General features: G+C 57.3%; 2 protein-coding genes and 1 long non-coding RNA gene across 3 annotated transcripts; all 3 read right to left on the reverse strand.

Moving 5' to 3' along the window:
* Nucleotides 1-1,322: 1,322 nt before the first annotated feature.
* On the reverse strand, nt 1,323-14,574 carry LOC142828108 (uncharacterized). Its single transcript, XR_012903100.1, has 2 exons — nt 13,489-14,574; nt 1,323-3,268 (listed from the first exon to the last, which is right to left on the reverse strand). It is a non-coding gene; the product is annotated as an uncharacterized LOC142828108 (long non-coding RNA).
* Nucleotides 14,575-16,002: 1,428 nt separating this feature from the next.
* Nucleotides 16,003-88,907, reverse strand: KCNK3 (potassium two pore domain channel subfamily K member 3). The gene is made up of 2 exons (XM_075925962.1): nt 88,508-88,907; nt 16,003-25,599 (listed from the first exon to the last, which is right to left on the reverse strand). The coding sequence occupies exons 1-2, from the start codon at nt 88,788-88,790 to the stop codon at nt 24,734-24,736; spliced, it is 1,149 nt and encodes a 382-aa protein (XP_075782077.1). The 5' UTR covers nt 88,791-88,907; the 3' UTR covers nt 16,003-24,733.
* Nucleotides 31,695-33,076, reverse strand: LOC142828103 (uncharacterized; the record flags this gene model as incomplete). Its single annotated transcript, XM_075925941.1, has 2 exons — nt 31,695-31,699; nt 31,744-33,076. Coding segments are annotated over 2 exons (1,338 nt in total), but the record flags the coding sequence as incomplete, so codon positions are not given.
* Nucleotides 88,908-140,665: the final 51,758 nt, after the last annotated feature.

Raw genomic sequence — 140,665 nt, forward strand, 5'->3', positions numbered from 1 at the left:
CTGGGTGTGGGGTTATGGGGTTGGTGTGTGGGGCGAGAGGGGCCAGGTGTGGGGTTATGGGGTTGGTGAGTGGGGCGAGAGGGGCCGGGTGTGGGGTTATGGGGTTGATGTGTAAGGGGAGAGGGGCCGGGTGTGGGGTTGCACAAAAGGACGTTTGCCTGAACGGGAGCAGCATCGTATTTCTGCAAGAAACACTGATTTCTTACAGTAGGAAGTCAATGCTTTTGCGGAAATTCAAGCGGCCAGTGTAGACAGCTGGCAAGTTTTTCCGGAAAAGCGGCTGATTTTCTGGAAAAAGTGGCCAGTCTAGACACAGCCGTGGTGTTTCTGCATTCTCACCATTCTGGCTGACCCATGGTGGACTCACTATTGCCTGTCCTAAGGAGTCAACAGGACTCCGCACCCAGTGACTGCTAGCTTGATTTACTGATTTTCTGCCTACCGAGCGACAATCCCCAACTGCTGAGAGAATACACAAGGAGACACATATAAGAGACTGCTTGCAGTGTGACTCCCTCCGCCTGTTATTTCCTGGCACCAGGGTTTCCAGGCATGTTCCTCTTCTGCTTTGTTGTCTTAAGAGGCGATTTTTCTACCCGCCAGATTTCCAGGCAATAACAACCGGGTCTCTTGCTCCACACCTGCTTGTTCTGGAGCACAAAAAGGAATTAAAGTTAAAAGCCTCGGCGCAGCCTTGATGTCTGGGCTGTTTATCGTAAGGCGAGCACTCTGTCATAATTAAACAGGACATGTGTCCTGTGCTCTTCATTAATAGAACATTCAATTCTTTTTATCTCTCTACCTCTCCCAGGCCAGGAAACCGGAGGGCTAAGTAATCTGATTTGCCTGCTCGGAGCGGCTCACGCAGCCGGGGAGAGGAGCTGAGTGCTGGCCATTTTCCATTACATCTTCTGGGTAGTTTTTATGGGCCTCCCTGCTCAGCCGGGAGAATGGCTCCCCTTTTGTCCTGTAAAGTGCCAACCGCCACGTGGCACCCTGGGAAGGTTTGGTGACGGAAGGGCGGCCGACATGCAAAAGTCGGCAAAAGTGAAAACGGACCAAAATGGGTTTTTTTCTGCCTCCCGTTGTCGATATTTCCTGGCCATGTGGCTAGCTACCTGTCGACAGATAGAGCAAAGCCTTGTGGGTAAGCATCCCACAATGCAGTGGGAAGGCAGAGCTGAGCCCTGCACTGAGGAATGCCGAAGCAGCACGTCCGTCTCTCCAGCCCTCCCCCGGCTGCAGCCACCTGCAGGCCGCTGGGTTCCTAGCAGGGCAGAACAGGAGCACTCCCATGATTTGTTCTTTGTTTGTTCCCCAAACAGAGTGTGACGGCGTGTCGGGGTTTCCACCCCGATTCTGCAGCCCCGTAGCAGCAAGAAACAGGCTCCACCAGCCAGTCGAACAGAGAGGGATTATTGCTTCTCCCGGATACAGCCCAGCACAGATGGGATGGGGCTACAGGAGTCAGGGCCAGGATGCCTCAGACCCTTTGAGATGAGTCCCTGGGCCCCTAGACTCCTAGCCCCCTCTTTAGTCTGTCTCCTTCATGGTTCCAGACAAAGACTCCCCTTCCCCCAACACTCCCTTCCTTTGTTCCGTCCCTTCCCTTAACTGGTAGGACCAGTTCGGTCACTGTCATGGGGGCCCTCAAGGTGCCCCCCGCTGGGCAGTGCTCACAGACAGAGGCCAGTAGGGGTCATCCACAGCCCACAGCCTGAGCATAGGAACCAGCAAGGTACTGACACTACATCACACAGAGCAGCTCACTCAGCTGTCAGACACTCCCCGGAGCTTTGAAAGGGGATGGGGGGGGAGGGGGGCGTGCCTGCAGGGCAGCAGAGATCACAAAACACTGAGCCCAGCCATCAGGGCAGGCATTGATGGATACTGGCAGAAGCCAGTTCTCTCCCCAAAACAAACAGTGGAGGCCGCATGGGTTGGCTGTGGGCTCCCCTGGTGGCTCAGCTCGCTGGAGAGGAGTACGGCTCCTTTCCTGGCCTGGTCCTACCCATGCTTATAAGAAGCTCACGGGAATATTTTAGGGAAAAAGGCAATACGCTGTGTTTATGAAGAATACAACAGGAAAGCTGCTAGCATAGGCCACCACCCACCCACCAATCGATGTGATAGCTACCAGGGTCTGGATCCTTCTGGCGGCCAACCAGATGGGTCACCGAAATGGGGCTCTCTTGGTCCAGACTGATGTTCCAGAATTTTAGCAAGGCGCACCCAAAAATCTGTGGCCATGCAGCCTTGGTTTTTTATAGCAGTTGTTCTTCACTGGGATCCATACGTTTTGCACCGTGATGCTGTCGTCGATTGCTGTTTGACGTGCGCATGTTTCCGAAAGTTGTTCTTCTTATATTACAGCTGCTTTGTCCCAACGGCAAGATGCATGCCTTATCTTTTAGAGCCATTAATTTGCCCTTTAGTTGCATTTTGATAGGGGTATTACAGCAGTCTCTTGGCACTTTTGCGTCTGTTCCTGGCTTTTCCCTAGAACATCTGGTTCGGCGATGGCTTTTATACTCCGGCTATGTCTAGACTTCAGGCTTCTTTTGGAGGAAGCTTTTTTCGGAAGAGTACTTCTGAAAAAACTTCTTCCGAAAGAGAGCGTCCACACTGCCAAAGTGCATCGAGAAAGCGATCTGTTTTTTCGAAAGATAGTGTTCACACTGAATGGACGCTCTCTCGCACGTAATCTGTGATTGCTATGGATGGAGTGACCACCAAGGCACCTGCGCTTTTTCCTCTTTCCTCTTCTTGCGAAAGAACTCCTTCCTCCCCGTCCACACACGCCTTTTTGCGAAAGAGGTTTACCAATGCCGGAAAACCCCCTCTGTTCTTTCGATTGTCTTGCGGAAGAATGAAGTTGCAGTGTGAACGTTCCTCAAGTTTTGTCGGAACAACATCTGTTTTTCCGACAAAACTCTACTGTAGACACACCCTCATTTTTTAACCCATGTCTCCGTTACACGCGCAAAGCAGGATTGGTGCTTTGGGTTTTTTGTGTTCCACAGACCCAATATGAATGTTGAAACGGGACCATCGAACTGCAGCGTTAAGAAAACAATCGTTCTACCCCCTTTCCTTATTACACAATACTCATTTTAAAGCTTAAGACAAAAACCACAGGAATTTATTTCTGCCTTGCAATCAGTTTCGGACACACCATTTCCGCTGGGGCTTCTTTATCAATGGCCAGGCAAAGATCCTTTCTGCTTTTGGAAAGGCTGGCTGGCAGGAGAGACGACAAATGATGGCCCTAAAACACAGCAAGACATTTAAGACCTACACGACTCAATTGTCATTTTTCGTTTTCATCCACACATGACCTAAAATAGGTGGGTTTTCTGCCCAGGAAACTGTCTTTACTGTGTGTGCAAGAAGGAGGCCTCGCCTGGGCCTTGCGGGCTTTCTGATTTCTCCAGCATGAGATGTTTCCTCCATTAACCGGGCCGCAGCCCCCCCCCGCCCAACCGCCTCTCCTTGCTTGGGAGGCAGGCTTCAGAGTGTCTAGACCAGGCATGTCCAAAGTCCGGCCCGCGGGCCAATTGTGGCCCGTGTTCCGGTTTAATACGGCCCCCCAGGTAATTTGGCAATATCTATCTTTTATGGCCCCCAACGAATCCATATGTATTGAGATGAATACATTGTAAAATCTCAGTTAATGTCAGTCGGTCTAAATCAGTTATAAATATATTTGGACACAACATGGATACTTGGTGTTATGTTCCTGTTCATATTTTTTGAACTTAAAAGTTGACAGACAACCTTTATTACCAATAATATGTAATGTACTTTACAATGTTCCTGACGTATATTTCAGCTTCCTGGATTTTTTTTTTCATCTGGCCTTCAGATATGAAAGGCAGAGTGATTTAACACCTGTGTAGATTTGTCATCCATGTGACGAAATGAAAAGTGTGCCGTTTGCAATAAACGTCGCATAAAATAGTTTATTTGCGTTTAATTTTAATGGTTCAAAGAATGTCAGGCAAAATGGTCGGCCCTCACGAATGTTCACTTCATCAAATCTGGCCCTCTTTGAAAAAAGTTTGGACACCCCTGGTCTAGACTTAAAACCCAGCCTCCTCCCCATTCAGAGCCGTTGGTTCTCCAGCCTGGTCCTGCTAGACCTGCCATCCAGGAAAATCTGAGCCTCGGAGAACCTACCCTCCAGCCTGGATTCAGAAAGTGAACCCGCTGCCCCCCCCCCGCCAATCACACAATCCCCCCCATGGATGTATTTCATTAAGGACATTAAGGAAGTCTCTGTCCCTGCCCGGAGCCGGGGGCTCTGCAGCAGCCCCCGCACTAGCCCAGGGGGGCCAGTCGTGACAACGGTTCCTCCGTGGCATTGTCCCCCCTAGAACGTCCACGTTCACATCCCACCCCGGGAATTCTGCTCCCCCATGGGACTCCCCGACTCCTTGCCTTGGTGCACAGATTGCTTGGTTGTTTCTGCCTGGCTTCGCCCCCCAGCATCGGCACAGTCCTTCCCCTGCCTGCATCGCCCACCTGACTACTGGCGCCTTCGGCAGTGACGGTCACAAGACGGTTTTTCTTGTAACCGTGATGGCAGGCCGGAAGCCATAGTGCCAGCTCAAGCCGCCTTCTGCAGCCAGACGAAAGAGCAGCAGCCATTAGCTGTAAGGCCTGGAGTCACAGCCTCACATGCCATCTAGTTTGTATTAAAATAGTGCCACATCCAACTGAGAAGGGGGCTTTGCCCTGATAGCCCCCCCCACTGTCACCAGATAAAGACACAGATCTCAAGATGGGTGAGGAAAACTTAAGCAACACCACGGCTGTGTCTACACTGGCCAGTTACTCCGGAAAATCAGCTGCTTTTCCGGAATAACTTGCCAGCTGTCTACACTGGCCGCTTGAATTTCCAGAAAAGCACTGACGATCTCATGTAAAATCATCAGTGCTTTTCCGGAAAAACTATGCTGCTCCCGTTCGGGCAAAAGTCTTTTTCCAGAAAACTGTTCCGGAAAAGGGCCAGTGTAGACAGCACAGATTTCTTTTCTGCAAAAAAGCCCCGATTGCGAAAATGACGATTCGGGCTTTTTTGCGGAAAAGCGCATCTAGATTGGCCACGGACGCTTTTCCGCAAAAAGTACTTTTCCGGAAAAGCATCCTGCCAATCTAGACGCGCTTTTTCTGAAAATACTTTTAACGGAAAACTTTTCTGTTAAAAGCATTTCCGGAAAATCATGCCAGTGTAGCCCATCTGTCTGGCAAGAAACTGCTTCTCCATAGAGAATGTTGTGGAATCCGCACTCTGTGATCATCCTCATTACATGTTCCTATTGTTTTTGGATCTCTGTCTGGTTTGTAACTGTTTCTGTCTGCTGTATAATTCATGTTGCTGGGTGTCAATCAATTAAGGTGGAGGGGTCTGATCGGTTAGGTCATTTTGTTATGATTGGTTAGTAAAATTATACTACAATCATTGGTTAAGGTCTAGCTAAGCAGGACTCAGGTTTCATTAGATAAACTGGGGTCCAAGGAGGAGACCAGGAAGAAGATGGGAAGTAACAGAAGCAGAAGGAAGGGAGCAAAGGCTGGAAGAAGACTGGGAACACCAAGAAGAAGGAGGGAAGACCTGAAAGAACTCATCTCCGAGACACAGCCTAACACCAGAGAGACAGATATTGCCTGGCCAACAGGGGAAGGCTGCCTGTATCTGGATTGGTGAGTATGACACCGTGTGCTTAGCATGTGTATTCCGCTTGCTTGGGAATTGTCTATCAATAGAGGAGAAGGATATTACTGTGTGAGGCTCTGTCTGTGGCTAAAGATCCTGCCAACCTGTGGGTTGTTACACCCTGAGCCCTAGGAATTGGGGTAGGGTGGGTGTATAAATTCACAGGGTTGCGCCTTGAGCCCTAGGAACTGGGTCATGGTGTGTCCCTGCAACATGAAAGGGATAGAGAAATTTGTGCAGGTAACACCTGTGCTCCCTCTCTCCTGTGACGTCCCTCCTGCTCGCCACGAGGGCCAGGCGGGAGCAGCTCCAGCCGCCTCCCCCACATTCTTGGACCCCCGAGGCCAGCTCCACCCCAGGGGTCTGTTTCCCTCCCCACATCCCATGTGAGCTGCTCTCTGCTCGTGAATGCCTCTCACTGGTCCGTCCTGCCCTGCCCCACCCCCGCCTCGTCCTCCCAGTCTCCTCTAAGAGAAGTCTCCCTCCGATTTACGTGCATCTCCGCACCAATCGGCTTTCCCCCATCTCTTAGTTTAAAATCTGCTCTACGGCCTTTTTAATGTTTAGTGCCAGCAGTCTGGTTCCACCCTGGTTTAGGTGGAGCCCATCCTTCCTGTATAGGCTCCCCTTCTCCCAATAGTGTCCCCAGTTCCTAATAAATCTAAACCCCTCTTCCCTACACCATCGTCTCATCCACGCATTGAGACTCTGAAGCTCTGCCTGCCTACCTGGCCCTGCGCGTGGAACTGGAAGCATTTCTGAGAGTGCCACCATAGAGGTCCTGGATTTCAGTCTCTTTCCTAGCAGCCTAAATTTAGCCTCCAGGACATCTGTCCTACCCTTCCTTATGTCATTGGTACCTACATGTACCACGACCACCGGCTCCTTCCCAGCACTACGCATAAGTCTATCTAGATGCCTCGAGAGATCCGCAACCTTCGCACCAGGCAGGCAAGTGACCATACGGTTCTCCCGGTCATCACAAACCCAACTATCTATGTCTCTAACGATCGAATCACCCACTACTAACACCTGCCTCTTCCTAACTGGCATTCCCTCCCCCTCAGAGGTATCCTCAGTGCGAGAGGATACCGCAGCATCCTCTGGGAGGAGGGTCCCAACTACGGGATGGTTTCCCTCTGCTCCCATTGAATGCTCTGTTCCCTTGAGACTTTCATCCTCCTTAAGAGCACTGGGGCTCTCGGACTGGAGGTGGGACAGTACTACAGTGTCCCAGAAAGTCTCATCAACATAGCTCTCTACCTCCCTTAGCTCCTCCAGTTCAGCCACCCTGGCCTCCAAAGCCCGAACTCGGTCTCTGAGGGTCAGGAGCTCCTTGCAACGGGTGCACACATACACCACCCGCCCACAGGGCAGGTAATCATACATGTGACACTCGACGCAATAAACAGGATAGCCCCCACTCTGCTGCTGGGCTTCTGTCTGCATTTTTCTAATGAATAAGTTTAAGTATAAACTGGGATTCTCTTTAAACCTCTGGAATATAGATTTTAAGAGTTATGTTTGTAAAAAGGTCCGAAGTCACTCGTGCCCTCTAACCTCCCCCTCTAAACTCCCTCTCCAAATCTCCTGTTAGCTGTTCCTGTCGCAAGCTCCCTGGTCGCTGAGTCACCGGCTTATATAGCTCTGGTAGCCCCTCCCCCTGACTGAGGCTCAGCCAATTAACAGAGGCTTCTAGGTTTCAAACTTTTTAGAAGCTCCTTCAAACAAACAAACAAACAAACAAACAAACAAACAAACCAACCAGACAAACACAAGCTCAGCACACTGCAAATAACTCCCCCCCACACAAACACACACTCCAGACAGCCACTTACCACAAGGGTCCCGTTTTTACTCCTCTTTTACCTGGAGAAATCCCTCTCCAAACTCTCCTGTTAGCCAATTCCGGAGGCTTCAAATCAGTAGGCAGCTGGCTTAAAACAATCAGAGGAAGTGTTTCGTCACACAGCGCAGAGCCAACCTGTGGAACTCCTTGCCAGAAGATGTTGCGAAGGCCGAGACTATAATAGGGTTTCAAAAGACTTTGATAAATTCATGGAGGTTAGGCCCATCAATGGCTATTAGCCAGGACATGTAGAGATGATATCCCTCGCCTCTGTTTGCCAGAAGGTGGGAATGGGTTAGGGTTGAAGGTGTTGGCCTTGAACCCCACTAGATTTGCATTGGAGTCGATGAAGCCGGGTGGAACCATGCCGGGGGCTCAGAGGGTGAAAATCAGCCCAGGTGCTAATGACCCCGCGCCGCTGGCCCTCTGCAGGGGCGTGACTCGCACCCAACATTTTAGAAGTCAGTTCCCGGCCCTCTTGTTGTCACACAGAGACGGTGTCACAGCTGCCTTCGCCAGGCCCCATTTCGGTCCAGGCTCCTCCCCGTCCACTCAGCGCGAGGTCCCGCCAGGCCTTTCTCTCTCTTGACAAGCCAGAGTCCTCGACTGACAGACGGGCTCAGATCCGTCCTGTCAGCCGGCCTGGCCCGCGAGGAGCTCAAGGGAGGTTTCTCCGTAGCTGTCAAACCCGCCCCGATTCCGGTGGCTTCAAATCGTCAGATTAGACTCCGGGGACAGCTGCAAAATGGGAGAGCCGTCCCGCGGGTCTCTGGGGGGGCTGCGTGTGGTCAGCGACCCCCGGGGCCCTCCTAGGGCAGGGTGTTCTTGCTGTTCCTGAGGGGCCCTTGGATGGAACTTTCCGTCGCACCCAGGAGCCCTTCCCCTCCCGCCAAGCCTTCTGCGGGGAGCAACGCCCCCGGTCCCCTCAGTTCCCATCTGGCCTGCGGGCTAGCGGGTCCCTCAGACGGGGCCTCAGCTGACGGCCCAGCAGCTTGTCAGCGGTTCCTACAGCCCTTCGGAGCAGGAGATCCAGGCAGGTCCCAGTGGTCGGGTTGGCAATGCCAGAGACCTGACATGGCCTGTGGGTCTGTCGCTGCTGAGGGGAACTGTGTGTTTTCCCCTCGTGACCTGCCCAGGCCTCCACACCCTGGTCTCCCGCTCCTCCCCAGGGCTGGCCAGGCTGCCAGGCCGACCCTGCAATATCCCCAGCAGGCCAGGCTGCCTTCACAGGCCTGAGGCAGCGCTTTGCTCTCCCTCATAGACTCACAGAATCCCAGGGCGGGCAGAGACCTCAGGAGGCACCGAGTCCAGCCCCCTGCAAAGCAGGACCAGCCCAACTCAATCATCCCAGCCAGGGCTTGGTCCAGCCGGGACATAACACCTCTAGGGATGGAGATTCCACCTAGGGTTACCAGATGGCTCCAACAAAAATACCGGACACACTTGACGTGACACCACAATCTACATTACAACTGATTTAGACAATACCGGACCGTTCTGTTTTCTCAATTAGTTTCCTGAACAGGAAGCTCAAACACTGGACTGTCCGGTTCAAAACGGAACACCTGACATCCCTAACTCCACCCCCTCCCTCGGTACCCATCCCAGGGCTTCCTCGTGTGTCCTAATCCCCAACCTAGACCTCCCCACTGCAACGTGAGCCCATGGCTCCTCGTTCGGCCATCTGCCCCCACTGAGACCAGCCTCTCTCCAGCCTCTTTGGACCCCCCTGCAGGGAGTTGCAGGCTGCTCTCAAATCCCCCCTCGCTCTTCTCTTGCAGACTAAACAAGCCCAAATCCCTCAGCCTCTCCTCGTAGATCACGTGCTACAGCCCCCCCCATGCTTATTGCAGCAATAGATAAAAAATGGACTGAAAACCCCAGCTGCAACCGAGGCAGACGACAGCTCTCTGCAACGGGGGGAGGAGGGGAGTTACCCCGCACGACATGCTCCCCGGGTGTTTGCCTGACTAGGATACCGGCGGCAGTACCAGCAATGCAGGTCTCTTTGGGGCGGGGGGCATTGGAAAGAGGCTAGCAGGGCCTGGGAATGGCTTTGGTGGGGCGATGTGTCTGGAGAAGGATCTGTGTACGGGGGGAGGAGGAATCTTGGAGGAGCCCGGAGAAGCACTTGTCGGGGAGGGGGGGGGGAAGAGGGGGGCTCGGGAAGGCGTGTTGGTTCGACCGCAGCTGCTCCGAAACGCGGCCCAGTCCAGCAGCAGCAGCTGCCGAGAGCAGCGAAGCGACGGCTCCGTGCAAGATTAATGCTTCCCGGCAGCGACGCTGCGGCATCCGAAACCCACAGGCCTCCCGTCACCCGTCGGACAGACACGTCCTCTTCCAAACAAACTTGATCAATGACTCCGCGGCTGCGGCATGTCTGCAGCCCTGCGGAAGGGTGCAGAGTCAATTAACTCCCCTCCCGAAAGGCGCTGGCATGTCGCAATGATCTCCCTCGCCAGACAGCAACGTAGGAGACAGCCCAGGGACCAAAATCACGGCGTGTTTTTCCATCCTCTTAAAGCGGCAGTGCGCCAAGCAGGCACATAATCATGAAATGAGTTTGAGGCTTTGTGTCAGGCATTGGTCTTTTAAAGGATAACAGCCTACTATAGCGTCTTCCACAGCCCAGAGCAGGGGTGGGAAACCTGTCGCTGGAGGGCCACATGCAACCCATCAGGGTTCAATAGTCAGGGATTAGGAAAATATTCCTAATTATGAGGCTAGCTCGAGTCTGGAACAGGCGTTCAAGGGCGTGCCCTTCGGTGGATGTTTTCAGGAACAGACAGGACGAACGCTGTGCAGGGATGGTCTGTCAGGGTGGGCTGGATGCGGTTCGCATCCCGGTTGATCATGTTCGTTACCCAGCTTTGTGTGAAATAAAGTAAAATATCGATGTGTGTCCAAAACCAAAGGTTTCAACCTTGTCTTTATTTATAGGGGAGGGGGGACTTTTTGGGGGGTCGGGGGCCTCTGACCCACAGAAAAATCAGTCAGGGGCTGCAGAGAAGTAAAACAATGACAAACACCCCCTCCACACCTCACTGACGTGGCCCCCAATTGAGACACCTTACTCCCCTTGAACTCCAGCCCCATAGCGGGGAAGGGAGGACCAAAATTCAGAGCTTCCTACAGGCCAGATTAACTATTCTGGGGTCCCAGGTTTTTGTAGATTTTGGGGGCCTCCTTAGCTCTGGGGTGGGGCCAAAAATGAGGAGTTCAGTGTGCGGGAAGGGGCTGCTGGAGAGTGGGATAGGGATGAGGGTACAGGAGGGGGTGAAGGTGTGAAGTCTGGGTGGGAAGGAGGGTGCAGGAGAAGGCTGGGGGTGGTGCATCTTTGTATGAGGTGGGGATGAGGGGGGCAGATCTAGGCAGGAGGTTGGTTGCAGGAGCACAATGAGGGGGAGGGGTCTGGGGAGGAGGGGGTGTGAGGTCAGGGTGCAAGGGAGGGTGAAGGAGGGGCCGGGGGTTCTGGGTGGGAGGTGGGGTGCAGGAATGGGGTAGGGGTGTGGGAAAGAGGGGGTGCACATTAGAACGATGGGGGTGCGGGCTCTGGGCATGGAGGAAGGGGGGCGTGTAACTGGGTCTGTACACCCCGCTGCTCCTCCGCACCACCCCCTGCTGCTCCCATTGGCCACAATTCCAGCCAATGGGAGCAGTTTCCTGCGCCGTGGTGCCCCCTGCTGGCGGGAGGGGAAGCAGCAGGGCACGGAACCGCTTCCTCCCGCTGCGAGCCACATCCGGCCCGTGAGGCTTGGGGCTCTCCCCAGCACTGATGCTCCAACCACGCGGGGTGGGGGCCTGCGGGGCTGGAATCATAGATTCATAGAACTGGAAGGGACCTCAAGAGGCCATCGAGTCCAGTCCCCTGCCCTCACGGCAGGACCAAGCACCATCTAGACCATCCCTGACAGGTGTCTGTCCAACCTGCTCTGAAATATCTCCAGGGATGGAGATTCCACAACCCCCCTAGGCAATTTATTCGAGTATTTAAACACCCTGACAGGCAGGAAGTTTTTCCTAATGTCCAACCTAAACCTCCCTGGCTGCACTTTAAGCCCATTGCTTCTTGTCCTGTCCTCAGCGCCCAAGGAGAACAATTTTTCTCCCTCCTCCTTGTGACATCCTTTTAGATACTTGAAAACTGCTCTCATGTCCCCTCTCAGTCTTCTCCTTTCCAAACTAAACAAGCCCAATTCTTTCAGTCTTCCCTCGGAGCTCCTGTTCTCAAGACCTTTCATCATTTGTGTTGCTCTTCTCTGGACCTTCTCTAATGTTGCCACATCTTTCTTGAAATGTGGAGCCCAGAACTGGACACAAGACTCCAACTGAGGCTTAATCAGCACAGAGTAGAGCGGAAGAATGACTCCTCGTGTCTGGCTCACAACACTTCTGCCCAGAATCAGGTTTGCTTTTTTTTTTTTTTGCAATAGCATCACACTATTGACTCATAGTTAGCTTGTGGTCCACTCTGACCCCTAGATCCCTCTCTGCAGGGCTCCTCCCTAGACAGTCGCTTCCCATTCTGTATGTTTGAGACACGGATTGTTCCTTCCTAAGTGGAGCACTTTGCATTTGTCCTCATTAAACTTCATCCTATTGACCTTAGACCGTTTCTCCAGTTTGTCCGGATCAGTTTGAATTCTGACCCTCTCCTCCAGAGCACTTGCAACCCCTCCCAGCTCAGTGTAATCAGCAAACTTAATAAGTGCCCTTTCTATGCTGTCATCTAAATCGTTGATGAAGATATTGAACAGAACTGGCCCCAAACCAGACCTCTGCAGAACCCCACTTGTTATGCCCTTAATAACTACTCTGAGAATGGTTATCCGGCCAGTTATGCACCCACCTTACAGTCGCCCCATCTAGGTTGGATTTCCCTAGTTAACTGATAAGAGGTCATGCGAGACCGTGTCAAATGCCTTTCTAAAGTCTGGGTGTACCTCATACACTGTCGGAATACCAGCAAGGGCTCCCTGCTGCCGAGGGGTGAGCCCCGAGTCTACGGCCCATTGCATGGGACCAAATTCCTCCCCCCTCCCTGCGCTGAATGTGCAATTTGTGTCTCGGGTTGGAGATTCACCCCTACAGTCATTGCCACCGGATGTTTCTCAGAAGCATTTGCATTCACCCCGGGAGCTGCCAGCCACCAGCTGGTTACCCCAGCAGGAGACGGGGAGGCCAAGACTTCTCCTCGCTGATTTCTTGGGGATCCTTCGCATTGGATTCCCAAATGAAGCCGATGGCTTAATAACCCTCAATTCTCCTGCCAGGCAGCTAATGTGCTGCAGGGAAGCTGCTGTGCTCCCTAATCACAGGGAAGAATTTTAACTAGTTACAGCAGAGGGTAAATATTTGTCCAGCGATACACAAGGAAATTGGCGTGCGCACAGAGGGAATTCATCCCTGTCCAAGAGACACTATTCGGATTCCTAAACCTTCCTTGCAGCAATTTAAACCCATGGCTGCTTGTCCTGTCCTGAGAGGCCAAGGAGAACCATTTTTCTCCTTGTTACCCCCTTTAGGTACTTGAGAACGACTGTCATGTCCCCGCTCGGTCTTCTCCTTTCTACAGAAAGCAAACCCAATTCTTTCAGCCTCCCCTCAGAGCTCATGGTCTCTAGACCTTCCATCATTTGTGTTGCTCTTCTCTGGACCTTCTCCAAATCTTTCTTGAAATGTGGTGCCCAGAACTGGACACAAGACTCCGACTGAGGCCAAAGTATACCTACCTGGCTGTCTGGCTCAGACGTGGTGTTTTCCTTTTAGTTGGCATTGGCTGGGAATTGAACCCACCTCTACAGCTGGGAAGGTAGCAATGCTTCCTACAATGCCACCAACACATATGCTTAACTCCCGTCTGACCAGCACAAAGGCTATTTTTCCTCCCTCTCCCTTCCTTTGGACTACAGTGACTCACCCTCTCTCCCAGGATGCCTTTGGTTTCTTGCCCCTGGTATCCCTCCCCATGCCAGAAACCGGCTGGCGCCTCCCCGCTGACAGCTGGATGCTCTCTGTGTGGTGGTGGAGTACCGAGGCAAAAATACCCATCTGTTAATGCTGGAAAATGAATCCAGTGGGAGGGCTCAAAACCTCAGAAGCAGGTATGGGGCCCGCTGAGGGTCTGTGCACAATCTTCTCTGAAAGATCAGTCTGCTTCAGCCCCACGGAAGATACCACCTGCCATGTCCCCCGTGCTGGGGCTCTGAAGGCTCGAGGGCTGCTGGGGGTGGCTGAGCAGCCAGTGGGATCTGTTGGGGGATATCTATGGGGCTGTCAGTGGAATATTGGGACTCTGGAAGTTCCCTGACGGTTGGAGGGTGTTGAGGGGCAATCAATGGACCGCTGAGGCTCCGAAGGTTCCATGGCGGTTGTCTGAGGGTCAGTCGGTAGAACACTGGGGCTCTGAAGGTTCCATGGCAGCTGTCTGAGGGTCAGTCGGTGGAACACTGGGGCTCTGAAGGTTCCATGGCAGTTGTCTGAGGGTCAGTTGGTGGAACACTGGGGCTCTGAAGGTTCCATGGTGGTTGTCTGAGGGTCAGTCGGTAGAACACTGGGGCTCTGAAGGTTCCATGGCAGCTGTCTGAGGGTCAGTCGGTGGAACACTGGGGCTCTGAAGGTTCCATGGCAGCTGTCTGAGGGGGTCAGTTGGTGGAACATTGGGGCTCTGAAGGTTCCATGGCAGCTGTCTGAGGGTCAGTTGGTGGAACACTGGGGCTCTGAAGGTTCCATGGCAGCTGTCTGAGGGTCAGTCGGTGGAACACTGGGGCTCTGAAGGTTCCATGGCAGTTTGGGGTGGTTGTGGGTCAGTTGGCGCAGTGGTTCCCAACCTTTTTTATGCTGTGGATGGCAAACCCATTCACAAGCTTGTGGTGGACTAGTAACATCTTATTTTCACATTTGGATATCAATTATGCAAAAAAGGAATATGAAAATATGCAAATTTGCTCCCTGGTGCCTAACACCCTTTGACCCCTCCCACCCCTACAACCCATGCCAACACCTTCTTGCCCTGTGACCCCCCCCATGCCCTCACCCAAAACTCCTTTGCCCCACCCCACCCCCACACTCCCCAGAGTGAGGCTGCCTTCTCTAGGGAGCGTGGCCATTACTGCCATGGGCAGGGGGAGCGGCCCTCCTCCTTCACACCCACTCCCTCTCTAAACGTGTCTCGTGCCCCCATGGGTTGAGGGGGGAACACGGAGCCCTGGCCGGCCTCCATTACCAAGGAGGGAGGACAGAGGGAGGCACCTCCCGCCCCGCCTCCTCCTGCCACCGCTTCAGTCCCCAAGGCTGCAAAAGCTGAGCTGCTGCGAACAGCCAGCCTGAGCTTCAATAGCCACCACGACCCTGCAGCCAGTGGTCCTTGGGCCGGCACCGATCCGTGGACCAGTGGTTGGGAACCACCGAGTTGGCAGAACCCTGGGGCTGTGAAGGTTCCATGACAATTGTCTGAGGGTTAGTCGGTGGAACCCTGGGGCTGTGAAGGTTCCATGGCAGTTGTCTGAGGATTAGTCGGTAGAACCCTGGGGCTGTGAAGGTTCCATGGCAGTTGGCTGACTGTCAGTCGGTAGGACCCTGGGGCTGTGAAAAGTTCCATGGCAGTTGGCTGACTGTCAGTCGGTAGGACCCTGGGGCTGTGAAAAGTTCCATGGCAGTTGGCTGACTGTCAGTCGGTAGGACCCTGGGGCTGTGAAAAGTTCCATGGCAGTTGGCTGACTGTCAGTCGGTAGGACCCTGGGGCTGTGAAAAGTTCCATGGCAGTTGGCTGACTGTCAGTCGGTAGGACCCTGGGGCTGTGAAAAGTTCCATGGCAGTTGGCTGACTGTCAGTCGGTAGGACCCTGGGGCTGTGAAAAGTCCCATGGCAGTTGGGGGTGCTTCAGTCGGCAGAACACTGGGGCTCGGAAGGTTCCATGGCAGTTGGAGGAGGATTAAGGAACCGTCCGTGGAAGACGGATGTACCAAAGGATCTGTGTACGTTATTGATTTAGTGCTTTGATTCATTTCAGACATGCACGGTGGGGTGACAACGGGGCAGCTCAGCTGAGTTAGGAGCACGGCTGCCGGAAGGAGGTGGGGAAGAAGTTCTTGAGCTTTGCTCTGCAGCTAGACACCTGCTTTCCTTCTAAGCTGGCTCGGTAACTGGGGCCTGCATGGCCCGGGAGGGGTAGGGGCAGGGATTTCCTACCTGGTCAGGGAGTTCCGCTTTATAGCGGCACAACCTGCAGTCCCATGGCTGCCAGTTACCTGGGGTAAGTCCCTTCTCTCTTCATTGCCTGTTCAGAGTCTTAGCTCTTCAGATACAGGTCTCTCCCTGGGTGCACGTACGGCCCCTAGCACGAGGCCGGGCAGCGAGAGAGGGGCAAAGAATTATTAGCCCTGTGGATGTATTCCGGATTGTCCCTCCAGAAGAAAAAGCGGAGGCAGCTCTGAGCTTTGAATCAAGACTTTATTTCTCCCTAGAATGAAAGTAAAACAGCAGTACAAATAGGCTTTGGCATGAGAAACAGAGAACCGAAGTGGAGGGTGGTTAACCCTCTCTGGGTCTAAAGACGAGAGAGATGCTAAGAGAAAACGTCCCCGGGTCATCAAAAACGCTGTTCCCCAGTCTCCCCAAATGCACCTTTCCCATCGGGATTCACGTGCGGAGGGCGCTATGAAGAACACAGCTTCCTCTAGAATAAATAGCGTCTCGTGTCGAACAGTGCGTACAGTCGTCGAGGAAGGATTCCAACCACGGCTCTCGTTCGGGAACAGGCGAGACCCGGCCTTGGCTCGGGCTCTGAAAACGACGCTGTGGGACCAGGGGTACTACAGCCTTTCTCGCCGCTCACCCAACTAAATAAAGGGTCGGGGGGGTGGTTATCAAACTCCCCGGTGGGCTTCTGTGGGGGGCATGATGCTCCCACGAGGCACCAACAGCTGGAAGAGCCGTCCGGCCGGGAACTCACAGCTAACGGTGGAAGATCTCTCGCTCCGGAGGTGGAGCGCTGTGCTTTGGGTGCAGACGGTCCCGAAAACGCCCTCCGCTCCTGGCTTTGGGGGCTGTGTGCTTGGAGCCATGGAAGGGTAGCGCCTGGGGGGAGGGCGTGTCTACAGCTTGGGGCTGGGAAGAGGAGAGGGGCGAGAGATTTTTGCTTTTGCTTTGCTTGTGCGTCCTCTCGCCCTCCCTCTGTGGCTGCGTGCATGGGAAAAGGGAGCCGCAGCAATTTTTAGGCAGTTCCCCCCAGGAACCCGGGTGCAGCGGCTCTTTCTCCCCAGCCTTCGCCTCTGCCATACATAGGCACCTTCACGGATGAGGCGTTCCACCTCCGCCTGTGGTCCTCCGACCACGCCCCGACCCTCAGAACATCCGTCTGCCTGCATCTTGCTTTCCACGGCACATGTTCGTGGAGGGCAGGTCCATCAGAGGCTATTGGCCACGACTGGCCAGGACTCAACCCCATGCTCCGGGGGCCCTACACCTCTGATGGCCAGACCCCAGGAGGGGTGGATAGGGGGATGGATCCCCTGATGAAATGCCCTGTTTTGTCCCCTTCCGCCGACGCCTCTGGCACCAGCCTCTCTTGGCAGACAGGACACTGGACTGGATGGAGGGACCCTGCCTGGCTTTTCTGCCGACACTGCCCATCTGGGATGCAGGCTCGGGTGACAACCGCCTTGGAAGCATCTCAAATTGCCAAGTGATCTCAGTCGCCCCTCGGGCCAGCCCATACATTCTGACCTCCGAGCTGGCCCCGTCTGCATTTCTGGGTGCTTTCCTGGCACTGGCTCTGTATTCCCCTCCCCTTGTGCTCGGGATGCTAGTGCACGAGTTAACCTCCCGGGTAAGTGTCTGTAGGGTGTGGGGAGCGAACGGCCTCCGATCCGACCTCTCCAAAGCGGAGGAAACCCAGACCCTTGGGATCGGAGCTGCCCGGGTGTCGGATCGGAGCCCAGCCGCAGGCGTTGCGGCTCAGCTGGGTCGGGGTCTTACTCCAGGTTCCCGTGCGCAGTTTGGCCGTGCATGAGGTGACTGTCTCACGCCCTCCTGCCACCGGCTGTCCCACGGGACACGCCCCAGAAACCAGACACCCGGCATCAGGGAGCGAGCGGGGAAGCTGCATTTCTACACATGCACGGCTGCAAACACCCCCGCAAAGCCCCACCTCAGCCATGCGGCCTCAGGGCCCCCAGGGATCCTAGAACCCTAGAGCTGGAAGGGCCCTCGAGCGGCATCGAGTCCCTCACGGCAGGGCCAAGCACCGTCCAGGTCTTGGCTGGGGAACCCTCTTTGGGTAGGGGAGCCTGTCTGTTCAACCCGCTCTGAAATATCTCCAGGGATGGAGATTCCACAACCTCCCTGGGCAACTTATTCCAGTGTTTCACCACCCGGACAGGCAGGAAGTTTTTCCCAATGTCCAACCTAAACCTCCCTTGCTGCAGTTTCAGCCCATTGCTCCTTGTCCTGTCCTCAGCACCCAAGGAGAACGATTCCCCCCCTTCCTCCTGGTAAGAACCTTTTAGGTAGTTGCAAGCTGTTAGCGCAGCCTTCTCTTCTCTAGACTAAATCAACCCCGTTTTTTCAGTCTTCCTGCAGAGCTCCTGTTTCCTAGCCCGCCAATCATATTTGTTTCTCTTCTCTGGACCTTCTCCAATTTCTTCCCCTCTTTCTTGAAATGTGGCTACATCTAGACTGCAGGCTTCTTTTGGAAGAAGCTCCGGGGGGGGGGGGGGGGTGACCCAGCCTCCCTTCCCCCATCAAGTTTTGCTGCACTGCTCAGTTCCTTTTTTTTTTTGCTCAACAAGTTTTTTTTTCGGGGGGCGGGGTGTCAAAAATCAGAAGAGGGGCGATGCTGAATAGTTTGGGAACCACTGCTCTAGGGAAAGTGCACAGCACGCGCACAGGTGAGGTCGGCCCGTCTGCCTCAATCAAAGAGGGGCCCCGGGTTCCTGAAACACAAAGGAGATGCCCAGCTGGCTGTCGCTAAAGCAGAGGTGGGCACTGATTTTTGAAGTATCCTCCCAAGCCAGGATGTTTCTGGGGGACAGCCACAGCCCTTGGCAGTGCAGGTTCAGACACCCCCCCAGCAGCTGGCCTTGGAACAGGCACCAATGAATCAGGCTTGACACATTCTGTCTCCAAGGGCACACCTACTCTGCAGTGTGGCTTAAGTACCACTGCACAGGGCAGCGAACCACATGAAGACTACACACCTCCCCTAGCTCAGGAAGCCCAACCCCAGGTCAAGCCTCTATTGATCACCATCACCAGCCAGATTTGAACCCAGGTCCTCCGGAGCATAGCAGAGGCCCTGCTACAGGCGGAGCTATGAAGCCAGCTGGCTCCAAGCTAGGGCCTTAGGGCTCCCTTGTTCTTAGCTCTGGCTGTCCGTGGTCTCGGTGCTGGGGTGACAGGTGCATGGTGGGAAAGCGTCACTGTGCGCTCTGCGTGCGGCCCGGCAGCAGCCCTGCAAAGGGCGCCGTCGCGTCGCTCTGCCCTGCAAAGCCGGCAGCAGGGGATCGGGGCGACGGGGGGCCGGGAGGGAACAGGCTCACGCCCCCTGAGCGGAGCGGTGGCCCTGTGCCGAGCGGGACCCAGCGCATTGGGACAGAGAGGACTAGGGGAGCTGCCCCCTGGAATTGGGGGATACTCCCGGCTGACTCCATTTTCGCCTCCTATCCGGTAAAAAAATTCAGAAAATACCGGACACCTAAAACGTCCGGGACTTTGATTTTTTCCCAGCCAGAAGGGGAAAATCCCAGGCTGTCCGGCTCAATACGGAGGCAGCCCGGCAACCCCAGTGCTTATTGGTCCCCCGGGGAGCTGTCTGGTGCAGGGAGGCAAGATGCGAGTGGCTGCCGGTGGCCTGTTAGGGCCAAATAGCCTCACCACGCGGTTTTTAAAGGGGCCACGGTGGTGGTGTTGTTTTCTCAACAAACGTTTTCCTGGCATGTTTTTGTTGTTGTTCAGTATTTTTTCTGAAACCATCTGGCAACCCTGTACTGATCCTGCTGTAGGCTTCTCTGTCTCCCCGGCCTAGTCTCTGCCCAGTGCCTCCCGTGGGCACGGGAGACGTGGACCAGAAGCCAGATTCTCGGCTGGATTGTTTGCCTCTCTCCCTGGCTTGTTCTTGCACGGCTGCTCCTGAGCACTGGGCCGTGCACACTTTAAAGAGGAGTTGCACAGGAGCGCTGGGCCGTGCACGCTTGTTTAGTGCAGAGTTGCACAGGAGTGCTGGGCCATGCACGCTTGTTTAGTGCAGAGTTGCACAGGAGTGCTGGGTCGTGAACGCTTGTTTAGTGCAGAGTTGCACAGGAGTGCTGGGTCGTGAACGCTTGTTTAGAGCGGAGTTGCACTGGAGTGCTGGGCCGTGCACACTTGTTTAGAGCGGAGTTGCACAGGAGTGCTGGGCCGTGCACGCTTGTTTAGTGCAGAGTTGCACAGGAGTGCTGGGCCGTGCACGCTTGTTTAGAGCGGAGTTGCACAGGAGTGCTGGGCCATGCACGCTTGTTTAGAGCGGAGTTGCACAGGAGTGCTGGGCCGTGCACGCTTGTTTAGTGCAGAGTTGCACAGGAGTGCTGGGCCGTGCACGCTTGTTTAGTGCAGAGTTGCACAGGAGTGCTGGGCCGTGCACGCTTGTTTAGTGCAGAGTTGCACAGGAGTGCTGGGTCGTGAACACTTGTTTAGAGCGGAGTTGCACTGGAGTGCTGGGCCGTGCACACTTGTTTAGAGCGGAGTTGCACAGGAGTGCTGGGCCGTGCACGCTTGTTTAGAGTGGAGTTGCACTGGACTGCTGGGCTGTGCACACTTGTTTAGAGAGGAGTTGCACAGGAGTGCTGGGCCGTGCACGCTTCTTTAGAGAGGAGTTGCACAGGAGTGCTGGGCAATACACACTTGTTTAGAGAGGAGTTGCACTGGAGTGCTGGGCCGTGCATGCTTGTTTAGAGCGGAGTTGCACAGGAGTGCTGAGCCGTGCACGCTTGTTTAGTGCAGAGTTGCACAGGCGTGTGGAGCGATGCACACTTGTTTAGTGTGGAGTTGCACAGGAGTGCTGGGCCGTGCACGCTTGTTTAGTGCAGAGTTGCACTGGAGTGCTGGGCCGTGCACGCTTGTTTAGTGCAGAGTTGCACAGGCGTGTGGAGCGATGCACACTTGTTTAGTGTGGAGTTGCACAGGAGTGCTGGGCCGTGCACGCTTGTTTAGTGCAGAGTTGCACAGGAGTGCTGAGCCGTGCACGCTTGTTTAGTGCAGAGTTGCACAGGCGTGTGGAGCGATGCACACTTGTTTAGTGTGGAGTTGCACAGGAGTGCTGGGCCATGCACGCTTGTTTAGAGTGGAGTTGCACAGGCGTGCTGGGCCATGCACGCTCGTTTAGAGTGGAGTTGCACAGGCGTGCTGGGCCATGCACGCTCGTTTAGAGCGGAGTTGCACAGGTGTGCGGGGCCGTGCACGCTTGTTTAGAGTTAGGTCGCACAAGCGTGCCAGGCTGTGCACATTTGCTTGCATCTGCAGGGCTGCTAGGACTTGACTGTTGATTGCCGATTTTTCGTGCGCGTGGGCAGCGCCGGGCAGAGAATCAAGACACATTTCTCTTTGCCTTTCTCCCCTTCCTGCGGCCGGGCAATGGTTGTGCTTTGATACCCTGCCTTAGCGCAGGGCAGTACGTGGACACACGCACACGGGCCGGGGCGACACCTCAGCAGAAGCCCGTGTTGAAGTGAGCTACAGGGACTGGCAGTGTAGGAGGGGGGGGGGGGGGGAGATGTGGGCTGCTTTGAAACCGACAGCAGCACTTCCCCTGGTGTCCTGAGGGCCGGATTTCGCCCTGGACCGTTTCGGGCCTTACTACTGGGTGTGCTTTGAAATGGCTCTCGGGCGATTTCTCCCCCCGGCTCGGTGGTGGGGGTTGCAGATGTGCAAGCAGCACTTTCACCTGGGGATTCCTGCGTGGTGGGAGTTCTGTGAGCATCCCCCCAGGTGTAGATCTCTCCTGGGCTATGCCAACGGCGTGGTGCAGATCGGGGGGCAGGAAGGAGAGGGAAGGGGGGGAGCCTACCCGAAGGGGGGAAGGGGGGTTACCCTCCACGCCAGGGGGGATTGAATTCAGCCTTAGCCACAGGAGATGGGCGGTAACCGAATTATTCCTCCCTCTTCACCCCGCCCAGCACCAGCCGCGGACCACTTGGATGGAGCCTTCCCTGGGCTGTGTGGGGGAATCAGATCCTGAGGTCATGTTTGGGAATCACCTCTGATTTGCAGGGCCAGGGAGGTCGTTTCTGGCCCCTCTGCTGCTGGTCCCCCCTGTCCTCCGCTCCCCCCCCCCCAGGCTTCTTGGCTCCCTCCGCTGCCCAGCTGAGCTGCCCTCTGGCTCCCACCTCCTCCTCCCTTGCAGCCCAGTTGAGCTGCTCGCAGGCTCCTGGCACCCCCAGCCCCGCCTATACTGGGCTTCCGGACTCCCCGCCCCTCCCCACACAGCCCAGCTGGGTTGCATGTCACGTTCTCCGTCCCCTCCACCGCCGCAGCCTGCTGGGCCTCTCTGAACCCGGAGCATCCACGGGCCAGTTGCCGGAGCAGAGTTCCCATTTATCGAGGTGTAGCCTGGATCTATTTTATGACCAACTCATCTTCTTGTAGGCTTGCCAGATGCTTTCAACAAAAATCCTGAACATGGCGAACTTGGTTGAACAAAAATAGAAAGGGGGGGGAAGAGGAAAGAGAGGACCAAAGTTGTCAAGCAAAAAAAAAAAAAAAAAAGGTCACTGGGCCTTTAAATGGCCCCATGTGCCTCACGAGACGTGGCAGGGGAAAACTGTCCCTGCCAGGCTTCCGTCGGAGGGAAACGGGAAATACGAGACATTTCACATGTCCGGTATTTTCTGTGTTTTTTTACCGGACGGGGGAGCCAAAACCAGACACCTGGCCACGGGGCGACAGCAACCCATTAGCAGAGCCTGGCGGGCCCCAGCCTCTCCCCACCACACCCCCATGCTGGCGGGGTGCGGAAGAAAGGCCGGGCACCAGGAAAGGCACCAGGAGGACGTTCCCCAGAAGGGACAGAGGGAGAAGAAGAGGAGGCCTGGCAACTGGAAAGTGCAGCCGTGGTCACCACTAGTAAAACCAGCCCCTCTACCCATCAGCTTTGCTGCGCTGGGGTAGCCCGGAGCCTTATGGGCGGCACCTGGCGACAACGTCTGTTTTATTCCCAGCAGAGCGAATGTGGCCACCGAGGCGGGGGGCTGGAATTTGGTCTTTCCCAATGGAATCCCGATTGCCGCCGTCGAGGAGAGAGGCGGAGAGAACCCGGCTTTGCCTCTCCGACCTGTGGGGGTCCTTGCGGCCGTTTGCACGGGGAGCGGTGTTCGGACAGAACCGAACGCCGGGGAGGCCGCAGCGTCCTCAGAATCCGTGTCGAGATCTCCCCCGCCCAGCGCTGGCCCGTTCGCATCCCTTTGAGACTAAGGCCTGGCAAGACGGGCGGCGTCTGTAGCCGGAAGTGGCTAGGTACGGGAACACAGACACAGCACCCGTTCCCGTTTCGTTATTGCTTACGGTGGACGCGCCACCAGTCACAGAGCAAACCCCCTTCTTCCAAGCCCAGCCGGCCAGAAAGGGCCCGGGGCTTTTCTTTCCCAGGCTGTCCTGGAGCCTGTGTTTTCCTGACGCTGGCAGCTCCGAGGGGGCTTGCAACCACCACGCCGTAGCGATATTTACGAAGCCGCAAACCCCTGGGGTGGCGAATAAGAAACGGTTCGAATGGACCCCTCCGATTTCCATCCCAGGCCGGCCTGAAGCAGAGAGCCGGCGACGTGACACCCGGCCCGTGGTGTCTGGCTCACGTGCGGGGGAATAGGAAGAGCTTCGGTCTAAGACCCTCTTAGCCTGATTTGCGGGACTTTTAACCTGGGGGGTTTGCTGCCCTGGGATCCCTTCCCCCCACCCCTCAAACTGCGGATTGCAAATGATGCCAAGGGGACAGGACCTCATGCTGGGGCATGGCATGAGCAGATGGGCCGGGGCGATTAATGCGAGGTGGGAGCCATCGGGCGGAGGATGTAACTTGCCTGCGGAGAGGCTGAAAAGGGTGGCCGCCAGGAAAGCAGCCATTCCAGCTGGAAGAGGTAGACTCGGCAGTCTCCTTCCCACGGCGCGTAAATTACGACTCACTCTGACTTCCCAATGGGTCCGTTACATCCGTGTGCGCCCCACGTCGGGCGTGGCTCCCCCAGGAGCAAACACAGTCCTTTCCCGCAGGTCTAGGGACCCCCCTCCCCTATTTTCAGCACAGTCCTGCGTCCCATGGGATTGGAGGCTAAACCCCGGGGATTACAGAGGGATTAGCTGGGGCCTCGGGTCTCGACAACATCGCCGTCACCGCAACGGGGCCGAGCGCCGATGCCGTGTTAGCGCAGTGCGGCCGCCTCAGGAGCCGGGGGGCGGCAGAGGCCGGGAGGCTGGAAACGTATCGTTTAGGGGAACCCAGGGAAACGCCCCGGGAGGAGGAGCTGGAAAAAGGAAGAAGTCCCCGGCCAAGGGAGGACGGATCTTGAGCTCCGCTTGCTTGTTGTGCACGGAATATGGGGGGGGGGGTGTAATTGACCAAACCACACGGACATTAGGCGTGTGCACCAACCTGCCTGCAGCTTTTACAAGATCCGCTTACCCCCTCTTACAGCTGCAACACTCATCCAAGGGGGGGGCAAGGAGGAGTCCTGCCACCCCTTACAGACGTGAGGGTCGAAGTGCCGGGGGTGCATGCCTCGTGTATTTCTCCAGGCCCCCTTGTCAGCCCAGAGAGGTATAAATAGAGGGGGAAGAGATAGCCGGACACCCGCCCCTCCGCCGGCCGTTTCGAAAGCTAGCGCTGACCGCACGTCCCATTTCACATTTCACGGAGTTGTCTCAAAAAGAGTTTCTCGAGGACAGGAGCGTTGGAGACCGCTTACCCCGGGCGTGTGCGTGTGCGTCCCTCCACCCACACACGGATGTATGCGTCGGCATGGACATTTGTGCATCTAACATCCCTCCCGGCCGTCGGGCCGTCCTTTGGGAGAGCTCCCAGGTGAATCTCACTGAAATCGGTGGGTTTTTCTTCACCGGGTTTTGCTGGTCTCCATCAGGGTCCCCTCTCTACGAAAAAGAAAGGTCCCCAGTGTGTGTGTGTGTGTGTGTTGGGGGGAAGGTTACACAGAGCTGCGGCGTTTCATGAGTCCCGGGAAGGCCGAGAGGCTGTGGAGTCCGGTGGAGACGGAGCTGATGGCCGAGCGCTGGGCGTTGCAGAAGCATCTGTTGGCCGGGGTGTCGGGGTAGCGGCCCGACGAGGACTGGCTCTGCTCCACGCACGTGTCCGAGGTGGACAGGTCCCGGGGGATGATCATGGGGATGGAATATTGCAGCTTCTCCCGGCTCTTGTACCACAGACACGAGCACATGGACTGGAAGTGCAGGACCTCGGCGTAGACGTTGCGGAAGCCGCCCCCCGTGGGGGTGGGCACGGCAGTGTCCGTGGGGCGGGCGCCGCCGGCCTGCCCGTGGCGGGTGAGCAGCGCCCGGTGCTCGGCGTCCCGCTTCTCATCCTCGGCGTTCATGGTCATGAAGCGCAGCACCACCAGGTTGAGGAAGGCCCCGATGACGGTCAGCCCCGTCAGGATGTAGACGAAGCTGAAGGCCACGTACTGCGGCTTGTTCTGCAGCGCCTCGTCCTTCTGCAGCGCCACGTAGTCCCCGAAGCCGATGGTGGTGAGGGTGATGAAGCAGTAGTAGTAGGCGTGGAAGAAACTCCACTGCTCGTAGTAGGAGAACGCCGCCGCCCCGATGCACAGGGTGCTGATGCAGGAGAAGAAGCCGATGATCACCATGTTGGCCATGGACACCTCCGCCCGTCTCAGGCCAAGGCACTTCTTGATACGGTGCAGGAGGTACTTGACGAAGGTGTTGATCCTCTCCCCCAGGCTCTGGAACATGACGAGGGTGAGCGGGATCCCCAGCAGGGCGTAGAACATGCAGAAGACTTTCCCGCCATCCGTGCTGGGGGCGGCGTGGCCGTACCCTACGGAGCACAAAGACAAAGCACATGGCCTGGTTAATACCATCCCAACCCTGCTCTCCTCCTGTCTTCCTTGGCGGGGGGTCGGCCCGGACCCACGGGGACCCCTGCATGCACTGGGGCAAACTGTCAACAGAAGAGGGAGGTTCTCCATCTCGTGATGGCTTCGTGTCGTGACGGCATCCTTCCAGCATGACGCTGTTGTCACACACACACAAGGTACTGGGCTCAAAGGAGATGAAACTGGATGAAATCCTCTGGCCTGAGCGCTCTCTACCACGAGGGTGAGGAAGCACCGGGAAGACCTGGGCGGGGAGAGGTTCATTGGCCTCTGGGGATAGGACGGCCGCCTCTGGGGTGGAGCAAAAAGCCTGCTGGGGATCGGTTGCCTTGATCGCAGAGATGGGTCAGGACCAACCCGTTGGAGCTCCCTGTCCCCTGCCCCGGGCCAAACACTCGACTGCCTTAGAACAGACAGAGGGATTAAAAAGACTTGGCCTTTTCAGCTTAGAAAAGAGGAGACTAAGAGGAGATAGGATCGAGGTCTCTAAAATAATGACAGGTCGGGAGAAAGTGAATAAGGAAAAGTTATTGACTTGTTCCCATCACATAAGAATGAGGCAGCAGGTTTAAAAGGAACCAAAGGAAGTTTTTCTTTACTCAGCGCACAGGCAACCTGTGGAACTCCTTGCTGGAGGATGTGGTGAAGGTCAGGACTTTCACAGGGTTCAAAAAAGAGCTAGTTAGATTCATGGAGGTTAGGTCCATCAGTGGCTATTAGCCAGGATGGGCAGGAATGGTTTCCCTGGGTGACAGGAGAGGGATCACGTGAAGATTCCCTGTTGTGTTCCCTCCCTCTGGGGCACCTGGCATTGGCCACTGTGGGCAGACAGGACCCTGGGCCGGATGGACCTTTGGTCTGACCCCGTCTGGCTGCTCTGATGTTCTTAACACTGCCTTGAGGAATCTAGTGGGTTGTGTCCATGAAAGCTCATGAGACCATCTCATGGGGGTGGGGAGGGGGTGGAATCTCCGTCCCTAGGGGTGTTTCAGTCCCGGCTGGACCAAGCCCTGGCTGGGATGACTGAGTCGGGATTAGTCCTGCTTTGGGCAGGGGGCTGGACTCGGTGACTCCTGAGGTCTCGGCCAGCCCTGGAGTTCTGTGATTCTGATACCGGAGCTCAGCTTCGAGGATCTAATGGCCGCGCTGGTCTTAAAATCAGCGGCTCTATGGATCTTATTAGTTTGTATCTTTCTTACGGCAGCCCCAGCCAAGTGCTGGACCCCTGGGCCCTGCCAGGTACCCACCAGGGGGCTCTCCCTGTCCCGAAGGGCTGACAGTCGGCATAGAGCAGACCCCGGGAGGGAATCAAGACAAATGCCCAGTGGCCAGGAATTCTGCTTCTGCAGCATTTGCAGCTTCCTCGAGGCATGATTAGAAATTGCTTGAGCCCAACAGCAATAAAAACCCGCAGCTCATCAGCTTTGTCTTCATCCTGCCATTCCAGGGAATAATTACGGCGGGTTTTACCGACTAAGAGGATAGCATGACCTCAAATGAAACAGAACAAACAAAAAGGGAAGAGAACAAGAATGACATAAAAAGCCCACGGCACGGTCACAAACCGAGCCCCGGCCCTGGGTTCAGAGAGAGTCACCAGCCTCTAGGGGCGCTGCAAAAAGCTGCTGGGAATCAGTCGTCCTGATCCCAGAGACGGGTCCTGACCATCCCCTCGGAGTTCCCCGACCCCAGCCCTGGAACGAACACTCGGCGGCCTTACAACACTGCCTCGCGGAATCCAGCCGGCTGTGTCCGCAGACGCTCTTGAGCTCAGCTACATGTTTGCTTGGTCTCCAAGGTGCTGCTAGAGTGGTTGTTGTTTTTCAAGTTTTTCCAGTTCCAGACTAAGGCGGCTTCCCCTCTGAAGCTTTTGAGGAATCATGTGAACTAACAAATCCTGGTCAAGGGGTCCGAGTGGGCCACGAGCTGAATATGAGACAACAGTGCGACGCTGGTTCAAAAAAAGCAACCCTGATTCTGGGCGGCATGAGCAGGAGTGCGGTGAGCCAGGCCTGAGGGCTCTGTCGACACTCGCAGCTTCTTGCGTCAGAAATATGCAAATGAGGCTAAGCGTGGAATATCGCTGACCCTCATTTGCATGCCTAATGAGCCGCCATTTTGCGGAAGAGGCTCTTGCGCCAGAAGGCGCTGTCTACGCGGCCCCTTCTTGCGCAAGGAAACCTCTCTTGCGCAATGCCGTTACGCCAATTATTTTCAGGAAGAACGGCGTTGCGCAAGAGGGGTTTCCTTGCGCAAGAAGGGGCCGTGTAGACAGCGCCTTCTGGCGCAAGAGCCTCTTCTGCAAAATGGCGGCTCATTAGGCATGCAAATGAGGGTCAGCGATAGTCCACGCTTAGCCTCATTTGCATATTTCTGACGCAAGAAGCCACGAGTGTCGACAGAGCCGAGGAGTGATTCTTCCGCTCTGCTCTGCGCTGTTTAGGCCTCAGTTGGAGTCTTGTGTCCAGTTCTGGGCCCCATGTTTCAGGAAAGCTGTGGAGAAACGGGAGACGGTCCAGAGAAGAGGAACAAGAATGAGGAAAGGTCTAGAAAAACATGAGCTCTGAGGGGAGGCTGAAGGAACTGGGCTTGTTTAGTTTGGAAAGGAGATGACTGAGGGGGGACAGGAGAGCAGTTTTCAGGTATCTAAAAGGGTGTCACAGGAGGAGGTTTTATTCCAGTGTTTCACCACCCTGACAGGCAGGAAGTTTTTCCTAATGTCCAACCTAAACCTCCCTTGCTGCAGTTCAAGCCCATTGCTTCTTGTCCTGTCCTCAGAGGCCAAGGAGAACAGTTCCCCCCTCCTCCTTGTAGATACTTGAAAGCCGCTCTCACGTCCCCTCTCAGTTTTCTCTTTTCCAAACAAAACAAGCCCAATTCCTTCAGCCTCCCCTCAGAGCTCCTGATTTCTAGACCTTGAATCATTTGTGTTGCTCTTCTCTGGCCCGTCTCCAATTTCTCCCCATCTTTCCTGAGCTGTGGTGCCCAGAACTGGACACAACACTGCAACTGAGATCTGATCAGTGCAGAGCAGAGTGGAAGAATGACTCCTTGTGTCTGGATCACCACACGCCTGTTAATACAGGGAGGAGCCTTTTTCACACCTGCCTCGCATCGCTGGCACATGGTCAATTTCTGATCCACTCGAATCCCTAGATCCTTACAACCCACATGAGCTATGGTAGACCCAAGTCAAGCATCAGCTGGGCCAGTATTGAGTTTCCAGTTTCTGAGGAGAGGCCTGGACTTGATGACCTCTCGAGGTCACGGTTCCCTCTAGGGGGTGCGCCTGCGTGGGTGCGCATCAACAATTTGAGTCCCGCTCAGCTCTTTAGCAGAGCTTCGCAGTGGTTGCTCAGCTGCTTCAGGGCGGAGCCACGTGGCCGGTGGCTGCCCTGCCCCACCACAGGAACAGCTGGGCAGCTACCACGGGGCCCTGGCCCTAGCTTCAGCCCTTCCCCAAGGCTGGAATTGCAGTCAGGGTGGGCCACGTGGCGGCTGCTGGAGCTGGAGCCTGGGCCGTGGTACTAAAAATAGCACCACGGCTTTGGCTTCAGTCCCAGCACATGGGGCAGTCACCTGCCACACGACCTCACCCCAGGACCAGAGGGCTAGAGGGGGTTGAGGGGTGCAGGTGTCAGGAAGGTGAGGGAAGGGTTAGGGGGAGAACTAAGGGGAGGGGGAGTAAAGAGAGGAAGGGGTGTGTGCTGAGTGAAGGGGAGGGGAAGGGAAGGGAGTGGGAGCAGGGCAGGAGAAGAAAGGGGCAGGCACCAAGAGGCAGTGTGGAGGAGAGGCAAATGCCAGGGGGGCCAAGAGGAGACAGTGAGGAAAATGAGGAACTGGCTCTGTGGACATAGAGGAGGCGGTGGATGTGCTAGACCTTGCCTTTAGCAAGGCTTTTGATACGGTCTCCCACAACATTCTTGCCAGCGAGTTAAGGACGTCTGGATTGGATACATGGGCTGTAAGCTGGACAGAAAGCTGGCTAGACTGTTGGGCCCAGCGGGTGGTGATCAACGGCTCGATGTCAGGTTGGCGGTTGGTTTCTACCGGAGTGCCCCAAGGATCGGTTCTAGGACCGGTTTTTATGGTCTTTATGAAAGATGGTTCAACATCTTTATGAATGACCCGGATAGGGGGATAGGTTGCACCCTCAGCAAGTTTACAGATGACACTAAGCTAGGGGGAGGGGTAGAGACGCTGGAGGGCAGAGATAGGGTCCAGAGTGACCTCGACAGATTAGAGGATTTGGCCAAAACAAAAGAAACCTAACGAGGTTCAACAAGGACAAGTGCAGAGTCCTGCCCTTGGGACGGAAGAATCCCAAGCATTGGTACAGGCTGGGGACTGACTGGCTAAGTAGTAGTTCTGCAGAAAAGGACCTGGGGATTCCAGGGGCTGGTGTGGAGAAAGTGAATAAGGAAAAAGTGATTGACTTGCTCCTATCACACAGGAACTAGGAGTCACCCAATGAAATTCATATGTAACAGATTTAAAATAAACCAAAGGAAATTTTTCTTCATGCAGTCAACCTGTGGAACTCCTTGCCAGAGGATATGGTGAAGACCAAGACTTTAACAGGGTTCAAAAGAGAGCTAGATAGATTCATGGAGGACAGGTCCATTGATGGCTATTAACCAGGATGGGTAGGAACGATGTCCCTGGCCTCTGTTCGTCAGAGGTGGGGAATGGACGACAGGGGAGGGATCACTTAAATGATTCCCTGTTCTGTTCCCTCCCTCTGGGGCCCCTGGCCTTGGCTGCTGTGGGCAGACAGGACTCTGGGCCGGATGGACCTTTGCTCTGACCCCGTCTGGCCGCTCTCGTGTCCTTATGTGACGGCGCGTTGGGGGTTCCCCGTCTCCTGCACCCCGAAATGGCACAAACAGACTGCACCAGCCAGTGGAATTGAGGGTGGTTTATTGCTCCTCCAGCACAGCGCAGCACAGATGTAATCTGGTTACAGGAACTGGGCTAGGATGCCTCAGGCCCCCTTGAGATGGAGGAGACTGGGCCCCTAAACTCCAGCCCCTTCCCCTAGGCTCTCCTCCATGCCCTCCGACAGCCAGCAACCAACTCACTAACTTCCAGCCCTGCCCCCCAGCCAAGGCAGCATCCACCTTCCTTTGTTCCTCTCCATGGGGGGTGTCTGGCCACTGGTTTGCATAGTGACTCATCCTGTTTTGCTGGGTCGTGGTCCCCACGACAGCCAGTGGGGGTTACCCCAGAGCCAGCAGCATAGAAACCAGCCAGGTACCCCCACTACGTCACAGTTCTCCCCCCTCCGAGAGCGAACTGAGCAGGGTCACTCCGCTCGTGACCTAGGGAAGTTCGGGTCCTCTGCGTGGGAACCCGCCCTGGGGACATGGGTGCTCCCCTTGACTCGGGCCGGCCGTGGCGAGGCCCCACATGAATTGGCTTCCCTCTGTCCACTCGCCGCCCCGCTCCAGGGCGACTGGCGCAGGCCTGTCCTCGGGGGTCACACCCACCCTTCCACTGGCCTTGATCTCTGGCCAGGGTCTCTCGGGCCGGGGCCATGAGCCCAGCGAGCCTTCTCTGGACAGCCAGGGCGGCTTCCACCCCCGATGCTCCATCCAGGGAGGTTTTCCCCTCCCATAACTCTCTCAGCAAGCCCAGAGGGTCTATCTGGGGTAGAGACCCCCAAGCCGCTTTCCTCCTGTCTTGGGCCTTCCCGCCCCTCTGGCAGGAGTCACAGGACCGGCAGTACCGCTGCACGGCTGTAAAGATTCCCGGCCAATAGAAGTGCTGGAGCAGCCTCAGCCGGGTGCTCCGGATCCCCCGGTGGCCCCCATCGGGGACATCGTGGGCCAAATACAGCAGCTTGAGGCGATACTTTCGGGGGACGACCAGCTGCCGCTCTACCCTCCATGCCCTCGCCTTCCTGGGGGGGAGCCACTCACGGAACAGGAGCCCACGCTCCCGCAGGAATCTCTCCTGGCCACCTCTCCCCCGGGGCTGAGCTGCATGGAGGCCAGCCTGGTCCCTCAGCCTCTGCAAGGAGGGGTCTGCCTGCACCTCAGCCTGGAATTCAGCTGCTGAGGCAGGGATCGGGACCTGTCCCCCACCTCTGCCTAGGTCCGGAGTCCCAGCCTGGCTGGACCCCGTGTCCACTGGGATGGGACCCTGAGGATGCTGCCAGGAGTCCTTCCCTGGACCCACGTTGTCAGCCCCCCGCTGGCTCTGGCTCCAGGTAGTGACTAGAGCCCGCTGGGATTCATGGGGCCACTCCTCTAGGTCATTCCCCATCAGCACCTCGGTGGGCAAGTGCGGGTGCACCCCCACTTCCTTGAGGCCTTCCTTCGCCCCCCATTTCAGATGCACCCGGGCTACAGGCACCTTAAACGGGGACCCGTCTATGCCCTTCAGGGTCAGCTGCGCGTGGGGTAGTATCCGCTCTGGGGCCACTATATCGGATCGGGCCAGAGTCACCTCCGCCCCCGTGTCCCAGAAGCCCGTCACCTTCCTACCATCCACCTCCAGGGGTATGAGGCACTCGCTCCGCAGGGGCCGTCCTGCCCCCACCCGGTACACGGAGAAATCCGCCTCCTGAGAATCAGACCTCCCAGGGGAGGTGCACAGAGCATCCTTCCCCTCTCTCTGAGCTGAGGTTTGCCTGCCAGCCCCTGCCTCTGGGGCAGCCTGCCCTTCCTCCCGCCCCAGCCAGTTAACCCTGGAAAGTCCCCGGTCCTGGGACCTGGTGCACTGAGCCCTCTTGTGGCCTTTTTGCCCACAGCGATGGCAAGTTAGGCTTTGGGCTGTCTCTGTCCCGGCCCTGGCTGGTTCTCTGGGGCACAGATGACCTGTTCCTTGGTCTCGCCCCGTAGTTGACTCCCTCCGTCGCTCAGCCAAGATCCGGTCTCTGCGCGGTTCCCTCTCTCTCCGGGACTCCCGTTCACACCCGGACCGGCTCTCCGTGAACTCATCCGCCAGTCTCCCGGCCTCCTGGGGGTTCTCTGGTCTCCGGTCCTTGAGCCACAGCCTCAGTTTGGGTGGGCACGCTTCATAGAACTGCTCCATCATGACCAGCTTGAGCAGCTCCTCTGCGGTCTGGGCTCCGACTCCAGACACCCACTTGCGGCAGTATTGCGCCAGGCGGGAGGCCAGGTCCACATAGGTCTCCCGTGGCCCTTTCTGTACCCCCCGGAACTTCTTCCTGTACATCTCGGGGGTCAGCCCGAACTTGTGCAGCAGGGCCTCCTTGACTCGGTTGTAATCCCCTGGCTGGAGGTCCTCCAGCTGACTGAGCACTCCGGCCGCCTCCTGGCTCAGTGCGGGGATGAGCTCCTGCAGCCAGTCAGCTGGGGGAACCCGTTGCAGTCCACAGGCCCTCTCAAAGGCACTGAGGAACCCGTCTATGTCGCCCACGTCCTTCAATTGGGCCACCACGGGCCTCTCCAAGCATCTGGCAGTCCTGGGACCCTGGGGCCCCTCCGCACTTGGCGCAGCCGGTGCCCCGCCGGTTCTCCGCTCTGCCATGGCCAGCTCATGCTGCCGCTGCCTCTCTCGATCTTGGCGCTCCCTCTCTCGGTCCTGGCGGTCCCTCTCTCGGTCCTCTACTTCCAATTCCTTGATCCGCAGCTGGATCTCCAGCCGCCGCAGCTCCGCTGGGCTGGCCCCTGCCCTAGATGGGCTACGGCTTGCAGGCCTCCCGGGAGACGCTGTCTCATCTCTCCGGTGGGTTCCAGCGCTCCTCCCCCTCTCTGAGCCTGACACACTCTCAGGGGGGGTCTGGCTGCTTCCCATGGGGACAAGATCCTGGCCCTGTGGCTGGTCATTCTCTTCCAGCTGGGCAATCAGCTGGGCCTTGGTTGCTTTCTGCACAGGCAAGCCCCTCTCTCTGCACAGCCCCACCAGCTCTGCCTTCAAGAGTCGGGCGTAGGCCATCTGCCCGCTGGGCCCCTCGGTGCAGACTCACCAGTCTAGTGCTGCAGCGCCCCACGATTCCCAGGAACCGCTTCGCTCTGTCTCCAGCACGCCTGGCTCCAGGGCTCTTGCTTCTACAGCACCTTGTCGCTTGCCGCTGGGAGCTTCATCCATGGGGTGCAGTGCATCCCACTTCTGACACCAGTGTGACGGCGCGTTGGGGGTTCCCCGTCTCCTGCACCCCGAAATGGCACAAACAGACTGCACCAGCCAGTGGAATTGAGGGTGGTTTATTGCTCCTCCAGCACAGCGCAGCACAGATGTAATCTGGTTACAGGAACTGGGCTAGGATGCCTCAGGCCCCCTTGAGATGGAGGAGACTGGGCCCCTAAACTCCAGCCCCTTCCCCTAGGCTCTCCTCCATGCCCTCCGACAGCCAGCAACCAACTCACTAACTTCCAGCCCTGCCCCCCAGCCAAGGCAGCATCCACCTTCCTTTGTTCCTCTCCATGGGGGGTGTCTGGCCACTGGTTTGCATAGTGACTCATCCTGTTTTGCTGGGTCGTGGTCCCCACGACAGCCAGTGGGGGTTACCCCAGAGCCAGCAGCATAGAAACCAGCCAGGTACCCCCACTACGTCACACCTTATACTGGAGCCAGAGCCTGTCTCACCTTGAGGTTTGACTTCAAAACTTTGTATTTCTTGCAACACCCTGGGAGCCGTGGGCGGAGCTTGGGGAAGTGGATCCAAAGGCCGTTCCCTTTCCCTTCCAGACGCTGTGCTTGGCAAAAGTCTCCTGCGGAAAGGCCTGGGTGACACGTGAACCCCTCCCCCCCCCCGGAAAGGTTACTCCTAGCCCCGCCCCTTCTGCCGGAGGCCACGCCCATTCCTCGCCCCTCCCCGTCGCCCATGATAGCCCCTAATCCCGCCCCCCGCAGCTGGAGGAGCGGCGGCTGAACCTCCCCCCACACACCGGCCCGCCTGCCCCAGCTGCCTTGATCCCCCGGCTGCCAGCCTGAGCCACCCCCCCGGGCTTGGGGGGGAAGAGCACGCCAGGGCGGGGCCTTGGGGCAGACGGTGGCGTCCCCTGGCCCATTCTAAGGCACTGCCCATGGGGAAAGAGGCCTCGCCCTGGGCAGCTGGCCCCCGGGGTAACCAGGCCTGTCTCTTTCCCGGGCGCGCCTTGCTTGAACGTCGCCCTGCGGCTCTCGCGGTGCCTGTCCCTGGTCCCTGAGCCCGCACGGGGAGTAGACCCAGAGACCCCCCATCCCTAGCAATCTCAGCTCTCCGCAGCCTGGCTCTCCTGGCCGCCCCCCAGCCCGGAGGGCTGGCTCGGAGCACGGCCCAGCCTGGGGGTCCTCAACAGTGGGACCAGCCAGCAGCCTGGAAACACAGAGCATCCCCCGCTCTCCCAGCTGCCTGACACATCGCCCTGGGAAGCAGAGGGGGGCGGGGGACGCGAGCGGCAGTGCTCCCCTCCCCCTCCCATAGGCTGTGTGTCCTCATTCGTCCCCCGGCTGCAGGGAGCTCTGGCAGTCACTTCTCTGCAGTGATGCAGGGAGCGCGGGAGTCGCCGAACAAGGCGGCTGGTTAGAAATCAGCTGAGCTTTGCACGTCCGCCCGTCCGGTCTCCGCAACCCGTCCAGCGCCCCAAAGGTCACGCCACTTGCTGGGGGGAACCTCCGGCACCTCAAAAGGCTGGAAGCATCTGCAGATACCAGCTGGCTCGTCCACCTTCCCCAAGGGGGAGAGGCTGCATAGAATTCATCAGGAGACAATTTAATCTTTGGGGGGGGTTTCCCCCCCAATTTGGGCCCCTGCCTCCATAATTTACACTTTTTTGAGTTTTGCTCTTTGACACGTGTAACCCCCAAGGGGTGGATTTGAACCTAAGACCTTTGTGCAGGAGTTGCTACAGCTTGAGCTATAACATCAGCTGCCTCCCAACTTTGGCTGGAGAGCTCCCTTGTGTTTCTCTCTCACTGTACGTGGTCTCAGTGCCACTGCATAGGACCGGGACCCACCCAACGGGTGTGGGTTACAACGCAACCTCGCGGTTATCCAGCGCAACCCCCCTCTGGGCAGGCTCCGAGGAGGAGCCGTATTAGTCTGCACCACGGAGAACAACGAGGAGTCCTGTGGCGCGTGAGGGCGTGTCGACACCAGGAAACGATTTCGAAATAGCCAAATTTGAAATAATAACTCCCGAAATAACAGTTTCGAAACGGCACGTCCCCGCCACGGGGGAGCCTTGCGATGAGTCTGAGGCAGCTCCGTTACCGTGGACGCGCGACCTCCACTTGGAGCCCCCCGAGGAGTAGTTACTTCGAATGGCCCTCACGCCTGCTGTTTCCACATGAGCGCTCTTCCCCGAGGAACGCAGGAGCCCCGAATTCGAAATAACCATCCCTAGAGTCCCGGCTGGACCAAGCCCTGGCTGGGATGATGGAGTTGGGCTGGTCCTGCTTTGGGCAAGGGGCTGGACTTGAAGCCGCCTGAGGTCTCTGGCCGCCATGTGTTCGTTCCGTGGCTCTTGTCCTGCCGGGCTGGGCCTGGCTCCCAGCTCCGGGGGCTGGGTTCAGGCGCATGGGGTCCCTGCAGGGCTCACTCCAACCTGGCCTGGCTACCCTCGCCCCGGGCAAACCCTAGGGCGCTGCAGTGCCACGTGACAAGGCCGCTTGGAGAACGGGGCCGGGGTGGCCAGTCCTGAGCCCCCAGGACCGCTGGGGAAGCACCGCTCGGCCGCCTGGGTTGTCCCTTTCCCTAGAAGGGCACGGACCAGCATCCTAGCTCTGGGCACCCACCCCCTCGAGGAAAACCCGGAGCCAAATCTCTGCAGCCATTGGCAGGCCTCGCTGGCGTTCTCGGTCCAGCGCCCCTCGCCACGGCAGACGCCCAGCGGCTCCCGCCACCCTGAGCCGTCCTCGCCTGCGCCCTGCCAGTGCTGGGCACAGGGACGCCTTTGGGACGCCAGAGACAGCGGGAAGCCGCCAACGATGGCCTGAGAAGGCTGCAGGGAAGTGGAGACCTGCTGAGCTAGGTTGGCTGGGCGGAGAGGAAGGAGCTGGGGTAGGAAAGGCCGACGGGGGGGAGGGGGGAATGGCCGTAGCTGATGCACAGGATGGTCAAGGCCTAGAGGAGGCGCCAGAGAGCAGCGGTGCAGCAAGGAGGGGCTGTGGGGGGGCAGTTGCCCCAGGGTGCCACACTAGGGGGGTGCCGATTTAGCCCCCCTCTGCTCCCCCGTCATCCACCGGCTCCTCCTCCGCCTGCCGCTGGCCAGACCAGCCTCTCCGCCCCCAGCCCAACTCTCCTCTATCTCCACCAGCGGGTTAGAGCACCCGGGGACCTGGCCCCAAACTGGAGGGGGTGGGGGAAGACGCGGTACAAGCTCCCCGCTCCTCCCAGGGTCGGGTTCAGCCTTGCGCCAGGTGCAGGGCCCCACTGCGTGGGGGTGGGCGGGGTGGGGGTCGGTGACCGAATCGGTGGGGCGCAGTTGAAGGGGAGGAGGCCGCAGTGGTTGTCAGCGAACTGAAAGCTGCTGTCACGTCCCCTCTCGGTCTGCTCTTCCCCAAACAAGACAAACCCAGTTCTGTCCGTCTTCCCTAGTAGCTCCTGTTCTCTGGACCTTTCCTCGGTTTCGTGGCTCTTCCCTGGACCCTCTCCCGTTTCTCCCCATCTTTCCTGCCATGCGGTGCCCAGAACTGGACACAAGACTCCAGCCGAGGTCTCATCCGCGCAGAGCAGAGCGGAAAAATGACTCCTCGTGTCTGGCTCACAACCCACCTGTTAATGCCGCCCAGAATCAAGTTTGCTTTTGCTGCCACAGTGTCACACTGCTGTCTTATAGCTTGTGGCCCACTCTGACCCCCAGATCCCTTTCTGCCGAACTCCTTCCTAGACAGTCGCTTCCCATTCCATGTGTGTGACACGGATTGGTCCTTCCTCAGCGGAGCACTTTGCATTTGTCCTCATTAAACTTCATTCTGTTTACGTCAGCCCATTTCTCCTGTTTATCCAGATCAGTTTGAGTTCTGACCCTCTCCTCCAGAGCAGTCGCAACCCCTCCCAGCTTGGGATCATCTGCAAACTTAATAAGCATCCTCTCTCTGCCGATATCTACATCCTCGAGGAAGATATTGAACAGTCTAGATAGACCTGGGTCAGTTTCCCTTGCTGCCCAACCGGGGGCTGGCCCCCAAGCTGGCAGCTGTGCGGGGCTGGGAGCTTGGCATGCGATCTAGTGCACGTCCCGCTGTTTTATTTTTAGCGCTAAGATGTTCAATTATTAAGTACCTCGGCAAAGATGTTTGGCATCAAAGAGGAAGTCGTGTGCACCTCTGTGTGAAAACCACTGCGCCGTGACGCTTTTATTTGCAAACAGGGGCCCTGAAATAATTGAGCATCCTTTTTTTTTAACCCATTGGGCCATTTTATGTAACCCTCCAAAGGCTAATCTCTTTCTCTCTCTCTCTCTCTCTCTCTCTCTCTTCCTGTCTCTTGGACACAGTAAAAGAAATGGAAGAAAACCTTCGCTCCCCCGGCAGTCTAAATTTGACAATATTCTGCACCTCTTGCAGGTCTTTAAAAATCAGACCCAAACAAGAGCAAATCCCCATTTCACATATGGGGAAACTGAGGCAGGGGGCGACGACGGCACCTACATCTCCAAAGGCCCCTGAAACCAATGGGAGTTAGGCACCTAGATATCACATTGATGCTGGGTGTAAGCGACTTGTCCAAGGTTGTACAGGGAGCCGGCCCAGGCCTGCAGGTCTCTAGTTTTAGCCCTAAAACCAACCTTCTGCAGAGCTGCTCAGAATTGGGGCAGCGCTCCCTGGGTTGCCAGCTCTGATAAGAATCGTGGGAAACACGATAAAGCTCTCTCTCTCTCGCCGAGGGCACAGATAGCTTTCTAGAGCTGTCTGCATCTGAGCACCTCCTCGTTGTCAGTGGATTTATTCTCCTGGCAACCCCATGAGGCAGGGCTGGTGGCTATCCCCATTGTAGAGATGGGAAACGGAGGCATGGAGAGGTTAAGTGACTTGCCCGAGGTCGCCTGGGAAGTCTGTTGCAGAGCAGGGCGTGAACGCCAGCGCTCTCAGGCCCTAGGTTAGCAGCCTAGGCAGGGCGAATGTAATGGACTCCCTGCTGCATTTGGCTTTCCACAAAAGATAGACCGGGGGCGGGAGGGGAGGGAAATGCTCTTTTCCCCACTTTGCATAATCCTGGCTGGGCAAGCCAGCAGCCCCCGTGGACACATCACACAGCAGTGTGGACTCAGGTCTGCGGGAGCCCCACACCGCAGTAGGGACCCCGGCTCTCAGCCCCGCGCCCGCGTCCACCCCACCCTCCGCCGCCCCGCTGGCTTGACCGGCCTTGGAGCTGAGTCACAGCGGGGCTTGGATGCTGACCCCCTCTCCCCCGGGGTCTTAGAGCCGGGGTCCTGCGAGCGGGCTGAGCCCAGGTTGCGTGAGGGGCGTGTGGCCGTACAGGGGCTGGGGGGCAGAGGAGCCTGGGTCCTGCCGGGGGCGTCAGCCATTGGCACCATCCGCTTCCCTGTCCCGGCTCTAGCCTGGCCTCCGTCACATGGAGATAAGCTCCTGGCCTCAGCTACGCTCCCTCCCTCCCGAATACTGATCGGCCGTCCTGGGGGTCCTCACGGCGCCTGTGAACACGGCTCCGCTCCTGAACCCTGCCTCGCCCGCCGAGTCCACCCCCCTCCCCTCCAAAGCCAGCAGGAAGTTTGGGAGACACCAGGCATCACAAATTGCCCCTGCAAGTATGAGCTGAAGTGGGGGGAGCCGGCTCGTCGGCACGAACACGCACGTGTGTGTCTCGCCAGGGGCTGGAAAGGCCCGGGGCTGAGGCAGGACAGACCGCGGCTGGGAGAAAGGAAGGGTTATTCCTCCTCCTTTGCAGAGAGGGAAACTGAGGCACAGCGGCTCAGCGCTGAGTAGGTGCCTCACTTCCACTGAACTCTGGGGGCGTTCAGGGGCTAACTACCCCTGAGGAGCTGCGACCTCCCGGCCTGGCCTCACCCTTGCGAAGCCACGTCCAGAGTCTCCCCTGGAGCCAGGCCGGGACGGCGGAGAGGGCCTGGCTGCTGTGGTCAGGCCGGGCGTGGGCTGCTCAGTGTTTGCCCAGATCTCTCTGGGGCCCTTGCAACCGGGAAGAGAGAGGGAACCGAGCCCGGAGGTCTGCGAGATTCGGCAGCTGGGCTGCCCACGCGCCTCCACACCTCGACAGCGAGAGCTTGTCAGGCGGGAGGGAGGAGGAGGGGAGCGACCGGCCCCAGCTGGGACCACGGGGCAGCCAACGGCCTGTTTTCCTTCCCGAACACTTGAGCTTCTCACTCGACTCCGCTCATACACCCGGGCGCTGGAGCACCATAAATCCGCAGCCGGAGGCCGACGGGAGATGCTTGGAAGAAGGAGCCGCCTCCCCGCCCCTCAAATCAAGCTATTTCTTATAGACGCGGAGTCCAAATGCCCCCCCGACTCCCCCGATGCCCACACGCCTGGCTTATTTGTGGGAGCGAGGCCTGGGGAGAGCAGGAAACCGCTCCTGGGGAGTTCAGCCGGACGCCCCACAGGGCCGGCCCTGCCTCCTTCCGTCAGCAGTTCCTCGGCGCAAGGAGAAGAGCTGCAAAGCCATCGGGCTGGCGCCCCCGGACTGTTCTCCCCCAGGACTGTCTGCTGGGGCATCTCTCGTTTCGTTTCGGGAACCTCCTCCCCCACCTAACAGGCCTCCCCAAGCAGCCTCCTGGGACCCCTGGGAAGTAAGGCGCATGATCCCCACTGGGCAGGAGGGTAAACTGAGGCACAGCCCAAAAGTGGTGTGAAGGAAAAGCAACGAAATCCATTTGGGAAGTGAGCTCCTGGGGCGAATTCCCAGGGCGGGCTCTCTGTCGGCTCAAGCGCTAACTCCAGGCAGGTGTCTCCTGCGTAGGGAGAGGCTGTAGCGCAAAGGGACACTGGCGGGTGAGGAGTCCTGCCCTAGGCTAAAGGGGGGTCCAGCCGGCTGGGCACAGCGCCCCTGGGGGTGTTACATCAAGGGATGCAGCCAGCCGCCCACCTGCAACTAGCCAAGCTCCTCAGGATGGACCTAAACGCAGGCACTTCGGTTAGAAACGTCCGGACTAACAAGGCCTGGCCAAGCTCACAACTCATGTGGCTGCCAGAACCCAGGAGCTGGATGCTTCGTCCTCTGCTCCATCTCCACGATGCACTAAGTAGGGTTCATCCCTTGCCAGCAGGCAGGCTGGGTGAGTAAAGGCCACCCTGGACCCAGGCCTGGCCGTGGTAAGACCTGAACTGGCCGGGGGGGTTCCCGGAGTGCGGGTCACTCATCCCGCAGTCACAGGACCCTGGCGCTGGAAGGGATCCCGAGAGGTCATCAGGTCCAGACTCCTGCGCCATCCAGAGCGTCCCAGACCCATCCAGAGCATCCCTGCACCATCCAGAGCATCCCTGACCCATCCAGAGCATCCCTGCGCCATCCAGAGCATCCCTGACCAATCCAGAGCATCCCTGACCCATCCAGAGCATCCTTGACCAATCCAGAGCATCTCTGACCCATCCAGAGCATCCCTGCGCCATCCAGAGCATCCCTGACCCATCCAGAGCATCCCTGACCAATCCAGAGCATCCCTGACCCATCCAGAGCATCCCTGCGCCATCCAGAGCATCCCTGACCCATCCAGAGCATCCCTGCGCCATCCAGAGCATCCCTGCACCATCCAGAGCATCCCTGACCCATCCAGAGCATCCCTGACCAATCCAGAGCATCCCTGCGCCATCCAGAGCATCCCTGACCAATCCAGAGCATCCCTGACCCATCCAGAGCATCCCTGACCAATCCAGAGCATCCCTGACCCATCCAGAGCATCCCTGCGCCATCCAGAGCATCCCTGACCCATCCAGAGCATCCCTGACCCATCCAGAGCATCCCTGACCCATCCAGAGCATCCCTGCGCCATCCAGAGCATCCCTGACCAATCCAGAGCATCCCTGACCCATCCAGAGCATCCCTGCGCCATCCAGAGCATCCCTGCGCCATCCAGAGCATCCCTGACCCATCCAGAGCATCCCTGACCAATCCAGAGCATCCCTGCGCCATCCAGAGCATCCCTGACCAATCCAGAGCATCCCTGACCCATCCAGAGCATCCCTGCACCATCCAGAGCATCCCTGACCCATCCAGAGCATCCCTGCACCATCCAGAGCATCCCTGACCAATCCAGAGCATCCCTGCGCCATCCAGAGCATCCCTGCGCCATCCAGAGCATCCCTGACCAATCCAGAGCATCCCTGACCAATTCAGAGCATCCCTGACCCATCCAGAGCATCCCTGACGGGGGGAGGTGTCCAGGGGGAGGTGTCCAGCCTGCTCTTGAACATCTCCCATGCTGGTGATTCCACAACCTCCCCAGGCAATTGAGTCCAGTGTTTTACCACCCGGACAGTTGGGAACTTTTTCCTAATGTCCAACCTAAACCTCCCTTGCTGCCATTTCAGCCCGTTGCTTCCCCTATCTTCAGACATTAAGCAGAATCATTTTTCTGCCTCCTCCTTGTAACACCCTTTTAGGTGCACGAAAGCTGCTACCATGTCCCCCTCTCGGTCTTCTCTTTTCTGAACTGAACAAGCCCAATTCTTTCAGCCTCCCCCCCTTCGCTCATGGTCTCTAGACCCTTCCTCCTCTGTGTTGCTCTTCTCTGGCCCCTCTCCCATTTCTCCACATCTGTCCTGCAATGCGGTGCCCAGAACTGGGCACAAGTGTCCAGCCGAGGCCTAACCAGCGCAGAGCAGAGCGGGAGAACGACTTCTCGGGTCTGAACCACGCGCCTGTTCATGCCGCCCGGATTGTACAACTTGGCCTTTAGCACAAGCCTGATAGGAAACGTGCCAAAGCCAAGCTCTGTTTGTTCTGTGCTTTAGTACAAGCCAGGGAGGGTCCTTTCCGGCCCCGGCCCTGGAATGTGAGTGTCCCACACAAGGCGCAGAACAGCGTGTGAGGAATGGATGGGTTGGATTTGAAGGATGTGCAGAGCGTTTTGTAGCTGGTGAAATCATAAGAACGTAAGAGCGGCCAGACAGGGTCAGACCAAAGGTCCATCTAGCCCAGTGTCCTGTCTGCCCACAGTGGCCAATGCCAGGTGCCCCAGACGGACGGAACAGAACAAGGAATCTTTAAATGATTCCTCTCCTGTCACCTATTTCCAGCCTCTGACAGAGGCTAGGGACGCTGTTCCTATCCCTCCTGGCTAGTAACCATGCATGGACCTAACCTCCATGAATTTATCGAGCTCTTTTTTGAACCTGTTAAAGTCCTGGTCTTCACCACATCCTCCAGCAAGGAGTTCCACAGGTTGACTGTGCGCTGCGTGAAGAAAAGCTCCCTTTTATTTTAAACCTGCGACCTCTTAATCCTGTGGCTCCTCCTAGCTGAACTGCGTGACTCGGGGAGCAGGCCTGCCGAGAAGGGTGCCCGTAACAACACTGCCTGGACCTACATCCCGCAGACGGACTCGAACGGAACCAGTTTCTGCACCTCTATGTTCCTGGCTGTTTGGTCGCTTCAGCAGGCGTCATAACGAACCACAATTCTATCCAGTGACTGACTGTCACACAGCCATAGCATCGCCCACGTGACAGGTGGCCTGGTGCGGTGGGGTGGGGCTGGGTCACAAGGCTCAGAGCAGCCGCTAATGGGTAGAGGTGCCGGATTGGATCAGTGCCCCGTTACTGGGCGAATTGATCAGTGTCACAGCATCTCTGAGACACGGTCTGCCGGCTTGGCCCCAGCTGCCCAGCACATCAGTGACTGCTGGTCCCTCCTGTGCCCGGAACACCTCTGGCTCTTATGGCAAGAATCAGGAGCATTAGAATGGGCCAGATTCTGGCTCTGTTCTACCTACGTGGCTCCTCGGCTGTAATTCTAGCCTGGGCCAAGGAACCTTTTTCGGGTTGGACGCCACTGACCTGCAGAAAAATCCATCGGGGGCTGCACACAAGTGAGAAGCAAAAAAAAACCCCCAAACCGCTTCCTGACGTGGCCCCGGACTAAGCTGCAGAAAGACGCTCCCTGCACTCCCCTCGCACGCCAGAGCCTCGGGGGGCCCAGCCTCGGAGAGTTTGTGGGCTCCAGTCCCACGATGGGTGCTGGCGGGAGGGGCTGGAGCACCGGCATGGGCTCCCCAGTGCCACGCAGTGCGGAGGGCTGAGGCTCGGGGGCCAGATCCGGCCAGGTGTTAAAAGTCCCGGAGGGAGTTAGAGGGCCCAGCCCAGCCCAGCTGGGTGCAGCTGTCTCCAAGTGCCTGTGTCCAAGGCCCGGAGGCGGGGGAGCGCCGGCCTCTCTCGAACAGCCGGCCTGGCTTCGGGGACGTGACGGGGAGGGGGCCCCGGGGCACTTCTGGGAAGTTGCAGGGAACGTGACAGAGCCGCCTCCCCTGCAGAGCCGAAGGGCCGGTTTTGCGCCGTCCCTGGCCTGAGAGCATGGCTGAGCGCTGGATCCCGGAGCGGGCCGGGCTGCATTCCTCGGATCGGGCTCTTTGGCCTGGATTTGACCCTGTGTGCGGTGCCCCCCCGCCGCCTCCCTCCCTGGCATTTCTCCACCTTGCCTTGCCCTCGGCCTGCACCCCATGCGCCATCCTCCTTCCTCTCCGGCTCCCGCGCCAGGCACCTGCTGCCTCCGCAGTGGCACGAAGGCCAGAGGGGCCCCCGTCTCACAAGCGGGGCAGCTCCACCCCCCGGGTGCACGCTGGGGGCTGAAAGTCCTTTGGAAAACCCGCCGGAGCTGCGGGAAAACCCCCCTCCGGTTGTGGCACCTGGGAGCAGCAGGCCCTGAAACCCGGCAGTGTCCTGACCTCCGTGGGGGTTTCTGTGCCTCTGCAATTGGGGAGTCCCTGTCTCCGCCCCCCCCAAAGCCCAACGCCATTCGCCCTACGCGCCGCTGCGGGAATTCTCCCTCTGATCAGGAATCAGTGTGGGGGGGGGGGATCGATTCCTTCTGGGGAAGCTTGTGCTGGACTCTGTAGGCCCCGCAGGTGCCAGCGTGAAGGTGAGACCCACCGCCGGGGCTGTCTCTGGCCCGCGGGCTGCACGGTGACCGACCCGGCAGCCGATTCAGCGGCTGTTGGCCATTGGGCGGCGTTGATTTTCAGAGCCCAAATGAAGGCCGACCGGCCCGCCGGACTCGCCCACCCGCCGTGCCAGCCAGCAAAGCGGAACGCACCACCGCACGGGGCTCCCCGTTTCGCTGGGGCTGCATGCCACAGAGCCAGAGCCTGCTCGGTTGTGTCTTCCCACGCGCTGTGTTTCCGCCGCTGCCTATGAATAGCCGAGGAGCTATTTTCCCCCATCAAAGTTGTCGGGTTTTGGTGTCACTTGACACTAAGTCGAGAGGGAAAACAGCCTGTCAGAATGAGTGCTACTAAAAATGAATAGCTGGGGTGGGGCGGGGGGGGGATTTGAGAAACGGCAACACGAGTTAAACTCGGCTTTCTTAAAGCAAATAACACCGTGCCTACGACCCGCCGGCCCAGGGCCCATCTAGCCAACCCCCTAATATTCCCCACTAAGCATGGGCCCCCCCAGCCCCGCCCCTTCTTCTCAGGTCCCGCCCCCTCACAGGAGCCAAGCCACCTCCCCCCTCCCCGCACCACAAGGATGCAGAGCCGCACGTGGTCCCAGCCTCCCTAGTCCCAAAGCACGGGGAAGGCAGGTGCTGGGGGCAGCAATTCTCCACCCCCCGTAAGACTTCAGCCAGTGTTCTGGGGGCGGAGTCTGGGCGGGGCCAGGCAGGTGGCTTGGGAAGGCAACGCCTCCCCCTGCCTGTGATACCCGCCGCCCCTGCCTCTAACTCCACCGGGTAACGGCTGGTCAGTACACTGAAGGGGCAGCAAGAGGGTCAGGTGGCTGCAGGACTCGCCTGGGACTCTGGAGAGGTGAGCGCAGGTCCATGCTCTGCCACAGGTGTTCTCTGTGACCTTGGCCAAGTCACTTAGACTTGATGTGCTTCAGGTCCCCTTCTGCGCACCAAGGTGCTACCTGTCTCACAGGACCCTTCAGTGCTGGGGGCCACAGCAAGGCCAGAGATAAAAGCACGGTGGTCTGTTGCCTAGGGGGGTTGTGGAATCTCCATCCCTGGAGATATGTAAGAGCAGGTTGGACAGACACCTGTCAGGGATGGTCTAGATGGTGCTGGGTCCTGCCGTGAGGGCAGGGGACTGGACTCGATGACTCTCGAGGTCCCTTCCAGTTCTAGTGCTCTGTGATTCTGTGATTTCTCTGACAGAACTATGGATGTTCTCTGCAGCAATGTCCTGCCTTGTTTGGAATCCTGCTCCACTCTCGGTCCCAACACTGCCCTGCGGCGGTGAGTTCCACAGGCCCCATATGCATGGAGGAAATACACATTCTCTTTTACTGCTTGCAGCTTTCCGTGGGCCACCCCCTGGCTTTGGTGCGATGAGAGCAGAAAGAGGAGCAGCCCAGGGGCCTTGTCTCCATCTTTCCTTGTGGTGCGCCACGGTCCGGTCCCTTGTTAGACGCCTGCTCTTGGAACCGAACCAGCCGGGGCTTTCCAGTCCCTTTCCACGGGGCGGCTGGGGCTCCAGGTCTCTCCCATCTGAGCACAAGTGGGCGAGCCGAAGGAACACAGGGGCCAGGCGACCGTGTCTGCCTGCTTCATCTAATGGCCCTTTGGCCCAGTCGCACCCCACTCCTGATGCTGCTACCGTCTGGGGCTCACTCCGGAGCAGGGCAAGGCTGGGACCCCAGGGCAGCCTCCACCCCAGGGGAAGCGAGCCGGTGGAGCAAAGTCGCTTTCAGCCCCTTTGTGCTGCTGGATACCAGAGGCCGGTGTACCCCGCAGCGTAGGCCGGAGCATCCCCAAGCCTGCTCCATGTCCTGACCGTTTCCCCGCATCCAGCACGGGCCACAGAACAGCGGCCTCTGGACTGAGTCCAGTGACTTGTGTTTGGCGCCAGCATCTTCCCCGGCGGCAGCCAGGAGGGATCGGAAGAACTCAAGAGAGGAGACTGCCCCATAGCTCATCAGAACATGACAACGGCCAGACAGGGCCAGACCCAAGGTCCATCCAGCCTGGGGTCCGGTCTGCCCACAGCGGCCAAGGCCAGGTGCCCCAGAGGTGCCCCAGGTGCCCGCGAGAATCCTCACAGCATCCCTCCCCTGACACCCATTCCCCGCCTCTGACAACAGCCATCGCTGGACCTACCCTCCACGAACGTATCTAGCTCGTGCTGTCTTCTGAATTTGTCTTTGTCTGGGGTTAGCTTTCTGTCTGTGGTTCTCGCTCGGCCTGCCTGACCAGCCCTTTGGTACTCTCAGGGTCTCCCCAGGAAGGCCCCAGGCTCCGGATGGGAGATTCATCTCCCCCCGGAAGCTCCTAGGGCAAGCGGGCATCTCAGAGACGAGTTCCCATTCCCGGGCAACCATCGCCCGCCTCGGGACGAGCGCCACGTGGCCCCCGAGGTACGCGCCACCGATGCTGCCTCGGTGCTCTTGGAAAAGAGGATCCGGAGAGGAAACACAGGCAGGGAGGGGTGGCCAGGTGCACGAGCGAGCAGGCTCCCTCGGAGCCAATCACAACGCTGCATTCAGAAGTGGTTTCCCAACAGCCAATGAGGTGGGAGGAGGGCGTGGCTGCTGCCACCAGGCGTCGTGCGGCATGTCGGAATCCCGGGTGAGCCCTGCCAGGGTGGGTTGATTCCCATCGCGATTTATATCACACACAAAAAAACAAAAAACAAAATCACCGATTTAAATCAAGTTACCAAAACGTCGGAAACGGACTGCACGTAGAGTGCCCTTCCGTTTGGCATGAGCCCCATTGAACTCGACGGCACTTCTGCTGTTTGAGAAAGAAACCTAGGGGCATATCGACACTGCACGGCTATGCTGGGATACCGGAGGTGTCCTGAAATACCTACCCCGTGTCTACCCAAGCCACCTGTTATTTCAAAATATTTTTCAAATGAGCAGGCACGCTATGTCGCCCTCTCGCTAACCCTCGTCGCACAAGGGGTAAGAGATGGCTCGAAATAGCGCGTTCGTTCGAAATTTGGTGCCGTGTAGACACGCCAAATTTCAAAGAGGCTATTTCGACATAGATTCGAATGAAGATTCGCAATTTGCGCAGTGCAAATTTGGCATCTTATTTCGAGCTGAGGGTGCGGTGTAGCTCTCCTTGGGAAAGCGGAGAGATGCTGACCTCAAATAGGGCACGTTTACACTGGGGAGCTCTTTTGGGATACCAGAAGTACCTTGAAAGAACGATTCCGCGTCTATTGAAGCAGCCCGTTATTTCGACATAGATTTCGAAAGAACGGGCGGCTTATTCCGATGTCCCGGTAACCCTCGTTCCACGAGGGCTAAGGGGAATTTCAGAATAGCACGTGATTTTGAAATTTGGCCCTGTCTACGAAATAAGCTCTTTTGAAATACACTCGAAATAAGCTCCGCAACTGGCGTCGCGCCAATTGCGTCGCTTATTTCACGCAAAGGGCACTGAGTTGATGCACCCATAGGTGCATCTACGCAGCAGGGCTTAACGCCAAATAAGCTACGCCACCTGAGCTACGTCAATTGCGGCGCTTTTTTCTAAATAGCTTCTTTCGAAATTGGGAGCGTCTACACGGCACCTATTTCGAAACAGAGCCCTCTTCCTCCGACTTCCCTTACGCCTCGTACAACGTGGGGCCCAGGACTCGGAGTCAGACGTCCTCCAGCTTGGCAGGATGTCGACAGTATGTCGAAATAACTGCCTGCTGTGTAGACACGGACTAAATTATTTCGAAATAATAACTCGGAAAAGCGGCGAGGGCCATATTACTCCAAAGAAAACAGCCGCGGGCTGCAAGGGTAGGTTTTGGGGGGATGATACTGTATTAAGAGTTTTTCAATTAACTCAGGCCTGCACAGCATACAGCTCCCAATGCCCTTCCCTTCTCCTCTCCCAACATCACCCTGTTCCCCCTCCTACTGACACCTCCCCTCCTGCCCTTTTCCTCGTTGTCTGCACTTGGCCCCCCGGCATTTGTCTCTCTTCCACCCTGTCTCTTGGTGCCTTCCCCTGTCTCCTGACCTGCCCCCTTCCCCTTCCCTCTCCTCTGCGCAAGCCCCTTCCCCTCCCCTACCTGGCTCCTGCCTTCTAGTTTGCGGGGCTGCCGGAGCCTTTTTGAATCCAGCGGTCACCAGCTGTGACATCACAACGCCACGTCACGCCAGCGTCCTGGTGTCTGCCGGCGTCCCGCCCTCTGGCTCGCGCCCTGCCTCCTCGTGCCAGAGCTGCACGCATGCAACCTCCCCCTCCGCGGCGGTGCTCCGCTCCTCCGCCCGGCCAGCGGATTGGATGGGGCCGCACCGCCCGTAGTCGTCATGTGCTGCACAGGGAGCCCCTGCGGGCCGCATGCAGCCCGCTGGCCGTATGTTGTGCAGGCCGGATCTGTAGCCACAACGTTCCAAAATAAAGGGCGGAAAATAGAAAATGACACTCAACTGGCACCTGGCAACTCTCGATTTCTCTAACGGCAGCTTCGTGTGCTGTACACTTGGGTGGCAGATTCTGAACCTCGGGAACAAGCCAGAAGGATGAGCGAAGCGAAACTTTTTTTTTTTCCTAGCCACATCCAACACAGCCAACAGCTTGGGAATTCATGTGTCAACTCAGATTTCTCCTGAAAGGCGCAGAGAGAGTCTTGAGGAAGTTACTAACCCGCTGACCCGCTCAGCCAGACCCATATCTCCTGCCACATCATTTTCTCCACTAAGTCTTCCTTACGATGGTTCATTCTTGCTGCTAGGCCCTGCATTTTCATCTTGTCCTACCGACACTTGACACGTTTCCTTTCCTACCCAGGGAGCGGACGTCTTCCAACTATCCCCAGACAGAGTCTCTCCTACGTCCAGAATCATAGAATCATAGAATAATAGGACTGGAAGGGACCTCGAGAGGTCATCGAGTCCAGCCCCCCGCCCTCAAGGCAGGACCAAGCTCCGTCTACACCATCCCTGACAGATGTCTATCTAACCTGTTCTTAAATATCTCCAGAGAGGGAGATTCCACCACCTCCCTTGGCAATTTATTCCAATATTTGACCACCCTGACAGTTAGGAATTTTTTCCTAATGTCCAATCTAAACCTCCCCTGCTGCACTTTAAGCCCATTACTCCTTGTCCTGTCCTCGGAAACCAAGAGGAACAAATTTTCTCCTTCCTCCTTGTGACACCCTTTTAGATATTTGAAAACCGCTATCATGTCCCCCCTTAATCTTCTTTTTTCCAAACTAAACAAGCCCAGTTCATGAAGCCTGGCTTCATAGGTCATGTTCTCTAGACCTTTAATCATTCTTGTCGCTCTTCTCTGGACCCTTTCCAATTTCTCCACATCTCTCTTGAAATGTGGCGCCCAGAACTGGACACAGTACTCCAGCTGAGGCCTAACTAGTGCAGAGTAGAGCGGCAGAATGACTTCACGAGTTTTGCTTACAACACACCTGTTGATACAACCTAGAATCATATTTGCTTTTTTTGCAACAGCATCACACTGTTGGCTCATATTCAACTTGTGGTCCACTATGACCCCTAGATCCCTTTCCGCCATGCTCCTTCCTAGACAGTCGCTTCCCATCTTGTATGTATGGAACTGATTGTTCCAGAAGCCAGGAAAGTTTTTCTGTGTCAAAATTGCGGGGGATCTAGGAATCTGTGGCTAACGTGGTCCCTTTTCCTTTCCAGTCTGCCACACTGTTCTTTTCTACTCTCCTCCCTCCGTTCCTATCTATTGTCTCTCTGTCTTTAAGACAATGTCTTCACTTGGCCCAAGGCCACTACCATATAAGCACAGTTCAAAACCAATCATATCCAGCCTCAGTCTGTCTTTGTACATGGCACTCTTTTAGTCGGGTGAGACAGAAATTGGAAACCCAGAACTTTTGAGAAGAGCTGGACAGACGGGAATCATTAATTCATTGTTACGAGACTGGAACAGTACGCCTAGAGTGCGAGGATCTATCGCAGGGGTCTCCAAACTACGGCCCGTGGGCTGGATGCGGCCCGCGAGGCCCTCTCATCCGGCCCGTGGTGACCGTCCCTGGGGTGCCGCCGAACGGGCCCTTCTTGCCGCGGGGGGGGGGGGGCCCTGTCAGGGGTGTGCGGCGTGTACTCACGCCGTGCCGGGGCAGGAGAAGCGGGCCGCTCCGCTGACAAGCGGCCGCGCGGCGGCAAACGGCGCAGGGAGCGGGGGTTAGCACGGGCGGCGTTCCCCCGCCCAGACTGACAGGGCAGCCGGCCAATCAGGGGGCAGGATGGGCGGTGGTGGTAACGCCCGCCCGGCGACGTGCGGGGGAACGTGAACCCCGGCGGGAACTTTAAAAAGGTGACCCCTTCCGCCCGGGGGGGGGGGAAGGAGTGAGCGGTGGCAAGCAGGAGGGGAGGACAGCGTGCAGAGGAAGGGGAGAGCAGGGGGAAAAGCCCCCCCCCCCTTCCGGGAGAAACGGATTCGCAGGCGAATATTCTGAAGAGGAAACATTAAATAAATAATTAAAAACAACATCCATGTTTTGATTGTTTTTTATTTGGACCTCAAGTGTGTAGTCGGCCCCCGAACTGCTGTTTGATAGTTAATGCGGCCCTCGGGCTGAAAAGTTTGGAGACCCCTGATCTATCGGAACAAGATTCACAAAATGCGCTCTGCATTTTGCATTTCTTTTTCCAATACTTTTGTTGGAAGAGGCTTTCCTGAAATTTGGCCCATCTAGACTGGGCCAAATTTTGGAAGAAAACCCTCTTTCGAAAGCCCCCTTTGTCCATGTGGAAGGAGGAATACAGGGGCTTCTGAAAGAGCATGTTTGCTCTTTCGCAAAAAAAAAAAAAGTGGAAGAGCAAATGTGTTCCCTGGATGCAGTGGACGGTATCCCGAAAGCCCCCTGCAGTCTAGCCGTACCCAAAATGTGGGCCTAGTATGTTTGTGAGGTGACTGAATTGTCGTTGTTATCGTGAAATGAGAAATGTAGTTACTATACTGCTGTGTCTACACTGGCCCCTTGAATTTCCGGAAAAGCACTGATGATCTACTGTAAGAAATCAGCTGCTTTTCCGGAAAAACTATGCTGCTCCCGCTTGGGCAAAAGTCCTTTTTCCGGAAAACTGTGCCGGAAAAGGGCCAGTGTAGACAGCACAGTCGTATTTTCCGCAAAAAAGCCCCGATCGCGAAAATGACGATCGGGGCTTTTTTGCGGAAAAGCGCGTCTACATTGGCCACGGACGCTTTTCCGGAAAAAGGGCTTTTCCGGAAAAGCATCCTGCCAATGTAGACGTTCTTTTTCTGGAAATACTTATAATGGAAAACTGTTCCGTTTTAAGCATTTCCGGAAATTCATGCCAGTGTAGACGTAGCCATGATGTTAAACAAAAGAACAAAATCTGATCTAAATAAAAATATTCCTTTTTTGTTTATTTAAAAAAAAATCATCCATTTTTATCCACCCAAAGTTCTGACAGGTACATCAGCAGGGTCTGGCCCATCACCACCGCCAGTGAACAAGAGAGTGCCCAGAGCGCGGGGATCACTCATGAGAAGAGTAGGCTGTGTCTACACTGGCATGAATTTCTGGAAATGCTTAAAACAGAATAGTTTTCATTATAAGTATTTCCGGAAAAAGAGCGTCTACATTGTCATTTTCGCGATCGGGGCTTTTTTCCGGAAAAGACTACTGGGCTGTCTACACTGGCCCCTTTCGGCATTTGTCTGCAGAGCCTCAGAGCAAACTCCGATTGCTCTGCGTGCCGGCGGGGGAGCGGGTGTCTGCTGCTTCCTCCGCGCTGGGGGCAGAGAGGACACAAGGGGCCGTGATGCGCTGCCCGTCATGGGCGCTGGGCTGGGGAGGGGCAGCCCATTGTGGAGGGCTGCAGCCTGCTTTCCACTCCGCCACTAACTCCCCATGTGGCCTTGGGCCTGTCCCTTCACCTCGCTGCAAGCCCAGGCTACGGAGGTGCCTCTCGGGGCAGGGGCTGTCTGGGCATTTGTACAGCACCGAGCGCAGAGTGGGCTGGATCTCAAACCCCATCAGATACCCCCGCCCTCCCGGCTGCCATCAGCCCTCCCTTGCAGAGAAACCGAAGGCTGGCACAGCTCCTCCCGCCCCCGGGGAAAGAGACTCGCCTTGCTGCCCTGCCTGCGCTGGGCACAGCCCGCCTCTAGCACTAAGGCCTTAGCCTGGACCGGGTACCTCCCTCTAGAACCCTCCCCCATCCCGGGGCCCAGCCCCATGGCAAGGCACATGCAGGCCCGAAGCCACAATGATGGGCTTGGGCACGGGTGTTCCAGGGGAGCCGGCCCGCCTGGCTTCACACGCTGACCTTGACGAAAGTCCTGTGGGCCACGACCGCCGGCGCTCAGCAGCCTGTGTCCGGGCAGCTGGTACCCCATGATGGGGGGCGCACGGCTGGTACCCCGTGGTGGGGGGTGCACGGCTGGTACCCCATGGTGGGGGGCGCATGGCTGGTACCCCGTGATGGGGGGTGTACAGCTGGTACCCCGTGATGGGGGGCGCACGGCTGGTACCCCGTGATGGGGGGTGTACAGCTGGTACCCCGTGATGGGGGGCGCACGGCTGACTCAGAGATGGGGGAGGGGAAGCTGGCAAGGAGGGATCTGAGCACTGTCCCTAGCACGTGGGACCCCAGTGTGGGTCCCTGGCAACCCTCTCCTGCCCCCCAAAAGGGGGACCCCCCACCCCAGGAAGGGAGGCCTATGCCTGATGCCACAAGCTGCTCCCTAATAGGGCCCACGGCCCCCCCAGCCTCAGGAGCGGGGCTCGTTGCTGTGGGTTTATTGGCTGTGACCCCCCCATGGGGGTGGTGTAGTGGAGTGAGGGGGGCGTAGGGGCTGGAACACAGCTGGGGGGCTGGCTGGGGGGGAGGACTTGGCAGCCAGTCCCCTCCCCCACAAGTTGCTGCAGGGGGCTGGGGCTAAGCCCGGGGGCAGGGGTAGGGCCAGGGGGCTGAGGCACTGGCCCAGCGCGAGGGAAGGGGGCGGGGGGCGGGGGAGAGAGGGGGGTTGGCGAGGCCCAGCAGGCGGCTGGGAGTGGAATCGGAAACTCTGCTAATCCTCCAGGCCTGGAACGCCTGATTCCCCGCTAATCCCCCCATTTCCCAGTGAGGCGCTAGCAGGATCCCAGGGCTCGAATGGGAGGGATTTGGGGGTGCTCCGGGCTCACACCGGCCCACCCCATGGCCAGCCGATGGGTTCAGGGCGTGCCTGTGGGCTGTCTTCAGATCTCCCGGGGGGGGGGGGCAGCTTGGGAGGCAGAGACGTCCCCTGCTACTCCTTGAGGGTCACCCAGGGGCTGACCCCCATCCCCCGGTCTGCCCTCTGCACCCGCCTCGTAGGACCCCAGGAACTGCCCCACTCATGGCTCGCAGAGCTGGGTTCAGCCCCGAGAGCGAGGTCTCTGGCCTCGGAGGCTCGCCACAGGCTGGCCACACAAAAGGCAGCCACCTCTGGGGTGGAACACGGGGGCAACCCAACACAACAGGAGAGGACAGGAAGGGCCGAGGGAGCCCTGGTTAACCAGCAGGAGAGACGGGAGGAATTCTCTGTCTAGGAATCTGGCTGAGAGGCTGGGCTTTTGCAGACTCTTGGGAGACAGCCACAAGGGTCAGAGACTCTTTTTCCCACCGCGTTGGAAATATGCCACCTTGCAGCACCGTGCCCCCAGGGGGCATCAGGCTCAGAGGGGAGCGCGCCCCCATGGGGTGATCCATTGGCAGGCCGGCACCCCAGCACGGCGCCCCCTGGGGGCATGAGTCTCAGAGGGGAGAGCGCCCCCTGTGGGGTGATCCATCTGCGGCCTGGTGCCCCCTGGGGGCATAAGGCTCAGAGGGGAGAGCGCCCCCTGTGGGGTGATCCATTGGCAGCATGGCATCCCCTAGGGGGCATGAGGCTCAGAGGGGAGAGCGCCCCCTATGGGGTGATCCATCGGCAGCATGGCACCCCCTAGGGGGCATAGGCTCAGAGGGGAGAGCGCCCCCTATGGGGTGATCCATCGGCAGCATGGCACCCCCTAGGGGGCATAGGCTCAGAGGGGAGAGCGCCTCCTATGGGGCGATCCATTGGCAGCACGACATCCCCTATGGGGCATAGTCTCAGAGGGGAGAGCGCCCCCTATGGGGCGATCCATTGGCAGCACGGCGCCCCTGGGGGCATGAGGTTCAGAGGGGAGAGTGCCCCCTATGGGGCGATCCATTGGCAGCACGGCATCCCCTAGGGGTCATGAGGCTCAGAGGGGAGAGCGCCCCCTACGGGGCAATCCATTGGCAGCAGCGCGCCCCCCAGCGCTGTGCCAGGGCGCCAGAGTCCGCACTGCCTTTGCGGGAAGAGCACAGGCTGTCGAGGCCCCCGACACACCAGGCCCCTTGGTGCGGCCTGAGGAGGGAGCGAGGGGCGTGGGTCACACTAGGGTTCTCCTCTCGGGAGGGTCTGTGCTACAAAGCAAAGCTCCAAACGAGGGACTGAACGGCCCATCCAAGCTGTGGATTTTCTCCAGACACTCGACTTAACCAGCAGTTTATTCCAGCACCGCTACAAGTCTGAACCAAGAACTTTGCAGCCGGTGTGTGAATTTCATTTAACCCGTCACCCCTCCTTCCTTCCTTCCTTCCTTTCTTCCTTCTTTTCTTTCTTTCTTCCTTCCTTCCTTCCTTCCTTCCTTCTTTCCTTCCTTCCTTCCTTCCTTCCTTCCTTCCTTCCTTCCTTCTTTTCTTCCTTCCTTCCTTCCTTCCTTCTTTTCTTCCTTCCTTCCTTCCTTCTTTCCTTCCTTCCTTCCTTTCTTTCTTTCTTTCTTTCTTTCTTTCTTTCTTTCTTTCTTTCTTTCTTTCTTTCAGGTATGTCTAGGCAGGTGGACATTGCCAATGAGACAGGGATTTAAATATCCCGTGCCTAATTTGCACAACAATGGCCACCGTGTTTTGCCGCCTCGGCACACTGTCTGCAAAAAGCGGCCGTCTAGAGGGGGCTGTGTCGCGCAAGAAAGCCTTTGTCGACAGACCCCGTGTGCCTCCTGCGCTCCCGTCCACACTGCGCTTGCGCCCTTCCGAAAGCCAATGGAAAGCGCGCAGGGCTCTCCCGACATTGGCCATTCTGCGAGGAAGGACGCCTTTCCTGGCATCAAGGTGTGTGCGTGTCCGCAGGGACCCCTGTCCCCATCCCTCCTCCTCCTCCCTTGTCCTCGCTCCCTCCGGAGCCCGGCCCGCAGCCCCGGCCTGCTGGGATCAGTTCTGTCCCTGCTCCCGTGGGGCCGGGGAGTCGGATCCCAGCACGAGCAGGAGGCCAGCCAAGCAAACCCAGGAGCGGCTGGTGTCATGGAAAATCCAAGGGGAGTGTTTGCGCTGCCAGAAACTGGCCATTTTTCACAGCGTGCGGGAGCCCGGCCAGGCCCGTCCTGGGCTGGCCTCGTTCCAAGCCCCTCCCACCGGCTCAAGGCAAGCATTCTCCCCTCCCGCCGCCCCACGGCTAATGGAACAGGGTCACCATGACCACGGCACTCCCCCACACCGGCTTGCTCTGCGCAGCGGGAGCCGGGGGCTGGGAAGGCGACGGGGGTGGTGCAAGGACAGAGAGGAGAGGCCCCGTGCCAGGGCTGCTCCGGGTTCCTCACGGGCGCGGCTGGAGGCCGTGGGGATGGGCCCGTTGGAAACACGCACAGCGAGATGAGAAAGGGAGGGCCAAGGCATCCATCTCCCCCCACCCAGCAGCCTGTCTCCCACGCCCAGGGCGGCTCTCACTTCTCTCCCCGCAGCCTTTCTTGCCTCCATGCGGTCGAATCCCAGCCCCCCGCAGGGGTAGGTGCCCACCGAGCTGAAGGCCAGACGAGGCCGTCAGAGGCCCCTGGCGAGCCCTGGCTGCTGCGTTTCACCCGGACGTGCCTCACCAGAGCCCAAGAGGGCCAGTGTGACCACGCACGTCCGTGCATAGGAGAGTCAACAGGCAGCGAACGGGGGGTGGGGGGTGGGGAAGCTGGCCCCACCGCCCGAGGACAACTGCCCCCCAGGCCATGGGATTACAGCCCCCATGCCAGTGGGGTGCGAGGCACAGCAGGGCCCAAGACCCCACTATAGCAGCTGCTCCCAGCAAGCAACCTGTGGCAGAAGGAGCAGAAAACACCCTGAGATCTCTGAGGGGAAATTCCTTCCTGAGCTTGTGAGCAAGAGCCAGCCGGCCAGGAAAAACCGTTCCCGGCCATCTCCCGGCCCTGGTCCACCCAGCCCACGGCCCATCTCCAGCCAGCGCCATCCCCGAGGCTTCAGCAAAAGCCACCAAGTGGAATGGATTGGGAGTGGGGAGGGAAATTCCTTCCTGACCCCCGCTGGTAGCTGCGCCCTGAAGCATGAGAGTCCGGGAGCGTCCCACAGAGTCCGGCAGAAGCCTGCCGCAGCAGAGCTCCAGGAAATATTTTCAAATCCCATGGGAGCCTCCATGCTTTCAGCCCCACGGCAGGCACTGGGATCCAGGGCTTCCACCCCAGGGGAGAGTCCGGAGCTCAGAGGTGAAGCCCCGGCTCGGGTCACGAGGCTGAAGCTCTGAGCTTCGGCACTCTCCTCCCACTGGGGGGGCTAAAGCCCCGAACCTTGGCCTCCCCCTGCCCCCCCAAAGCCCTGCTACTGCCTGCTCTCCCCATATGGGGCTAGGGCCCACAGCCCTGGCCTCCCCCTGCCCCCCCCAAAGCCCTGCTACTGCCTGCTCTCCCCATATGGGGCTAGGGCCCACAGCCCTGGCCTCCTCCTGCCCCCCAAAGCCCTGCTACTGCCTGCTCTCCCCATATGGGGCTAGGGCCCACAGCCCTGGCCTCCCCCTGCCCCCCCCAAAGCCCTGCTACTGCCTGCTCTCCCCATATGGGGCTAGGGCCCACAGCCCTGGCCTCCCCCTGCCCCCCCCAAAGCCCTGCTACTGCCTGCTCTCCCCATATGGGGCTAGGGCCCACAGCCCTGTCCTCCCCCTGCCCCCCAAAGCCCTGCTACTCCCTGCTTACCCCATATGGGGCTACAGCCCACAGCCCTGGCCTCCCCCTGCCCCCCCAAAGCCCTGCTACTCCCTGCTCACCCCATATGGGGCTAGGGCCCACAGCCCTGGCCTCCCCCTGCCCCCCCAAAGTCCTGCTACTGCCTGCTCATCCCATATGGGGCTAGGGCCCACAGCCCTGGCCTCCCCCTGCCCCCCCAAAGCCCTGCTACTCCCTGCTCACCCCATATGGGGCTACAGCCCACAGCCCTGGCCTCCCCCTGCCCCCCCCAAAGCCCTGCTACTCCCTGCTCACCCCATATGGGGCTACAGCCCACAGCCCTGGCCTCCCCCTGCCCCCCCAAAGCCCTGCTACTCCCTGCTCACCCCATATGGGGCTAGGGCCCACAGCCCTGGCCTCCCCCTGCCCCCCCAAAGCCCCATTACTGCCTGCTCTCCCCATATGGGGCTAGGACCCACAGCCCTGGCCTCCCCCTGCCCCCCAAAGCCCCACTACTGCCTACTCTCCCCATATGGGGCTAGGGCCCACAGCCCTGAATTGGGGGCGGGTGTCTCTTGAGAGAGAATCTTTGAGAGTTCGAGCCCTGCCTAGAAGGGATGCCGGAGGCTGTTGCCCGCCCCCATGATGTGTGGGTCCAGGTTTGCACGGCCAAGCACTGTGCACAGACAAGGACCCCCCATGGCCGAGCGCGCAGCTGTTTGGCCAGCAGCTGCCGCCAGCCCTCGTGGCCCAGCTGGCGAGCGGTTACATAACCGGAGCCGTGACACCCCCCGCCCGCCCGGCAGGATTGCAGCGGGATTGTGTTACCAGCTAAGCCCCCGCCGGGATCACGACTGACCCAGCGGCTGAGGACACGTGCGCTCGGGCAGGCGCTGGCGGGAAGGGCTCCGGGCCAGCTGCCACCGACGTCACGGCCCGGCCGAAGGGGCCCTGGCCAGCGGGGTAGGGCTAAAGAGAGCCAGCGTCCCATCCCGCTGGGCTGGCGGGGGGGCCGGGAAAGGGGGGGTGCTTTTTGACAGACAGAACCTGCTGCCCCCCATGTAAAGACACCCCTGCCCCTTCCCCCCACAGCCCAGGAACTTCGTGTGTAGGGTGACCCCAGGATCCGTGAGGGTGAGGTGTCTGGGCCACGTCTGCCAGACATGGAGGCCGGGGGGGCGTCTCGGGGAAAAGCCAGGCACCTCCCGAGGGACTGGCAGCAGCCTGGCCAGGTGGGGGGCAGGGTGCGCCGGGAGGGGCCACCGTACCTCACGCAGCCCCCTTCATGGCGGGGGAGGCGCGAGAAAAGCACCAGTGAGACTCCCTCCCTCACTCCCAGGCAGCCACCTCGGGGCTGCCACCGGGCAGCTGCCCTCTCCCGTTTCGGCCGGAGAGCAGGCCGTCCGGCCCGGCGGACACCGGGCGGGTGTTGGACCGGGGAGCCCCCAGTGCAACCGGGCCGGGTCACCCGCTGCGCCACAGCCCCGGCCAACACGCTCCGGGCTGCCAGCCAGGTAGCTCCCTGCTCCCCACCCCCCCGGCGCAGGGTCCCGGGGCTGAAAGCTGGCAGCCTGAGGGGGGGGGGCTCTCCCTGGGGAGGGGAGCGCCGGATCGGGGCCCCACGTGCGGCTGTCTCCCCTGAGCGACTCAAGGGACCTGACTGGGCATAGGTTGCTTCCTTACCCCTTGGCTACTCCCCCAGGGCCTGCCCCGCCTGCCCGGCTGTGTCCGCCCCGCCTGCCTCCCATCACTGGCGAGAGCGCCCCTTGCAGCCAGAGCGTGGCACGGCCCCAGGGCCGCGGCCGGGAAACCTTCCGTTTCCAGAACTTCTGATTCTAGCCTCCATGCCTGCCAGGAAAGCCGGAGACTTCCCAGAGGGAGCCAGGGCCCGTCCGGACCTGCGGAGAGCCTGACAAGGGCTCTCAGAACCAGGAGGAGACCTGTTTGTAGTGGCCCTGAAACCCACCAGCAGCCCACAGGCCGGGGCAGCGCAGAAAGGCGGAGCCATCGCATGGAGGCCTGGCACGGTCCTTCCCAGAGACTGCCCTGCTGTGGGAAGCCACGCGTCTGCCCAAGACACAGGAGCCCTAACCCTCATCGGCTCCACCAACTGCCTTCCCCTGCCGGCGCGGCCCCCAGGCCTGAGCTACGGACTGGGGGGCCAGGGCGGGACGCTGCCTGTGGGCGTGCGGCATTCACACTGGGCGCTCAGCCCTCTGCTCACCCCCAGACACAGCTGCAGCGGGCGCCTTGCCGGCCAGGCCCTCAGACCCGGACGCAAACCTCTCACACCCAGGCAGTGGCTCCCCCTGTCCCCTCCCGCTCTCCTCCTCACGCCCCTTTGCATGTGGGAACGCCGGCCCCATGGCCCAGCTGGGAGAACGGCTCCTGCCCTGCATACGCCCTGAGAGGCTGACAGGCGGCACCCATTCTCATAGATAGATAGATAGATAGATAGATAGATAGATAGATAGATAGATAGATAGATAGATAGATAGATAGATAGATAGATAGATAGATAGATAGATAGAGGGTGTGTGGGGATAAATAGATAGATTAGATAGGGGGTGTGGGGAGATAGAGAGAGAGAGAGAGAGAGAGAGAGAGAGGGACTGTATGAGGCTAGATAGATAGATAGATAGATACAAGAACTCATCACATGCTGCCACCCACAGTAAGGGAAAAACTCTGGAAAGCAGCCTGGAGCTAGGGTGACCAGATGCCCTGATATTATTGGTACCCTCCTGCTATTAGGGGCGTTGTTTTTTACACTCATCTATTCCCCCAGAGAAGTGTCCCAATTTTTCACCCTTTCTGTCTGGTCCCCCTACCGGGAGATGCTGCAGGAAACCCAGAAGAAGGATCCAAGAAGGCATCCAACCCAAAGGCAAAATGTGGAGTCAGCTGTACCCCCACTGCAGGGCACCAGCTCCAGGAGACACCATGGCACTCAGACCCCTCCCCTGGGGATACCACGACACTCCAATGTCATCAGCCTGTCCAGAGTTCCCCTTGCTGGCCTGAATTACTCGTCCTCTCCAAGGGACCCATCTTCTACACAACCCAACACCATGCTAGCGGGCGGAGAATTCTTTCGCCGACTCCTCCTCAAAGAACACGCTCACACCGCCAATGACACCGCACACAACTCCCCATCCCCTCCAACAGCAACAAGGAAAGAGAACCATCTGACTGGACACCCCACAACAGGCAGAAGAACCACCCACTCGACTGTCACAGTGATTGCTTCAGGAAAAAAAAAATCTACCCCACCCAATCCACCAGAGTTCAGACAGGCATTCATCCCCTGAAATCCAGCCCCCGGCCAGCGAGCAGAGCAGACAGAGGGAGCAACGTCGTAATCCTCAACTGGGAGGCCAACTGACAACTCCCCGGCAACCCCGATGGTAAAGAACTCAGAGAAGACCCGCTCCGTAAGACCCATGCACAATGGGAAGTGACTGTCTAGGAAGAAGTACAATAGAAAGGGATCTAGGCGTCAGAGTGGATCACAAGCTAAATATCAGTCAATAGTGTGATACCATTGCCAAAAAAAGCCAACCTGATTCTGGGCGGCATGGACAAGCGTGTGGTGAGCCAGACCCGAGGAGTCGTTCTTCCGCTCTGCTCTGTGCTGGTTAGGCCTCACTTGCAGTGTTGGGTCCAGTTCTGGGCCCCACATTTCAGGATAGAAGTGGAGAAATTGGAGACAGTCCAGAGAAGAGCAACAAGAGTGAGGAAAGGTCTAGAGAACATGAGCTACGAGGGGAGGCTGAAGGAATTGGGCTTGTTTCGTTTGGAAAAGAGAAGACTGAGAGGGGACTTGATAGTGGTTTTCGGGTGTCACAGGGAGGAGGGGGGGAAATTGTTCTCCTTGGCCTCTGATGACAGGACTAGAAGCAATGGGCTTAAATTGCAGCAGGGGAGGTTTAGGTTGGACATTAGGAAAAACTTCCTGCTGTCAGGGTGGTGAAACACTGGAATAAATTGCCCAGGGAGGTTGTGGAAACTCCATCCCTGGAGATATTTCAGAGCAGGTTGGACAGACACCGGTCAGGGATGATTTAGACGGTGCTTGGTCCTGCCGTGAGGGTAGGGGGCTGGACTCGATGACCTCTTAAAATCCCCTCCAATATTCTATGCGTCTATGATTCAACCAGCCACAATCCACAACAGAACGGAAGGAAAGCGTCACATTTTTCTTCAAGGATGATAAAATCTTCAACCTCGTCCCCCACAAACCCACCCCAGTGACCTTCTACAGGCTCGCAAGAGACACCAGCCAGGGAACTCAGGCAGACCCACCCTCTGGCCACGGCCCTTCCTGACGGAGCATCAGGGGTCACAGAAACCATCCTTAAACTATTCACTGCACAAAGGGCCAGTTCCTTCCAGGACACCACTGACTTCCCCCAGAAACGCTAAAAAACAAACAACCTCCCTCCAGACACCATCCTTCTCACTTCTCAGTACACCCGCATCCCTCACCGTGACGGCATCGCTGCCTGTCTCATATACCTATGAGGTGGGAGAAACATCATTCTACTTGGCCACTGAGTCAGGACAAGAAGCAATGGGTTTAAACTGCAGCAAGGGAGGTTTAGGTCGGACTTTAGGAAAAACTTCCTGCCTGTCCGGGTGGTGAAACACTGGAATAAGTTGCCTGGGGGGGTTGTGGAATCTCCATCCCTGGAGATATTTCAGAGCAGGGTGGACAGACACCGGTCAGGGATGGCTTAGTTCCGTGGGGTCCAACCAGTTCGGCAGCAGTAGGCACTAGTGGGTACTGCTATAGCGAACTAGCCACCCACAACCGGAGAAATAGCCACATGTGGCTAGTGCGTTGGACGCAGGTCTAATTCGTGCCTAGTCCTGCCTGGAGCACAGGGGACCAGACTAGCTGACGTGGCAGAGAACAGTTTGATACGCACCAGGGCTGAGTCCCTCGCTTGGGGGTCTGCTTCCTGACCTGCTGTGCCTGGTGACTCCCGTTGACAGTAACTGGGTCTGGACACTACCAATACCAAAGCGGTGTACCAATACTCACAGCAGAGCCAGTAAACCAGTGGCTTTAAATACCAGACTGCACAGAACATAAGAACATAAGAACGGCCGTACTGGGTCAGACCAAAGGTCCATCTAGCCCAGTATCCTGTCTGCCGACAGTGGCCAGGTGAGAGGGTGGTCCGAAGACAATGATCAAGCGATTTGTCTCCTGCCATCCCTCTCCAGCCTCTGACAAACAGAGGCCAAGGACACCATTTTATCCCCTGGCTAATAGCCTTTTATGGACCTAACCCCCATGAAATTATCTAGCTTCTCTTTAAACTCTAGTATAGTCCTAGCCTTCACAGCCTCCTCTGGCAAGGAGTTCCACAGGTTGAGCCACTCCCCTCCCCCCAGGAAAGCAACAGGGCGACCCAGCGACGGCAGGACTCCTTGCAGAAGCAGGGGGAGACAGAATTAGGGCCTAGTCTCGAAGATAACAATGGTGCCCTCTGGATGCCCCAAAACAGACCAGGCCCTGAGCACGACCTGTGATTCCCCATTGTTCATGTGGGAGAATGAGAAGTCTGAGCCCAGGATGGGAACTCAGGTCAATTATGAGACCCTCTTGAAAAGTATCTTCACGAATTAGGACCCCTGCTAGCCAAGGAGATGTTATGTCCAGCTCTTTGGGGTTCCACAGTCCAATAGCAGCTCTGTTGAACTGGAGAGCTGACTGGAAACGAACCTGCGGAACTCACTGCCACAGGAGAAAGATTTGTACATTACATCACTAATGAGAGCACGCCAGGTCCATGAGCTAGAAAATACACAGGAAGTTTATCAACCCCCCTGGGTCCAGGCACAGGCCAAGCTCTCTCACAGGAAGTTGGGATAAGGCGGGTTAGGAAGAAATGTCTCAGTAGCCAGACTATTCCAGACTTGCCCAGTGCAAGCCACTGTCAGAGACGGGATGCCGTGCTAGATGGGCCTATGTGTGATTCTTCCCCTGCCAATTCCTTCATCCCTCTGTTAGCTCTTTGGCTGCTAGTGCCTACAGATCTGGAGCGAGTTCGCATCTGATTTCTCTAGGCCCGGTGGAATCACTCCGAAGAGAAAATTTTTCCCAGGAGTCGGTCAAAATCGCAACTTCCCATGGGACAACGGACCCAGAACCTTCCGTTTCAAGTGGGGGATAATTTCTGCATCTCCCTGAGTCACGGCTGGACACCCCAGGGCAGGAAGAAACCAGGGTGCCCTGTGGGAGACGGAGTTCACACAGGGCAAGCCGAGCCCCTCGGAGAGGCAAGAGGGCTCGGGAAACAAGGCACTACGGAGGCAGAGTGTCACGTCAGACACAGTCGCAGTTTTTCACGGTTGAATTCTGCCCAAAATGTCAAGATATTGGGTCAAACGATGGGAAACTCCTGTGGGACAGAATTTTCGATTGTTCCTCCCCATGCCCAGGTGCAGGGATGGACGGACAGTCTATTAACTCTCCCTCCAGGGCTCTGACCAGCCTCCGGGTGGCCGGGGAGCCTGACTTTGTTCCAGGGAAAGAGGAGGGTTGTGGAACAGCCAGGCTGGGTGGGGAGCATCTCTGTGCTCTCCTTCCCCCCGGGGCACTCCTGGCCCTGCTCGCCCGGCGCTCCCCCAGCGCTGGACGGCTGTTTACATTCCTGCAGCGCGGAATGACACATTTATGGGCTGCTTCATGCAGCTCTCTCTCCCGCAGAAGACAGGCTGGAATGGCAATAAAGAGACAGTGTTTAGCACCTGCCTTTTACAAGCCCATTACAGACTTCCAGGGGTTACCCCCACACTGGGTGTTTCAGGAGAGAATCAGCATGGTGGCTATTTCATTGACTTCCCAGGCAGGCAGCGTTGCCTAGTGGCAAGGACACTCTGGCTGTGTCTAGACTGGCCAGTTTTTCCGGAAAATCAGCCACTTTTCTGGAAAAACTTGCCAGCTGTCTACACTGGCCGCTTGAATTTCCGCAAAAGCACTGACTTCCTACTGTCAGAAATCAGTGCTTCTTGCGGAAATACGATGCTGCTCCCGTTCAAGCAAAAGTCCTTTTGCGCAAAACTTTTGCGCAAAAGGGCCAGTGTAGACAGCTCAGATTTGTTTTCCGCAAAAAAGCCCCAATGGCGAAAATGGAGATCGGGGCTTTTTTGCGGAAAAGCGTCTGTGCCAATCTAGACGCTCTGTTCCGAAAATGCTTTTAACGGAAAACTTTTCCGTTAAAAGCATTTCCGGAAAATCATGCCAGTCTAGACGTAGCCTCTGTGGGGACTCCGGATTCCTGGGTTTTATTGCCAGCTCTGCCGCCAGACCACGGTGAAGACATCTCTTTGCTCCGTGACTCGGTTTCCCTTCCTGCCCTGTATCCAGCTTGTCTTGTTAGGATGTAAGTTTTCCAGGCAGGGCCAGACATGTGCTTTTGTACTGCAGCCAGCACACAGGTCTCGGCTGGGCAGAGAGATGGGTGAACTTTTGCAGCTGAAACTTTTTTGGCCCCCTCCTCTCTTCGCAGATTCAGTGACACTGACACACGCGTTCATTTCACCCAATGGTGAGGAGAACCAGATTGCAGAAACCCCACGACGTTCTGACTTTTCGGTTCAGAGCAACTTTCCATTGGAAAATTCCCTTCGGTTTGAGTTTTAACAATGGAAAATGTTCCAAAACGCCCCCAATCACAAGGAAATGTTTCCTTTTGGCTCGAACGAAACATTTCCTCTCACCTGAAACAATCTTTTGTGTTTATTTTTCAATTCACTGAAGAATGTGGAACATTTGGGGGTTGGTTTAGCCTGAAATGATTTTCCCTCACCCCCGTTTTTTAGCTTAGCCAGTGAATGGAACAATCCGTTATTTGCACAGCTCTCGTTGGGAGTTCTGGGTGCTAAACAGAGGATGATCACCCTTCCAGCGCCAGTCTAAACCTTCAGTCCATCTAGTTTCAAAGCTTTGGCCCAGGAGTTGCCCGTGTCAGCTGCTTCAGAAAAAAGTGGGACACACCCATCCTGCAGCACCAAGGAGATCAATTTTATTCTGACCCCAGTTGGTGACCTATTTGTGCCCAGAGGCACGAGACTTTCTAGCCTTTGCAGCTTGATCCCCTGGTGCATCTGCTCATTCAGCCAACTGATCCAGCCCTTGAAGAAAATATTGCGAAGTCATATCATGTGGCAAGGAGTTCCACGGGTTATCACACTACTTGACTCACATTTTTCCCCTTCAGAATCTCGGTTACTGTCTTATTTCCTGTTTGTCTCCCACAAGCACAATCCTGCCACAACCCTCAGATTAAGAACGTCAAACATTTCCTATCATATCTCCCTAGCGTTTAAAGCCAGAGAGAAGGATCTTTCTAACCACCTAGTCTGACCTCTTGTATAACACTGGGCAGGAAATGTCTCCCATTCCCACACCTCTCCCAGTAACAGCTCCTCGAGTAGCGTGCGCCTTGCAGAAAAGCAGTCACTGTGGACTGACCGGCGGTTCACTGCCCTGATAAAAAATGGCCCCTTGTTCCAGTTGGAAATTGTCTCATTTCATTTGCCAGCTGTTAGATCTTGCTTTGCCTTGGTCCGCTGGACTGAAGAGCCCTGCCCCTCGCCGGCACTTCCAGGCCCAGGGCAAACTGCCTCCGAACCGCCTCCTTGAGAAGATCAATGGCTCGGGCGCCATAAATCTCTCCGGTAAAGCGCGTTTAGGTCAAGCCAGGCCGAAGCGATCCCTCCTGCTGCAGAAGGGACGAGAAAACAGCTATTGTTTTACAGCCTTCCACTCGTTCATTACACCCCTGGCGACGCTCACCAGCCTGGATTTCACTGCTGCGAAATGAACGGAGATTATCTTCCGGGCCTTACTCCTCTGGCTGCCCCTGTTTACTCGGTTGCTGGTTAAACATAAAGTTTAACCGGTTAACGAATGAAACAGGAGGCTACATTCCTAGTCTCCACTAAGCACGCCCCGTCCTGGCCGTGTTTCCAGCCTTAGGCTGCGACTGCAGCCGTGAAAGCAACTTATAAAGTCTGTCCTGTTGCACGCCAGGTCCCTGCCAGCGTTTTAAACAGCTCCCCACTGGCTTTTGCCGCAGCTTGGCTAGCTCTTGCCGGAGCTGGGCACCACCGTGCACCCGTGTCCTTTCCCCTCCGGCTCCGAGAGAGGAAGCAACATGCCTTAAGTCCCACAGCAAAGCCGGGGAGCGGACCCAGGCGTCTGTCTCCCAGGCCTACGATCGGCTCCCCCTGTCCCCACGGAGTTCTCTTTTCGGGAGGAAGGCTGCGGAGACGCTACGGGGGTGGGGCGCAGGAGAAGGGAGAACCGGTGTTTGGCTCTGCTCGGGGCCAGGACCTTTGCCAAACGGCCCCTTGCTCTCGGCTGCGACGCATACGAACGCTTCGGGGGCTGGTCTGCTGCCGTGCGTCCTCCCTGCGATGCTTTGTATCCCCCCCACCTCCCCAGGCCCAGTCCTGGCTCCGGCCTCCCTCTTGCCACAAACACGGCACCAAAAACGTCCCTCCCCCGAAGAGCTGAGGACGGACGCACAAGACAAGAGACGACCGACGGACCCGTGTCCAAGGAAACATAAGAGCGGCCAGACTGGTCAGCCCAAAGGTCCATCCAGCCCAGAGTCCTGTCTGCCCACAGTGGCCAATGCCAGGTGCCCCGGAGGGAGGGATCACAAGAGGGAATCCTCATGTGATCCCTCTCCCGTCATCCATTTCCAGACAAACAGAGGCCAGAGACACTATTCCTACCCATCCCGAGTAACAGCCATTGATGGACCTAACCACCACGAATCTATCTAGCTCTTTTTTGAACCCTGTTAAAGTCCTAGCCTTTTCAGCATCCTCTGGCGAGGAGTTCCACAGGTTGACTGCGTGCCGAGTGAAGAAAAACTTCCTTTTGTTTGTTTTAAACCTGCTGCTTATTCATTTCATTGGGTGACCCCTAGTTCTTATATTGTGGGAAAAGTCGATAACTTTTCCTTCTTCATTTTTTCCACACCAGTCATGATTTTATAGACCTGGATCCTATCGCCCCTGAGTCTCCTCTTTTCTAAGCTGAAACGTCTGAGTCTTTTGAATCTCGCTTCATACAGGCCCCGTTCAAACCCCTCCTCATTTTTCTTGCCCTTTTCTGTTGCCGTTTTTTGTTGCCAGGTTGCTCAGCGTGAGGGGCCGGCTTTTTTTTGTGCCTCACAACCCCCTCCTCCCTCTGCCCAATTTGTATTCAAAGCCGGGAACCACAAAGAACCCTCGCCTCTCCCGGTCCTGACATTAAGCTTCCCAGGAGGCGTGCGGAGATTTATGCACGGAGCCGACCCCCGCTATAAATCCAGCGGGCTGCCATCCCTCCGGCGGGAAAGCGGCTTGCTAAATATTTAATCAGCCTCATAAATCAGGGAGCAGAGACGGCCGGCCGGGCCGGAATGCACCGGGCTCAGCCACCGCAGGATCCGGCCACGAGAACCCGCTGGCGCTGGAGGGTCCCTTTCGTCTTGGCGTGGCGCCGGCCCATAAATCAAGCCCCCCACGGAGTCCCTGTTCCCTGGGCAGGGCCGGTTTATGTCTCGCGCTTCGTCCGTCTTTCCCTGGCGCGTTGCATGCGGCGGAGGCCTGGGAAGTCAGGCGGGTGGGGGCGTGTGTGTGTGGCAGGAGTCTGTTGGTGTTAATGGGTGTTATTTCCTCGGGACACAGAGGAGGGGAAAGTGTGTAGGAGCAGGGAACAAGCCCCAAACAGGTTGCAAAGACAATGCAAGAGGCTTTTTTTCAGGAAGGGGTTTCCTGCAAAGCAGATCCCAGTGCAACCCACTAGGGAGGCTGGTCACTGTCCCAGGCCCTAGCACTCAGACCCAAGGCAGGGCTGGAGGAGGCAAGCTCTTAGCCCCGCCCCCAGCCCCGCCCCTTCTTCTGAGGCCCCGCCTTACATACCGACGCCCATTCTCTATAGCTGAACAGCCTTACTAAGCTCCAGAGGTCCCCGGTTCGGTTCTGCCTGCAGGTAATTACACCAGCCTGGAGCGAGAGCGTGGAGCTGGGGGGAGGGAAGGTTTGGCTCTAGATTGTTAGTGGATTTAGCATTAGTTGGGCTCTGCTTTATTTTGGAAGCCTCCCGGGCCGGGCTGCCAACAGTCAGTAAACTTACAGACAGTCTGTAAAAAATGAGCCGAAACTGGACACGTCCGTAAAGTCCATAAAACAATGTAGGTGTCTGTCAATTTCGTAAAAGTGCAATAACATTTCAAACCCAGCAATTATTCGACTGCAATTACCTCTCTTCTGTGCGGCTGCAGCCATCTTACTGCCGAGCCGTGGAAATTGGACGATTTCGTCGCTTTTAGCTCCATGGTGGAGGTGACGGAACGTGACTCCCGTGATGGAATCGTCCACGTTATCCCGCCGAGGACCACGACTAACTAAATGGAAGGGAGTCAAAGAGCCTATCGTGCTTGTGATGCACGAATGACGACGATTGCTTTTCACTTTTGGCCATTTATGTCGTCTTAATAGAGCACAACACTGATGTGCGTCAAAACCTGTGTCTGTCTGTAAATGTTTCCCATTTTGTCCGTAAATGACATTTCGGTGGGTTGGCAACCCAGCCCCCAGGGCCCAGCCAAGAAAAAGAACATTGACTCTTCCTGCCTCTCCCGTTTTTAAGTCTCCCCCTTTTATCATAAGTAACTAGCAATTAGCCTGTCATAAGACGGGATTTTCAGGGAGAGATTGGCAGGGAAGGCCAGCATGTCCCACAGCCACGGGCCTGCCCTCATGGCTCCCCCAGCAGCTGGGGGCTAGAACCTGCCACCCTGAGGCTGAAGCCAGACCCCGAGCCCCACTAGTGCAGGAATGGGGGGTGGGAATTCACAGCAGCTGCCAGTACCTCTGGTGTTTGTGCCGCTTGGGATGGGGGGCAGGGCCCAACCCCTGCTGGGACCCCTATGGTGTAGACGCAGCTTTGCCCCCCTTGTCCCCCATCCACCACTCAGGAGTCTATGGCCACCCGTAAAGCCCCTTCCTTCCATCCGTCCCGAGCTGTGGGGCAGCAAGGCGGGGGATGAGGCCTCAGAGCAAGGTTTCTGCTGGCAACTCGCTGCCAGCCAACAGGTTCCCATCGCTCGCAGAACCCTGCCCCGAAGCCCGCCTGCCCGTCCAACCACACGGCTGGATCGGGCCCCTGCCTCCCCGCCAGGGTGCCGCGTGGTGCTGCGGGAAAAGCCGGCGGCTGCTGGGTTTTGCCTTCAGATATTGGGGCACCTGCCTTGGCTCCTTGGGACCCCGTTAGCCCCCACCCTCCCTTTCTTGAGCGAGGCTGCTGGGGCCGATCCGGCGGGAGGGTGGCTTAGCGGTGAGAGCAAGGGACTGCGCGTCCCATGACTTCTGAGCTCCGACACTGCCCGGTGGATGACCTTGGGCACGTCATTTTGCATGCCCCCATGCCTCAGTTTCCCCATCTGTAGCCAGACCCTCTCAGGCTGTTTAGAGACAGAACGTAGCAAGAGGCTTGGAGCTCCGAGCTTTGGGCGGCCTGGAATGGGCACCTGCCTTGTTCCGGCAGAGAAAAGGACTTGGGAACCCTGGTTGAAATCTGCATTGAACTGCCTGGCTCGGTGGCTGCATGGGGGGTGGGCACATGTCAGGGGTTGCATGTCCAGGCCCCTCCCCTCTCTGTCCCCGCTGGCTTCCCCCCCTAAGTCCTGCCTCTTAGCCCCCCCTAAGTCCTGTCTCGGGGGTCTGAGACAGCCCCGGCCAAGGCAGGTTCTCCGCCACAGGGGCCAAGCCGCCCTTGGCCTGTCTCCTGACGGAGCCCCACTGCAGGGAGGTGACGGGATGGCGCAGGGGCCTGCCGGCCACTTTCCTGGGCCTGCTCAAACTTGTGTGCTCCCTCGCGCGGTGCTGGGGACGCTCTGCTCACTAGGCCATGCTGCCGCGGCTGAGGGGAGGGGGGGTTCAGGGCTCAGGCTGGCTGGTGCGGCGGGGGGGAGAGCTGTCTGCCGCAGGGGGCGAGGCGGGGTGGGAGCGGGGCCACTGGGCGTGGGGCAGGCGGGAGGAACGGAGGGAAAGCGCAAAGGGCCTTTCCAGTGGTGGGTTTGCCTCCGCAGCCGGGGGCCCGTCGTGTGGCACCTGGGGCCGTGCCCATCCCCCTCACACCAAACCCGCCCCCCCCAGTCGTCCCTCCGGCTCCTTCCTGGAGGCCGCCTCTTCCCTGGGCCTCTACCAGCGCAAAGGACACGGCTCCCAGCTGGGGCTCCCCTCTGGCCAGTGCCTGTGAATCCCGACCCACCGCCCCTGCCAGCCCACCGCTCAGCCATCCAGGGGCTGGTCCCTGCGGGCGTCAGGCAGGGGAGCTCTGCTGGCTGGTGGCGCGGTAGGAGGGGGGCGGCGGAGCCGTGGGGAGACCCCGGGAGCCGGCCTCTCGGGGCTGTGGCTGGAGAGGCCCCAAGGCCGGGGATATTAAGGAGCGATGACGCGTGGCCAGAGGGTTCCAGGCATGCGGCCTGGAATGCAAAGCGTGGCCCGGAGGACAGCTGCTCCGAAATCCCCGTCAGCCCGGCTGCTGAGGTTGCTCCGCAAAGCCAGCTCCCAGGGGTCGGCCCGGGCCGGCTCCTCCAGGCCAGACTCCCCCCGAGCGGGGCTGCACCCGCACCCGTTCACCCGGGGCCTGCGTGCTCCGCCCCGCCCGTCGGCAGGGACTCCTGGCCCATAGCTGGCGGGGCAGCGAGCGACCCACGGCTGGGCCCCGAGCCTCCAGTCTCTGCACCTCCCTCTCCAAGCGCCCACGGGCCTGGCCCGGAGACCCGGTCGCTCCTGGGCAGAGCGCAGAGCTGGGGGAGACTGAGGCAGGAGAGCCAGCGGGGATGGGGGTGGGGTGCTGTCGGGGTGTGTGGAAAGGGGGCTGGGAGGGGTCGGGGCCAGGGGGCGCCTCACACGGAGCCCCCCAGGGCCAAAGGGACTCCCCGGGAATGTGCGCGGGTGGCGGGGAGACAAGTGTGGGGGGGCGCCCACGGACGAAGCCCCCTGGTGCAACCCCCCCCATGGCACATGCGCCCCCTCTTCTGGAGATGCACCATCACGCCCTCCTTGCACGGGGCTGCTCACACATGGGCTGTGGCCCAGCCACACGGACGGCGCCGGGGTCAGACCCTGCCCCGCTGCCACGGCCCAGCCCACGCTTGTCATGCCCTGACATGTGCACAACTAAACTTGCGTGCATGCACACGCCGTGCCCTCGTGTGCACGCCCCCCCATGCACACACATGCCGATATGCACACGCAGCCTCCACACACGCACACCTAGGGCCCGCCTGCCCCGGGGCCTTGTAACAAGCAACCGACCACCATGCTGCCGAGCAGAGCCAGGACCTGCGGGGGTCAGGCCCACCGAGCCACGGCCCAGACCAGCCACGGGAGAGCCAGGGAGTGACCCCCCCCCCAACCCACGGTGCAGCCTGGGGGCCCAGGCATAGCTAGAAGAGGCAGCCAGGGCCCGTGGCCAGCAGCAAGGACCCCCCAGGCGGCGGAAAGGACACGACAGATGGCGACGCTGCCCCGAATAGCCACCGCCTGCTCTGGCCACCAGCCGAGAGCCAGCTGGCGCGGGAGCAGTTGGCAGAGGCGCCGTTCCGCGCCTGCGCGCACAAGGGTTGGCCGGGCGGCACTGGGGCTGGGGCCTCGCTGGAACTGACGAATCTGTCCTGCCCCCAGTGGGGCTGCCAGCTTCCCCTCCTGGCGAGGGGCCGGCGTGGATTTCCCCCAGCCGTGGGCTCCGGGACGGTCTGCCAACCAGCCAGCCCCGTCCGGCTGTGTCAGCCTCAGATCTCTGGATGCACTGGCCCGCAGGGCCAGGGGCCCCTGGCCGGGAGGGTCGTGGGGTGGGAGGTGGCTCTGCTGCCTCCGTGTTCGGTGGCGGAGAGGAGGTGGACCCCACGGATCCGGGCCAGCACGGGGGACGATTCCAGCTGGGGCAAGAACGCCAGCTGTGACATGGCAGTTCTGCCTCTGCAGCGGAGGAGATGGGAGGGGCACAGAAAGATGAGGGGGGAGGAACCCCCCTTCTTCCCTGGCCCCCACAATCTCCAGGCCTGGACCCCAGACCCGGGAGTCAGGAAGACCCCCTCCCCGCTACTACCCCTTCTTCACCTTCGCACAGTGAGGGGTTGTCCCCCTCGGTACACCGCACAGGGACCCTTCTGCACCACCAGGCAGTGTCTGTCCACCCCACGGCAGGGCAGGGCTGCCACTCCGCTCGCACAGAAGGGGAAACTGAGGCACCGAGCGTCCAGGAGACTTGCCCAGGACCAGTCTGAGACTGAGGTCAGAATTGGAGGCAGGGCACCCAGGCCTCTAACCACTTGGCCACGCTTCCTTTCCCATGCAGGGCGGCTGGCTTTTGCCCAGCTCTGGGGACTTTCACGAGGTTGCTCCGGATTGACACCGGATAAAATGAGATCAGACTCCAGGGTCAGGGTGAATCACACCTGATGGGTGACCCGAGCCGGATTTCGCCAGGTGGAAGGGCAGCTTGCGGAAGCACGAGGAGGGCCCGAGGCAGAAACCCAGGTAGGAAGGCCGGGCGTGAGGCCGGAGGCCAAGGCCCAAGGGTCAGGACGTGGCTAATACCAAGCCAGAGGCAGCAGGAGGCAGGCCGGGCCTCATTTACATATCTTCTTGCGCAAGAATGCGCAAAGTAAATGTAGCCTTTAAGGATGTAAGAGTGGCCAGACGGGGTCAGACCAACGGTCCATCCAGCCCAGGGTCCCCTCTGCCCACAGTGGTCAATGCCAGGTGCCCCAGAGGGAGGGAACAGAACAGAGAATCCTCACGTGATCCCTCCCCTGTCGCCCATTTCCAGACAAACAGAGGCTGGGGACACCATTCCTACCCAACGTGGCTAATAGCCATTGATGGACCTAACCTTCATGAGTTTATCTAGTTCTTTTTTGAACCCTGTTAAAGTCCTAGTCTTCACAGCATCCTCTGGCAAGGAGTTCCACAGGTTGACTGTGTGCTGAGTGAACAAAACTGTCCTTTTATTTGTTTGAAACCTGCTGCCTATTCATTTCATTGGGTGGCCCCTAGTTCTTATATTGTGGGAACAAGTCAACAACTTTTCCTTATTCACTTTTTCCACACCCGTCATGATTGTATCGACCTTTCTCCTAGCCCACCTGAGTCTCCTCTTCTAAGCTGAAAAGTCCCCGTCTTTTGAATCTCCCGTCCTCCGGCCGCCATTCCAAACCCCTCCTCATTTTGGTTGCCCTTTCTGAACCTGCCAACCCACCTCTGCACCAATCCAAGGGAGGAAATTCGAGCCCCTGTCACTTCAGCGTGGGCAGGAACTGCCAGCGCTTCCAGGAGCCCTGTGGTGGGACGGGAAACAAATCCCTTGGAACCGAGCCTCTGTCAAAGGACAGATGCCTCCTGCTTGGAACAGAACCATCTCAGCTCAGACAGGGTCCGGAGGGAGGTGCACAAGCCGGGTGGGACGGCAGCCGCGAGGGACCCCCAGGCTCCTGGACAAGCAGATGAGGAACCGGTGACAGAGATGAGCACGGTCCTGTGGGAAAGCCGGGCCTTGGATCGGGGGAATTGCCAGCAGCGATCGGAGCTGCCGGGGCAATGCCAGGCGCAGGGATACCGGGAATACCGTACATTCTGTCCAGAGCACTCCACGTTTCATGGGGCTGCGACGTGCCAGGCGCCCAGAACCTCAGTGTCCGGGGGCGCCCAATGCTGGGCTGACATTCCCTCCCTGCCCTGCAGCGCTGTCCGAGAGCTGCTAGCCCGGCGTGGCTTCTTCCTGACGCGCCAGGTCCTCGATGCGACTGACTCTGGGCAAAGGCGCAGCGTGGGAGGAACAAGGGATAGGAGCCCGGATCCGTGTGCCAAACCCCAGCAGGAGCATCGGTGCATGTCAGGGCAGGACCGCCTGCCTAAAAGCAGCATGAGACCCGAATGGGGCACATGTCGTGTGGACAAAACGTACGTGGGGACAATCCTGCCTCAGGAGGGAGCTGGTGAAATCAGGGGTCCGCAGAACAGCAGGTGCTTGGGAGGTGGCTTTTGGCCATGCCAGCTCCGTTGAAAAGTCTCCGCGGGGTCGCCGTGTTAGTCTGTAACTTTCCAACCAACGCACGCTCCTGGGGCACTCACAAAAATCTGCATCTAGGAGCGTGAGCATTCGCGGGCAAAAGCCACTTCCTCCGATGAGCAACCCGGTTACACGGTCTTGGACTTTCCAGGCCAGCCCCTCAGCTGGCCTAAATCAACATCCCTGTTGGGAAACCGCTTCCCACCAGCTGGGAATCCGGCCCCTGCAGAGACGGCTCCCTCTGCCCCCCAGAGTTGCAGGCAGCAGCTAGGTCAAGGGAAGGAGGGAGCCGTGATATTTGAACCAGCTGCAATCCCAGGGCGGCCAAAGGATCAACAGAGAAAGAGCAAAACGGCACGTCGACAGGCGGAACCGAACCGGCCACCTCTGGAGCTAAAGATGGCAGGACCAGAGAATTGCTCACATAGCGTGCCCCCCTGCTGGGTCAATGGACTGACCCTGGGGGAGGGTCTTGCCAGGGATTGGCTTAGCCCCAAATCAGGCTGACAAAGGAGAGTGACCCCTCCCTCCTCTCACCCCACTAGTGAGCAAGGAGTGGGAGGGAGCAAACCTGAGAGCAGTGTTGCTCTGGAGTGTGGACCCAAACACACCCAAGGAGCCGGGGACCCGGTTCTGGGCATCCCTGGAGATGAACGGGAAGGATGCTGAGGTCACCTCCTCCTCCCTGGCCCAGAGTCTGTCAATCTTCTAGCCAGGAGCTGGTGTTTCTGTGTTGGGCGTAAATGGCTCCATTTCCTCGTTAAGAGGCAAAAAGCCCCCCTCTAACAAGCGGTGATGACATCCTAAGGAGGAAAATAGAAAGGAGCCTAAACTCCAGCAGGGGATGTGTAAAAGTGTCGATAGAAAGGCCAGAGAGGCATCTGAAGAACAGTTAGGCAAAGACACGAAAAAAGAAACAGCAAAAAAAAAAAAAAAAAGTTAAGTCCGTCAGCAGCAGGAAGCCTGCACCAAGATGCCAAAGGAACACTCAAGGACGATAAGGCCATTGTGGAGAAACTAAATGAATTCTTAGCAGCGGTCTCCACGGCGGAGGACGTGGGGGAGTTTCCCACACCTGAGCCATCATTTTAGGTGACAAATCTGAGGCCCGGTCCCAGACTGAAGTGTCATTCCGGGACCAGGTGGCATTCACCCAAGCGTTCTGCAGGAACTCAGATGTGAAATTGCAGGACTGCTCACTGGGGTTTGCAACCTCTCCCTGTCAATCAGCTTCTGCACCAGACGACTGGAAGACAGCGAGTATGCTGCCAATTTTTAAAAAGGCTCCAGAAGTGATCCTGGTTCTCGCAGGCCAATAAGCGGCGTCCCCAGGGATGTGTTCTGGGACCATCCGTGTTCGGCATATGAAGCCGTGTCAGAGGGGGAGACGTTGTAGCCAGACACGAACCCCATCTTGGTTTCCGCCCCCCCCCCAAGAGCAAGAGAAAGGCAGTCAGCCTTTGATGCCCTGGGAACGCAGGTGTGCTGCCTGTCCCTGACTCTACCATAAACAGAAACCAGACAGTAAATGGGTGTGACGGCACGTTGGGGGTCCCCTGTCTCCTGCACCCCGAAATGGCACAAACAGACTGCACCAGCCGGTGAAATAGAGGAAGTTTATTGCCTCTCCAGGATACAGCACAGCACAGATGTAATCTGGTCACAGAGCTGGGCTAGGATGCCTCAGGCCCCCTTGAGATGGGGGAGACTGGGCCCCTAAACTCCAGCCCCTTTCCCTAGGCTGTCTCCTCCATGCTCCCAGCCCGCAACCAAACTCACCCTCTTCCAGCCCTGCCCCCCAGCCAGGGAAGCCTCCCTCTTCCTTTGTTCCTCTCCATGGGGGGGTGTCTGGTTCAAGTTTGGCATCACCTTTGCATAGTGAGGTTTTCCCTGCTGGGTCTTGCTCCAGACAGCAGAGGTCACCACAGCCCAGCAAGTACCCCCACTACGTCACAATGGGCATCTGACGACCCGGGGCCAGCTGACGACCCGGGGCCTCCTGTCGCCCTGATGGCTAGTACCAGTAATTGACACGCCTGCACTGTCCCAGGAGAGGAATCTTCGCCCATCACATACCCGAGGTGCCCACTGTCTGCATTTTCCCAGGTGTAAATTATGCTTTGCACCCTTCGTGGGAAATTTGGTGTTCAAAGCCATTTTTCCTAATTGGCCACTTGAGACCAGGAAGAAGCCTACATGACCCAAGGGGTAAAAAAAGAGGGTCAGCAGCCCACCCCATTTGAGCTCCAATCATCTATACCTGCTGGCAGGTATTGATTGTCTCCCGAGGTCTGTGGGACGCCCAGCCTCACCCTACTTCTTCCCGAGGGATTGAGAGAAAGACGCTGGCCACGCCAAGTCTGGAACGCAGGGGTGAGAATTATACCTGCTAGGGGTCTATTTTGCATGCATTTAATAAGAGCTCAGAGAACCAAAAGGGTTTCATGGTACCTGTAAGTGACTTCTTAGTGTAATTTCTGTCCTGTCCTTTGTACACAGCAGTAGCATTTAACAACTAAGTTTACCCTGTAACAATAAAATAGTAACTGTTTAAGCTTTAGCCTGACTCCTTCAGTTGCTGTAACAGAACCAAGCACAATTTAAAAGAACTTCAGCCGGTCATAAGGGACTCACTGCCCTGACTGTCGGCTGACGGACGTGTTAGTCTATAACTGCAACAACTTTCAAAAAATTACAAATGATCTCGCAGCATTTTAGAGACTAACAAAAACAAGGTAGTGGGGATCGGGAGCTTTCGTGGCACAACCCACTTCTTCAGAGGAATGGAGTTTAAGGGGCCCGAGTTCTAAATAAACAGCAGCGAGCGGGGGCTGGGAAGGAAAAGGAGAAGAGAAAAAAATGGGAAAAGAATAGTCAATTAGAGTTTCCATGCTACATGAAGCTGAGAGAGGGTTCTAAGTACCTGGCGCTTGGCCTTTTATGTCATTAGGATGTGGAAAACAGCGGGTAATCCAGTTAAGGTCTTTGTTTAAACCTCTATTGCAGGTATCAAGCTTGTAAATGAAATTAAGCTCTGCAGCTTCCCTTTCAAACCGGCTTTTGAAATTGGCTTGCAATAATACGGTGACTTTGGGATCCATTAATGAGTGTTCAGAAGTGATCTAGAAAAAGGGATGAGTGCTGGCAGATGATACAAAAGCACTCAAGATACAGAAGTCCACAGCAGACTGCCGAGAGTTACAAAGGGATCTCAGAAAACTGAGAAAAAAATGGGAAACAAATGATTAGGCAACAAAATAGCCGATGAAATTCACTGTTGCTAAAAGCAAAGTAGCACACACTGGGAAACATAACTCCAACTACAGGTATAAAATCCTGGGGTCTAAAAGAGCTGTTACCACTCAAGAGAGAGATCTTAAAGTCATAGAGCAACAAGAATGATGAAAGGTCCAGAGACCATGACCTATGAAGGAAGGCTGAAAGAATAGGGTATGTTTAGTTTGGAAAATAGAAGACCGAGGGGGCACACGATAGCCGTTTTCAGGTATCTAAAAGGGTGTTATAAGGAGGAGGGAGAAAACTTGTTCATCTTGGCCTCTGGGGATAGAACAAGAAGCAAGGGGCTTAAACTGCAGCAAGGGAGGTTTAGGTTGGACATTAGGAAAAAGTTCCCAACTGTCAGGGTGGTGAAACACTGGAATAAATTGCCCAGGGAGGTTGTGGAATCCCCATCTCTGGAGATATTTAAGAGTAGGTTAGATAAATGTCTGTCAGGGATGGTCTAGACAGTATTTGGTCCTGCCATGAGGGCAGGGGACTTGACTCGATGACCTCTCGAGGTCCCTTCCAGTCCTAGTATTCTAGGATTGTGGATAGATCCCTGAAAACTGCCACTCAATGTGCACCAGAAGGGAACAAAACAAAAGAAAAACAACAAACCGACCCCAGAAAGACGGGGCTCATTAGGAAAGTGACAGAGAATAAGACCAAAAATCTCACAAGGCCCCTGTATAAAGTCCTGGTACACTCACACGTTGGCAGCCACGGGCAAGTCCAGGTGCTCCGTCTAAAACAGAGATGTTAGAAATGGAAAAAAGGACAGAAAAGGGCAGCACACAGGAGGAGGGGGAAGGAACAGACTCTGCGTGAGGAGAGGAATTACAAAGACTGGGACTATTCAACTTGGAAAAGAGGCGACTGGGGGAGAGGGTGTTAAAACATAGAAGCCTAGAACACTAGAACCGGAAGGGACCTCGCGAGGTCATCGAGTCCGGTCCCCTACCCTCACGGCAGGACCAAATACTGTCTAGATCATGGGTTCCCAAACTGGGGGGCAGGCCCCGCTGGGGGGGGTGAAGAAATTCCTGGGGGGTGCGAGATGACTCAGCCACCTCATCCCCCATCAATCCCACCCCAAGGTTTGCTGCTATTTTTGTTTTTCAGCCCCGGTCCTTTTTTTGCTCAACAAGTTTCGCTGCTATTTTTGGGAGGGGGGCGTGAGGGTTTCTCAAAAAAAAGGGGGCATGATGCCAAAATGTTTGGGAACCGCTGCTCTACATCATCCCTGAGAGATGTTTGTCCAACCTGCTCTGAAATATCTCCAGGGATGGAGATTCCACAACCCCCCAGGCAATTTATCCCAGTGTTTCACCACCCTGACAGGCAGGAAGTTTCTCCTAATGTCCAACCTAAACCTCCTTTGCTGCAGTTTAAGCCCATTGCTTCTTGTCCTGTCCTCAGAGGCCAAGGAGAACAATTTCTCTCCCTCCTCCTTGTGACACCCTTTTAGGTACTTGAAAGCTGCTCTCATGTCCCCCCTCAGTCCTCTCCTTTCTAAACTAAACAAGCCCAATTCCTTCAGCCTTAGAATCACAGAATCCTAGAGCTGGAAGAGACCTCAGAAGGTCGTCAAGTCCAGCCCCCTGCTCTAGGCAGGACCAATCCCAACTCAATCAACCCAGCCAGGGGAGTCTGAAGCCGAGACTTAAAAACCTCTAGGGATGGAGATTCCACCCCCTCCCTAGGGAACCCAGCCCAGGGCTTCCCCACCCGCCTAGGGGAATCGTTTGTCCCAATCTCCAACCTAGACCTCTCCCACCGTATTTTGAGCCCATTGCTCCTTGTTCTGCATCCGTCACTACTGAGAACAGCCTCTCGCCATCCTCTTTGGAACCTCCCTTCAGGAAGTTGCAGGCTGCTCTCAAATCCCCCCTCACTCTTCTCTTCTGCAGACTAAACAGACCCAAATCCCTCAGCCTCTCCTCATAGCTCGTGTGCTCCAGCCCCCGAATCATTTTGGTTGCCCCCCGCTGGACCCTCTCCAATGCGTCCACATCCTTTCTGTAGTGGGGGCCCCAGAACTGGACACAATACTCCAGATGTGGCCTCATCAGAGCTGATTAAAGGAGAATAATCACTTCTGTGGATCTACTGGCAATGCTCTTCCTAATGCACCCTAATATGCCATTAGCCTTCTTGGCTACAAGGGCCTGTTGACTCATCTCCAGCTTCTCATCCACTGTAACCCCCAGGTCCTTTTCTGCAGAACTGCTACTTAGCCAGTCTGTCCCCAGCCTGTACCAATGCTTGGGATTCTTCTGTCTCAAGGGCAGGACTCTGCACTTGTCCTTGTTGAACCTCATCAGATTTCTTTTGTCCCATTCCTCTAATTTGTCCAGGTCACTCTGGACCCTATCCCTGCCCTCCAGTGTATCCACATCTTCCCCTATCTTAGTGTCATCTGCAAACTCACCGAGGGTGCAATCCGAGCAGAAGAACGACTTCTCGTGTCTTGCTCGCCGCGCTCCTGTTAATGCCGCCTAGAATCAGGTTTGCTTTTTTTGCAACAACGTTACAAGGTTGACTCCTATTTAGCTTGTGCTGCACTCTGACCCCTAGATTTCTTTCTGCACAACTCCTTCCTGGACAGTCGCTTCCTACTCTATGTGAAATTGATTGTTCCTTCCTAAGTGGAGCACTTCGCATTTGTCCTTATTAAACTTCATCCTACTTACCTCAGACCATTTCTCTAGTTAGTCCAAATCATTTTGAATCATGACCCATAACACACAAACCAGGATTCCCCTAAGGACATGAAGGAAGTACTGCTTCACCCAATGCACAGTTAACCTGTGGAACTCCTCGCCAGGGGCTTCTGTGAAAGTATAACTGGATTTAAAAAGGAATTAGATATGTTCCTGGAGGTTAGGCCCATCAAAAGCTATTAGCCAGCATGGTCAGGGACACAGCCCTATGCTTTTGGTGTCCCTAAACCTCTTATTGCCAGAACAAGGGAGTGGAGGCAGGGATGGTTCATTTGACTGATCTGTTTTGTTCACTTCCTGTGGCTGGCAGACAGAATACTGGGCTAGATGGACCATTGGTCTGACCTAGTGTGGCTCCTCTTATGTTCTTATGTCCTATGTCTTCATAACTCCTTGAATGTGATTTAAATTATTTCATTGGAAAAAATAATCCCAACTAGACATAATATGATGGGGACTAATTTAGCTACAACTACTCAAGAGAGAGATCTTGGAGTCGTTGTGGGTAGTTCTCTGAAAACATCCACTCCGTGGGCAGTGGCAGTCAAAAAAGCCAACAGAATGTTATGAATCATTAAAAAAGGGATAGAGAATAAGAGAGAGACTATCTTATTGCCTGAGTTTAAAACCATGGACACCCACATCTTAACTACTGTGTACAGATGTGGTCTCCTCATCTCAAAAAAGCTATATTGGCAGTAGAAAAGGTTCAGAAAAGGGCAACAAAAATTATTAGGGATTTGGAACGGGTCCCATATGAAGACAGATTTAAAAGACGGGGACTTTTCATCTTAGAAAAGAGGAGACTAAGGGGAGATGTGATAGAGGTCTATAAGATCATGACAGGTCGGGAGAAAGTGAATAAGGAAAAAGTTATTTACTTGTTCCCATAATGTAAGGACTAGGGATCACCAAATGAAATGAATAGGCAGCAGGTTGAAAACAAACAAATGGAAGTTTTTCTTCACTCAGTGCTCAGTCAACCTGTGGAACTCCTTGCCGGAGGATGCAGTGAAGGCTAGGACTTTAACAGGGTTCAAAAAAGAGCTTGATAAATTCATGGAGGTTAGATCCTTCAATATGTCCCCAGTTTCTGTTTGCCTGGAGGTGGGTGACAGGGGAGGGATCACATGAGGGTTACCTGTTGTGTTCCCTCCCTCTGGGGTATCTGGCATTGGCCATTCTGGGCAGACAGGACACTGAGCTAGATGGACCTTTGGTCTGACCCAGCATGGTCGTTCTTATGTTCTACCGCTCCATCTTCCTGTATTAATGGCACCAGGAAAACGACACCTCCAACCGCTAAAACTCACCCCCCAGAGCAGTGCTCGTAGACAGCTGCACACCAGAAAATGCTGAAAATACCAGTGTTGTTCCAGGCCCTCCGCCGCTCACCCTTCCACACTCACAAGTAGGTGTCGAGTTTTGCACAGAGAAATACAAGCTACAAATCCCGAACCATCAGCATGAGGGGCTCTATCATTTCAACAAAGCATTCATGGAATGAGAAACCTCAGTGTCCAACACCAGCAGCCGACCTGCACCGGCCCCAGGAGACGCCAGCTTTGTCTGTCAGTAGGGTACCTGGTGGCTTAAAAAAAATACCGGACACACACGATCTCAGATGGGGGGAGGGGACACTGGCCGGGAGGGGAGTGGGGCTGGCCAGGGGAGATGGGGGGGACCAGCTGGTGGGAAGCAGGGCTGGCAGGGGAGAGGGGGTCAGGAGCAGTGGGGCTGGCCAGGGGAGATGTGGGGGGGACTGGCCAGTGGGAAGCAGGGCTGGCAGGGCAGAGGGGGTCAGGGGCAGTGGGGCTGGCTGGGGAGATGCGGGGGGGACCTGCTGGTGGGAAGCAGGGCTGGTTGGGAGGAGTGAGGCTGGCCAGGGGAGATCAGGACGGGGGGGGACCGGCCGGTGGGAAGCAGGGTTGGCCGTGAGGGGGTCTGGGGGAGCAGAGCTGGCCAAGGGAGATTGGGAGGAGGATGGGGGGAGAAGTGGCCGGCAGGAAGCAGGGCTGGTTGGGAGGAGCGGGGCTGGCCAGGGGAGATCAGGTGGGGGGGGGGGGGACCGGCCGATGGGAAAAGGGCCTGGCTGGGAGGTGGATGGGGGGAGCGGGGCTGGCCGGTGGGGGGTGGAGGGATAGAATCGGCCAGCGGGTAGTGGGACTGACCCGGGCACATGCAGATCCTGGGGTGCCGCCCGTCCCACGCACCATCCCAGCAAAGCACGAGCGAGTCCGGCCCCAGGGATTCCCTCCCCCCCCAGCCTTGCCCCCCCCCCACGTAATTGCAAACTGCCTGTCTGGTAGACACACTCACGCAGTGCGAGCGTGTCTACCAGCCAGTCAGTATGCAACGAGGTACTGATACTCCTGATAGCAATAAAACTAACCTCATTAGGAAATACCAGACATTTCTATGTCCGGTATTTTCTTAATTTGTTTCCCGGACAGAACCCTCAAATACCGGACTGTCCAGCTCAAAACCAGACACCTAGCAACCCCATCTGTCAGAGCCTGGTGCACAACAGACCAGTCCTAAGTGATTCCCTTCCCCCGGGAGTCCCCTAGACAAATGTTGCCCTGGCTCAGCATGGCCCTGCAGAGACAGAGGGCACCTTTAGGCCTTGTCTCCACTCTCCGGGGGGGATCCAGTTTCTGGAGATCGATCTTTCAGGGTTTGATTTAGTGGGTCTAGTAAAGACTCACTAAATCAAATGCTGAGGGCACACCCATTGACCTCGATGACGGGAGCATTTCTCCCATCCACCTCCTGCTGGGAAGCTGTCCCAGAAAATCAATGCAAAGTCCGTTGACTCCAGCTAGAGAATTCACAGAGCTGGAGTTGCGTCTCTTGCCTTGATTTTCTCCAGCTCTCTTCAGCCCACTGCAGAAACTACAGTGAGATGCAATCCCGGCAAAACCCAGTCCTGACGGACAGGACATCCCTTGTGGTCCAACAGAAGCGCCCTACCCTGTCGAATCATCCCAGATTAGGCATGAGCAGTATGCGAGGTATTAAAAATATTGTTCTTGGAAAGCCAGCGTTCTTCAGCCAAGGCCAAACACGCCTGCCCCGCAGGAATGCTTGCGAACGAAGGTCAGAGTTTGTTCCGTAAGCACCAGAGCCGAAACACGTGGGGAAGAGATCCTTCAACAGCTGACAACTCCTCATTCTGAAAAAGGACGCCACTGGAAAGCACCAGATGGCTTGTTCCAAACTTCCTGAGCATTTTCTGCAGCAAGGTCATTGACGAGAAGAGTCCCTATTAAAGTGCTAAGACTACAAATCCCAGAAAGCAACACTTAACGCTGAAAGAATTATAAATGGTTGGCCCTGGACTGGAATTAAGTATCTACTCAGCACTTTTCACCCCTCCGATGCAAATTTTCTGACAGAAGGTTTTCCCATCAGGAAATGCCAATTCACTGAAGTCAACATTTTTCAGGGGAATGGGTCAGTTTCATTTTGGAAAAAAAAACAAAAGAAGAAAGAAATGGAATGCTTTCAGCGCTGCTCCAAGCTGATCAGACTGGAATATTGCGCCTGTGTAGTATTTAGAACTGCATTTGAGTTCCTAAATGATAATACACATTTTTAAAAACAGCACGACCAAAACGCAGATGTTGGATTTTGATAGAACAGAGGGCGTCAGCTGGCCTGAAATGAATTCTCCCCCCCCCCCCCCCAAAGACTTTTCTTTTGGGGGAAATTTTGAAATGTTTTGGTTCAGATCCAGTTTGAGTGTGAAGACAAATTTCAGAATGGCAGGCCTGTCTGCTTTCCAGCCTGCTCTGCTCAGGGTCATGGCCTCCACGTCACAGGCAGGGAAACTGAGGCAAAAACAGGCAGAGTGACTTGCTGAAGGATGTACCATGAATCAGTAGCAGAGCCAAACGATGCCCTGTTCTCCAGACTCTCAGTCCGATGTCCAACCCAGAGGGCCCCACACACCATTTTAAACCAACTTAGTCTCGACATTAGTGCAGCTACCACAAAGCTGTACCATTATTTCGAGTTTAGTCTTGTCTTCTGGGCCTGTGCAAAACTCCCTCTGACTTCTGTCAGTGCTCTCAGGGTGTAAAGAATGCAGGTCTTAGCCTTTTTTAGAACTGCTGCGCTCCACCCCAGAGGTGACTGCATTTCAGCAGTGGCAAGCCATCACTGGGCAGCAGAGCAGAGATTTATGCTCCCCCACCACTGGCACACAGCTGCTAGGCTCCACCCCAGAGTCAGCCGTGTTTCAGTGGTGTGGGAGCATAAATCTTACCCGAGATGAACAAAAGAAACAAGATGACTGGGCCAGGAGAGGGGAACGAGTGCTGCTGGTGGGTTTGGCTCATAACATACAAAACACCCCAACGGCAGCATATTCAGCACAGAGCAAAGGGCATACTTTGCACAGGACTGCAGTGGCCTGTGGAACTCACTGACACTGGATAACACAGCAGCCAAAAGTGTAGCAGTATTCAAACAAGGGATCAAGCATTTATATGGCAGCCAGAACCACTAGAGTGAGGAAAAGACGAATGCCAACACAGCCAAGAATTGGGAAGGGTGAGTTATAAACCTCCCTGCATCAGGGCATAAACCGGCCTCTCGTTACTGTGTCTTAGGAAGAAACTTAGTGCTCCCGGCTCCTTCCTCTGAACCAACCAGTGCCACACAGGGCACCGAACGGAGGATCTGGGGGTCGTTAGAGGAAGCAGGAAGACACACAGCACCCAGCTGCTCAGATTACTCCTGCGAACTGTCCCCGGCTGCAGGAGAGAGCTCCCAGCTGGCCGGCTGGTGGAAGACCAGGCAGCGGAGAGAGAAAGGGGTAGGTTTGTCAAACCTCTCTGGAGACACAGGCCCAAGGAGAGGAGAGGACTGCAGGATGAACGGGGCAGGAGGGAGCCAATAGCTAAACAGAACTCCTGGGCATTGGCACGGGAGGATTATGGATCCCAGCAGGCAATGCTCCATGGGGAGCCACGCCAGGCTCCAGACGACATTGCGCACCGACGTATCTGGGACGCCAGCTGCCACCAGCTCCGTTTAATGCGAATCACAGGCCCCGCCTTGCATGGCTGAGCACCCGGCTCTCTGGGAGTGGGCAGCCGCCAGGCCTGTGCAGAGCTGGCTGGAAGCCATGGCCGTGCGGGGGCCGGGCGCTGAAGCCCTGCTCTTGGAACGCCCAGGTTAGGGACCGGAAGGATGGAAACCACCCAAGGAAAGGCTGCCGAGGAGATGGGGGGCTCAGTGCACCCCAGCCTGGAGAGCCAGGCCCCAGTGGCTAAGGCAGAGTCTGGGATTGTGGGGTCCAGGTCCACTGTAGGGCAAGAGGGGCAGAGACCCGGGAGGAGCTCAGGCTGCTGAGCCCAGCTGGGGGTGGATAAGAGGTGTGAATTCTCCATCCCCACCTGTTCTGGCTCCCAACCGCAGAATTCAAGACAGCTGGCTGCCAGTGGGCAGGGCTAAGGGCACTGGCAGGGCCTGTGTGTGGAGGGGCTGAGGCTGGAAAGTGCAGTGGGGTGACTGTGGGGCACTGCCCCAACAGGGTGGCACTCGGCCAGCAGGGGGCGCTGCTGCCATGGTGCGCTGGCTGGTTGTTTCAGAGGCAGCTGCAGCTCTGGACTGAGGCCGGCCCCAGTGTGACCCTACCGTCCCTGTCTACACGAGGGTTTGGTGCTGGCTCACCTCCTTCCCGGGTCAGCAAGGCCAGGAGCCCCCCTGCTGACAGATCCCGCTCTGAGCGGGATTCCATGAAGGAGGCTGGAAACACCAGTGTCCTGTCTACACGGGGGCTGCTAACCTTGGAGGAGCTCAGCCGAAAGGGGGTTTTAACTGGGGGGCTTGGAAGGAAACAAGCCCATTGCGCGGTGGCAGCAGGGAGGATCCGGGCCAGACTTCTTGGAGCTGGGTGCAGAGACTGCCAGCCCGGCAGGGGGAGGCCAAAAGCTCCCGGCTCCCCTCCCGTTTCTGTGCGGTGTCAACCAGGAGTCGCACTGGCGCAAGATGCGAATCAGGGCGCCGAAAAGGTCCCTTCCTCGGCGCAAGGGGCGGTTCCCCGCGGTGCACCAGAGCCACTGCCCCCCAGAGCCTAAACCGGAGTGAGACCGGACTGGCACCTGATCGTGCTGCCTAACCGGAGTGAGACCGGACTGGTGCCTGAGCGTGCTGCCTAAACCGGAGTGAGACCGGACTGGTGCCTGATTGTGATGCCTAACCGGAGTGAGACCGGACTGGTGCCTGATTGTGATGCCTAACCGGAGTGAGACCGGACTGGTGCCTGAGCGTGCTGCCTAAACCGGAGTGAGACCGGACTGGTGCCTGATTGTGCTGCCTAAACCGGAGTGAGACCGGACTGGCGCCTGATCATGCTGCCTAAACCGGAGTGAGACCGGACTGGCGCCCGATCGTGCTGCAGGGAGTTGCGTTCCCGTGGAAGACTCCGCAGCGCACCAACTTCCCCGGCTGAAAAGCGCAACGCGGCGGCGGTCGGGAGCGGCAGGTCTCAGGCTGGGAATCGCTTCGGCTTCCAGCCGACACCTCGTACAACAGCCGGAGGGAGAAGCCCTCCGCAGCCCTAGCAACAGCGGCACAAGCCAAGCCCGGGGGCGGAGCCCCCCCCCCCCCCGGGTGTCCTGCCTCGCTGAACGGAACCGCAACACGCCGCGCATTGCGCACCCCTGATTCGCAGCCGTGGGGCTGGCTGGGGTGTTGTGTCTATGGCTGCGTGTGAGCAGCCGCAAGGCCTGGAGTTCCCCAGGGGCCCCCTAAGCCCCCGCACTTTCTGGGGGAGGGAGGCTTCGCCAGCAGTTTGCCAAGTCGGACGAGAAGACCCAGCCCCCCCCCCCCCCCATGCCCACTGGGTGCCGAGCGCCTGCCGGGAGCTTCCCAAGTCTACCCCGGCCGCCCCCCCCCCCCCCGCCATCCAGAGCCACGAAACCCGCGTCGCCTTCCGCGCAAAGCAGCAGCTCGAGTCGACTCCACCGAGGCGGCATTTGCAAGTCGCTCCGCAGGGCGACCCAGTCCGAAGGGGTCCGGTCCTGCCCGCCCCCCGCCCCCCAGCGCCAACCCACCCGGGCTTTTACACGGGCCGGGGGGGGGGGCAGATATAACAGCCTCCTTTCTCCAGCCGAGAATTTCACCCCCCAAACTTTAACCCCTCCTGGAAGAGGCCCGGTCCGGAGGGGGCGAGTGGCTGTCAGGCAGCCCAGACTCCCCGGCGATGGGTGCACAGAGGGAGGGAGCGCGGCTCGGGATGGGGGTACTAGCTCTCCGGCAGCCCAGATGCCCCGGCGATGGGCACACAGGGATCGGGAACACCGCCCGGGATGGGGGGGACTGGCTCTCCGGCACCCCAGACGCCCCGGCGATGGGTGCACAGGGATCGGGAACACCGCCCGGGATGGAGGGGACTGGCTCTCCGGCAGCCCAGACGCCCCGGCGATGGGCGCACAGGGATCGGGAACACCGCCCGGGATGGGGGGGGACTGGCTCGCCGGCAGCCCAGACGCCCCGGCGATGGGCGCACAGGGATCGGGAACACCGCCCGGGATGGGGGGGACTGGCTCTCCGGCAGCCCAGACGCCCCGGCGATGGGCGCACAGGGATCGGGAACACCGCCCGGGATCGGGGGGACTGGCTCTCCGGCAGCCCAGACGCCCCGGCGATGGGCGCACAGGGATCGGGAACACCGCCCGGGATGGAGGGGACTGGCTCTCCGGCAGCCCAGACGCCCCGGCGATGGGCGCACAGGGATCGGGAACACCGCCCGGGATGGGGGGGGCTGGCTCTCCGGCAGCCCAGACGCCCCGGCGATGGGCTCCGGACGCGGGGGGCGCGGCTCGCTTACCGATGGTGGTGATGACCGTGATGGCGAAGTAGAAGGAGCCGGCGAAGCGCCACTGCACGCCGGCCTTGTGGGGCTTCAGCTTGAGCACCACCCACTCCAGCTCCTGGTAGCCGGCGCGGCTCAGGTTGTACTTGCTGGCCAGCTCCAGCTGCCGCCGCTCCAGCCGCCGGCGCTCCGAGGTCTCCGCCTCCGACTCGAGCGCGTCGAAGACGGCGGCGCCCACCAGCAGGTAGGTGAAGGTGCAGAGGATGAGCGCCAAGGTGCGCACGTTCTGCCGCTTCATGGTCCGGCCGCGGGCGCCGGGGCGGGCGCGGGAGCCGGGGCTGGGGCGGGCGGCGGGCGGCGGGCCTGGGGCATGGCTGCCGCCCCGAGAGCGGCGCTGGGGCCCGGCAGAGCTCGCCGGCCGCCGAGTGCGCGGGGTGGGCGGGCGCCGCGGGGAGCTGTTCCTTCAGCACCACCCCCGGGAGCCGCTCCCCGCCCGCCCGCCGCCCATATAAGGGCAGGCCCGGCCGGGCCGCGCGGGGCGCGCACGGAGCTGGGAGACACACACACAGCCTGGAGACACACACACACAGCCTGGAGACACACACACGGAGCAGGGAGACACACACACAGCCTGGAGACACACACACGGAGCAGGGAGACACACACACACAGCCTGGAGACACACACACGGAGCAGGGAGACACACACACACAGCCTGGAGACACACACACACAGGCTGGAGACACACACACACAGCCTGGAGACACACACACGGAGCAGGGAGACACACACACACAGCCTGGAGACACACACACGGAGCAGGGAGACACACACACACAGCCTGGAGACACACACACGGAGCAGGGAGACACACACACACAGCCTGGAGACACACACACGGAGCAGGGAGACACACACACACAGCCTGGAGACACACACACGGAGCAGGGAGACACACACACACAGCCTGGAGACACACACACGGTGCAGGGAGACACACACACACAGCCTGGAGACACACACACGGAGCTGGGAGACACACACACACAGCCTGGAGACACACACACGGAGCTGGGAGACACACACACACACAGCCTGGAGACACACACACGGAGCAGGGAGACACACACACACAGCCTGGAGACACACACACGGAGCAGGGAGACACACACACACAGCCTGGAGACACACACACGGAGCAGGGAGACACACACACACAGCCTGGAGACACACACACACAGCCTGGAGACACACACACGGTGCAGGGAGACACACACACACAGCCTGGAGACACACACACGGAGCTGGGAGACACACACACACAGCCTGGAGACACACACACGGAGCTGGGAGACACACACACACACAGCCTGGAGACACACACACGGAGCAGGGAGACACACACACACAGCCTGGAGACACACACACGGAGCAGGGAGACACACACACACAGCCTGGAGACACACACACGGAGCAGGGAGACACACACACACAGCCTGGAGACACACACACGGAGCAGGGAGACACACACACACAGCCTGGAGACACACACACGGAGCTGGGAGACACACACACACAGCCTGGAGACACACACACGGAGCTGGGAGACACACACACACACAGCCTGGAGACACACACACGGAGCAGGGAGACACACACACACAGCCTGGAGACACACACACGGAGCAGGGAGACACACACACACAGCCTGGAGACACACACACGGAGCTGGGAGACACACACACACAGCCTGGAGACACACACACGGAGCAGGGAGACACACACACAGCCTGGAGACACACACACACAGCCTGGAGACACATACACACAGAGCAGGGAGACACATACACACAGCCTGGAGACACACAGAGCAGGGAGACGCACACACGAAGCAGGGAGACACACACACGAAGCTGGGAGATGCACACAGAGCCTGGAGACATACAGAGCAGGGACACACACACACAGCCTGGAGACACACACAGAAAGCAGGGACACACACACACAGCCTGGAGACACACACAGAAAGCAGGGTCACACACACAGCCTGGAGACACACACACACAGCCTGGAGACACACACACGGAGCAGGGACACACACACAAAGCCTGGAGACACACAGAGCAGGGAGACGCACACACGAAGCAGGGAGACGCACACACGAAGCAGGGAGACACACACACGAAGCTGGGAGATGCACACAGAGCCTGGAGACATACAGAGCAGGGAGAGGCACACATAGACTGGAGACACATACCCGGAGCAGAGACAGACACACACAGCCTGGAAACACACAGAGCAGGGGCACACACACACACAGCCTGGAGACACACAGAACAGGGACACACACACAGCCTGGAGACACACACACAGAGCAGGGAGACACACACACAGCCTGGAGACACACACACTGAGCAGGGACACACACATACAAAGGGAGACACACTGGAGGACACGCACACACAGAACAGGGAGATCACACGGAGACAGAGCGGGGAGATACACCCATACGGAGCAGTGTCTGTGGAGACCAAACACAATGGGGAGATCACACACACACGAGGAGACATGCCCAGGGAGCACAGGGAAATCACACGCACACAGGGAAGAAGAGAGCACACATGGACATCTAGAGCAGAGAGCCGTGAGATCCCTTTCTCTCCGTCTCTGTCTCTCTCACACAAACACGCACACAGGAATAGGAGAAATCACACACACAGAGGGGAGATCACACTACAGCAACACACACACAGGGAGAGGGCAGATCACACACAGACAAGGACACACACATGGGCGGGGGTCACACACACATACACAAAGGGGATTGCCAAGGGAAACAGCTGAGGGTCCAGCAGGTAACATGCCAGACTTCTCCCCCTCCACACCCGCAGCCTGGTTCCCTCTGGCCTGTGCTTGGTGTGCGTGTGTGTATGTAGCATGGCTGCCTCTAGTTACAGACTGTGTGTGTGTGTGTGTGTGTGTGTGTGTGTGTGTGTGTGTGTGTGTGTATAGAAGGCCGCCACTAGTTACAGACAGCTAGGGAGTCCCACTCCAACCTAGCTGGTCCCTGGCCTAGAGCGACGCGCCGGCCCCAGAATCGGGGCCCTGCCCAGCCAACGCTTGCTTGTGGCGGGCGAGCCGGGAGCTAGCCAGAGAACGGGAGGGAGCAGGCGCTGCTCTGGGCACGGGCCAGCAGGGCTCCTGGCAGGAGGGCCTGGCTCTCGTCACACTGGGCACCAGGCTGCCATAGCTCTCCCTCCCGCCAATGTAAACCAGCGGCTGGCCGGGCTGGCACGTAGGGCTCTGGCTTGGCAGCCAGGAGATCTGGGTTGTTTCTGGCTCAGCCATAGACTGACCCACTCAGTTTCCCCTCTGTAAAATGGCCCCAACGGCAGCACAGTTGGCTTTGGCTCTCCATGTTCGCAGCCTCGCTGAGCCCCCTTTGGCAGTGGGTCAGTCTCCTAGCACAGACCAGACCACAGACGGCCCTTTCCTCGGGACCCCCCTGCGGCATTCAGACGCATTCCATGCACAGCGTCAAGTGCGGTGTCCCCGGCACGGCAACGCCACGTCACGCCTGTTTACGCTGGAGATGGGCTCATCTCGCAAAGCCCCCAACCGAGCAGTAGCCGAGATCACCCAGAGTGCAGGGACATTCGGATCTGACGTGTGGGCGCAGCACGGTGTTGCCTGACAACAAAACAGACTTTGTTGGGACGACACTAGCAGACACACTGCTGGTCCCCATCTGCTGTGAGCCGTATGGCTCTAGAGCCAGGCGGAAAAACAATCTCACGATCGTAGGAGGGCTGGCAGCGTTGCCTGTAATGAATTTTGCCCACTTCTCCCCATCTTGAGGCCTGGCATTGCTTATAATTTTGCCAAACAGCTGGGCTGAGATTTGCCAGGCTGGGTGTCTGCCTCGGGATGAATCTGCTGGGAGTTTTCCAGGCAAAACGCACCAGCTGCTTCTCAGAACAAGGGCACAACATGCTTTAAAAAAAAAAATTCTGGCCACCTTTTCTTTAAAATGCTGTAGCATTCTCCCTCCGCCTCAGGAGCCAGGACTTGCCCTTTGGCAAGGGGATGGCCACCAAAATTAGGCCAAGTTGTGAGCCTTCGGAAAAATGGCAAGTTCCCATGTGCTCCGTAGAGACCTAGTAGAATGCTAAAATCTTGGAAGGAGCATGGCGGAAAGGGATCTAGGGGTCAGAGTGGACCACAAGTTGAATATGAGCCAACGGTGTGATGCTGTTGCAAAAAAAGCAAATATGATTCTAGGTTGTATCAACAGGTGTGTTGTAAGCAAAACTCGTGAAGTCATTCTGCCGCTCTACTCTGCACTAGTTAGGCCTCAGCTGGAGTACTGTGTCCAGTTCTGGGCACCACATTTCAAGAAAGATGTGGAGAAATTGGAAAGGGTGCAGAGAAGAGCAACAAGAATGATTAAAGGTCTAGAGAACATGACCTATGAAGCCAGGCTTCATGAACTGGGCTTGTTTAGTTTGGAAAAAAGAAGATTAAGGGGGGACATGATAGCGGTTTTCAAATATCTAAAAGGGTGTCACAAGGAGGAAGGAGAAAATTTGTTCCTCTTGGTTTCTGAGGACAGGACAAGGAGTAATGGGCTTAAAGTGCAGCAGGGGAGGTTTAGATTGGACATTAGGAAAAAATTCCTGTCAGGGTGGTCAAATATTGGAATAAATTGCCAAGGGAGGTGGTGGAATCTCCCTCTCTGGAGATATTTAAGAACAGGTTAGATAGACATCTGTCAGGGATGGTGTAGACGGAGCTTGGTCCTGCCTTGAGGGCGGGGGGCTGGACTCGATGACCTCTCGAGGTCCCTTCCAGTCCTATGATTCTATGATTCTAAGGCTACGTCTACACAGTGGTGTTATTCCGAAATAACAGAGTCCGTGTCTACCTGGCCAGCAGTGATTTTGACATAATGCCAAACTAACGGCGTGCCGGAGGAGTTCTTACTCCACCTCCTGTCACCCTCCTTGTACGAGGAGTAAGGGAAGCCGGCAGAAGAGGGCTCTGCCGAAAGCCAAATTAAGCTATTTTGACATCAGCGACGCAATTGACGTAGCTCAAGCTGTGTCGCTTAGTTCGTCTTGAGCCCGGCTGGGTAGACATGCCCTGAGCATGCTCCATCGACTCCCAGCCCTAGGGCAAGGGCCATCCTCACAGAGCGCCTGAGCACGGTCCAGCCTGGGACCCTTGTGGTCCCAAACCCCCACCTCTCCCGCAGGTGTCCAGGCAGGATAGAGGTGGAAGCTACCGACCTGAATGCAGAGAGACTAAGCTAGTCAGGGAAAGAATCTCTAGACTAGAATCACTTGGGAGCAGGGGACCTATGATTCGGGCAATAAGAAGGGGAAACCCAGGCAAACTGGACAAGAAACCGGAACCGGGAATGCCCATTAACTGCTCATCTAGGCGATGGCCTCATGGCATCGTAGTTCGGAATAAGAGGCCCGATTTTAGCGACGCAAATTGCGGATCTTGTTCCGATCTTATTGCTACCGAAACGCCCCTTACTCCCCATGGAACAGGGTTTGCAGGGACGTCGGAATAGCGGGCTTGCTGTGAAGACGCGGGGTTGCTATTTCGGGATCCTCCGCTCTCCGGGATCCTCTGGGATCTCCCGGAATAGCGCGGCAGTGTAGACACAGCCTGAGGGAGCATGTAATTAAACCCTGCAGCAGCCTGCACTCGCACAAGGAGGCTGCACTGACCTAGCAGAGCCAGCCTTAATTCTGCCCTCTGTCAGCTCAACGTTGGCACCCGTGTGGTCCTTGACTGGTGAGCTTTTACGGGGGTGCATAGGCTGCCAGGTTTCATACAGCTGTGATGTGCACCTGCCTCCACATCCTACAAAATAGCTGCTTGGTATTCTCTGCAGCCTCCCAGTCTTTGTTAAACCAGGAAGGCGTGTTAGGAACAGCCCACCGGCACAAACTAACCAACCCACATGGAGAGTTATCAATATCGGCCCTTAGCCCCCAGGGAATCAGCAGTGGCTTCCAGAAACAAATCGCTAGGGCAGAGCACACACACGGCTGTACTTTAAATGCAGCTCAGCCAGCAAGACACCCCCCCGGGGGAGCCCTGAGTCCAAAGTCTGCGGCAACACACGGAAGAGAATCCAGGTTCCCTGCATCAGGCTACTCCACATGTATCCTAGCAGCCCCCTTTTAAAAGCACGTTGAAAGGCACTGGGGGAAATGGCTGTGCCTGGACAGGGCTTGAATGCAAATCAGCTAGTGGGAAAATGCCCCTCGACGAATCAAAGACTCATAGAGCTGGAAGAGACCTCAGAAGGTCAAGTCCAGCCCCCTGCTCTAGGCAGGACCAATCCCAACTAAATCAACCCGGCCAGGGCTTTGTCAAGCCGAGACTTAAACACCTCTAGGGATGGCGACTCCACTACTTCCCTAGGGAACCCATCCCAGTGCTTCCCCACCCTCCTAGTGAAATAGTTTTTCTTAATATCCAATCTGGACCTCTCCCACCACAACTTGAGCCCATTGCTCCTTGTTCTGCCATTCGTCACTACTGAGACCAGCCTCTCTCCAGCCTCTTTGGAACCTCCCTTCAGGAAGTTGAAGGCTGCTCTCAAATCCCCCCTCACTCTTCGCTTCTGCAGACTAAACAGACCCAAGTCCCTCAGCCTCTCCTCATAAGTCATATGCTCCAGCCCCCTCATCATTTTGGTTACCCTCCGCTGGACCCTCTCCAATGTGTCCGCATCCTTTTTGTAGTGGGGGGCCCAGAACTGGACACAATACTCCAGATGTGGCCTCCCCAGAGCCGAATAAAGGGGAATAATCACGTCTCTGGATCTGCTGGCAATGTTCCTCCTAATGCACCCTAATATGCCATTAGCCTTCTTGGCTACAAAGGCCTGTTGACTCATCTCCAGCTTCTCACCCACTGTAACCCCCAGGTCCTTTTCTGCAGAACTACTACTTAACTGGTTGGTCCCCAGCCACCGAACATGGCCAGGGCTGCGAGGGGGGAAAAGCTGGATAATAATCTGGTGCTGCAGCTGCTCCTGGGCTGTCCCAGGGCACTCACAGATCTGCTACATGCTCGCAAGGTCACCATCCACCGTCCCACCCCAGGGAGTTTCCTGGCTCGTACAGGGAGCAATTGGCTTTTACCGCTCACTTTTCCCAAAAGTCCCAGAAGGGGAGCCGTGTTAGATCTGGAGAAAGGGGTAAGCAGTGAGGTGGTAAAGTTTGCGGATGATACCAAACTGTTCAGGATAGTCAAGACAGAAGCAGACTGTGAGGGACTCCAAGAAGATCTCACCAAACTGAGTGATTGGGCAACAAAATGGCAAATGAAATTTAACGTGGATAAGTGTAAAGTAATGCACATCGGGAAAAATAACCCCAACTATACGTACAGTGTGATGGGGGCTAATTTGGCTACGACAAATCAGGAAAGAGATCTTGGAGTTATCGTGGACAGTTCTCTGAAAACTTCCACACGATGTGCAGCGGCCGTCAAAAAGGCAAATAGGATCCTAGGAATTATTAAGAAAGGGATAGAAAATAAGACCCAGAATATCTTACTGCCCCTGTATAAAACTATGGCACGCCCACATCTTGAATACTGTGTACTGACGTGGTCTCCTCACCTCAAAAAAGATATTTTGGCCTTGGAAAGGGTTCAGAGAAGGGCAACTAAAATGATTAGGGGTTTGGAACGGGTCCCATATGAGGAGAGGTTAAAGCGACTGGGACTTTTCAGTTTAGAAAAGAGGAGACTGAGGGGGGATATGATAGAGGTCTATAAAATCATGAGTGGTGTGGAGAGGGCTGATAAAGAAAAGTTATTTATTAGTTCCCATAATAGAAGAACTAGAGGACACCAAATGAAATTAATGGGTAGCAGGTTTAAAACGAATAAAAGAAAGTTCTTCTTCACACAGCATGTAGTCAACCTGTGGAACTCCTTGCCAGAGGAGGCTCTGAAGGCTAGGACTATAATAGAGTTTAAAGAGAAGCTGGATAAATTCATGGAGGTTAGGTCCATAAAAGGCTATTAGCCAGGGGATAAAATGGTGTCCTTGGCCTCTGTTTGTCAGAGGCTGGAGAGGGATGGCAGGAGACAAATCGCTTGATCATTGTCTTCGGTCCACCCTCTCTGGGGTACCTGGTGCTGGCCACTGTTGGCAGACAGGATACTGGGCTAGATGGACCTTTGGTCTGACCCAGTACGGCCGTTCTTATGTTCTTATGTTCTTAGTCGGTAACTTAAAAACAAAAAAGTAAAAACCAACAACAGTCCTGCAGCGCCTTAGAGGCTAACAAAAATATTACCAGTCCCAGAGGGGCAGCCGGGTTAGTCTGTAGCTGGAAAAACTTAAAACCCAACGAATAGCCCTGCAGCATCTTAGAGACAAACAAAACACATGGATGGTGTCATGAGCTTTTGTGGGTACTGCCCACTTCTTCAGATGGCTGGAGCTTTAGGGGTTGGTCCAGTTTCCCGATAAATAGCGCAGAGAGGGGATGGAGGGGAAGAGGAGGAAAAAGAAGAAAAACAGGGGCAAGAAATTGTCAGTTAGTGTATCCATGCTCCATGAAGCGGATAAGAATACGTAGTGCCCACTTTATGGCTACCTGTAGACTGCACGCCTTTTTTGACGTCGACAAAGCCTCTGAGAAAAAAGAGCGTCTAGACTACGATCAGTATTATCGACAAAGCAAACCGCTTTTTCGAAAGAGAGTCTAGAAAAAAAGGCATGCAACGGTGCCTTTTTTCGAAAGAGTACTTTCGAGAAAAGGCGTTATTCCTCGTAAATTGCCGTTTACCGCCGTCGACAAAACTGCCGCGTTCTGTCGAATTACTGTCAACAGAACGCGGCGGTAGTGTAGACGCAGGTTTAGTTTTGTCGACAAAAGCCAACTTTTGTCCACAAAACCCTGTGGTCTGGACACACCCTGTGTGCCCTTTGCTGGGGTCTGGATGTCACTGGGATGTGGAATGTAGCGGCTCATCCAGCCAGCGGCTTTGTTTAGATTTCTGTTGTAGGACTCAGACTTGTGAATGAAGTGAAGTTCTGCAGCTTCCCTGTCCAGCTGGCTTGCGGAATTGGTTCAAAATGATACAGTGACTTTGGGATCCATTAGCGAGTGTCTGGGCAACTTGAAAGCTCCGGTGGCCACAGTGATATTTTCAGCACATGCCAAGGGCTGCAGCTTAAGTGTGGTGGCATGTACATGCAAATCTATGCAAATAGCTTCTTTCCCACTGGTGGGCATGAATCCAAAGATTAAGGCAAGACTACACAACACACAAGACTACACAACGAAGTCCACTCTGCTGGTATTAATAAAATGCAGTAGTTACCCCATTTCTACCCATGTGACAGCACTTTTCATGAGCAAAGACAGTCCAGGAATTGAACTACCAAAACGCATCTCAATAGAAGACCATGATATTGACTCCTTTTTTGCTTTGGCTCCTACCCGTGGGCTGCGTGTTGAGTAGCCCCGCGTTCAAACGTTCCCCAGCAGGTTTCTGTGTGTGGCCTTCTCAGATATCTGCTGTGTGTCCATTCATTCTTTCCCGTAGAGGCTGTCCGGTTTGGCCAATGCGCATGGCAGAGGGGCATTGCTGGCGTGTGATGGCAAAGATCCCATGAGTGGCCGTGCAGTTTACGTGGTGCATGTATCGGTATATTGGTAGCATCATGAGCTGCCGTGGGCACAGCCCACTTCCTCTGATGACCCAGATGGAGCAAGAGGCACTGGGGTGGAATTATAAAGCAGAAAAACAAAGTTTTAAAGTATTTTCTTTAAAGTGTTATTTTTTTCACACATAAAATCCCCCGGTTGGACATGACCCAGGCGTGTGTGGCCAGCTCCCTCGCTGGTGCCGACGGAGCACTGCCAATTTACCCGTATCCAGATTCTGATGCCGAAACTGAATCCACCCAACCAGATTCCCGGCTCGGATACAGCCACTCACTTCCCCTGCAGCCAGCCACTGCACTGCCCCCCTGTGATGGCGCGTTGGGGTTTTCCCGTCTCCTGCACCCCCGTAATGGCATGAGCAGACTCCACCAGCCAGTAGAATAGAGGGAGTTTATTGCTTCTCCAGGATACAGCACAGCACAGATGTAATCCGGTCACAGGGCAGGCCTAAGATGCCTCAGCCCCCCTTGAGATGGGGGAGACTGGGCCCCTAAATTCCAGCCCCTTTCCCTAGGCTATCTCCTCCATGCTCCCAGACAGAAAACTAACTCTCTTCCAGGCCTGCCCCCCCAGCCAGGGGTGACTTTCTCCCTTCCTTTGTTTCTCTTTCTGGGGGGTAGCTGGTCAGACAGGTTGAGAGACCCTTTCCTAGTGACTCATCCCCTGCCCTGCTGGACCGTGCTACAGGCAGCAGCCAGTGGGGGTCACCCACAGCCCTCCGCCCAGCATAGCAACCAGCAAGGTACCAACACTATGTCACACCCCCGAAGGCCAGCTCCCGAGCTCGTGGGCACTGGTGTCAATAGGGGGGGGAATTCACTGATTCCCGCGTGAGTGGGGTCAGAGCCCAGCTGAGCCTCCTGGGACTACTGATGAAGAGGGGCTGTTGGCTCGAGCGCCTCCGCTGAGCCGGCCTGTCTCAGTGATGAGCAACCTGGCTCAGAGACACGGAAAGGTGCCCAGCATGGAGCCGGGGGGGACAGCTGCTCTGCTCACCCCCACAGCCAGCCCCATATTTAGCCTCGTGGCCCTCCACACGGGGCTGCCTCAGGGTCACATCCAGAGGAAGCCAGATCCATCCTTGGACACCTGGAGTCCTGGACTGACTCGCCAGCCTGGTTTGCCTCCTCCCCATCCTGCGTGGCTCTGGAACAAGTCCCCCAGTTGGGAGCTGTTAGGGCCAGTGATGGAGAAGGTAGCCCCATTCCCTTCAATCACCCGCCGGGTTACACACCCCCACCTCATTCCAACCTCTGTTCATCTCGCTTCAACTGCCCGCCGCTGCGGAGGATCAGGGACTATTGCTCCTGCTCTTGCTAAGGAAACGCCGAGGAAATGCACGACCGCGGCGACCCCGCAATTCTGAGTAGTTGCCATGCAGTGCCCTGCCCTCACTCAGCCCTTCCCCCTCGCCCATGGGGCTAGGACCCAGAGCCTCTTGCTCCAAAAGGCAGCAGGTTTAAAACCAACCAAAGGAAGTTTTTCTTCACCCAGCACACAGCCAACCTGTGGAACTCCTTGCTGAAGGATGTTTGTGATGACCAGGACTTTAACAGGATTCAAAAAAGAGAGAGATAAATTCATGGAGGACAGGTCCATCGATGGCTATTAGCCAGGATGGGTAGGAACGGTGTCCCTAGCCTCTGTGTGTCTGAAAATGGGTGACAGGGAGATCACTTGATGATTCTGTTGTGTTCACTCCCTCTGGGGCACTGGCCACGGTGGGCAGACAGGATCCTGGGTTAGATGGACCTGTGGTCTGATCCAGTACGACCGTTCATTTTGTTCTAAAAGCCTACGCTGCTGCCACCTCTTACACAGTAGACTCTCCCCCAGGCTGCTGACAGTACAGGGGCCATGACACGGGTGAGCAATTCCAGCTCTTCTGCACGGTGCTCAGACTTCCGACAGCAAGGGCTCAAGGAAGCCAGCTCATTAATGTTAATGAGGCCTGTGCATACTCCGTTAGGTGACCCCGCATATGCCCATGACAGCCTGGGCAAACAGGGAAATGCAGCCAAACCCGACTATTCCTATTGAATGACAAGACTGAATCTGAAAGTCAGGGAAAGAGATTCTGGGTCACTCCCCAGCTCCTAGCTATCTCCGTGAGCTCCCCAGAGTTGCTAGCTCTGGGGGGCAGCAGAGGAGGCCTGTTATTGTTACAGGCGCCTGCTCTGCCTAGGCGATGTCTGGTTGGAGGTCAGTTTCAAGCGGAGTTCTAGGATCGGTTCTAGAGCCGGTTTTGTTCAACTTTTTTATGAATGACCTGGATGAGGCGATGGGTTGCACCCGCAGCAAGTTTGCAGATGACACTAAGCTAGGGGGAGAGGTTGGGGGGCAGGAAGAGGGTCCAGACCTTGCTCTGGTGAGGTTTGGGTTAGCGTCAGGGGTCACCCAATGCTATTCCCCTGAGAGCGTTGACAGTGGGGCAAGAGACTTTGCCCGGCCCCTCCAGAGCTGAAATCACCTCTATTGACCCGCCTGGCAGCATGGCGAGGAGCCAGGCAGAGGGAACAGCCTCGGGGGCTGTTCACGGAAGCCATACAGCATGCCCGGAGATGGACTCGCCCTGGAGGAATCGTTGGCTGTGGGGCTTTGCTGCTACCTGACAAACCAGGGGAGTGGTGTGTGTGTGTGTGTGTGTGTGTAGAGCAGAGTGTTAAAGGGACATTTGCCCACCAGCCATTCACAGCAGCAACTGGAGAAACTGAGGCAGCTGAGCCTGCCCTAGAGAGAGGGATCAGGTCGCTGCCACTTGCTCATCTCAGCCCCGTAACAGCACTAAGCCCACTCCCAACCTGGCCTTAAGCGCCTTGTGCCCATCAGGCACAGCCCGGCCAGGAGCAGGCTGGGGTGGGGCTGATGCACAGACATCAGGCCTGGGGGCAGGGCCCAACCAGGGAGCTGCAGAGGGGCTGGTAGTGGCTCCATAGCAACAGGCATCCCCCAAATCCCAGTTTTCCACTCTCCGGGCTGGATTTCGCCTCTCACTCCAGTGTCAGCTCCTGCAGCCGCTCGGGAGAGAGTCAAATGCCGCCCAGGCGATCAGCAGAGCGCCCGCAGCTGGGTTTTGTTTCTCCTGGTGGTGCACCTCTGCACGTGCCTCAGTGCGCATGGGGGGAAATTATTCCGCACATGGGTGGGAAAAAATCCGCACACAAATGGGGAAGATTAGAGGGAACACTGCCCCATGCTCTGCTGGGCCCCAGCAGGCCAGGGATGGGGGCTTTGCGTGGCCTGGGTGTTCACCCAGGGACTCTGCTGCCAGCCTGGTTCTCTGCTGCTGGCCCCTGGTCGCGGGGGTCCACACCTGTGACCTTGGCCTCTTTGCCCCATCCGCATCCCCTCTCCCAGAGCCATGGCCCTGGATCCAGGGACCAGCGAGGGGCCCGGACTGGAGCAAATGGGGGCACAGCTCAGCCCCCCCGTTCCAAAAAGCATTTCAGTGCCACTGGCCTGGGCCACACCCCCCGCAGGTGGAGGGCACATTCAGGGCACCACACGAAAAGCTTTGAGGGCCCGGCCTGGAGCCAAGCCACCTGCGGGACGAGTCGGTGGCCGCTCAGCCCACCCTGCTCTCTGGGGGCAGCCTGCCAGGAAGGAGCAAGGGTGAATCAGCCAATCCCCCGGCAGCCCTCGAAGGGATCCCAGAATGTGCCTCCCTGCCCGACAGCGGCATTGGGTCGAGCCGGGGACTGCTCCGGTCTGAGCCCGACTCCGCCGCCCAATCCCTGTGTGGGTGCAATCGTTATGTGCCTCAGTTTACCCAGTTCTAAAACCTACCTCCCAGGGCCTTCCTGGGCATCATGGCGTTTAGTTCCCTGCTTGGTCCTCACACAGGCACAATGCCCAGTGTATCCAGGGATCCACGGGCACGGAGCTCTGCTGAGTCCGCACTTTGGGTTGTTTTGGGGGAGCAAGGAGCAGGGCTGTTGATTCAGTAAAATCTCCTGCGGGTGTTTTCACCGGGTGCTGTCTCCTGAGCCGCTGATGCCCCGACGGGGGGGGGGGGGGGAGGGAGGGAGGAGGGGGTGGTGGTGGTGGTGATGGTAGTAGGGGCTCATTCAGCCCCTGCAGTGGCTCAGGATTGGAGGGGCTCACACAGCTGCAAAAACAAAAATGAGGGGTCTGCTTACCAAGCGTCCCCCCAACCCATTGCCTACTCCTCTTTCCCCCACAATCCCAGACACCAGCCCCCCTTCTGGCCCCTAGGGAGCCTGTCCCACTCCCAGGGAGCAAAGCATCCCCGTGCAATTGATCTGCTGGGATTGCCAATGTGATTCCAACCGGCGTTCCCCGAAAGCCGAGCGCTTGCTGGGGCAGCCGCCCCGCAGAGATTTGGGCGCCACCCAGCTGATTAGCAGAAGGCCCACAGCTGCTCGCCGCGGACAGCGTGTGTGTCTATTGGTGGTGCACATCTGCACATTCCTCGGTGCGCGTCACAAAATTTATTCCGCCCACAGACGGAAAAACCGAGAGGGAACCGTGGTTCCCACCCAGTATCCCGCACAGCAGCACCTCACATTCATCCTTGCTCAGAGCATTTGCCTGTCCCCCGCCCACATGGGCACGACTGACGTGGCAATGCCAGGCAGCACAGTGCTCCAAATCCGAATTCGGAACGGCCGTTGGTACAGCTCGGAGGCCACAAAAGCGTTTGCACTGGAGCTCCGCAATTTTCTCTCCCCAAATTGTTCCTCTTCCTCCCACTCAGCTGCATTGTTTCCGAAAGCTCTTTATCCCGGCCGTGCCGTGCCTGCGTAAGGCAGTTTCAAGGCATGAATCACCGTTCACACTGGACATGAATTACCAAGGGCCACGCTTGGACTCATGAACGCTGCTTCTCCGCTTCCATTGCAGCCCCAGAGACACCAAAATGGTTTACGTCACAATGCAGATCAAAAAGAGACGGGGACTTTTCAGCTTAGAAAAGAGGAGACTAAGAGGGCTAGGACAGAGGGCTGTAAAATCACAACAGGTCTAGAGAAAGTGAATAAGGAAAAGTGATTTTTTTTGTGCCCATACCACAAGAACTAAGAGTCACCAAATGAAATCAATTGGTAGCAGGTTTAAAACAAACCAAAGGAAGTTTTTCTTCATGCAGTGCACGGTCCACCTGTGGAACTCCTTGCTGGAGGATATTATGAAGGCTAGGTCTTTAACAGGGTTCAAAAAAGAGCTACATACATTCATGGAGGTTAAGTCCATCAATGGCTATTAGCCAGGATGGGTGGGAATGGTGTCCCTAGCTTTGCCAGAGGCTGGGAATGGGTGACAGGGAAGGGATCACTTGATGATTCCCTGTTTTGCTCACTCCCTCTGGGGCATCTGCTATTGGCCACAGTGGGCAGACAAGAATGATGAAAGGTCTCGAGAACTTGATGGATAAGTGAAGGCTGAAGGAATTGGGCTTGTTTAGTTTAGAAAAGAGAAGACTGAGAGGGGACGTGAGAGTGGTTCTCAAGTACCTAAAAAGGTGTCACAAGGAGGAGGGAGAAAAATTCTTCTCCTTGGCCTCTGAAGACAGGACAAGGAGAAATGGGCTTAAACTGCAGCAAGGGAGGTTTAGGTTGGACATTAGGAAAAACTTCCTGCCTGTCCGGGTGGTGAAACACTGGAATAAATTGCCTGGGGGGGTTGTGGAATCTTCATCCCTGGAGAGATTTCAGAGCAGGTTGGACAGACACCTGTCAGGGATGGTCTAGAGACGTCCCTGACCTGGGCTACCTGCTGTCCCGTGCGCGCGCTGGGGCCTCGCGCAGCCGCCTGCGAATTCGTTTCTCCCGCTGACACCAATGCTCGGACTCAAGCTCTCTCCTTCCACCGCCGCAGCCACCCTCCGCCTGATTGGCTCCGGTTGGTGCCGCCCACAACGCATGACCCCGCCCAATCTGGGTTGAGAGGGACTGAAACGGCGGCATCGAAAGGGCTTCTGGGAAACGTAGTTTAAACCGAGAGCGCCTCAGGGATAATCTCGCCGGCACGCGGAAGAAGGCGGGGCCAGACAAAAAGGTCTCCACGGGCCGGATGAGAGGGCCCCGCGGGCCGTAGTTTGGAGACCCCTGGTCTAGACGGTGCTTGGTCCTGCCGTGAGGGCAGGGGGCTGGACTTGATGACCTCTCGAGGTCTCTTCCAGTTCTCGGATTACTGTGATTCTATGATTGGAAGGAGGGGCCAGCTACATCCCAGGTACATGAGAGGAAAGTCCTGGCTGGGAACGGTCAAGAGCCACGAAGCTGGACAATTCAAAGCAGCCGGCTAAGGCAGGGGTCATAGTAGGAATAAAGAAAGTAGCGAGTGACCCCACAATCTCGGCATTCTCCTTTCCTGCCACCCCAACACCCCAGCACTCCTTACACTCTGTGCAAACGTCAGCCCCAACGCCAGACGGGGGCAGACCAAAGATCCATCTAGCCCAGTATCCTGTCTGCCCACAGTGGCCAGTGCCAGGTGCCCCAGAAGGAGGGATCACAACAGGTAATCCCTTACATGATCCCTCCCCGGTCATCCATCTCCGCTAGGGACACCATTCCTACCCATCCTAGCCAATAGCTATTGATGGACCTAACCTCCATGAATCTATCTAGCTCTTTTTGAACGCTGTTGAAGTCCTAGCCTTCAGCGCATCCTCCGGCAAGGAGTTCCACAGGTTGTGCGGTGAGTGAAGAAAAACTTCTTTTTGTTTTAAACCTGCTGCCTATTACTGGAGTTAGCTCCAGGGAATCCTTGCTTTTCTGATCTGATTTTGGCTCGACGTGGCTCCTGTCTGGAAGCTTCCTTCTCCTCTTCGGACTGGAAGAACTATCCCTGGGAGACCAGGCTGTGGCCTGGGCCGGGGAACGAGTCAGTAACCAACAGAGCTGCAGGCTCTTCCTTTCCAAAGCAAGCGCACCGCGGGCATCGCTCAGGCGAAGAGCCGACCTGTTGCGCCGGAAAATCAATCTCCCCGGAACACTAAGTGCTTCTTTAAAAAGCAAACAGAGCGTCCAGCGCAGCGTTATTCCTGGCATTTGGCGCACAAGCACATGGAATGTTAATTAAAACCTCCTGGGCGGGCTGCTATAAATACACCAGTGTGCTGCAAGTGATTCACCCGCCGGGAGCAAAAGGCCTGACCCCAGCAATGGGATTGTGTTTAGTGGAGTCACTAGCACTGGTCTAAAGGCCATGAGAAGGTTCCCGTCTGTGTCCGGGAAAACGGCCCCCCCCCAAATCCAGCCGCAGCTACAGCCCTGTCACAGCGAGACTTCACTAGCCAGCGAGTTAACGGGAACAGTCTCTCACCGAGGGTGCCCGACTGTTCGATGTAAGAACATCAGAGCAGCCGGACTGGCTCAGACCAAGGGTCCATGCAACCCAGTGTCCTGTCTGCCCACAGTGGCCAATGCCCCGGAGGGAGTGAACCGAACAGGGAATGATCATGCAATCTCTCTTCTGCCACCCATCTCCACCCTCTGACAGACAAAGTCTAGGGACACCATTCCTTACCCATCCTGGCTACTAGCCATTGACAGACCTAACCTCCATGAATTTATCTAGTTCTCTTTTAAACCCTGTTATAGTCCTGGCCTTCACAATCTCCTCTGGCAAGGAGTTCCACAGGTTGACTACACGCTGTGTGAAGAAGAACTTCCTTTGATTTGTTTTAAACCTGCTGCCCATTAATTTCATTTGGTGGCCCCTAGTTCTTATGTGATGGAAACAAGTCAATCACTTCCTTATTCACTTTCTCCACACCACTCAGGATTTTATAGACCTCTCTCCCATCCCCCCTTAGTCTCCTCTATTCCAAGCTGAAAAGTCTCAGTCTCTTTAATCTCTCCTCATATGGGACCCATTCGAAACTGATAATCATTTTAGTTGCCCTTCTCGGAACCTTTTCTAATGCCAGTATCAACTTGTAGCGATGTAGCGACTTGTTCACTCTGGAGTCTAATGACCACAGGAGGAACATGGCGGGGGGGGGGGGTGGAGTCGACCTTTGTTTGGTGTATGTCAGTGCTTTTCTTGACAGGTGTTTCAGCGGGAAGGCCTTCCCACGTACAGAGGCAGCAGGGGCCGTGAGCAAGGAAAAGAAGAGGCAATGGCATGACCAGCTGTGGAAGCCACAGATGCACATGCCCCTGACGTAGTTACCCGAGAAGAGTTTCGCTTACGTGAAGAGCCTTGGTGGAGCTGGCAGATGAGAAGATCCGAGGTTGGGGGGGGTGAGTTTGTAGTCAGTTTGCGGATGACACTAAGCTGAGGGGAGAGGTAGATACGCTGGAGGGCAGGGATTGGATCCAGAGTGACCTGGACAGATTGGCATATTGGGCTGAAAGAAATCTGATGAGTTTCACCTAGGACAAGTGCAGAGTCCTGCCCTTGGGAGGGAAGAATCCCAAATATTGTTACAGGCTGGGGACCGACTGGCCAAGCAGCAGTTCTGCAGAAAAGGACCTGGGGGTTACAGTGGATGAGAAGCTGGAGATGAGTCAACAGGGCACCCTTGTAGCCAAGAAGGCTAATGGCATATTAGGATGCATTAGGAGGAGCATTGCCAGCAGATCCAGAGACGTGATCATTCCCCTTTATTCGGCACTGGGGAGGCCACATCTGGAGTGTTGTGTCCAGTTCTGGGGCCCCTGCTACACACAGGATGTGGGCGCATTGGAGAGGGTCCAGCCGAGGGCAACTGAAATGACTCGGGGGCTGGAGCACAAGGCCTACGAGGAGAGGCTGAGGGATTTGGGCTTGTTTAGTCTGCAGAAGAGAAGAGTGAGGGGATTTGAGAGCAGCCTGCAACTCCCTGCAGGGGGGTCCAAAGAGGCTGGAGAGAGGCTGGTCTCAGTGGGGGCAGGTAGCAGAACGAGGAGCAATGGGCTCACGTTGCAGTCGGGAAGGTCTATGTTGGAGATTAGGAGAAATGATGTCAGGATGCAGGTAGCAACGATGGTGAGTTTCACAAGTGTACAGGAAGTTGATCTGAAGCGCCACCGGGCAGAGCAGGCAGGTGAGAAGATCTGAGGTTGAGGGACACATGTAGGAGGATGGTTGAGTTTCATAAGGGGTTCGGGCAGGTGATGGAGGGAGGGGGAGAGGGGCTGATGGGAAAATCCCAGCTATAATCCAGGCCTTTGGGCTCTTCTCTTGAGAGACATGCACCCAACACATGCACCAAGTGAAAAGAGCCACTGGGGGACGCAGTGCCTGTCCCTCGTGCTGGCTCTCGCTGCTGGACGTGCTCACGCCAGGGACGCCGAGGCCCGCCGTCAGGCTGTGCCAGGTGCCTGTCTGGCTGGGCCCACTGCGCTCTTGCGGAAGGTGGCGTTGTCTTGGCAGGATGGGCCTGGCGCTTGTCACACAGACAGCAAAGAGAGACCGGAGCAAGAGGGCCAGGAAAGCAGTGACCCCGGAAGGTGAAAGCGGGGAAACTCTGCGTCACATCCTCAGCCCTGCTCAGGGGAGAACTGGGGCCGTCTGTCCTCAGCCCTGCTCAGGGGAGAACTGGGGCCGTCTGTCCTCAGCCCTGCTCTGGGGAGAACTGGGGCCGTCTGTCCTCAGCCCTGCTCAGGGGAGAACTGGGGCCGTCTGTCCTCAGCCCTGCTCAGGGGAGAACTGGGGCCGTCTGTCCTCAGCCCTGCTCTGTGGAGCACTGGGGGCCATCTCTCCTCAGCCCTGCTCAGGCGAGAACTAGGGCCGTCTGTCCTCAGCCCTGCTCAGGGGAGAACTGGGGCCATCTGTCCTCAGCCCTGCTCAGGGGAGAACTGGGGCCGTCTGTCCTCAGCCCTGCTCAGGGGAGAACTGGGGCTGTCTGTCCTCAGCCCTGCTCAGGGGAGAACTGGGGCCGTCTGTCCTCAGCCCTGCTCAGGGGAGAACTGGGGCCGTCTGTCCTCAGCCCTGCTCAGGGGAGAACTGGGGCCGTCTGTCCTCAGCCCTGCTCAGGGGAGAACTGGGGCCGTCTCTCCTCAGCCCTGCTCTGGGGAGCACTGGGGGCCGTCTGTCCTCAGCCCTGCTCTGGGGAGAACTGGGGCCGTCTGTCCTCAGCCCTGCTCTGGGGAGAACTGGGGCCGTCTGTCCTCAGCCCTGCTCTGGGGAGAACTGGGGCCGTCTGTCCTCAGCCCTGCTCAGGGGAGAACTAGGGCCGTCTCTCCTCAGCCCTGCTCTGGGGAGCACTGGGGCCGTCTGTCCTCAGCCCTGCTCTGGGGAGAACTGGGGGCCGTCTGTCCTCAGCCCTGCTCTGGGGAGAACTGGGGCCATCTGTCCTCAGCCCTGCTCTGGGGAGAACTGGGGCCGTCTGTCCTCAGCCCTGCTCTGGGGAGAACTGGGGCCGTCTGTCCTCAGCCCTGCTCTGGGGAGAACTGGGGCCATCTGTCCTCAGCCCTGCTCTGGGGAGAACTGGGGCCATCTGTCCTCAGCCCTGCTCTGGGGAGAACTGGGGCCGTCTGTCCTCAGCCCTGCTCTGGGGAGAACTGGGGCCGTCTGTCCTCAGCCCTGCTCAGGGGAGAACTAGGGGCCGTCTGTCCTCAGCCCTGCTCTGGGGAGAACTAGGGGCCGTCTGTCCTCAGCCCTGCTTTGGGGAGCACTGGGGCCGTCTGTCCTCAGCCCTGCTCAGGGGAGAACTGGGGGCCGTCTATCCTCAGCCCTGCTTTGGGGAGAACTGGGGCCGTCTGTCCTCAGCCCTGCTCTGGGGAGAACTGGGGCCGTCTGTCCTCAGCCCTTCTCAGGGGAGAACTGGGGCCATCTGTCCTCAGCCCTGCTCTGGGGAGCACTGGGGGCCGTCTGTCCTCAGCCCTTCTCAGGGGAGAACTGGGGCCGTCTGTCCTCAGCCCTGCTCTGGGGAGCACTGGGGGCCGTCTGTCCTCAGCCCTTCTCAGGGGAGAACTGGGGCCGTCTGTCCTCAGCCCTGCTCAGGGGAGAACTAGGGGCCGTCTGTCCTCAGCCCTTCTCAGGGGAGCACTGGGGGCCGTCTCTCCTCAGCCCTGCTCTGGGGAGCACTGGGGCCGTCTCTCCTCAGCCCTGCTCAGGGGAGACCTAGGGGCCGTCTGTCCTCAGCCCTGCTTTGGGGAGAACTGGGGCCGTCTGTCCTCAGCCCTGCTCTGGGGAGAACTGGGGGCCGTCTATCCTCAGCCCTGCTTTGGGGAGAACTGGGGCCGTCTCTCCTCAGCCCTGCTCAGGGGAGAACTAGGGGCCGTCTGTCCTCAGCCCTGCTCTGGGGAGAACTGGGGCCGTCTGTCCTCAGCCCTTCTCAGGGGAGAACTGGGGGCCGTCTGTCCTCAGCCCTGCTTTGGGGAGAACTGGGGCCGTCTGTCCTCAGCCCTGCTCTGGGGAGAACTGGGGGCCGTCTATCCTCAGCCCTGCTTTGGGGAGAACTGGGGCCGTCTCTCCTCAGCCCTGCTCAGGGGAGAACTAGGGGCCGTCTGTCCTCAGCCCTGCTCTGGGGAGAACTAGGGGCCGTCTGTCCTCAGCCCTGCTCTGGGGAGCCCTGGGGGCCGTCTGTCCTCAGCCCTGCTCTGGGGAGCCCTGGGGGCCGTCTCTCCTCAGCCCTGCTCAGGGGAGCACTGGGGCCGTCTGTCCTCAGCCCTGCTCTGGGGAGAACTGGGGGCCCTCCATCTCCTCCTGCTGCTCCCCACCCATCTCCAGCCAGCTCCCTGCTCAGCTGTTTGAGCTCAGGCTCAGGCCCCCGGGCGAGGGTTATTTATGTATTTGGGAAGGGTAAGAAATAAAGCAAGCGGCGGTGTTCTGCATCCGGGAGAGGAACCAGCTGAGAATTGAATCGTGCCGAGTTCTTACCTTCTGGTCCCGGCACCGCCTCACTCTAATGTGGGGAATTGGATTATGCGGCGCTGTGGGCCCCAGAGCCCAGCTGCATTTCCCACAGCCTGGGGGCAGCCGCGCCAGCGGGGACCCGTTTATTGCATTGCCAGCTGGGAAGCAGCCGATCTGCTGGTGCTGCAGAAGGCACGCCTCTCCTTCCCCCTCCCCCTCCCCCTCCCCTGCCCAGCTGGGGAGGTGCAGAAAATTATTTCGGGTGCAGACCTTAAAGGTGGCGAGCACCTTGCCTTAAATCCGGCACTGGCTTCCCCTGATACATATGACTCGAGGGGCAGTTGCTTTTCAATGAACCAGATCCAGTTACTCCTCTGCCCCCCCCCCCCCGTCGGGCTAGTTAGGAGGGTGGGGTGGTATCTGGGGCTATGAAGAGCCACGTGATCACTAAGGAAAGGGCAGCAGCACAAACTTCGCTGGAGAGGAGGCAGTGGGGGAAGGGTTATTGGGCACCAGTGAGGCTACATCTGGTTACTCCTCATTGGTGAGGCCACATCTGGAGTATTGCATCCAATTCTGGTCCCCCGTTACAGAAAGGATGTGGCTGCATTGGAGAGGGTCCAGCGGGGGGCGACCAAAATGATTCAGGGCTGGAGCACATGGCCTACGAGGAGAGGCTGAGGGATTTGGGCTTGTTTAGTCTGCAGAAGGGAAGAGCGAGGGGGGATTTGAGAGCAGCCTGCAACTCCCTGCAGGGGGGTCCAAAGAGGCTGGAGAGAGGCTGGTCTCAGTGGGGGCAGGTGGCAGAACAAGGAGCAATGGGCTCACGTTGCAGAGGGGGAGGTCTAGGTTGGGGATTGGGACAAACGATTTCCCTAGGAGGGTGGGGAAGCCCGGGGCTGGGTTCCCTAGGGAGGGGGTGGAATCTCCATCCCTAGGGGTGTTATGTCCCGGCTGGACCAAGCCCTGGCTGGGATGATGGAGTTGGGCTGGTCCTGCCTTGGGCAGGGGGCTGGACTCGATGCCTCCTGAGGTCTCTGCCGGCCCTGGGATTCTGTGAAAGGGCCTCCCGGGAGAAAGCGCCCAGCGAAACGGCACAGAAGACGCCTGCAGGGGCCGGGAGCAGGGCCAGGAAGCCCCAAGGGGCAGGGGAGTTGCAGACCGAGGACCGGTTTTGTGCTTACTGGTCTGTGGCGTGGCAAATAAAGTGCTACCCGGTGGGGGCTGAAAAGTCTCCCGCTGGCCAGGAAACGGGCCGCCCGTGTGGGGACTGGGAAGCCCAGACTGAGCATGGCAGCAGGCCGGTTCTGATCTCCTGCAGCCCGGCACGGCTCGGGGGGCGTTTTTCTCCTGGTTTCCACCAGCCTCAGGGAAATCGGCATCAGGCCCAGCGCCCCAGGCACCACCCCGCCTCCATTAGCCACTTCCCCTCGCCATAGCTGGGAAAGCCGAGAGGAGAGAAGATCGACTAGGTCACCCCTTCCGTCTCCAGGAAGCCACTACCCTGCTATGCCCAGGAACGCACCTGGCCTCCGCCCCACCCCACGGCTGCCTGCCCCCGGGGCCTTACAAGAAAAAGGGGGAGGGGAAGAAGAGGTGCTCTCGCAACAAGAGTCTGCTTCCTCCTTTGGTGTCTGGCTCCTCCCCTAGGGGTGGAGTTACAGAGCGCAACTCACTATATAAAGGAAGGCTTTCGCACACCGCTGGTGGCTCTCCACAGAGGACTCTCCGGTGACCGAGGCCTTTCCTGAGGCACCACCAAGCCCCCCCGATGAACAGGGTCCGTGGGATTTTGAATAGGGAGATGTAGGCGTTTTGCCTCTCTAGGAGCAGGATGGGCTGAGAATGGGGTTTATTTTTGAAAGGAAAACACGGGTAACACACTGCTTTCTTTTCTCTAGACTTGGTAGCACAGACGCACTTTCTTAACGTTTTCTGCCTAACTTCTGCATGAGTCTTCATTTCCTTCCCTAGAGTACAGACCAAGGGCGGGGAACCACTTTTTTGGGTCGAGGGTCGCTGACCCATGGAAAAATCGGGGGGGGGGGGGGACATGCAAGTCAGAAGCAAAAAACCAAACCACACCAACCCACACCACACCACCTCTCTCTGACTGTGAAAGATGCTCCCCTCACACACCAGAGCCTAGGGGAGACCAGACTAGTAGATTTTGTGTGCTCCAGCCTTGAGGGGGGCGGGGGAGCTCTGAGCCTCGGGGGGCCTGATCCAGGCAAGCCAGGGGTTCTAGTCCCCGGCTGTAGGTTCCCCACCCCCGTATAAACAATTGAACAAAATCAACAAACTAAAAGTACTAGCCAGGAGAAAATACCCTGCCCGAGACTGTTTTCAGAAAGAAATTGGAAACCCCCGGCTCCCATCACCACCTGGGAACCCCGATCAGTGCAAGCGCCATGGAGTGGTGAGGTCTCTCTCTTTCTTCCCTGCCCCCCAATCCTAGCCTCCTGACTCTGCCCTATGTAAACTGTTCTATGGTTAGCTAGCCCTGACATTTGTAATCAGTTTCAATGTAGATTTAATATTATAACTGTTTGATTGTTGTGTGTGTTTGGCTCCCTATATAGATAATAAATAATTGTCATTGTTAAGCTGGCGGCTTCTCTCTCTTTTTCTCTCTCTCGCTCACTCTTCCTCAAGGGGGGTTGTTTTGGGTTCCCCATTCGCTCTGCAACGCTTCTTGTACCCAAGCTAAAGATCCCTGAAGTGCCCAAAGTCCTGTGGGGTTTGCTCATCGTGTGGTTTACCAGTGACTGATTGTGGTGTGAAAGTGGGGCTGGGGGGTGCTGAACTGGGGGGCTTATGAAGATGGCAGCTTAAAGTGCTGTTTAATCCAGCCCACGGAGTCGGAAGGCACATGAGGGTGCAGTGTGGCATTGCTGTTAACCCAGCCTCCTGAGTCCAGAGACATAGGAGGGGTCAGCTTGTGAGTGCTGAGTACCCAGTCCTCTGAGATGTGCTCTGTTAGGGTACGTCTAAACTACATGCCTCCGTCGACGGAGGCATGTAGATTAGCCAGATCGGCAGAGGGAAATGAAGCTGCGATTAAAATAATCGCGGCTTCATTTAAATTTAAATGGCTGTCCCGCTCTGCCGATCAGCTGTTTGTCGGCAGATTGGGGCAGTCTGGACGCGCCGCGTCTACAAAGAAGCCTTTCTTGATCGGCACAGGTATGCCTCGTGAAACCAGCCGATCAAGAAAGGCTTCTTTGTCAACGCGGCGCGTCCAGACTGCCCCAATCTGCCGACAAACAGCTGATCGGCAGAGCGGGGCAGCCATTTAAATTTAAATGAAGCCGCGATTATTTTAATCGCAGCTTCATTTCCCTCTGCCGATCTGTCTAATCTACATGCCTCCGTCGATGGAGGCATGTAGTTTAGACGTACCCTTAGTGGGTGTGAGTGTCTGTGTGTGTTGCTAAGGTGGGAAGAACCCCATCCTGAGGAACCTAGTTCCTGCAGGAGAGCTCCAGTGGGAGGGGGAATTGGCAGCAGGGAGAATTCAGCTCCATATGAGAGCACAAGTAAGCACAAGCAGCACACGGCTAGAACTGTTAACCTCCCCCCAGCCCCATCAGAGTAACCCTAACAAATGAGCATACCCCAGAGTATTCGGCAAATCTGGTAACCATAAAACGAGCAGTGTGGAAAAAGTGAAGAAGGAAAAATTATTGACTTGTTCCCAGAATATAAAAACTAGGGGTCACCCAATGAAATGAATAGGTGGCAGGTTTAAAACAAACTAAAAGGAGTTTTTCTTCATGCAGTGCACAGCCAACCTGTGGAACTCCTCGCCGGAGGATGTTGTGAAGACCAGGATTTTAACAGCGTTCAAGAAAGAACTAGATAAATTCATGGAGGTTACGTCCATCAATGGCTATTAGCCAGGAGAGGCAGGGATAGTGTCGCTAGCTGTCAGAGGCTGGGAACGGGTGACAGGGGAGGGATCACGTAAATGATTCCTTGTTCTGGGGCACCTGGCATTGGCCGCTGTGGGCAGACAGGACACTGGCAGGCGTTTATCACCCCCCTTCCGGAATTGCTTTGCCCGGCGAGAGCGGAGCATTCTCAATCAATCCCCGCAAATCCATTCTTCCAAGCCACGTAACAATTTGCAAGGCTCTTCTCCAAGCCCCATCCGGCACCCTGGGCAGGAGAGGCTCGGAACTGTGTGAGAACCTGGACATACCGGGCCTGATTCTCCACTGGGGTAAACGGATCTAGCTCCTTGCCAGCCCCCTGCAGTGCCATGGGCGAGATCGCAAGGCTGAGGTCCCAGGGCGGGTTAGAGGAGAGGCCACGGCTTGCTTGAAAACCCAAGCAACCCTTGAAGTGGAGGGGGGATGAGACGGCCCTGGGATTCCACGTCTTCAGAGCCACCTTTGGGAGCCCAGCAGCCCTTTTATACACCCAGGGCCTGATTCAGAGAGAGACTGAATCTGCCCTGGCCTTCCATGCGCTGGCCATTCCAGCCTTAGGATCCCAGGACCCCACGGTTGGCAGAAATCTCAGGAGGCATCAAGTCCAGCCCCCTGCCCAGAGCAGGACCAGCCCAACTCCATCATCCCAGCCAGGGCTTGGTCCAGCCGGAACTCAAACACCTCTAGGGATGGAGACTCCACCCCCTCCCTAGGGAACCCAGCCCAGGGCTTTCCCACCCGCCTAGGGAAATCGTTTGTCCCAATCTCCAACCTAGACCTTCCCCGCTGCAACTTGAGCCCATCGCTCCTTGTTCTGCCCCCACTGAGACCAGCCTCTCTCCAGCCTCTCTCGACCCCCCTGCAGGGAGTTGCAGGCTGCTCTCAAATCCCCCCTCGCTCTTCCCTTCTGCAGACTAAACAAGCCCAAATCCCTCAACCTCTCCTCGTAGGTCGTGTGCTCCAGCCCCCTAAACAAATTGGTCGCCCTCCGCTGGACCCTCTCCAATGCGTCCACCTCCTTTGTGTAATGGGGGGCCCAGAACTGGACACAATACTCCAGATGTGGCCTCACCAGAGCCGAATAAAGGGGAATAATCACGTCTCTAGGTCTGCTAGCAATGCTCCTCCTAATGCACCCTAATATGTTGTTAGCCTTCTTGGCTGCAAGGGCGCCCTGTTGGCTCATATCCAGCGTCTCATCCAATCTAATCCCCAGGTCTTTTTCTGCCATATTGCTACCTAGCCAGCCGGTCCCCAGCCTGGAACTGTGCTTGGGATTCTTCCATCCTGAGTGCAGGACTCCGCACTTGTCCTTGTTGAATCTCATCAGGTTTCTAACGTGTCTACGTCACTCTGGACCCTATCTCTGCCCTCCAGCGTATCTACCTCTCCCCCTCGCTTAGTGTCATCCCCAAACATGCTCAGGGTGCAACCCATCCCCTCATCCAGGTGATTCATAAAGATGTTGAACAAAATTGGCCCTAGAACCGATCTTTGGGGCACCCCACTTGAAACCGACCGCCAACCTGACATCGAGCTGTTGATCACTACCCATTGGGCCTGACAGTCTAGACGAATTTCTATCCACCTTTCAGTCCATCAGCCAGTGTCCCAACTCAGCCTAGGCAAAAACCAGCTTCGGCAAGGCAGCCCCAGCTGCGAAGCCGCACGAAAGCATAAAGTGTTCCCCCGAAAGGTTTATTCAAACCCAAACGCAGCCAGCTCCTCCGTTGGATCCATGTCACCTTCCTAAGACAGGACTGCCGCCGGCTTGTCAGAGAACTTAATTCCGCTGGAGTCGCTCGGCAGCTCTCCCAATGACATCACCGCTCTCCCCGTCTAGAATAATTACCGTTTTTATTACGGAGCTTGCCAAGAGACATAAAATGGTCGGAGCCGCCGCACGGATGCAGCCTACAAACAATTAACGTCCGCCCCAAAGAAGCCGCATCAGGGACTTTTGCTGTGTCATCCTCCCCGGGGAAGGTATTTTATTGGCTGCCTGGCTGGAACGCATCAGACGAATAACACAATCGAGCTATTTTAAGGGAGCAAGATCATGCACAACCCCACCCCACCCCACGTGTTGGCAGCGTGGCTCTGTAGAGTGCATGGGTTTCGAACAATCCCGGCTGCCCAATTCAGGGAAAAGTTTACGCACAGCAGGCCTGTATGCGGGATTTCTCCGGCAGGCAGGGGAGAGGGGGCTGGTCCTTGCCCCCCGCGGCTTAGCCCAGCCCCCAGCCTTGCTCCTGGGAGTGGGGGAAACATCCCCAGCCTTCCCCTCACCGGCTCGGAGCATGGGGGAGTGAGGCTGGGACAGTGTGTTGCCCCAGCCTCATGCTAACTTGGAGGACCATGGGTGGAGGGGTGTTTGCATCCTTTGCGCGCAAGCGCGCACACGCACACGCACACACACACACACGTATGGGCCTGCACAGCCCCCGGCCTTGTTTCCCAGATCTCTTTCATTGTCCGCACCACAGCCTCCGGGCCGCTCGCACGGATCTGAGACCAGAAGCAGCCGCGACCGTTCCCAATCCGCTCCCCAGCCTGGAGGAGCTGCTAGCCGGATAAGCATGTGGCGGGAGTGAAGGTGACCTCGGGAGGGGGGGTCGTGGCTGTGATGTGGCCGTGCCGGTGCTGAATAAACGGGAATAATCACTTCCCTAGATCTGCTGGCAATGCTCCTCTGAATGCAGCCCAATGTGCCGTTAGCCTCCTTGGCTCCAAGGGCGCCCTGTTGACTCATGGGGCAGTGAGTTCCGCAGGTTTGGCCCGCCCGCTGTCCTACCATTGCGGGATGGTTCTGTTGCTGTGCTGGATCGCAGCTGCGGTGGGTGGGGCTGAGGAGAGGACGGTGTCTCTCCTGTAGCCCAGGCCTGCTGGCTTTTGTGCATCTGAGTAGAGACCTGGCCTGGCCTCTCTGGGAGCCGTGCTGCTGAGCACATGGGCAGCCGCCCTCCATCCCAGCTGGGCTTGCTGCGGCCATGCAGCCTGGCTCCTAGCTAGAACGGGCTGTGGAAACTCAGCCTGCAGACCACGAATGCTGGTTAAAGCCGGGCCGAGTCTGTAGCCGGGGCGCCGGACTCCATCGTCCGGCCAGTTGCAGGTGGCCATGGGAACGCTTCATTGCTTGGTCTATGTGGGCACCTGGTATCCTGGAAGAGTCCAAAACACCGACATCGTTTAAGCAGGCCCTGCGGGCTGCAGTGAGGCCTCACAAGTGTCCGAGGGACACCCTAGAGATGAGCTCTTGCCAGTCTTCCCTTGATTGTGCCCTAGGTTCAGCGTTATCCAGCTGCTCTTCCTCCAGGGGCCGGTTTCTGGCCTTTGTTTTCTGTGTCCTGCACCTTTCAGCCGCTACAAACTCTGTGCTCAGAGTTGCTGGGGCCTTGTGATGGGGTGGACGAAGCCCCGTCGCCCCCTACAGGAGGCCAGAGGCCTTGCCACACCCCATCCCAGCGAGAGGAACAGAAAAGAAGTCCTCCAGGCAGGCTAGAGTGGCTGTCTCTGGGGCAGCCAATCAGGACCCAGCGGACTGGTATAAAAGAAGCTCTACATGCTAGGGCCTGGCAGTTCCTCACAGGAGCTTGACCCAGGCGGGTCTAGACCCTGAGGCCAGGTCCACATTATGCCCCTCTGTCAGCAGAGGGATGTAAATAAAGCCCATCGAAAGTGCAAATGAAGCAGGGATTTAAATATCCTGTGCTTCATTTGCATAATCACATTCTGGCGCTGTTTTGAACACGCGCCATTTTGAAATGGAAACCGCGGTTTGGACGCAGTTCTGCCGACAGCGGGGTGTCAGATCCTGTACTCCTCGTGAGTCAGTGACCACGCCAAGGCTAGACGGCTGGTCAGGAGCAGCCCGAGGCCGGCTGCAGCAGCTGGTGCCCTAGGCGGGGTGGCGCAATTGGCCGTGACGTCATCATCGGGCACCCGGGCCAGCAGTGCCCTAGGGCTGTTGCCTAGCTTGGCTAGGCTCACAGGCCGCCCCTGCCGCTGGTGTTCTGCTTCCCCGAATCCGGCTGTTGTCCGTAAATCACACCTTTCTCCCTTCAGCGCGACTCGCCTGTCCGGGGGTGCGAGCTGCTTTTGTGTGACATTATTAACAAGGTGCATCTCTAGCAAGCTGGGGTTGCCCTGCCGTATTCCTTGTATATTTCCAGGCCCATGCTCATAACAGTCTCAGTGTTGGAAGGCGTCCAGGTTTTGCAGAGGAGCAAAATCAGCAAACGCAAAGGCCTGGCTTCCTCTCTCTTGCAATATGCCTCCCTTCAGGGCAATTCTGTGTTCGGGCTGACGGCTGTTTGCAGCCGACACCTTGCAGAAAGCAGTCCAAACCCCGGAAAATATGCAGGGGAGGTGGAAAACAAACCCAGCGGCTGACAACACAACCTGTCTCCGTTCGTCTTGTGCAGCGCCAGGAAGAACGGCAGAGCCCTGTTACCGCTCAGTTATTCCACATGTGAAAGCAGGAATGTAACGCGTATAAAAGGAGCATGGGTCGTGTTTGCGACAAGAGCCAGCCGAGAGGCAGTCTTATTGTGTTTAAAGCGCTTCAAACTGAGACAGCCACCCCTGGGGTCGACAACTGGATTTGAGCCAGAGCACAGCCTTTGACCCTGACCTTGGCAGCAGACAGCGGTAGTAGGCTGTTATCCTGGCTGGGAGCCAGTCCCAAGACACACAGTGCACGCGTGAGAAGTGGCCACTGCTGTGCCTCGAGTGACAAAGCCTAGCAGGTCACTAATGAGCACAAATTGATCAGCATCTAGACCAGGGATTCTGGAGCGAAGGGTTATGCGTTTGCATCCTGCCGCCACTTCCCATGTGGCGGGCCAATCAGGAGCATTTTTCTCCCTGTATGCCAACCCTGGACACCGGCAGCTCATCAAAAGAAGCCCTTTGTCACGCAATGGCTCCATCTAGACTGGCATGATTTTCCGCAAATGCTTTTAACGGAAAAGTTTTCCATTAAAAGCATTTGCGGAAAAGCGCGTCTAGATTGGCACGAATGCTTTTCCGCAAATGCACTTTTTGCGGAAAAGCGTCTGTGGCCAATCTAGACGCGCTTTTCTGCAAAAAAGCCCCGATCGCCATTTTCACCATCGGGGCTTTTTTGCGGAAAACAAATCTGAGCTGGCCCTTTTGAGCAAAAGTTTTGCACAAAAGGACTTTTGCCTGAACGGGAGCAGCATAGCATTTCCGCAAGAAGCCCTGATTTCTTACATGAGATCGTCAGTGTTCTTGCGGAAATTCAAGTGGCCAGTGTAGACAGCTGGCAAGTTTTTCCAGAAAAGCAGCTGATTTTCCGGAAAAACTGGCCAGTCTAGACACAGCCAATGTGTAATTGGCCTGCGGAACTCCCTGCCGCAGGAAGTCACTGACAGCAAGTCTTACCGGCAAGTCGAAGAGGGACTGGTCATTTATATGCCTACCAAAGACAGCCAGAGTTATGATGCTGAATGCTAACAAACCCGCAAACAGTTTTGGGTACCTACTGCTTCAGGTCCCCAGTCTCTGGCTGGGAGGAGGTCCATGGGGCACTGGAGGTCACACCTCTCTGGTTTCCTTGCATCTTCCTCTGAAGCACAGGACTGTGGCACTGCTCCATCCTGGCACTGTCCCATCTAGTGCTAACTGGGGCTGGGGGGGCACGTGGGAGGGGAGTCCTGGGGTGGGAAAGGTTGTGAGCCACTGAGAAGGTTAGAGAAGGGGGAGGGTAGGAATGCAGAAGGTAGAGACCGACCCCAAATACCAGTGATGCTCTGCGGGCTGGTCGAGAGGGGCGAGCCAGCCAGCTAACAGAACGCGTTTGCCCTGCCCCGCCCCTTCTCCAAGGCCCCGCCCTCTGCCCCGCCCCTTCTCCATGGCCCCGCCCCCTCTGGTTCATTTCCCCCCTCCTGCCCTCCCTCGCTTGTACTCCCCTGGGCCAGAGCTGCAGCAAGGGGTGGGTATGGGCTTTGGCGGGGGGTGCCACCTCTGGGGTGGAGCCAGGGATGAGGGGTGCGGGGTGGGAGAGGAGCTTGGAGAATGGGCGGGGGCCCAGGTGACACCCAAGGAGCCGTCGACCTGCTCGGATCACTCGTGGGAGCAGTGGAGCTGGTGCCGGTGGGGGGGGGGGGGGGAGGGAGGGGAGGAGACAGCCCCCACGGCCGTCCCTATGCCTAGGAGCCAGAGGGACACGTCGCGGCTTCTGGGAGCTACACGGAGCCGGGGCGGGAGCCCGCCGCCTCTTCAAACAGCCCAGTCGGTCGTGCCGAGCGTAGCCACCAGGGTCCCTTTTGGGCTGGGGGTTCTGGTCCCGAACCGGCCACCCCAGCGTTACATAGAATGTCTTGGGGGCCAGCTGGCACCCTCCCCTGTGGAGCGACTCCAGGGCACCTGAGCGAGGCCCTGCCCCCCCTCCTCACGCCCCCTGGCCCAGCTCTGGGCTCACTCGTACAGGCTTTGCTCTGGAGTATTGCACCAGGGTCTCCCCTGTTTCTCTCCAGTGTGCGGTGCCGGGCCGTGTTCCTGCTCTGAGGACCTGTGGGGCCAAGTCCTGCCTTGGAGGTGAGCCACCTGGGTCTGGGCGCGCCCAGGGTCGGCCCTGCTGGAACCCGGTGGGCTGGCTCCTGATGGACAGAGGGGGGAAGGGGATCCCGACCGGCGCCAGCGACTTGCACCAGGGAGCCGAGCCAGCAGGGCCCAGTGCCTCAGCGGCACCCACCCGTGCTCAGCCGCGGCAGCATGGCCAGCAGGCCCCGGGCCGCGGTTGTGCAGAGCAGCTGATTGGAAGCGACTGAGCCTGTCGGAGCGCGTGTCCTGGAGCCGGTGTCACATCTGAGCGCACGCTGTGCAAAGTCACCCCCCGCCTGGGGGACAAGCTGCTAAAAACAGCCGAGCCTGCGAGCCACTCTCGTCGATTTGTCACATGCTCCCTCAGCCTCGGCGTCAGCCTGCGGCAAGTCCGGCCTGCTGCGGGGTTTGCGCTGAGCCCGGCCTCAGAGGTAGGGAGGCAGCAAGGCGGATTCACCTGCGCGGGACGCCCAGTGCTTTGGAGAGGCAGCCTGGCCTAGTGGGTTGAGCACTGGCCCGGCACTCAGAACTAACCCAGGCTGTGACTTAGCCGGGGCCAACTCTGTGCCTCTATTCCCCCCATCCGCAGCCTCTCGTGTCCTTTAAGCTCTTGTAGCAGGGACCGTCTCGGTCTTTGTGTTTGTCCAGTGCCCAGCACACGCAGTTTCTGGGCCCCCAATCACTGTTTATTGTAACATAAAGCACAATCATTTGTAAGTAACAGAACCCTAGAACTCAAAGGGCCTCAAGAGGTCACCACATCCTACTTCTCACGACACGAGGCCAACAAAATTGCCGATGAGTTTGAATGCGGATAAATGCCAAGGAATGCCCAGTGGAAAATCTACACAATCCCAATTCTACTTCCGAAATGATGGGGATGAATTTAGCTATAACTATCCGAGAGCGAGATCTTGGAGTCATGGTGGAGAGTTCTCCGAAAACAGCCCCTCCGTGTGCAGCGGCAGGCAAAAAAGCAAACAGCCTGTTAGGAGTCATTGAAAAAGGGATCGAGAATAGGACAGAGAATATCTAATTGCCTCTGTATGAAACCTTGGGACGGCCACGTCTTGAATACTGCGTGCAGATGTGGTCCACTCATCTCAAAAAAGATCTCTTGGCATTGGAAAAGGTTCCGAAAAGGGCAACAAACATGAGGAGGGGTTTGGAGTGGGTCTCACATGGAATTGTTAATGCCAGGATCCGGCTGCGGTCGCACAGCGCCAAAGACAGAGCGCACACAGCCTCTCCACACCTCCTCCAGATTCCCTGGTGGGCTGGGTGCTGCACAGGCACACAGCCACGCTAAGACGGGCAACGGGAGAGAGGGGAAACTGAGGCAGAGGAAGGCACGTGACCCGCCTGAGTTCACACGGCAGGGCAGTGGCAGGGCCAGGAACAGACCCTCGATCTGCCCCACCCTCCTGTAGTCCTAACCCAAGCCCGTCCCCTGCACCGCAACACGACACGGTTTTTCAATCGTGGTCCCATTCGCCGCAGTTCCTTGCCCGCCCGCGTGGCCACGAAGGTCCACCAGGGCTGGCTGAGTGCAGACGACGCGGCCTACGGGTGCTATGTCCCGGGAGCTGAGTCATGCCTCCCTGCCATGCCACTCCCCAACTGACCGCAGGCCGCCTCCTCCGCCGGTGCCTGCTTCTGCGCTGTCCCCCCTCCGGAGGCTGGTGCTGTGCGCTGCTCCAGGATCGACTCCCCCGGGATGGCGCTTTCCCCTCCATCACTTGCAACCGGGGCACCTGCTCCCCAACTCGCCCCGCCGGGCTCACTGGGTCCTGGCCCAGGTCCAATGGGAGTTAGGCACTTAGGAGCCTCCGAGGAGCTGGCCCTGCCTCCGCAGCTCTCTCCCCCCAGTGTCGAGCTGCGGGAATGCTCCCGATTTTGACATGCTCCCCGGCCGACGGGCATGGGCCGGGCTGGCTCTCCGCTCTGCCACCCCCCACCCCAGGTGCCCTGTTGGACGTGGCCAGCTGGTGAGATGGGGCGGTGGCGTTCCCCCCCTCCGGCTATTCCTGGGGTCCCCACGCTTCCGGGACGAGGCAGGGCAGCCTTTGAGGGCCCCTCCTGTGCCAGGTGACCCTAAGGGGAGGCCATTTTGCTCCTGGCTCTTCCATCTCTGTATCACTCTCAGCTCAGGTGCAGGGATGTCCTGAGCCCGGTGGCGTTAGTGAGGCAGGCAAAGGGAGAGAGGGGAAACTGAGGCAGGGCAAGGGATCTGGGAGGACGCCCCTTCCCCCAGCAGCCCTGGCAGCTCAGCTTGCGGGAGGACATGGCGCCAGGGCTGGGGTGGGGAGCCGATCCCCTGGCTTCATGCCCTGTGGGGATTCCCTGGCTGGACTCACAGCATTTCCGTCAGGCCATTGCTGGGAAGGCTGCGGGTTCTTTCCCTGCAGCCACTTCAAGGCAGCAGCAGCTGGGCGCCGAGAAGCGGAAAGTCCCCATCTCACATCTTCCCCAAAATGACCCCCGGGCGGCGGGACATCAGGTGGCGAAGGAGATACTACTGTTCCCGCAGGACCGGCCTTTCCAGGGAAAACAGCAGCCCTCGAGCTGTTTAAAGGAAGCATCGCTGGCTTTCTGTCGGGCAAGGAACCGCTTCTCCGGGACATCTCGACGGCTTTCGTATGGCCCCGGCTCCCCTAGCGTTTCTTCAGAGCCTGGGTGGTTCTTTGGTTGTGTCTGTCGGCTGCAGAACTAACCCTGCACACGAGAAACCGACCCACTCGGTGGAGTGTGGTTGGTTGAAGAATTGCTTCACAAGGGGGGCGGATTGGTGAAAAATACAGCTGGGTAGCACTGTTGTTGAATGCGCTCGGTTAAGGGTTAGCTAAGCAGGACTCGAGTTTAACTCCCGTGACCGACCCAGACCGGTGTCTACATAAGCTTGGTGCAAGGTAAATGTACCGGTCACTGGATGGATAATTTTCTGGTCCCTGAGGCTATGTCTCCACTGCAGGCAGGCGCGGGCGGGAAAACGTCGCAGCCTCAGCCCAGGTGCCTCTGCCATGCCCCGTCGTGGGGGCGTCACGCAGAGAGGGTGCCCCCCGTCCCCGGGAGCAGGCGCTGGGCCGAGCCCCGGGAGTCACGGAGTCCCTCTCCTCAGCTCTGGCGTGCGGTGCGGGCCAGGTCCGTCCCCGTCCATGCTTGCCCCCCTCGGACAGAGGTGCCGGGTGCAACGGGCCTTGAGAGCTGGGGCGCGTTGCTGCGGCCAGCAGGTCGGCTTCTCGCGTCTCCTTCCCAGTTTCCATGCCGGGGGCGCGGGAGCCGGAGAGGAGAGGCAAGTGACGGTTCCGACTGACCGCTCGCCCCAGGAGGGCCACAAGGGCCGTTTCGCAGTCCCCCCGGCTGGAGGAGAGGCCGTGCCTGGGGACTGCTTGGGCGCCGAGGGGGGCAGGTGCATGTCAGCCTGGGCTATTACACTCGGGTGCCTCGCCATCCCCTATGTACACCACTGTGTGCCTCCCTCCAGAAAATTGTGCCCCCATCTTGCACACTTGCTCGATGGGCCGTCCTGGCAGAGACCTGGGGCAATACCCCCCCCCCTGTTCACCAGGGGCAGGGCGTGGGGAAACCCCCCACTGGCCGAGAGTATTTGCACAAGAACACTGCCTTTGTAATGTACAAAATCCGTGGTTCTTGCGCAAATACTCCGACGCTCCCACTCAGGGATAAGCCCTCTTGTGCAAGAGGCCAGTGTAGACAGGCAACGTTAATTTCTTGCGCAAGAAAGCCTGATGGTTAAATTGCGATCAGAGCTTTCTTGCGCCAGAGAGCGTCTACACTGGCACGGATGCTTTTGCGCAAAAGCACATCTCTTGCGTAAAGGCACGTGCCAGTCTAGACGCTCTCTTGCACAAATACTATTAATGGGAAAACTTTTCCGTTAAAAGTATTTGCGCAAAATCATGCCAGTCTAGATACAGCCAAAAATTCCTTTGTCTTGGTTTGAAATCCCTATCTGCATTTCTATTGGCTGCCTGCTACCTGGCTAGGTACAGTTAACCCCTGGGGGTATGTCTACACTACAAAGTTAATTCGAACTAACAGACGTTAGTTCGAATTAACTTTGATAGGCGCTACACTAGCAAACCGCTAGTTCGAACTTAATTTGAACTAGCGGAGCGCTTAATTCGAACTAGGTAAACCTCATTCTACGAGGACTAAGCCTAGTTCGAATTAAGTAGTTCGAATTAAGGCCTGTGTAGCCACTTAATTCGAACTAGTGGGAGGCTAGCCCTTCCCAGCTTGCCCTGGTGGCCACTCTGGGCACCACCAGGGAAACTCTTCTGCCCCCCTCCCGGCCCCGGAGCCCTTAAAGGGACACGGTCTGGCTACGGTGCCCGTGCCAGGTGCAAGCCTGCCAGCACCCAGCCAGCAGACCCTGCACCTGACACGGCACGAACCAGCCACCTGCTGCCACCTAGCCCTCCGTCTCTTCCCAGGGAAGCCTAGTTCGAACTACCTAGTTCGTGCTGCGTGTAGCCGCGCGGCACGGGGTTCGAACCAGCCGGGATTTAAAAATGGCGGCGCCCGGCTTATGCAAATGAAGCCAGGGAAATTCAAATCCCGGGCTTCATTTGCAAGTGCGGTATGCCTACATTACCCTCCTAGTTCGAAATAGGAGGGTAGTGTAGACATACCCTTATTAAGTTGGCAGATGATACCAAGCCGGGAGGGGTTGCAAGTGCTCTGGAGGAGAGGGTCAGAATTCAAACTGATCTGGACAAACTGGAGAAATGGGCTGAGGTCAATAGGATGAAGCTGAATAAGGACAAATGCAAAGTGCTCCACTGAGGAAGGACCAATCCGTGTCACACACACACAGAACGGGAAGCGACTGTCTAGGGAGGAGCCCTGCAGAAAGGGATCGAGGGGTCAGAGTGGACTACAAGCTAAATGAGTCAACAGTGCGACACTGTTGCAAAAAAAGCAACCCTGATTCTGGGATGCATTAACAGGCGTGTTGTGAGCCAGACACGAGAAGTCGTTCTTCCGCTCTGCTCTGCTCTGCTCAGATCTCAGTTGGAGTGTTGTGTCCAATTCTGGGCCCCACATTTCAGGAAAGATGTGGAGAAATTAGAGAAGGTCCAGAGAAGAGCAACAAGAATGATGAAAGCTTTAGAGAACATGAGCTCTGAGGGGAGGCTGAAGGAATTGGGCTTGTTTAGTTTGAAAGGAGAAGACTCAGAGGGGACTTGATAACGGTTTGCAAGTACCTAAGAGGTTGTCCCTGGGAAGAGGGGGAGGGGGAGATTGTTCTCCTTGGTCTCTGAGGACAGGACTAGAAGCAAGGGGCTTAAATTGCAGAGGGAGGTTTAGGCTGAACATCAGGAAAAACTTCCTACCTGTCCGGGTGGACAAACACTGGAATAAGTTGCCTGGGGAATTTGTGGAATCTCCATCCCTGGAGATATTTCAGAGCAGGTTGGACAGACACCTCTCAGGGATGATCTAGATGGTGCTTGGTCCTGCCGTGAGGGTGGGGGACTGGACTCAATGACCTCTCGAGGTTCCTTCCAGTTCTAGTGTTCTATGATTCTATGAACACTGTTAAAGTCCGGGTCTTCACAACATCCTCTGGCAAGGAGTTCCACAGGTTGACTGTGCATTGTGTGAAGAAAAACTTCCTAGTGTTTGCTTTAAACCTGCTACCTGTTCATTTCATTTGCTGACTCCTAGTTCTTATGTAATGGAAATAAGTGAATAATTTTTCCTTATTCACTGTCTCCAGACCGGTCATGATTTTATAGACCTCTGTCCTACCCCTCCTCAGTTTCCTCCTTTCTAAGCTAAAAAGTCTGAGTCTTTTAAATCTTTTTTCATACGGGACCCGCTCCAAACCCCTCCTCATTTTTGTTGTTCTTTTCTGAACCTTTTCCAATGCCAAGATCTCTTTTTCGAGATGAAGCGACCACATCTGCACGGAGTGTTCACAGTTTACACGAGGGCAGAGCTATGTGCACCAGGGCCAATGACCCTGGTGTGAACCGTGTGAATGCTAGGCCTTTGCATTTTGGCTAACGTCTCCTTGTAAAGACGGCTTTGACCTCACTTAGGGCCTGAGCCAAGAGCAGCCGAAGAGAGCTGAGATATCAATGGCAGCTGAATTCGGCCCCTTGCAGTTTTTCAATCCGTTCTGCACGGTCCCTCTTTGTAATCTAATCTCTGTATTTATGAGATGCCAGCCGCCGTCCTCCCGGCACTGCATGTCTGGTGGATGTGCCGCAGGCTGGCTTGCGGAGCCAATCAATAATAAGCTATTTAAACCGTACTGTGTTGGGGGTAATAGTATTAGAAAGTCTGGAGGGGAATTAGCAAAACAACACCCGGCTTTATTAAGACGCTTAATTTGATTCCCCTGGCAGGAAGGTTTAAGCGTCGCTCCTTGATCTCTACCCGCGCCGCTCTGCCTGCAGGCTCCGGGGCCACCCCCGCGGGCAGGCGAGAGGCGCGGAATGAGCAGAGACATCTCTCTGTGAAGGTTTCCGAAGTGGTTGGAGGCAGGATGTAAACTCCTGTTTAATGAGTTAACCGGCTAAACGTTACTCGTAGCCAGTTTAACCAGGGCCTGCTCCAGCATGGCTGGGCTGCTGGTTAACTGGTTACCCGTCAGCATCACCGGTGAACTGGTTAACTGGTTACATCCCTAGGCTGGCCGCTGTGCTTCCATGGCCAGCCCAGCACGTTTCTTGACAGACAGACAGACAGTGGGTGGCGGCCACAAGGGCGAGTCACCTCCGGCCCTGATGTTACCTCTGGGAACAGGGTCTGCCCCGCGGGAGATGTCAATCAAAGTGCCAGCTCTCGTCTCAGCACCGGCATGCTGGTGCCTTCCACTGTGAAGTGCAAGCGGGCGAACCTCAGAGCGGCCAGACGGGGTCAGAGCAAAGGTCCATCTGGACCAGGGTCCTGTCTGCCCACAGCGGCCAGTGCCCGGGGCGCCAGGGGGAGGGAACAGAACCGGGAACCATCACATGGTCCCTGCCTGGTCGCCCAGGCCTGCTGCGCCTCCTAGCAAAAGGGGAGCAATAGACAAGTGCAGGAAATTGACAAGGGGCTGGCCAGCTTTTCAGTGGCCTGGATTCTGGGTGAGTCCATCTGAGTCGGGGAGGGGGGGGCCCGAGAGATTCCATGGGCCCCTGGACAAAGTGGGAGGGGCCTCTAGCTCTGTGTTCCCAGAAGGGGCGGGGCCGAGGGTGTAAGGGGCATGGCCAAGAGTGGAAGGGTGGGACCATGGGGGAAGGGGTGGGGCCGAGGGTGGAAGGGTGGGACCATGGGGGAAGGGGTGGGGCCGAGGGTGGAAGGGTGGAACTGTGGGTGGAAGAGGCTTGGCATTGGATGGAAGGGGTGGGGATATGAGTGGAAGGGATGGGGCACTGGGCGTAAGGGGCGGGGCTGAGGGCGTAAGGGGCGGGGCCGAGGGTGGAAGGGGCGGGGCCATGAGCGGAAGGGGCGAGGTCAAGGGTGGAAGGGTGGCACTGTGGATGGAAGGGGCTTGGCATTGGATGGAAGGGGTGGGGCCATGAGTGGAAGGGATGGGGCACTGGGCGTAAGGGGCGGGGCCGAGGGTGGAAGGGGCGGGGCCATGAGTGGAAGGGCTGGGGCACTGGGTGGAAGGGGCGGGGCTGAGGGTGGAAGGGGCGGGGCAGAGGGCAGCACTGCCTAGACTGATTTAAATGGCCCAGGGCTACGGCTGCCACCGTCACTCGCCTGGTCCCGGGGCTGTTTCCCCCTTTGCTCCTCCTGTCGCTGGGCCCGATGGGAGCCAGGCAGCGACGAGCTGGACAGGGCCGACGCGCTGGTTCACGCGGGGAAGGCGGGACTGCCTGTGCCGGGCACACTGCCCAGCCGCGTGGACGCAGCCTGACTGAATGCAGGAGCCGCGTGGCAGGCGGGAAGCCTACTGCCGGGGGGGGTGTCTAGACTACAGGGTTTTTTCAAAAAAAACGTCACCTGCATCTAGATACAGCCGCGTTCTTTCGAAAGTAAATTAACAGCATGCGGCAGTTTTGTCGACCACGGTAAACCTCATTCTACGAGGAATAACGCCGTTTTTCAAAAGCCGTCTTTCGAAAAAGGCGCTAGTGAATGAAAACAGGGCTTTTTCGAAAGACAGCGTCTAGACCCTCTTTCGAAAAAGCAAGCCACTTTTTTGAAAATCTTCTCGTAGTCTAGCCGCTCTCTTTCGAAAGAGGCTTGCGGTCTAGGCGTAGCCAGTGTTACTGGGAAGGGGTATTTTTATATCTAGTGAGGTCTCCTGCTGTGACGGCCCCTCTCTGCACTGGGGGGCCTAGAACTGGACACAACACTCCAGGGCTGTGTCTAGACTGGCCAATTTTTCCAGAAAATCAGCCGCTTTTCCCGAAAAACTTGTCAGCTGTCTACACTGGCCGCTTGAATTTCTGCAAAAGCACTTCCTACTGTCTGAAATCAGTGCTTCTTGCGGAAATACTATGCTCCCGCGTTTGGGCAAAAGTCCTTTTGCGCAAAACTTTTGCGCAAAAGGGCCAGTGTAGACAGCTCAGATTTGTTTTCCGCAAAAAAGCCCTGATTGCGAAAATGGCGATCGGGGCTTTTTTGCGCAAAAGCACATCTAGATTGGCACGGACGTTTTTCCGCAAAAAGTGCTTTTACGGAAAAGCGTCCGTGCCAATCTAGATGCTCTTTTCCGCAAATGCTTTTAACGGAAAACTTTTCCGTTAAAAGCATTTCCGGAAAATCATGCCAGTCTAGACGTAGCCCAGATGTGGCCTCACCAGAGGGGAATAATCACGTCTCTAGATCTGCTGGCAATGCTCCTCCTAATGCACCCTAATATGCCATTAGCCTTCTTGGCTACAAGGGCGCCCTGTTGACTCATCTCCAGCTTCTCATCCACTGTAACCCCCAGGTGCTTTTCTGCAGAACTGCTGCTTAGCTAGTTGGTTCCCAGCCTGTACCAGTGCTTGGGATTCTTCCGTCCCAAGGGCAGGACTCTGCACTTGTCCATGTTGAACCTCGTCACATTTCTTTTGGCCCAATCCTCTAATCTGTCTAGGTCACTCTGTACCCTATCTCTGCCCTCCAGCGTATCTACCTCTCCCCCTCTCTCAGTGTCATCCCCAAACTTGCTGAGGGTGCAACCCATCCCCTCATCCAGGTAATTCATAAAGTTGTTGAACAAAACCGGCCCTAGAACCGATCCGTGGGGCACCCCACTTGAAACCGACCGCCAGCCTGACATGGAGCCGTCGATCACGACCCGTTGGGCCCAACAGTCTTGCCAGCTTTCTGTCCATCTTACAGTCGGTTTATCCAATCCAGACTTCCTTAACTTGCTGGCAAGAGTATTGTGAGAGACCGTATCAAAAGCTTTGCTAAAGTCAAGGTTTATCACATCCACCGACTTCCCCATGTCCACAGAGCCAGTTACCTCATCAGAGAAGCTAATCCGATTGGTCAGGCAGGACTTGCCCTTGGTGAGTCCATGCTGGCTATTCTCGATCACCTTCCCCTCTTCCAAGTGCTTCAAAATGGATTCCTTGAGGATCCCCTCCGTGGTTTTTCCGGGCACTGAGGTGAGGCCGGCTGGTCTGTAGTTCCCTGGATTGTCCTTCTTCCCTCTCCTCTCTCTGATCCCTCCCAGACGCCTGTCCCCGAGCAGCTGGACATGAAAGGGTGGTATTTAGTCAATGGACATTCTTTAGCTCACAGTGAGAAAATCCCAATGGGTCTGGATAAAGGAGAGAAGAAAATAAAAGCAGCCATTAGCTGTGCAAGGCAAAGGCCACCCGTGTTCTGGCAGCAGCTGGTACCTCAGCAGAAGGGCCCGTGGAAAATCGCCGTGTTCCAACCCGCCACGAGAGTCCCAGATGGAAGGTGGTTTTGCAATCGGCGTGATCCCTGCTCGGGAGCAACATCAGACCTGGCGGCTCCCACTCGGCTCTTAGAAGACGAACTGCGTTGGGTGAAGGGCACACGAGGCAGGAGATCAAAGGGAAAGACACAGACGACCCACATGGAGTCGACCGAGAGTAACAGACCTGGGCCAATCTCGCGGAAAAAGCTCCCGTCCAAGTGCAGAGAGGAAGCGGAGCAGACCTGGGGATAACTCGCCATGAAGAAAGATGAAAGTACAAGGAAAAATACCCCCCAATGCTGCAAAATGCAAAGGGAATGTACAGCAAGGCTCTGCTAACGGGAGGAACGCTTCCTGCAGAGACTTTCGCGGCAGCCCAGCACAATGCTGGACATGAAGGCTGATCCAGGGAGCAGAACCATCTCTCTAGACAACTGAGAGGGGCCAGGATAGAGTCAGAGAATCCTCGAACTGGAAGGGACCTCGAGAGACCACCAAGTCCAGTCCCCTGCCCTCGTGGTTCACAGACACGAAGAGCGGTTTTCAAGTACCTACAAGGATGTTCCAAGGAGGAGGGAGAAAAATTGTTCCCCTTGGCCTCTGAGGATAGGACAAGAAGCAATGGGCTGAAACTGCAGCAAGGGAGGTTTAGGTTGGACTTTAGGAAAAACTTCCTGCCTGTCAGGGTGGTGAAACACTGGAATAAATTGCCCAGGGAGGTTGTGGAATCTCCATCCCTGGAGATATTTCAGAGCAGGTTGGACAAACACCTGTCAGGGATGGTCTAGACCGTGCTTAGTCCTGCCGTGAGGGTAGGGGACTGGACTCGATGGCCTCTCGAGGTCCCTTCCAGCTTTAGGGTTCTGTGATTCTTGGTGACAGCAAGAATCGAAATCTGGGTGTAAATCTGACCCCTCGGGGATAATGCCAGCAGCTTCCATCCCAGCCAGCTTGCAGATCCCCAGCCAGCTTGCAGCTTGAGTAGCTTTGCACACCAGGCAAACAAACAGGCACCAAAACCAAGGGGCAGCTTATGAGTAAAGTGACTTGCCCGTGGCCATGTTGTGCGTCAGTAGCGGAGCTGGGCTGGGACGTTGGGGACGTCTCGTTCCCAGCCCCATGCTCAGATTAGGAGACCTGAGCCAGCCAGAATGTCAGGGGTGGGTTGCCAAGAGTGGGGGGGGGGGAACCAAGCTCCTCCGCGGCAGAGTTTTAGTAAATTCTCCAGGAGGATGAGCAAGGACCATCTGTCTGAGACGGGCCATTTAATCCGGCTCGCTGCAGTAGCGAGGGGATTAAGGGATCTGACGCCGGCGAGTTTTGAAATCATAATAATGCGAAGAACGAGAAGGCGCCGCTGGGACATTTCATAACCTGATTCTGCAACGGACGCAGGAAGCAAACAGATTTATCTCTAACTGGGCAGGAGCCAAAATACACGGGAGGCGGCGAGTGGGGGTGGGGAGCGTGTGTACACAGCCTGCCCTGCACAGCACTCCTCTCTCTCCTGCGCCCCTCAGATCTGCCGCGTAGCCCAGCTGCCTGCTTGCATCTGCATCAGTGACTCAGCCGCCTTTGACTGACAGATGCCAATCAAGCATTTTAGCAGCTCCCTTCCAGAGCTGTCTGACATGCCTTTGGAGCTGTCCTGGGGGGAGGAGGCGGGAGGGGGTAACACGCTTAGTTCTTTCTCCTTGGAGATCCAGCTTCTTTCATCAGCCAATGCAAACCGATTTCCAGTCTTCTGCCAGGAACCAGGGCTTACCCCCAGAAAAACAGCGAGGGTTGCCAGGTGTCCGGTTTTGAACTGGACAGTCCAGTATTTGAGCTTTCTGTTCAGGAAACAAATTGAGAAACTAGAAATGAGAAACTAGAAGTGTCGGGTATTTTCTAAGTAAGTTGTCATGTCGATTGTGATGTCATGTCAAGCGTGTCCGGTATTTCTGTTGCGACTGTCTGGTAACCCTAAAACCAGCAGGCCCCAAAGAGAGAGCCAAGCAATGAAAACAGACCTCCCGTCTTCTGCCGGGAACCGGGGCTTACCCCCAGAAAAACAGTAGGCCTTAGAGAGATCCCAAAGCACTGCCCATCATTAAGTCATTTCTGGGGATCAGCGATAGTGAATTGTTGTTTGATTGGAGTTTTTCAGAAGCTCTGAGCCCCCTGCAGCTTCCTTGGCACCTGGGAAAAATCGGGTCCTTTTTTGGATGCTCCAGACGGGATCCATTTCTCGGCCGGATGAACTCCTCACACTCATTATACAAAGGAGCATCGCATGCCGTTTCCTGTTAGTCTCTTTCAATTCCTCTCGCTCTAAAAGCACAGGCAGCATCTACACCCGTCTCCCCGGGGCCCCCATTATCTCTTCTGCCACTCCCTCGAGGGCCTCTTTCGGACAGAGAAAACGCGAATGGTTTGATGACTGTTTCCATCCCGGGTTTTGCTCCTGGATGAAACTGTTTGGGGAAAGCTGCCATTGCGCTGCACTCTGCCGTATGGTGTCGTTTTCCACTCGGCTGTACTGCGGAAAAATCTAATCAGGAGCCTTTCGGGTCCCTTCACGCATGGAGGCGCGGCGGAAGGAGCCGTGCAGAATGAGGACACCGCAGCCGCCGCGGAGAGGGGGACGCCCGTGCTCCGTTTCTCCCTCTGGGTGCTGCACCGGACGGGAAGGGACGGAGGAGGAGGGGGGCTGTAAGAAAGGGCCCTGCCAGCTGGCTAAATTAATGCTTCTGGTCCGCTCCACAAACCTCCAGCCGAAGTGGCAGGGGAGAAAGTCCGTAACTAGCCTCTTCCCCACCTCCAAGCTTGGCCTCCGCCCCTGCTGATGAACCTCAGTTCCGTGGCACCCCGGGCCCCATCACCGCACTCCCTCGGGTCTTACCGAGGCCACACGTCTTAGCCCCCCTTTGGGGAATCAAGAGGTCCCAGGCCAGCGGGAGGGGAGCGGCGGGGAGATGGCAGGAAGCAGGAGAAGGCGTGCCAGGCTCCAAGATCCCATGAAGCAGGGGAGATCTGGACGGACAGACAGCTCCTCGGGGCGCAGGGGGCTGCCCCCGGCTGTACCTGGGAGTGAGACAGGGACGGGCCTACGCTTGGGGCTGGGAGGGCCTGGGTCCGAGGATTGAATACACGGGGGCACTTTGCCGAAGCTGGCGAGCCTGACACCCCCCCGAAGAGATGAGGCGGCCCAAGGCGGGGGGGGGGGGGGGGTGCAGCATAGCCTCTGTCCACAAGGGACATGGCTGAGGTGATACCCAGCCACCGGCCGACAGGACCCCCCGCCTCTGACAATGCCCCTGAGACGCTGAAACCTACACGGGAGGGGGCAGTTCTGTGCAGGCCAGGCAGAGTGATGGGGTCACCCAATTGGGCGGATTCTCCCATGGACCCCCGGACCTAGCACGTTCCCTTTGGCCTGTTGTGACGTAGTGGGGGGGGGCTGTCTGCTCTGTGACCGGGGGTGCCCCTGTGCTGGGCAGTGAGGTCCCCACTGACTCACCCGCGTGTGGATTGGCCCAGACACCTAGCACCATCCTGAGCAAAGAACAAGGCTCTTCCCAGGGGAGAGACAAAGGGAGGGAGGCGGAGACGAACACCAGGCGTCGGGGGAAAGTGAGTGGCTGGAAAACATGAAGGAAGCAGCCTAAGCTGAGGGCTGAGGGTCTGCGGGGGGCAGTGGACCCCCTACCCTGAGGTATCCTCGCCCTGACGCCTGTAGCCACATCCCGTCTGTGCTGGGCTGTATCCTGGAGGAGCAATAAACCCCCCTGTTCTACTGGCTGGCGGAGTCTTGCTGCTACAGGGGTGCATGTCCGGGGGACCCCGACTCGCCATCACACCTGTCCAGGGCTCCTGAGCACAGGCGCCGGGTCCTATTCGATTTCATAGAATCACAGAAGCCTAGAACTGGAAGGGCCCTCGAGAGGTCATCAAGTCCAGTCCCCTGCCCTCACGGCAGGACCAAGCACCGTCTAGACCATCCCTGACAGGTGTCTGTCCAACCTGCTCTGAAATATCTCCAGAGAGGGGGTATGTCTACACTACAGCACTAATTCGAACTAACTTAGTTTGAATTAGTTAATTCGAACTAAGCTAATTCGAACTAATGGATCCAGACTAAAAAATTAGTTCGAATTAGCGTTTTGCTAATTCAAACTAGCATGTCCACACTGAGTGGACCCTGAACCGAGGTGAAGGCTGGCCGGAAGCAGTGCCAGCAGGGCATCAGGTTAGGACTTAGAGCGTGGAGCTGCTGTCTCAGGCTAGCCGAGGGCTGTGCTTAAAGGGTCCCGAACTCCACCCCGGACAGACTGTTCTCAGGGGTTCCCCGCTCGCTTGTCTAACTCGATGAGGGACAGCAAAGCAGTCCTGGCTTTGAGTGCCCTGAATGCCTGAACTCGACACATCACAGCACTCGGCCATCAGCCTGGCTGCACTTGCCACAGGCTGCCATCTGAGGGGGGTGTCAATCGGGGGGCTGCAGGAGAGGAGCCGGCAGAGCCACCCCAGTCCTCCCCATCGGGGGCTTGTGCCCCATTCCTCCCTCACCTCCTTCCACTTACCCCTCCCTAGCCCCCCTTCCTGATGTACAAAATAAAGGACACGTGTGTTCAAAAATAGAAACTCTCTTTATTGAACAAAACTGGGGGAGACTGGGAAAAGGAGGTGGGAGAGGGGAAGAGAGAGGCTGGGAGAGGGGAGGGCAACTAAAATGATCAGGGGTTTGGAACAGGTCCCATATGAAGAGAGGCTAAAGAGACTGGGACTTTTCAGCTTAGAAAAGAGGAGACTGAGGGGGGATATGATAGAGGTCTATAAAAGCATGAGGGGGTGGAGAGGGTGCATAAAGAAAAGTTCTTCATTAGTTCCCATAATAGAAGGACTAGAGGACACCAAATGAAAGGAATGGGTAGAAGGCTTCAAACTAATAACAGGAAGTTCTTCTTCACAAAGCAAATACCGGTAGTCAACCTGTGGAACTCCTTGCTGCAGGAGGCTGTGAAAGCTAGAACTATAACAGAATTTAAAGAGAAGTTAGATAAATTCATGGAGGCTGGGTCCATGGAGTGCTATTAGCCAGGGGATAGAAATGGTGTCCCTGGCCTCTGTTTTGGAAGGCTGTTTTGGAAGGCACGAGACAAATGGCTTGGTCATTGTCTTCGGTCCATCCCCTCCAGGGTCCCTAGTGTTGGCCGCTGTCAGTAGACAGGCTACTGGGCTAGATGGACCTTTGGTCTGACCCAGGACGGCCATTCTAAGCCCAGGACTCAGGGTTGGGGGTCTCAGTGGACCCCCTTGATTTTCATGCAAACCTGTTCCTGGGTGGCCAGGCTGGCAGCTCTCCTGCCCTAGCCGGCCACTTTCCTGTGCCTAGTGTGCTGGTCGTGATGAGGTCCACGATGTCCGCACTAGACCAGGTGGGCGCCCGCCTCTTGCAGCTCCGGGCAGGCTCGTGGGAGCCGCCAGCCTGGTCCCGGGAAGAGGGGGAGGGCTGGGGGGCAGCGGGTGGGTGGCTCATGCCGTGCCAGGTGCAGGGTCTGCTGGCTGGGTGCTGGCAGGGTCTGCTGGCTGGGTGCTGGCAGGCTTGCACCTGACACGGGCACCGTAGCCAGCCCTTGCCCCTTTAAGGGGTCCGGGGCCGGGAGGGGGGCAGACGAGTTTCCCTGGTGGTGCCCAGAGTGGGCACCAGGGCAAGCTGGGGAGGGCTAGCCTCCCACTGGTTCGAATTGAGTGGCTACACAGCCCTTAATTCGAACTACTTAATTCAAACTAGGCTTAGTCCTTGTAGAATGAGGTTTACCTAGTTCGAATTAAGTGCTCCGCTAGTTCGAATTAAGTTCCAACTAGCTGTGTCCCTGTGTAGCGCCTAGCAAAGTTAATTTGAACTAACTTTTGTTAGTTCGAATTAACTTTGTAGTGTAGACATACCCATAGAGATTCCACAACCCCCCTGGGCAACATATTCCAGTGTTTCACCACCCGGACAGGCAGGAAGTTTTTCCCAATGTCCAACCTAAACCTCCCTTGCTGCAGTTTAAGCCCATTGCTCCTTGTCCTGTGCTCAGAGGCCAAGGGGAACAATTTCTCTTCCTCCTCCTTGTGACACCCTTTTAGGGCCTTGCTATCAAGTCGGAGCACGGTGGTGACATAACCTCCTTGGTGAGACCACGCAGGGACCCGGGTGCCCAGCTCTGGCGCCCCTGCGTCAAAGAGCACATTGGAAGAATCGTCGGAAAAGCCAGAAGGGGCTCAGAGCCACGCCCCAGGAATCGTCCCGATCTGGAAAACGCCTTTCCATGAGCAACAGCAGGAGCTGGCTCTATTCCGCCTTGTGAAGAGGAGATAAAGAGGCAACTCGATCCCAAGCTGGCCCCAGCTGCCAGAACAGGCCCTGGCCTCCCCACGCACGTGGCCACCCCAGTCACCAGAGCAGGCCTTCCTCCCCCTGCCCCAACGGCTCCCTCACCGCGCCGGCTCAGCCGGCCCCGCCTGCCGGAGCAGCCAATATTATGGGGCTCCAGGCAGGTATCTCCGGCCCTCTTCTGGGCTCTTCCAAACTAGTCACAGGGGGAGAATCCACCAGGACCCCAGGAACTGGCACCTCCACAGGCAGGGGGTAGAACAGGCCTGGGGGGGGGCTATCCAGGCTGTGGCCCTGCCCACACTCCGCCCCGAGGCCCCCTCGTTCCTTTATCCCCGAACCCAGCAGGGGCTCAGCTCAGACCAGCCACCCGGAGCTCTGAGCCTGGGGGGGCTTATGCAGGCCTGGGAGTCAGGCTGGTGCTTGGGCCAGGGGTGGGAGGTAGGGTCTAGAAGCAGGCTGGGGGTGCGAGGTAGGGTGCAAGATAGGGGTGTAGGAGAGGGATGGGGTGGGAGGTCTGGGTGGGAGGGAAGGTGCAGGGGAGGGATGGGGTGGGAGGTCTGGGTGGGAGGGAGGGTGCAGGGGAGGGATGGGGTGGGAGGTCTGGGTGGGAGGGAGGGTGCAGGGGAGGGATGGGGTGGGAGGACTGGGTGGGAGGGAAGGTGCAGGGGAGGGATGGGGTGGGAGGACTGGGTGGGAGGGAGGGTGCAGGGGAGGGATGGGGTGGGAGGGTGTGTGCAGGGGAGGGATGGGGTGGAAGGACTGGGCGGGAGGGAGGGTGCAGGAGAGGGATGGGGTGGAAGGACTGGGTGGGAGGGAGGGTGCAGGAGAGGGATGGGGTGGGAGGTCTGGGTGGGAGGGAAGGTGCAGGGGAGGGATGGGGTGGGAGGACTGGGTGGGAGGGAGGGTGCAGGAGAGGGATGGGGTTGGAGGTCTGGGTGGGAGGGAAGGTGCAGGAGAGGGATGGGGTGGGAGGTCTGGGTGGGAGGGAGGGTGCAGGGGAGGGATGGGGTGGGAGGTCTGGGTGGGAGGGAGGGTGCAGGGGAGGGATGAGGTGGGAGGACTGGGTGGGAGGGAGGGTGCAGGAGAGGGATGGGGTGGGAGGACTGGGCGGGAGGGAGAGTGCAGGAGAGGGATGGGGTGGGAGGTCTGGGTGGGAGGGAGGGTGCAGGGGAGGGATGGGGTGGGAGGACTGGGCGGGAGGGAGGGTGCAGGAGAGGGATGGGGTGGGAGGTCTGGGTGGGAGGGAGGGTGCAGGGGAGGGATGGGGTGGGAGGACTGGGCGGGAGGGAGGGTGCAGGGGAGGGATGAGGTGGGAGGACTGGGTGGGAGGGAGGGTGCAGGAGAGGGATGGGGTGGGAGGACTGGGCGGGAGGGAGGGTGCAGGAGAGGGATGGGGTGGGAGGTCTGGGTGGGAGGGAGGGTGCAGGGGAGGGATGGGGTGGGAGGACTGGGCGGGAGGGAGGGTGCAGGAGAGGGATGGGGTGGGAGGTCTGGGTGGGAGGGAGGGTGCAGGGGAGGGATGGGGTGGGAGGACTGGGCGGGAGGGAGGGTGCAGGGGAGGGATGGGGTGGGAGGACTGGGCGGGAGGTATGGTGCAGGAGAGGGATGGGGTGGGAGGTCTGGGTGGGAGGGAGGGTGCAGGGGAGGGATGAGGTGGGAGGACTGGGCGGGAGGGAGGGTGCAGGAGAGGGATGGGGTGGGAGGACTGGGCGGGAGGGAGGGTGCAGGAGACGGATGGGGTGGGAGGTCTGGGTGGGAGGGAGGGTGCAGGGGAGGGATGGGGTGGGAGGACTGGGTGGGAGGGAGGGTGCAGGAGAGGGATGGGGTGGGAGGACTGGGCGGGAGGGAGGGTGCAGGGGAGGGATGGGGTGGGAGGACTGGGCGGGAGGGAGGGTGCAGGGGAGGACTGGGCAGGAGGTACGGTGCAGGAGAGGGGTGGGGTGGGAGGTCTGGGTGGGAGGGAGGGTGCAGGGGAGGACTGGGCAGGAGGTACGGTGCAGGAGAGGGATGGGGTGGGAGGACTGGGCGGGAGGGAGGGTGCAGGAGAGGGATGGGGTGGGAGGTCTGGGTGGGAGGGAGGGTGCAGGGGAGGACTGGGCAGGAGGTACGGTGCAGGAGAGGGGTGGGGTGGGAGGTCTGGGTGGGAGGGAAGGTGCAGGAGAGGGGTGGGGTGGGAGGACTGGGTGGGAGGGAGGGTGCAGGAGAGGGATGGGGTGGGAGGTCTGGGTGGGAGGGAGGGTGCAGGAGAGGGATGGGGTGGGAGGACTGGGCGGGAGGGAGGGTGCAGGGGAGGGATGGGGTGGGAGGACTGGGCGGGAGGGAGGGTGCAGGGGAGGACTGGGCAGGAGGTACGGTGCAGGAGAGGGGTGGGGTGGGAGGTCTGGGTGGGAGGGAGGGTGCAGGGGAGGGATGGGGTGGGAGGACTGGGTGGGAGGGAGGGTGCAGGAGAGGGATGGGGTTGGAGGTCTGGGTGGGAGGGAAGGTGCAGGAGAGGGATGGGGTGGGAGGTCTGGGTGGGAGGGAGGGTGCAGGGGAGGACTGGGCAGGAGGTACGGTGCAGGAGAGGGATGGGGTGGGAGGACTGGGCGGGAGGGAGGGTGCAGGAGAGGGATGGGGTGGGAGGTCTGGGTGGGAGGGAGGGTGCAGGGGAGGACTGGGCAGGAGGTACGGTGCAGGAGAGGGGTGGGGTGGGAGGTCTGGGTGGGAGGGAAGGTGCAGGAGAGGGGTGGGGTGGGAGGACTGGGTGGGAGGGAGGGTGCAGGAGAGGGATGGGGTGGGAGGTCTGGGTGGGAGGGAGGGTGCAGGAGAGGGATGGGGTGGGAGGTCTGGGTGGGAGGGAGGGTGCAGGGGAGGACTGGGCAGGAGGTACGGTGCAGGAGAGGAGGGGTCCTCCAGGCAGGATAGAGAGGCTGTCTCTGCGGCAGCCAATCAGGCCCCAGCAGACCGGTATAAAAGCAGCTGCTGGGCTAGGACCAGGCAGTCTCTCGTAGGAGCTGGCCCCAGGCAGGTCTCTGTACCGACCGGGCGCCCGGCAGCACTACAGGCAGCTCTGAGTGGGAGCTGAACTTAGAGCTGGGTAAGGCCCAGGCCCAGTGACGGAAGACGGGCCACAGGCCGAATACAGGACCCGGCAGGACCGTGGACAGGGCTAGTCAGAGCCCAGCCTCAGAGCCTCGAAGGGGACCCGATAGGGCAGCAGGCAGGGAAACCAGGAGCACAGAAAGGAGCAGCTGGCCAGGCAAAGAGCTTACGTGGTGCCTCTTGGCCACAGAAGGCCGCTCACACGCGGGTGGACCCCGTGGCAGCCGGCATGTCCACTTCCGGGCAGGGCCGCGGGAGCTCAGCACGGCGTGTGCCTGGCCGAGCATGGCTTTCGGGTCTGCCCCAGAGCTGGGGCACTGGAAAAGTCCTCTTCTTTTCCGAGCTCCAGCACTGACTCATGTGACCCGGAGTGGGTCACCTCACTGCTCTGTGCCTCAGTTTCCCCCGCTGGGGAAAAAAGGGGACAACGAGAGCTGCTGTTGTCCAGCTCCTCTCCCTAGGGTTTGGAAATCTTTTTGGGGGTCTCTGGAGGGCAGGTGCTATAGAAATACACCGTAGCGGGGCCTCAGCTGGTGGGCACAGACCAGCAGAGCCACACAACCCCAGGAAAAGCAACGGCAGGCCCATTCCCTCCCCCCCGAAGCATCAAGGTGTGCGGTGGGGGGTGATGTTGTCGAATAAATCCAGCCCCAGGGTTTGGTGTGGCTGCACCAGGGCAAAGTGTCACTTTGATATAAGGTTCCATGAGCTGGAGAGGGAAACTGAGGCACAGCACCTCGGGTGCAACAAGAGGGGGGGGCTCAGGAGACAGTTGGCTACAAATAAGTGATTCAAGCTAGCTCGGGGTCTCAGCGCACAGCCCCACCCGGCCCTGGCAGCGCAGACACAACCCTTGGGGACCTCAGCGGCTTTTGAAACTAGGAATCCTAGAACCCCAGGGTG

Source organism: Pelodiscus sinensis, chromosome 3 (genome assembly GCF_049634645.1).
Source record: "Pelodiscus sinensis isolate JC-2024 chromosome 3, ASM4963464v1, whole genome shotgun sequence".
Taxonomy (NCBI): Eukaryota; Metazoa; Chordata; order Testudines; family Trionychidae; genus Pelodiscus; species Pelodiscus sinensis.

Bases quoted from the DNA above. Each gene is read 5' to 3' on its own strand.
- KCNK3 (XM_075925962.1), bottom strand. From the start codon at position 88,790: ATGAAGCGGCAGAACGTGCGCACCTTGGCGCTCATCCTCTGCACCTTC. The intron at 25,600-88,507 runs GTAAGCGAGCCG...TGTGCTCCGTAG, and splicing joins CACGGTCATCACCACCATCG to GGTACGGCCACGCCGCCCCC.